Source organism: Brachyhypopomus gauderio, chromosome 9 (genome assembly GCF_052324685.1).
Source record: "Brachyhypopomus gauderio isolate BG-103 chromosome 9, BGAUD_0.2, whole genome shotgun sequence".
Taxonomy (NCBI): domain Eukaryota; kingdom Metazoa; phylum Chordata; class Actinopteri; order Gymnotiformes; family Hypopomidae; genus Brachyhypopomus; species Brachyhypopomus gauderio.
The window spans coordinates 24,396,183-24,540,361 of NC_135219.1; the positions used below are offsets into that span (position 1 = coordinate 24,396,183).

The window sequence follows — 144,179 nt, forward strand, 5'->3', positions numbered from 1 at the left end:
AATAATAATAATAACAACTACTATTACTATTATTATTATTATTATTATTATTATTTGCTTATAATGATTTTTGCTGTGTGTTTGATTTCAGGCAATCAAAGCCATATTTGCAGAGGTGCTGCAAAGTGAGACTGCTCTCTTGGCTGCAGTGACACTGCCTAGATTTAAGCTACGCTGGCTGCAGTGACACTGCCTAGATTTAAGCTACGCTGGCTGCGGTGACACTGCCTAGATTTAAGCTACGCTGGCTGCAGTGACACTGCCTAGATTTAAGCTACGCTGGCTGCGGACACAGGAAAGGAAGGACAATGCCAAGGCAAGTCTGCTGGCAGAGTGCCGTAGAATTACCAAAGATGAAGACCAACCAACAGGTGCCAATCCACCAACACACCAACTCAGCACCAACTCAGCCACAGAGGATGATTTTTTTTCAGGAGGAGGACAACTCTGCTTCTGTGGAAAGCCAAATTGGAGACTATTTAAAATCAGGAGCACAAGGGATGGACATGCTTAACGGATTCCCTCTAGTAAAGAAAGTTTCACTGAAATACAATGCAGCCACTCCATCCAGTGCCCCAGTAGAAAGACTATTTAGCCTGGGGAAGCTCGTCTTCACCCCAAAGAGAAACAGGTTGACAGACAAGAGATTTGAAATGCTGCTGCTTCTTAGATATAATAATTGGTTTGAAGGGTAGAGGAATATCTAGGAGCTGATGTCCAACATGTAAAAACATCCATTTTGTTAAACTGCTACATTTTGTAAAATGTTCTACAGTTACTGTAAGCATACATTATATTATTTAACAGTTTTAAAATAATTTAAGTTATATACTTGAAAATACTTGAAGTTCCTGAGTGTAACTGTTTACTTTTTTTTTTACAAAGATTTTAAGGATTATATTCTGCACTGATCTGTTCATGTTCAATAAATGTCAAAAGTTAAACACCTTTCTGATCTACTCATTCCAATTGACTGTGAAAACTGCTTTTTCAAAAAATCCTTATTCATTGGCATATAACTTTTTTTAAAGTAATGCAAATAGTTACTTTCCCTGGTAACGAGTTACTTTTATTATAGAGTAATTCAGTTACTAACTCAGTTACTTTTTTGAACAAGTAGTGAGTAACTATAACTAATTACTTTTTTAAAGTAACGTTCCCAACACTGCTTATTTATGAGCAATATATAACTATATCTATATAAGCAAATATAGCTATAACTATACATACCTACTGTATAACTTAACAGTAATGTAATAATGAAAACCTTGTTAAGTTGCTTTTCCAAATTACTGCAAGGTAGTATATAAAACAAACACGTCAGAGTTGTAAAGGTTCAGAAGACACAGCAGTGAAGTAATTTTAAAACAAAGACTAATACGTTTTAATATGTTTAGTGGCTGATTTTTTTGCGGCCATGATGTGGCAGGAACTTTGTTTCTGGCACACGTAATACATTTTAAAACTGGGTGTCAACTGGGTTTTTTATTTCATCGTCATACTAAAAACGTTTGTGATTAGTTTTATGCCATATCATATTAAAAACTTCAAATCCATCATCCTTGTGTTTATTTGCAAGTCCATCACCTATGTGTGTAAAAGTCAAAATAGGCTGTGATCATAAACCTTCAAAAGAGAACGTGGTAATCTTCACTATCTTCACTATCCTAACTATCTTTTAAAAGTATTTAAACCTACTGATCGATTATTCGGGCACGATCATCTCGACGCAACAGACGGGGTATGAAAAAAGGTTCTGAAGAAGTATGAACGTAGACAATGGCGTTCATTCACTGAATTTGACGAGCATTAGGACCTGGGGGAGCCTCGTTTTCAGCGCTTGCAGCTGAGCCTAGGACAGCTGAGAGAAGGCAAACTGGAGAAAGAAGGAGGGAGAGAGGGGGTGAGGGAGAGAGAGGGAGGGAGAGAGAGAGAGAGAGAGAGAGAGAGAGAGAGAGAGAGAGAGAGAGAGAGAGAGAGAGAGAGAGAGAGAGAGAGAGAGAGAAATCGAAGGAGACTAGAGGAACACAGCTGCTGTTGTGGTGTGTGCAGGAACAGCCCTGTGGTGGAAATGGAGTGGTTTCGCTGTGGGATCTGAGCGAGTAGATGAAGTGAGGTCCATGTGGAGGGCTTGAGCAGCACCAGCAGGACTATAAGGTGAGGTCCAGGTCCAGGTCCAGGTCCAGGGTTGTGTTACATGTAAGAGAGCTCTTTGTAGAGGAAGCACAAATGTGTTTGAGTGTGTACTGGTGACAGCCAAATAGTTCTCTAAAGGAATGTGCACATGTGTTATCACTAAACTTGAGGCAAATACTTTTTCCTCACTCGTATGTGTGAGCAAGTGTGTGTATGTGTGTGTCTTCCAGTTACTTCAAGTGTGTTTCCTTTAGTCTGGCTGGAGAGGTACTGGTCCAGTTTATCAGTAGAAAAGTGAGAGCGTGCTGTCTGGCCCTGAGGGAGATTTCCTGGAAGAGGGCAGATTTGCAGAAATGTGTGTTTGGCTAGGACACGGCGTTTTGTAGGTTTGGAAAGAAGTTCGTTGCTGAAGGAAGATGTCTACTGGTATTTTAGGGCAGACATGCACTGAACAGACATCCTACAGAGAACTGGTCATCTCTTTGACAAACGCAGTTAGATAAACATGTGGTGTGTGTTTTATACTTAAAGGCAGTAAACTATTTGTGAGGGGCAGACAAGACACACAGCAGCAGAGGAGGCTCAGCGTGGTGTGACAGCTGAAATTGTGTGTTTCCCAATAGCTTCTCATTGTCCACACAGTGACGTTTGTGTGTGTGTGTGTGTGTGTGCGTGTGTGAGCATCTGTGCTCTTCACATCATGCAATGACTTTGGGGTGTGTGTTTTTCTGTGCGAGCTCATTGACTGATCATGTATGTTTCCTTGAGTTTAAAGGTGTTTGAATTATGTGTGCATGCTGTATGTTTTGATGAAGCGTGAATTATTAGCAAAATCAAATCTACTGTTCAGGCACTGCTGTTTGCATTTGTGTGTGTGTGTGTGTGTGTGTGTGTGTGTGTGTGTGTGTGTGCATGAGTGAGTTCCTCTTCACTGCCTTCCGTCATGTCCTTGAACTTATTTGAGGAGCGGAAGAGTGGTGTGCTGAAGGAAGTTGTGTGAATATGCGTGTGCGCACCAGTGTGTTTGTGTGCGAGTTTTGTGTGTTTGTGTGGAATGCTATCAGGAGTCTAGTCACTTTATGCTGGGATTGTTGGAAGGCATAAGCTTGGGCAGAAAGACTTATCCCTCTGCAGCTCTGCCCAAGAGCTTGGAGCTTACTAGTGACCCCACCATCCTTTCAGTATTTATTCCTTTAACTTCATGGTCTAGGTTTGTCTGTTTTTGTCAACATTGCTTGTGTGATTTGTGTTTGGGTGTGTGTAGATTTATTTTATGCTTTTATGAAGAGCCTCTTATGTGCTTGAAAGAAATATTAAAACTTGATAATCATACTCTAGCTATTCTTCTCTCAGACAGGCTGATGATTCGTCCTAGCAGGTACACACTGTAACTAAAGTCTGTGATGTCATGTGAGATGGCTGAGTGATGATGTCATGCCTTTGTTTCTCAAATGTGTAGAGCTGTATGCAGTTATCACTGGGACTAGCCCATTATGTAACTGACATTGAGGGAGATGATGTAAGCACAATCTGTTTTCCTCTTGCTATTAAAACTGAGGTCATATTTGGATATCATGTACAAGGGTAGAGTTTTAGGAAACATGAGCATTAATTAAAGCTTTAGAGCTTCAGAGTGGTCTTGGGGAATTTCCCAGGAATTCACTTTTTGAGATGACTCAGTTAGAATCATCTAGTCTTGTATGAGTATATTCTTTATCCCTGTACTGTTATCACCTAGAGTGGTGTAAATGCTACACATGTACACGGTTTAAAATATACAAGAAAACCAGGCCAAAAGAATCTCTCCAGGGAGCGCACAGGACTGGTCCAGTTGAATCTGGATGCGCCGGTATGTTTCCTCTCACCTGCCGAACTGTGGTGTCCAGACTCCCGGAGTCGACCTTTAATGCGTCTGAATGTAAGAGCTCAGTTTGAGGAGTGCACCCTGTGATTGTGTAGCGCTCGGCAGGACCTCGGGGACCCGGCAGCTCACTCGCACAGCTCAGAGGCTTTCCGCTGATCTCAGCTTACAGCTATTTTATTGACAAAGCTCGTGGTGGTCCTGACCAGGCTAAAGAGCTTCCGGTTAATATCGCAGAAAGTTCTAAAGTAAACTAGTACAATTAATGTAAGCAAAGACAAAGAAAAATCTAACAGTGAGGGAAGAGCTAACTGTGGCATCTGATTCCAGAGCAGACGTTGCTTTAATAAAATCCCTCTATTAAATCCTGCAAACGTCTTGTTCTGCTTTCCCACTTTCCGCTTACTCCACCAAAACACGGAATAGATTGCATCATCACATTCCAAAGAAACAGCGGCACTTATTTACCAAATATGTACCCTTTTCAAACCAAGCCGTCTGTTTCACTTATATGTTTACTCAATGCCCACACACCTCTCTCCAAACCAGCTATGTGGTGTCTGCGCGTCTCTGCGCTCTCTCGTCTAGCCACTCTTGTCTCTGTCGCGACCTGCGCGTGGGTCTGCTCCTTGGCACAGTGAGGGGAAAAAATACCTCTGCGTATGATGTCAGTGCAACGGCCCCGGCGCTGACAGCAACAGCCCAGAGGCTGAGTTGGGAGGTGAGGGGACGCCAGGAAGGACCCTGTGTGTCACGCATCATCCAGAGATGGGGAGACGTGTATGAGTACTCCCCAACGTGATTGTCCAACACCACTCAAGCTGTGTGTGCTACCCCGGGTAAAAGGTCTGTGTATGCTGTTTATTGTGTGGAGAGGTTTAGATGTCACTAGAACTTGTTAAGAGTGTAACGAGTGTGTCTTGGGTCAGTTATTCCCTCTGTGGCAATCGCAGGCAAGCTTATACACACGCTGGAGTGAGAACAACACACACTACACGTGCAGATCATAATAGTGGCAAAACCTGTCTTCTTCTTAAATTTGTGTGTTTCATCAGATGCTGCTACCGTTTTTTGAAATGTACCTGAGTGCGAGAGCCATATTTTATCCTGAGTTGTTTCTCTACAGCTTGGCCTTTACTTTCACGTGGACATTTATTTTGGGGGGCAGCCAGCCAAACCTAGACCTGCTTATCAGACCCTCAGTGTTTAGCTGAGGTGAAGGTCACTTTCTCTTCGTCGTCTCTTCACGGTGAGATGGAGTTAAGTGTGCATGCCACTGCTCTGAAATAACACTAATAAGAGTAAAAGTGAAGTTTTAGCAGGACTGCAGCTCAAGAGAGATAGAGAGATAGAGAGAGGGAGGGTTAGAGAGAGAGATCGAGGGAGAAACTGCTAAAAGGGCTAACCTGCTCTCTTCTCTGGACCCAGGTCCACATTAACTCGGGATGAATTAGGTATTCTCATGAAAGCAGCAGGATTGGGCTCCTGCTAGAGTATCATTGCTGTGCCCTCCACCTGTGCCTTAACACCAGGCCTCCCAGCTGCGCTGCACAGGTGTGTTGAGTCACGCAACTCTGAGTTGTGCAGGTGTGTTGGGTAGGACAAGAAGGGCTGAGTGTTAGCCACCCCTTCACAACAGATCCTGTAATATTACCCGTCACATGAGAGTGGGGTGCACAGATTCCCAGGGCAGGAATCTGAGAGCATCTTATTGTTAAAGGAACAACACACTGGGGCTTCAGGATTGTGGGAGATTTTGAACAAAGCAACAACCCAAGGACATGAAGGAGCAAGATGGGGTTACGTCGCAAAGAAGGTCGTGCGACAGAATGAACAAAGTGGGGTTACACAGGGAGGGGGCAGGGTGACGGAGGAAACCCCATCCAGGGAGGAGGGTGGGGTTACGGAGGGAGGAGGGTGGGGTTACGGAGGGAGGAGGGTGGGGTTACACAGGGAGGAGGGTGGGGTTACGGAGGGAGGAGGGTGGGGTTACACAGGGAGGAGGGTGGGGTTACGGAGGGAGGAGGGTGGGGTTACGGAGGGAGGAGGGTGGGGTTACGGAGGGAGGAGGGTGGGGTTACACAGGGAGGAGGGTGGGGTTACGGAGGGAGGAGGGTGGGGTTACACAGGGAGGAGGGTGGGGTTACGGAGGGAGGAGGGTGGGGTTACGGAGGGCTGTGCGTGGCCATCTTCAGATCTACACCCTGCTGTGTACCTCCTGCTCCTCCTGCCCCTCCTGCTCTCCATGCGTGACATGAATTCACTACACTTCTCCTCTGAGCTCACCACACTTCTCCTCTGAGCTCACTACACTTCTCCTCTGAGCTCACTACACTTCTCCTCTGAGCTCACTACACTTCTCCTCTGAGCTCACTACACTTCTCCTCTGAGCTCACTACACTTCTCCTCTGAGCTCATGGTGCCCCCCCCCCCCCCCCCCCCCCCAACACTGTCAACACCGTCACCACCACCACCATCACTATCAACACCACCACCACCATCACTATCAACACCACCACCACCATCACTACCACCTCCATCACCACCACCTCCATCACCACCACCACCACCATCACTATCACCACCACCACCATCACCATCACCACCACCACCACCACCACTACCACCACCACCACCACTACCACCATCACCAATACCACCATCGCCACCACCATGACCATCACCACCACCATCACCATCACCACCACCGTCACCACCACCACCATCACTATCAACACCACCACCACCATCACTATTAACACCACCACCACCATCGCCACCACCATCACCACCACCATCACTATCAACACCACCACCACCATCACTATTAACACCACCACCACCATCGCCACCATCACCGCCACCACCATCACCACCACCATCACTATCAACACCACCACCACCATCACTATCAACACCACCATCACTATTAACACCACCACCACCATCACTATTAACACCACCACCACCACCATCACCACCACCATCACCACCAACACCGCCACCACCATCACTATTAACACCACCACCACCACCATCACCATCACCACCATCACCACAACCATCACCACCACCATCACCACCACCATCACCGCCACCACCATCACCATCACCACCATCACCGCCACCACCATCACCACCATCACCAACACCACCACCATCACCACCATCACCATCACCGCCACCATCACCATCACCACCACCACCACCATCACCACCACCACCACCACCACCATCACCGCCACCATCACCGCCACCATCACCACCAACACCACCATCACCACCATCACCACCACCATCACCGCCACCATCACCATCACCACCACCATCACCATCACCATCACCATCATCACCACCACCATCACCATCACCAACACCACCACTATCAACACCACCACCATCACCACCAACACGAACACCACCACCAACACCACCATCACCATCAACACCGTCAACACCGTCAACACCACCATCACCGCCACCACCAACACCAACACCACCAACACCATCATCACCATCACCACCTCCACCACCACCACCGCCACCACCATCATCACCGCCACCAACACCACCACCAACACCACCACCAACACCATCACCACCATCACCACCGTCATCACCATCACCATCACCACCACCATCAACACCATCACCACCATCAACACCATCACCACCATCATCACCACCACCACCAACACACCACCATCATCACCACCATCACCATCACCACCACCATCACCACCATCACATCACCACACCATCACCACCATCATCACCGCCACCATCACCACCACCACCATCACCACCATCACCATCATCACCACCACCACCACTACCACTGGGTGATGGAGAGAGTGCCGCACAACCAGCACACTTGCAGTTTCTCACAAATGGCTCATCTCAGTTTGGTTGAGAGGTAAATATGTAACCATGTAAAGATGTAAACATGTAAAGATGCTCAAGGTGTAGTCGGACTACAGAGCGTAATGTCAGGCTGCAGCGTGAGAGCTGGAGGCAGGTGAGGGGAATAGTTGTTGCCATGGCATTAGCAGCAGGAGGGAGCTCGGGGCTGAGAACAGGCTGGCTGAGCTGATGCCTGCTAGAAGAGCCACAGGACCCTCCTTCATCAAACAGGTGATTGATCTCTACACAGGTTGTGTCATTCCTTACCTAAAAAATGCAAATATGTAGTGAAGAGGGGATTGATCTGCTGCACCCAGATGACTAAAACATTAAAAAATATTAAAAAATAAGAGGACAGAGGTTATATGTCCTATATATATAAAATGGACACTGAGATTCACGTGGAGAGTTAGACTGTCTTCATTAGTACTAGTCCTGAACTCGGCTACTTCTGCACATGTGAACTATTGCACTCCTGCACTCCTGCCCTTAATCACCCCTGAGCTCTGAACATCTGCACTCTTGTACTCTTCCCTTCTGTGTTCCCACACTAATGTACCCCTGTACTCGTGCAACTATACACCATTGTGCATTTGTGCACCTTCATTTCTGTACTTGTGCACTTAGTGCTGAGCTCCTGCATGTCTGTACTCTTATACTATTACACCTCAATACTCCTGCACTGCTGCACGTATACTCTCCTGTACTGTAGACAACACTTAAAATACTGCGCCTCCATTTTATAGCAGAACATGTACAGGAATTTTTACTATTTAATTAAAATGAACCAAACTACTTGATGCTAAAGACATAACAAGGCATATACTATTTTTAGTATTCTCTTTATGACACAGTCCTGGACTAATATTACATTACGTGAGCATATGGTTTATATTTCCATTTGGTATTTTTTATCGTTTTCTCATCTGTGTTCTTAGAATTTGTCCTCCATCCAAACTTTTCTTTTAAAAGTTATGTTTGAAATTATACCAAAGTTTTGTACAATATAGCCTGTCTGTATATCCATCTGTCCTAGTCACCTCCTAGCTGAGTGATTGAAATATCATCTGTAAATTTGACCCCCTATATAAGGTACATTTCAAGTTGTCTTAGTTGTAAGACTCAGTAAGACTATAGGCAGTAAAAATATTCAGTTAGAAGGGAACTTGAAAGTGTGCAGGCAGTAGTGTATAATGGTTTATCATTACACAGGAAGTGTAAATGAAAGTTTACAATGCTAAGTGCACTTACATGTCTCGTCAAGATCTTCCTGGGAGCTGAGCCTACTGGCTGGCTGATTACCCAAGAGCCCCAAATAAACGTGTATGTCAGTCTAAGTCAGATTTTTTTTGGAGTGATGTGGATGCAGCGTGATCAAAGAAGTTGCCAGATCTGCTGGAAAATGAATGTGGCTTGTTAACTTTTGGCTGAGCTGGCTAGTGATCTGATGGTGGAGAGGCTGCATGTCCTACTGCCCAAAACACATTTGCTACAGAAAGAAGGACGTGTACAGTCAGTAGGTTTTCTTTGCTATTTTTAGTGCGATACAGACTTCTGCTTTCCAAAATTAACAGACAGTCCTGCTCAAGTGGTGAGAAACTATTTGAATCTTTTTCTTTTAGCTGTTTAGCTCCTTTCAGCGCTGTTCATTTTGGAGTTTTGGACTCGTTTGCGGTTGCATCTAGTGCCTCCAGAGTAGAGCGGTCATTCTTCTCTGGTTCCTCCAGAGTAGAGCGTCATTCTTCTCTCTGCACGTTCTCTGGTATGATCTTCAGATTGTTTATCCAGTGCAGTCTGCTGTCACACAGTATGAGCTAACCCACAAAATGTATAGTGTCTGAAATCATTCTGTTCTCTTCAACGTTGCTGTAGTAATTCTGATTGTCTAATGTAGGGACATAGGTACCACGTGGGGTGGGGGGAGTGTGACTGACAGGGGCCCTTAAATAATAATTACATTATTAGGTGGTGGGGCACAACGTGACATCTTTTCATGTGTCCCAAAAGCCCTGGCAGTGCCCCTATGTGGTGTGTAGGACACAGATTCGGGCACAGCTCTTCAGTCAGTACTTTTACTAGTGTGTTGACATAATGGTTATGTCCGAAATCTTGTGTACTGAATAGTAAAGTATCTGTGCCAGAATAATACATGCAGGATGGTTAGTGTATCAAAAGATTAGAATTCACAGTAATTGAAAAGTACCTGGATTATGTACTTTGTAGTGTGAAAATCCAAATTGTACACACACTGGACACTATTCAGTCCTATGATTTCATCATCATTTACAAAACAAACAATACAAATTGGTCACTGTGTCCAAATGGGTCAAAAACTAAGAAATAAATGTAGTAATGATGTGGTGATGAATTGATTTTGCTTATCTGATTAGCATGAGCTAGCCTAATATTTGAGTAACTAACTGTTCTAGGTTAACATTTGAATAGCTTACTTTTCTGAATAGCTATTTGTTTCATCAGATACATTAATCTGGCTTCTGTGATTTCTCCTGTTAATGATTTTAACATTGTCAAAAAACTGCATGACATGTTGGTCTTTGTATTTATTATTTTAACCATTGCACCACATGAACTTTCAAAGCTTGTAGGAGCTTGTAGGAACTTACATTTTTTTCAGTGCATTCATTTGAACATTTTTGTCATGAAGTTCAAAGGTCGTGGAGCATTCCACTGTAACGGTAAAGTCTGAAATGTTTCACACTCTTTTGGATATAGGGATTAGTGATGTTTTTATATAGGGATTAGTGATGAGAAAAGGGCGGTGACCACATCCACTATTGACCATTAAAAAGGCCATTAAAAGGTTGGTGTCATGCATGGTATCACTCCATTCAAATCAATAGAAGCCTGATCTTGTATGAATGGAAATAACTGTCTGGGGTATTGTAAAGATGTCTTAAAGATGTCTCCAGACTTACCTGTAAGGAATGTGTTATTGCCCTGTTATTATCTATGTGGGAACAGAAGTTATGTTCTCACTTAAGGTGTAGTGCATGGCTGAATTCTTAATAGCTCTTTTTGACCTATGGTGTAGTGCACTCCACAAAAACACCTTTAGCCCATGTGACTGTGTCGGGCCTGGTGTAGAGGGCTTCATGAGAAGTCCGGAGTCTTTTGGGACTTAACCCGTGTTAATGTGTGTGTGCAGCACAGTGAGCAGGGGTTGTCTGCTCTGAAGCTGTGGTGAGCTTGGCAGGGTCATCTTCTCTGTGCTCAGGAGAGGAGCAGAGATAGAATCAACCCAACGGGTGTGGTCAGCTCATCAGCCATAGTGGAGGAGCAGAGACGGACCGTGTTAGTGTTGATCTTATTAACCTAGCGTTATGCCTAGTCATTACCTCATCCCCACACGTGTGTTCACGTGGGTGTTGGGTAGCGGCGTGGGAATGGTGTTGGGGTCAATACGACACAAGAGGAACGTGACCCCATGGGTCTTCTGCACTTGTGAGATTCAAGTGCACCTTGTGACATTGACATCTAGTGGCATGCACTTTGAACAACACAGAAAAAAGACAGACATATTACACTGAGAGTAAGACTGACCTTTAATCCTACCCTAATCCTACCCTAATCCTAACACGGGGAGGCTGATGTTCACAAAACCCCATTAGAAACTGACCTGCCCCTTCCTGTCCCTGCTCACACAACAGCCCGACACTGTGGGCTGCAGGATTGGGTCACATACTTTGATGCAGAGATGTGTCGTCTGATTGGTTGGCCGTATGTGTATGCCCTAGTGTGCCCTAACACTGTTGTCATGGGAACACAGGAAATGGAACCTAAACAAGGCTGTATTTCAGGGTCTGAGTGGGGGGGACGTGTGTGTGTGTGTGTGTGTGTGTGTGTGTGTGTGTGTGTGGGGAGGGGGGGGGGGTGTTCACCTCCTCACCTCAGCCAACATTCACACAGAACTGTATTATGTTTTCTCTTGTATAGTTTTAATATTTGATAAGCTCAGTAAAAAATTACTTGTCCAACACAATTCAGACGTTGAAGCAAACACAAACCATATAACAGCATGTTTAATTTTTTAAGAGTGTTTTTTGTTTAGACAGCCCACTTCAGTCTCGTTTTCACTTCTTTGACATAACTTAATAAACATTTTGTACTTAAAATCATGATAAATTAATAAAAAATGTGTTAACATTGGCATGTTTCCACATGCTTGTTTCTCCATGTGAATGTTCATTACTGCCGTCAAATGGCCAAGTGTCTCTGCTGAGTCAAATGGTGGAAGTTCTTTTTAATAGTTGCCCACGATAAAGTGATCTTACCTCTTCTCCTAACCTCTAACCCATCATCTATTAACTTCATGCCTTTTTTTGTCATTAAACCTCATTAACGTAGTGTATGAGTAACGTAGTTCAATCATGGAAACAGCAGTTCAGTATCACAACATTATACCTGTTAAAGGTGCATGCTGTCCTTCAGCTCACAGAACAACTACAGGTCAGCAAAATCTGATTTTGGATGTTTTAATGTTTTTTCTTCAAATTTGTGGTTAACAGAGAGATGATTAGACACAGATACACCTTATCAGTCTGTAGATTAACAAAGCAAACTGATAGTTATCAAGAAGATTTCATATAAAAAAAAAACACCGGAAAATAGCATGAATGGAGATTAGAGAAAAGTTGAAACATTCCCTGAGTCTCCCTGCTCAGTCCAGTTTGGGAACAGTTTGGGAGTGGTGTGTAGAGCAGACGTCATGTGGGCACTGGCCGGGACAATAAGCAACATGTTTTCGCTCTTCCCAAAAACCATCCCAGTCCTGGCAAGAGCAGGGGGCTTGTGGTCAGCCCAGGACACCTCAGTATTTCTTACATGGCTTCATTATGAATAAATACTCATTGAGATGGTCGGGAAATTTGTGAGTGTAGAAACATTAGGCCAGATGTGTGATTATGCAGCGTGATGCTCGATCACTCAAGTGCAGCTTTGATATGAACTCCTGCTGATTCCTGAGATTGTGCCTTCAGGTAAAATAAGTCCAAGACCAAAGTTCATGTGGACAAAGCTGTGTGGAGTGAGACGGGAGAGAACCGGGTGGAGTGAGACGGGAGAGAACAGGGTGGAGTGAGACGGGAGAGAACAGGGTGGAGTGAGACAGGGAGAGAACAGGGTGGAGTGAGACGGGAGAGAACAGGGTGGAGTGAGACAGGGAGAGAACAGGGTGGAGTGAGACAGGGAGAGAACAGGGTGGAGTGAGATGGGAGAGAACAGGGTGGAGTGAGACAGGGAGAGAACAGGGTGGAGTGAGACGGGAGAGAACGGTGTGGAGTGAGACGGGAGAGAACAGGGTGGAGTGAGACGGGAGAGAACGGTGTGGAGTGAGACGGGAGAGAACATGGTGGAGTGAGACGGGGAGAGCACAGGGTGGAGTGAGACGGGAGAGAACAGGGTGGAGTGAGACGGGGAGAGCGCAGGGTGGAGTGAGACGGGGAGAGCGCAGGGTGGAGTGAGACAGGAGAGAACGGTGTGGAGTGAGACAGGAGAGAACGGTGTGGAGTGAGACAGGAGAGAACAGTGTGGAGTGAGACAGGAGAGAACAGTGTGGAGTGAGACAGGAGAGAACAGTGTGGAGTGAGACAGGAGAGAACAGTGTGGAGTGAGACAGGAGAGAACAGTGTGGAGTGAGACAGGAGAGCAGTGTGGAGTTGGGGGGGCAGTGAGGGTTTAATCCAGAGTCTTTGGAGAACTTCACTGCCAGCTCCGATGGGCTTTTGCTGGAGTAGTTTGTCGTCATAGCAACGGTAAAATTAGATGGCCCTTTTCTGTCATATATAATGTTTTGTGGCAGTGGCGCCATGGAAACCCTAGCAGTAAAGCTGGGCACCATATGCGTGTCTGTTCCCTGAAGTACGACCATGCAGCCTGTGACTGTATGTAGCTGCACTCGTATAACATCAGACTTGGGTGCTAAAGGGTCACAGCACTGCAGCGTTTAAGCAGAGTTTAGTTTCACCTTCCCAGTCTGACTTATAGGGCTGGAAAAGCAACTAATGACAGAGGTGTGTTGAATCAGGATCAGTCCGTTACTACAGTCCGAATCCTGCAACATGCAATAAACAGACTGTTGGAGTCAAATCATCCTGACGCTGTTAGAGAATGATCATGATCATAAATTAGAGTGAGATCGTCTTCAGGCTGAGTGGTTATCAGTAGACTCATCAGTATGCTACAGCACTCCACCAGCCATCATATACGCAGTACATTACATTTTATTGCTTTTTTCCTTTCCAATAAATAAAGATGAGGAAAGACTGTGAGAAAAAAATCCTAGCATATGACCTCAAATCTTCTGTTATTACCTCTGAAAATATTAACCAGTCATCTGTTTGTAGTGATTTTATAGTTTTCACATAATCATGTTTGGTGATTAATAAGAGAGAGCCTTTAAATTATTCATTTGCCAAGAGCTTCTGTCATTCTTCTGTCATTCTTCTGACCTTAGAACCTTAAACATCCCATCTGTTGTGCGTGCATGGTCACAGTCTTCCAGCCCCTACCACCATGGTAGCCATGCCACACGGCAGAAGGTTTGGGGGATCAGTATGGTGCCACCCCCCCAACCACACTCATCCCCACAAACCTATCTTCTGCTGTGTGGCATGGCTACCATGGTGATCTGTGTTTTGTGTAAATGTGTTTCTTCATTCTTCATGCTGGTTGGAGTTGTCCTTCTGGTGTTGTGGATGTAGATGTTGAGCCATATGACTGGTCTGACTGTGGCATCTGCCATTCATTCATATTGACAGAATGCTGAGTGACCTCTGACCTCCCGAATGTCTTAAATCCTCAGGAATACTTGATCAAGTGCAGGAATTAGAATTGATGCATATCGGATCTGACGCACATACATTTCCTTAAGGCATTTTAGTGTTTTTCCAAAAAATAACCTAACAGAAAAAGTTATTTTCCATCAAGTGATTATATTTAGACTTTATATAGCATCACTGATGTTTAATGAAGACTTTATTTTATAGTAATACATAAATCTTTGTTTATGTGTGTGTACACATCCTCCTTCTGTTAGTATGAGTTACAGCTGATTATAGCTGGGGTGAAGGTAAAGACTGGGAGGAGATTACCCACGCTGCCTTGGGCACTGTGTGATAAGCTCTGATTTAGATACGTATCTGTGGATAGGCCAGGTTGACTCCCAGTATAATCCTATCCTCAGGCAAACCAACCCCATAGACCTTATATCCTCTCTCTCTCTCTCTCTCTCTCTCTCTCTCTCTCTCTCTCTCTCTCTCTCTCTCACTCACTCATACACAAACACACTCACACTCAATTTTAGGGGTATTTAAGTAGAATTTATTAACATTTTCGGTGGATGTAATTAGTTGACAAACAGTGATTTATGTTTATGAAAAAACATACATAATAGTTATAAACTAATACAATTGAAAGATAAATATTTAGGGTGACCACATGTTGACCTGAACATCTGGAACTAGAATAGTGATCCTGGCTGATTCAACTGAAACATTTGGAGTCACATGGATGATCGTGTGTTGCAGAATGAGCATCTGTGTGATGAAGCCTGAGTTTAGCACCCCGGGGTCAATCCAAGCCCAATCCAAGCCCAAGCACAACGCACGCTTCTCCCTCTCAAATGGTCGGTGTGACTGGGGCATCACAATTGAACATTTGTGCTGCTTTTGCAGCTGAGAATAAGGGTGGTATGTACTTAAGGTATGAATCAGAGGATGAATGTTTACCACAGTGGCTGAAAATACTCAAAAGTTCATCATTTATAAGCAATTCTTTTATACTTTATGAAAATTTGTTTAAAAAGGAATTAATTTATACAATTGTCTATATCAAGACCACAATCACAGAGATGGCAAATTTTCTAGCATCCATGCTCTGGTTCTCATCTGTGTTTTAAAAATTATTCAGCTGTAATTTTCTTCAGACAGTAACACACTGTCACTTTCTTCCCTTGCAGGAGTGGCAGGCTGCGTGGGCGTGGCCGGCTGCGTGGGCGTGGCCGGCTCTGTGGGTGTGGCCATCATGCCTCCCGGTAAGAGAGCGGAGGGTCCGAGCAGCGGCAGCGTGGCGCAGGGTCTGAGTCAGCTTTACCAGGACCCGGCGGCCGGAGACCTGTCCCTCTCTCTGTCTGCCTCGCTCTCCCGGGCCGAGGACGAGGAGCTAACCAGCCTCAGCTGGCTCCACGAGAGCACGGACTTGCTGACCAGTTTGGGCCACCCAGGCCTCCGAAGTGTGAGCCCCCTACAGGATGCTGAGCGCTACTGTGAGCCTTCCTCCCCCTCCTCCCCCTCGCCGAAGCCCAGCGAGCCCTGTGGAGTAATGATGGGTCCCAGCTGCAAGCCGCCCTACTCCTTCAGCTGTCTCATCTTCATGGCCATCGAGGACGCCCCGTCCAAGCGACTTCCTGTTAAAGACATTTATGGCTGGATCCTAGAGCACTTCCCCTACTTTGCTAGTGCCCCTACTGGCTGGAAGAACTCAGTGAGACACAACTTGTCACTCAACAAGTGCTTTAAGAAGGTCGATAAAGATCGTAGCCAGGTGGGTACCACATGTAGCTTAAGACTTCTGATGTTTGTTCAGGTGAATAACAGGACTGGTGTTTGGTATATCTCACTGAAGGAGGACTTTTGTAATTCTCATAAAAGAGTCACATCAATATTTCAGTTCATATTTCATTGTCATGTTTGTTTTCAGGGTTGTGTGTGTGTGTGTGTGTGTGTGTGTGTGTGTGTGTGTCTTTCCTGTATAGCTACTTCCTGTTCTGTAGCCTCTGTCTGACTCTGCATACATAGCTGCATACAATTTAGAGAGGGTGGAAGTATAAAAGCAGTCAGCATGTGTTTTTTTCTGTGACGTAATGACACAATGGAAATGACCCAGCAGAAACCTGCAGGAGAGAAGTGGAGTGGCAGAGAGCTATATGAGACGGGCAGTAAACACTGCAGTGGAAGGGTAGGTGAGACGGGCAGTAAACACTGCAGTGGAAGGGTAGGTGAGACGGGCAGTAAACACTGCAGTGGAAGGGTAGGTGAGACGGGCAGTAAACACTGCAGTGGAAGGGTGGGTGAGACGGGCAGTAAACACTGCAGTGGAAGGGTAGGTGAGACGGGCAGTAAACACTGCAGTGGAAGGGTAGGTGAGACGGGCAGTAAACACTGCAGTGGAAGGGTAGGTGAGACGGGCAGTAAACACTGCAGTGGAAGGGTAGGTGAGACGGGCAGTAAACACTGCAGTGGAAGGGTAGGTGAGACGGGCAGTAAACACTGCAGTGGAAGGGTAGGTGAGACGGGCAGTAAACACTGCAGTGGAAGGGTAGGTGAGACGGGCAGTAAACACTGCAGTGGAAGGGTGGGTGAGACGGGCAGTAAACACTGCAGTGGAAGGGTGGGTGAGACGGGCAGTAAACACTGCAGTGGAAGGGTAGGTGAGACGGGCAGTAAACACTGCAGTGGAAGGGTAGGTGAGACGGGCAGTAAACACTGCAGTGGAAGGGTAGGTGAGACGGGCAGTAAACACTGCAGTGGAAGGGTAGGTGAGACGGGCAGTAAACACTGCAGTGGAAGGGTAGGTGAGACGGGCAGTAAACACTGCAGTGGAAGGGTGGGTGAGACGGGCAGTAAACACTGCAGTGGAAGGGTGGGTGAGACGGGCAGTAAACACTGCAGTGGAAGGGTAGGTGAGACGGGCAGTAAACACTGCAGTGGAAGGGTGGGTGAGACGGGCAGTAAACACTGCAGTGGAAGGGTAGGTGAGACGGGCAGTAAACACTGCAGTGGAAGGGTAGGTGAGACGGGCAGTAAACACTGCAGTGGAAGGGTGGGTGAGACAGGCAGTAAACACTGCAGTGGAAGGGTGGGTGAGACGGGCAGTAAACACTGCAGTGGAAGGGTAGGTGAGACGGGCAGTAAACACTGCAGTGGAAGGGTAGGTGAGACGGGCAGTAAACACTGCAGTGGAAGGGTAGGTGAGACGGGCAGTAAACACTGCAGTGGAAGGGTAGGTGAGACGGGCAGTAAACACTGCAGTGGAAGGGTAGGTGAGACGGGCAGTAAACACTGCAGTGGAAGGGTAGGTGAGACGGGCAGTAAACACTGCAGTGGAAGGGTAGGTGAGACGGGCAGTAAACACTGCAGTGGAAGGGTAGGTGAGACGGGCAGTAAACACTGCAGTGGAAGGGTAGGTGAGACGGGCAGTAAACACTGCAGTGGAAGGGTAGGTGAGACGGGCAGTAAACACTGCAGTGGAAGGGTAGGTGAGACGGGCAGTAAACACTGCAGTGGAAGGGTGGGTGAGACGGGCAGTAAACACTGCAGTGGAAGGGTGGGTGAGACGGGCAGTAAACACTGCAGTGGAAGGGTGGGTGAGACGGGCAGTAAACACTGCAGTGGAAGGGTGGGTGAGACGGGCAGTAAACACTGCAGTGGAAGGGTAGGTGAGACGGGCAGTAAACACTGCAGTGGAAGGGTAGGTGAGACGGGCAGTAAACACTGCAGTGGAAGGGTAGGTGAGACGGGCAGTAAACACTGCAGTGGAAGGGTAGGTGAGACGGGCAGTAAACACTGCAGTGGAAGGGTAGGTGAGACGGGCAGTAAACACTGCAGTGGAAGGGTGGGTGAGACGGGCAGTAAACACTGCAGTGGAAGGGTGGGTGAGACGGGCAGTAAACACTGCAGTGGAAGGGTGGGTGAGACGGGCAGTAAACACTGCAGTGGAAGGGTGGGTGAGACGGGCAGTAAACACTGCAGTGGAAGGGTAGGTGAGACGGGCAGTAAACACTGCAGTGGAAGGGTAGGTGAGACGGGCAGTAAACACTGCAGTGGAAGGGTAGGTGAGACGGGCAGTAAACACTGCAGTGGAAGGGTAGGTGAGACGGGCAGTAAACACTGCAGTGGAAGGGTAGGTGAGACGGGCAGTAAACACTGCAGTGGAAGGGTAGGTGAGACGGGCAGTAAACACTGCAGTGGAAGGGTAGGTGAGACGGGCAGTAAACACTGCAGTGGAAGGGTAGGTGAGACGGGCAGTAAACACTGCAGTGGAAGGGTGGGTGAGACGGGCAGTAAACACTGCAGTGGAAGGGTGGGTGAGACGGGCAGTAAACACTGCAGTGGAAGGGTGGGTGAGACGGGCAGTAAACACTGCAGTGGAAGGGTGGGTGAGACGGGCAGTAAACACTGCAGTGGAAGGGTAGGTGAGACGGGCAGTAAACACTGCAGTGGAAGGGTAGGTGAGACGGGCAGTAAACACTGCAGTGGAAGGGTAGGTGAGACGGGCAGTAAACACTGCAGTGGAAGGGTAGGTGAGACGGGCAGTAAACACTGCAGTGGAAGGGTAGGTGAGACGGGCAGTAAACACTGCAGTGGAAGGGTGGGTGAGACGGGCAGTAAACACTGCAGTGGAAGGGTAGGTGAGACGGGCAGTAAACACTGCAGTGGAAGGGTAGGTGAGACGGGCAGTAAACACTGCAGTGGAAGGGTAGGTGAGACGGGCAGTAAACACTGCAGTGGAAGGGTGGGTGAGACGGGCAGTAAACACTGCAGTGGAAGGGTAGGTGAGACGGGCAGTAAACACTGCAGTGGAAGGGTAGGTGAGACGGGCAGTAAACACTGCAGTGGAAGGGTAGGTGAGACGGGCAGTAAACACTGCAGTGGAAGGGTGGGTGAGACGGGCAGTAAACACTGCAGTGGAAGGGTGGGTGAGACGGGCAGTAAACACTGCAGTGGAAGGGTGGGTGAGACGGGCAGTAAACACTGCAGTGGAAGGGTGGGTGAGACGGGCAGTAAACACTGCAGTGGAAGGGTAGGTGAGACGGGCAGTAAACACTGCAGTGGAAGGGTAGGTGAGACGGGCAGTAAACACTGCAGTGGAAGGGTGGGTGAGACGGGCAGTAAACACTGCAGTGGAAGGGTGGGTGAGACGGGCAGTAAACACTGCAGTGGAAGGGTAGGTGAGACGGGCAGTAAACACTGCAGTGGAAGGGTAGGTGAGACGGGCAGTAAACACTGCAGTGGAAGGGTAGGTGAGACGGGCAGTAAACACTGCAGTGGAAGGGTAGGTGAGACGGGCAGTAAACACTGCAGTGGAAGGGTAGGTGAGACGGGCAGTAAACACTGCAGTGCGATGTTTATGGAGAGAGCTGTACGTGATGCAGGCAGTAAACACTGCAGAGTGATTGTGAGACAGGGAGGTGAAAAGATGGAAACTCTAATACATTGTTTTACTATCATGATTGCAGTATTTGATTGGCAATAACTCATGTAAATAGTTTAGAGAAATGTCAGTGTTATAATAATACTGGACAACAAAATGTTAAGCTTTTTTGTTAATATATGCAAATATACTTTTAAAGTCGAAGTCAAATTTATTTATATAGCGCTTTTCACAACACACATTGTCACAAAGCAGCTTTACAATCGTATGGGTCCAGATCCCTAATGAGCAAGCCAAAGGCGACAGTGGCGAGGAAAAACTCCCTATGATGGTGGGGATTAGGAAGAAACCTCGGGAGGACCAAGACTCAAAAGGGAACCCATCCTCCATTGGGCGACCCGTTAGCACAAGTCCGTGTATTTTAAAATATGTGCATGATTTTATATCTGTATTTGGACTCAAGAACAACAGTAACTCTTCCAGCAGTAGTCTGCCAATATAGAAGTTCCTTTTCCAAACTGCTTTACCAAACTATACAAAGTAAGTAATTACATCTCTGTCTTTGTGTTCACATGCTACCTGGTGATCTGGTCTCTTACTGGGAGGGATGAGAGTTTTCTGTGTATACTTATTTCCATGACAACCAGGCTGCAATTAACTTGAGAAGTAGTTTGTTACTCCAGCAACAGAAGGATTGAATTTACAGTGATGTTGGTGTTGGTGGTGCTAGTGTTAGTGGTGTGAGTGTGTGTTTGTGTGTGAGTGTGTGCATGCACATTATGGAAATCCTCTAAGTGACCCAGAGAGCTGTCAGCTGTTCTGCTAGACACTGTCAAAGCCTTAAAGCATGTGGGCTAATTCACAACTGGTCTGGTCTTCCTTATAAAGATGGTATGGATTGTAACTTAATTACATGGTTAGAAGTTAAATCATTACATAATGATTAGAATTAAATCATTACATAATACATAACATTTTATCTGTATCCGTATAACATAATATGCATTACAAATTCACTTGCATTTTAATTCACTTATATTGTCTTTTCTAGAATTACATTAATTCAAACTAAAGGCTAATGCTTCAGAATAATTACATACATAATGCATTCATTAAACAGTCGAATAACAGTATAATAATGATTTAATACCTTAATTGAATAGATTATTTCCTATAATTAATGCTTTTAATGGATCAGCACAGTAGTGAGTACTAGTGTATATTTTGCTTTATAAATATGAACACATGTAAAATCTAAATAATAATAATAATTAGGGATATACGGATTCCACTTTTTCCTTACCGATACCAGCTTTTCAGGTATCTGCCGATACAGAGTACCGATACCAACTCTGAGTTAAATGACTTTAATTTACTGGTTAAGTAATGAGGCCATGACTGAGGTGCCCCTGAGCAAGGCCCTTAACCCTCAATTATTACAGTGAGCACACTTGTATAAAAATGAGATAGAAATGTAAGTCGCTCTGTATAAGTTGATGATATTAGTTACCATAGCACCCCTTGTTTGATATTAGTTACCATAGCACCCCTTGTTTTATATCAGTTACCATAGCACCTCTTATTTTATATCAGTTACCATAGCACCCCTTGTTCGATATCAGTTACCATAGCACCCCTTCTTTTATATCAGTTACCATAGCACCCCTTGTTTTATATCAGTTACCATAGCACCTCTTGTTTTATATCAGTTACCATAGCACCCCTTGTTTTATATCAGTTACCATAGCACCTCTTGTTTTATATCAGTTACCATAGCACCTCTTGTTTCATATCAGTTACCATAGCACCCCTTGTTTGATATCAGTTACCATAGCACCCCTTGTTCGATATCAGTTACCATAGCACCCCTTGTTCGATATCAGTTACCATAGCACCCCTTCTTTTATATCAGTTACCATAGCACCCCTTGTTTTATATCAGTTACCATAGCACCTCTTGTTTTATGTCAGTTACCATAGCACCCCTTGTTTGATATCAGTTACCATAGCACCTCTTGTTCATATCAGTTACCATAGCACCCCTTGTTTTATATCAGTTACCATAGCACCCCTTGTTTTATATCAGTTACCATAGCACCTCTTGTTTTATATCAGTTACCATAGCACCCCTTGTTTTATATCAGTTACCATAGCACCCCTTGTTCGATATCAGTTACCATAGCACCTCTTGTTTTATATCAGTTACCATAGCACCCCTTGTTCGATATCAGTTACCATAGCACCTCTTGTTTTATATCACTTACCATAGCACCCCTTGTTTTATATCAGTTACCATAGCACCCCTTGTTTTATATCAGTTACCATAGCACCCCTTGTTTTATATCAGTTACCATAGCACCCCTTGTTCGATATCAGTTACCATAGCACCCCTTGTTTTATATCAGTTCCCATAGCACCCCTTGTTCGATATCAGTTACCATAGCACCCCTTGTTTTATATCAGTTACCTTAGCACCCCTTGTTTTATATCAGTTACCTTAGCACCCCTTGTTTTATATCAGTTACCATAGCACCCCTTGTTTGATATCAATTACCATAGCACCTCTTGTTCATATCAGTTACCATAGCACCCCCTGTTTTATATCAGTTACCATAGCACCCCTTGTTTTATATCAGTTACCATAGCACCCCTTGTTTGATATCAATTACCATAGCACCTCTTGTTCATATCAGTTACCATAGCACCCCCTGTTTTATATCAGTTACCATAGCACCCCTTGTTTTATATCAGTTACCATAGCACCCCTTGTTTTATATCAGTTACCTTAGCACACCTTGTTGGATGTCAGTTTCCATAGCACCTCTTGTTTTATATCAGTTACCATAGCACCCCTTGTTTTATATCAGTTACCATAGCACCCCTTGTTCGATATCAGTTACCATAGCACCTCTTGTTGGATGTCAGTTTCCATAGCACCCCTTGTTCGATATCAGTTACCATATCACCTCTTGTTTTATATAAGTTTTTTTATTGTTTACATTCAATTCACATTTAAACAGGTTGCTTAAACTAAAAAAGTACTAATGTAAAAAAAAAACAAACAAAAAATGCAAACAAAATATTTCTATGTAAAAAAAATGTTTGAGCTGCTTGGTTATTTGCATTTTATATCAGTTACTTTAGCACCCCTTGTTGGATGTCAGTTTCCATAGCACCCCTTGTTTTATATCAGTTACCATAGCACCCCTTGTTCGATATCAGTTACCATAGCACCCCTTGTTTTATATCAGTTACCTTAGCACCCCTTGTTGGATGTCAGTTTCCATAGCACCCCTTGTTCGATATCAGTTACCATATCACCTCTTGTTTTATATCAGTTACCTTAGAACCCCTTGTTGGATGTCAGTTACCATAGCACCCCTTGTTCGATATCAGTTACCATAGCACCCCTTGTTTTATATCAGTTACCTTAGCACCTCTTGTTGGATGTCAGTTTCCATAGCACCCCTTGTTCGATATCAGTTACCATATCACCTCTTGTTTTATATCAGTTTTTTTTATTGTTTACATTCAATTCACATTTAAACAGGTTGCTTAAACTAAAAAAGTACTAATGTAAAACAAAAAACAAACAAAAAATGCAAACAAAATATTTCTATGTAAAAAAAATGTTTGAGCTGCTTGGTTATTTGCATATAACAAAGCCACAAATTTTGAAAAAAAAGCTAGTGTACAAACAAAAAGTGCAGGAAGTTCAATAAGAAAAAAATAAGTGGAGCTTTTGTGTATAAATATGGCTTAGCTTTACTTTAGCATCAATTTAAGGTTTTTCTTGAGAAAAAGCAGCAAGGTAGGTAAAAAAAAAGGTAGGTTTATATATTCAAAACAATAGGATAGCTGGCCTACATAACAATAGGATAGCTGGCCTAATAGGATAGCTGGACTACAGAATTTATTACAACTATGTTGTAAATATAGAGTAAGGTAGTGCCGATATATGATATATGTGGCACATCTATATCACATTCATTGTTCATTAAACCTTGCTCAAAAATAAACAGTTAAAGAAAAAGTTACATAAAGACCAAATAACATATATATCTAGTAAATATCCATTAATTCATATTAACTAAATCAGAACTACATCACTGAACAATTTTTTATCTGCACTAACATGAAGAGTTAATGTATTCTATATAATCAGTAGTGATGACTTTATACAAATTGATACATTAAGGTTTGCTGTATAAATATTTTTTAATTGCGTCAGTTCAACGTTTTTCAGGGAATTGAAATGTGAATTTCAATAAAGAACGATCTTATCTTATTACTAGGTCTTCTGCGGTGCACTCCCATTGAACTTTTAACACATGACACTTTGACACAGACCATTTAAAAAAAAAATTTGAAGAGAACATACGTGTTTATTATTTGTTCAGTTAAGATTCACTTATATCTTCTCAATCACCATCTTATATTTATAAATCCCAAGGAGATTCCAGATGAGTAGCTGTAGTATACTCTAGTAGGTGTTTTCCAGAGAAACAGAACATTTCGGGCAGCTGGGCAAGCAAAGTACTTGCACAGGAACCAATTTATATTTGAAAAACTAGATACTAAAATGATAACATTCACTGTATGGTGTCATTCCAAGAGTGCAGATCAGATCTTTTTCATTTAGTTTCCAACAACTGGCAATGCAAACAGGTACGTCATTAATACAGTGTCCACTAGAATTAAAATGTCCTGCCAGTGGAATACTTAATTCTGTTGGTTTGAAGGTGTTCAGTAAACTGAGCAGCAAGCCTTATTTTGGTTTATCCAATGTGAAGCTGATTAGATCTCTTGCAAGGAATGCAGTCGACAACTCCTGCAATAATGCATGAGAAGGAATGGATGATGACATTTGATTCTTTTTTGCCGGTTATTTTAGGGGTTGTGTTAATCGGTGTACATGTATCACATCTAGAGCACTTGCTTACTACAGTACCAAAGTTATTAAATTAATATTCATTTATCTTATCAATATTGACAAGCATGTCTTTGCTGTTTTTGTCTCATATGTAGGAATTTAGTGGAAATACTTAAAAAGGGATGTGATCTTTGCATAATCCTGGAGGATCCTGAAAAGTTTAACTATAAGTTACTGTTTTATTTGTAGGATGATGTCATAATGGAAATGTATGAATATTTGAATATGTGAATGTGTGAATGTTTTTAAGAACTATGGGTTTCTTATCAAATCAAATCAAATCAAATATATTTGTAAAGCGCTTTTCACAACACATGTTGTCACAAAGCGCTTTCTTATGGAAGTCATATATGAAGACTTAGCTCATGCTATACGTGTTGAAAGAGAGGACACACTGAAGTATTTCTCTGGATCAGACTTATCATCAGACTCTGTTGTAACCTCCAGCAAAAAAAATCTTGCATAAGTACATCAGGGTACAAACAGTAAAAAAACACCAATTCCAAATATTCTAGAATGTTACATAACAGTTTAGGTTTATTGATATTTATATATCCAAATTTGCATATACTATGTTCTAGCCCAGTCAATAATTCATTGGACTAGCACAACCAAAACTGAACACTTATGCAGGTGCGGTGAAGAACAAAACAACAACAGTGGAATTGGTTTGGTTGACATTTATATTTACCAGGTTTCTAGACAGGTTGCTGTCAATTTGTCAATCTAACAAGTTTAATTTAGTTTGTGTCAAGATTGAAAGCAAGTAGCTAGTAGATAGCAAGCTCTACTTATAATTTCTAAGTAATTAGCTAGCATTGCTAGCTATCACTATTTATATAGTATGATTTTCCTGTCTATGTCCCATAGTTTGTATTGTTATGTAAGTCAACAATGTAAGTTGTCAGTCCCTCTGTCAGGTACATTTCCCATTTACAATTCATCAACAAGACATTAACTCAGAAGCTAACTAGCTAGCTAGTTTGGTTACCTAGAGATATCCAATCCTGCTTCTTCTAGAAAACGTTAACTTCACAACTGAAGTGGAAAGGATGATCAAAACATCTAGTAAATATTTTGATCAGTTTTGTCAGAATCCTCCAATGCAGTCTCAAACTAAATGCTTAGCTGCCATGATGATACATGGTTATTCTTTCATAGTTATCCAGCAAGTAGCAATTGTCACATTGATTGAACATTTTGTCATGTTCTATCATGGTGCCTCACAATAAACCAGCCAATCAGAGCAGAACTTGTAATTCTTTCATACTCATATTCATATTTATTCAATTTATACCGAAACAAACAAACTAAAAAGGTTTTATTCCAGGGCAAAATCATTTTTATAAAACTGCATTTTTTTTGCCATTACCAAAGTCATATACTTTCTAACAATTAAAAAAATATCGAACAAATGCATATTAGGTTGTCTTTAAGAAAAGTCCTTGGACACATCCATAAAAGGAAAATTAACCCTAGGTTAAACAGAAGGACAATTTAGATGTTAGGTAAAGAGCCAAGGAAAACTTCCAAAGAGATTCAATTTGAACTTGAAGGCTAAGGAACTTGAAGGTTTTCACACCATCTGATTGAAAAATGGCTTTTTAAACAACAATGGGCTCCATGGAAGAAGGTCCACTGTTGTAAAAAAGCCTAAAAAGACAGCATGGCCTTTAATAAAATGCATACTGACAAAATGCATTTGGACAGATTAGCTTTCTGGTGAGTCACATCAGCTGTATGTTCACAGATGAAATACAAAAATTAATTCATATCATATATTCATACACATATGCAGACTGGGGTTCCGTTCCTTGGTCAAGCCAGTCAGTGCTTTATTGATGAACCAGGAAAATTAGATGCTCTGCTACTGGAACAATCAAACCATATCCGGATGAGTTTGGATGGCATGGACCTAAATAAAACTACAACTACTATCTCCAACAAAAATGTAGAAATGAATACTTCTAAACATGAAAGGTAGTCTGCAGCAGTATCTATTCAGTAAAATAACTAGCACACACTTATTTCAATGCTTATATATGTTTTGATAGCAGAACTGTGCAACATAAGAACAATGCTAAATAAAACATGAAACCAGTAATGAGAACATTTAGCCCTACCTGGGTACTTCACAAAGATATTTTCAGGAAGATCCAAATAAAGCAATGCTAACAAGTACCCATAGCATCAGAAACAAGCTAACATTAGCCTGACTGAAACATCACAGTAAATTAGAGTGGTGCAGGATATACAGTATATGAAATCAGTGTGACCAGTGTGTGGTGTGCGGTAAGAGTGATGGATGGTTTCAAGGTAGAAATGGGATTACATGGAAGATCGGCACAGATGTGCTTGTTTGCAGTGGCAATGAAATTCAGGCAGGAATTGACTATGACGCCCACGTCATTATCTGTAGTGACGGGTACAAAGGTGCCAACAATACAGGCAATAACTGAATATCTTATATATCCATACACATATGCAGACTGGGGTACAGTTTTATATCCATACACATATGCAGACTGGGGTACAGTTTCCTGGTTGATGAATCAGGAAAATTAGATGTCCTACTAGTGGAACAAACAAACCATAGATGGACAACATGGACCTAATGGAATGTTAATACAGCAGAAAGCCCAGTGAAAGATCCTATTTGAAGTGCACGAAGGAACTATGGATGAGGAAAAGACCTTCATCCACACTCTCAAATTAAGTAATTAGATATGCAGTGAATCATCAAAAATAATAAAAAATCATGAAATTATACACAACAATACTAAATTATACATGTCTATCACAACTGTAGATGAATTAAATAATAGATGCCCAGATAGAACACCTTGTGCAGCTGAGAAAGAAGCCATCAGTACCAGAATATAATATGGACATATTGTGGACATAATGCGTCTATATTACTAGTATCCCATATAATATGGACATATTGTGGACATAATGCGTCTATATTACTAGTAACCCATATAATATGGACGTATTGTGGACATAATGTGTCTATATTACTAGTAACCCTTATAACTGCTACCACCAAGCCATTATATGGTGCTGGAATAGTCATATTTGAGACCCTTGGATGCAGAATACAAGCCTTGGACCACTCTTAATGGCAACTGTGTGGAGATAATACACACCAAGATAAAAGCAACTCAGATAGAAGTCGGCAAACTGAAGCCCCAGAAGAGCTTAAAAAGATCAAAGCTGGGCCTGGCTACAGAAGAAATACAATGAGTGGCCCACAAATGAGGCTCTACAGTCCAAACAAAGGTCGACAAAGGTCAACAGTACCGGCATTCAGATTGCAAAGATATACATAAGTAGCAGAAGGCAAAAACGTAAATGAACCATCTAAACTATATTCTCAGTTTCAGTATAACAGAACCCTGAGTATGGATCTACCCAGAGCCTAAACAGAACAGGACTGGATGAGCACAGAATTAGTCTTCACATTACTCACAACAAAGTGGTTGAGGGATCTTGGAGGAGAGCACCACTGTGCTCCATAATTACAGCAGATGTTCAAAAGAAGGTCAGAAACAAGAACTGGGAAGCCCCTGGCCCTTACTTAAGAATCTAACAGCTCTGAATATTGGACTAACAGAACAAATCAACCAGTTGCTAAATACTATCTTCCATTCAAGCTAACAGAAGGCAGCATACTACTCGTCATGACGAACTTGACCATGAAGAACTTGACCAACTACTGACGAGTGACCTGTCTGTCCACAACATGGAACCTCCAGTCATAAATATTATGAGCATATGTGGAAGTGCATGGGGACTTCTAAGATAGGGCTTGATAACAATACCAGAGGCTCCAAGTACCACCAGTTGACAGACAGTGCAGTCTATCTGGATTCTGAGACAGAACTAAAAGTTAAAAGTTGCCTGGATTGACCACATGGATACTCAAATGCCTGAAAAATGACTCTAGGCAAAACGGCAAGATATTTGGTGACAAACAGACATTGCACCTCATATAGCTGCTACCTATACTGCTGTGAAAGATTATGGTGGCAGCATTATGCTGGGGGGTAACAACGGAGGGATGAATGAGTAGAGCCAAATTCAGACAAATACAGGACCTGCTTTGAAGAAAACCTCTTTTGCACATGCAAACTCAGACTAGGGTGACAATTCACCTTTCAAAATAACAAGGATCTCATGGCGCATAAGAGGACCTGCCAAGAAGAATCGGATAACTGGACAAGATCCATAGTGAAACACTTGAAGAAGTGTATCCAGCTGTATTTGTTTCCAAAGGGATTTCTACAATGCACTGAATAAGAGATATGAATACTTTTGTGAATAAGAGATTTCAGTCAACATGTTTTCACTGCATCAGTATGAGTGATGTATAGATTAAAAATCCACAACTCCACAACTCAACAAAGTATGCAACCACTAAATGGGTTTGAATAGTTTCTGAATGGTGTAAGCACATGGTATTAGTACTTATAAGCACACATTGATATGCAAACATTTTAGGTCATAAAGTGTTTTCTTTGTTTTGTTGTTTTAGTAATAATATAATTACCATATTTTTTTTCTTAGTTTCCTTATTATAATACAACCAGAAAATTCTATTCTAAAACATTTGTATGCAGTATATTAAAAGCAGCTTCTATAAGCTACAGTGGCATTTAACATGACCTCCTCTTACATTTGAGCAAGAACCTCTTAAACCTAAATGAAATCGAACCTGAATAGAATGGTAGCAGAAGATTACTCAGGACAGTCAATCAAAAGAGCTCAACATGTGTTTAGTGCCAATGGAGGTCACACTGAACACTGACTTTTACCTGTAGAAGCCATTTGGTTCTGGAAATTGTGTTTTTTTATAATGTGCACATATTTCCTGTATTTTCTGATTGTATCTTAGTAAAGAGGTTGAGAATTATATGTGGTCATTAAACCATTGCACAGCAAACCTAATGGTTGCTTTGCACAGTACTGTATGTAAGCATATTTACACCTGATGGATCCTTGTGTAGAATATTACACTGTAATTTTAACTGCTTCATTCCCTATGCCCATTCTCTACATCCACACACACACACACACACACACACACACACACACACACACACACACACACACACATACACACACACACACACACATACACACACACACACACACACACACACACACACACACACACACACACACACACACACACACACACATGCCTTTGTCCTCATATCAATATAAACATTTTCAACATATTAATGACCACAATGAACAGTCTCCAATAAAAAAACAAAACTTGCTTTAACATATCACACATTTTCCATCTCTTTGGCATGTTATGTATTTAGGCTCATATCCCTGAGTGGATCAGATGTATGTGAGCCATGTCCCATGATGTCATCATTTCTTTATCTGGTTGTGAAGCACTGTGAGATTTATTTTTTGGTTTCCAGTTTCTGATTGCCTCTGTGTGTTCATCATTAATTAGGATGTTTTGGGTTTACCTGCAGACCCCATGTCTGTGGCAGGTTTCCACAGCCTGGTGGGATGCTGAAGGTCGTCTTAGCTTCAGATGTCAGTGCACACAATGGTCAAGGGCCTCTATCATAGTTTTGCTTTTTTATCTTTTGACACTGCTTTCTCCTCATGATAAGTGAACGATGACAATCCTAGATTGTAGTTATATACCTCTAGTTGGGAGAAGAGAGTGAAGCTGTTTGATCATGAGAAGCTGAGCTGGTGTCTTCAGCCCGTCTGCTGGAGTGTTCCTGTTTTCTAGCAGCCAGAAGCCTGATTACTTCTTTCTGCATGTGGAATGCTCATGAGTAACTAAACACTGCTAAACGCTTTCTCCACCTCAGTAATAGTCAGCTGCGAGTGAATAGTGCATACTGTTTCATATGCATAAAACCCAACCCAAAATTAAATCTTTTACTGTTTACTTTTGCTTACTTTTGTATGTATGTGTGAAATCAGTTCATTTCTGAATGAATGTTGCACAGGGATTTTTTTCACTTTTGAAAAGGATACCACCCATTCCATAATCTCTTATTATGAGATTAATAACCAGCCATTCCATAATCTCTTAACATAATGTCCTGTCTTCCATGATGTTGCAGTCACATTTCTATATCTGTAGTATAATGCACTGCAGTCAGAGGGATTCAGCAGTTAACTGCTTATGCAAGATCGATTCAAGTGACTTTAGGTGTGACTCTACGGTTACCTGGCTTCTGTACAGGTATTGGTAATGCTTGCAGCCAAACATCATCTGATATAGCCTAGTTCTTTTTGCAGTTTTGACATAGTTTTGCTCAGTTTCACTCTGCTTTAGTGGTACATGAAGCTGGCTTGTTGCACTGCATCAAGACTGTTCCTTTGCTATTCTTGGAGCACTAGAATTTTTGTGTGGTCTAAGTAGATGAGGTCCTGGCTCTTGTGTGATAATGCCTTCCTCGCTGAAAAAGAATGTTGTAATTTGAGTCCCATACAAACTCGGTGCTTGTTCACAACAGCTGTCAGAGCAGTGCAGTCATTTCAGACAGTCTTGGGGTGAATCTAGAGAGGAGAGTTCCTAATATGGTTTCAAAATGGTATCGGCTTTCTCTGATTGCCTTAACCTTATTGGGATTGTGTCTAACGCCTTTTCTGGTTAGTTTGTGGCTGAGGTAGCTCAAATGATACTTTTCACTTGGTTCGGTTTCCTTTGGACTTCCATACAGTACTTCTTACAGGTTTGCATTAACATTCTTCCTTACTGCAGCTATAGAGTAGGATGTTGTCCACAATGGCAGAAACACCAGGAGCCCCTTGTATGACTTATTAATACACCTTTGGAGCTCAATTTGTGCTAATATGATTCAGAATTGGAGCCATAGGAACTTGAATCTCCCAAAGACAGTGCTAAAGGTTGTCAGCATGAATGATTCTGTACTCAGTTTTATGGCCCAATACCCAGGCTTTGCATACAAAACACTGAGCATAACCTTTAGTATGGGGAGTACGTAATGAGTCATCTAGATAGCAGTATTCAGGATACAGGGGCATAGTGTCTCTATTTGCCTGGTTTGGGTTTTTCTGACACCCCTTGTACATTCACTCAGGTTTCTTGGCTTGCTGACGGTTTGGATTATACCAGTGTTCATCTAACTCATCTCTGCGTTGGCTGCAGAGACTAAGGGATGTGACATGAAGAGTATGCCACTGGTATGACTGATGGTTTAGGGCAAGTGTTACGTTCCCTAGGAAACAGTCCAGTGGCTAGGAACACATCAGCACACTTGTCAAACTTAATGTTGCAAGATTTTTGGGGTGGTACATTAATGATGCAAACCAATTTGATTAGCTTAAAGCCCAGACTTGTGCTCAAAAACATGGTCAGCGTTTGTGTAAATGATATTAAAGTCCAGTGCTGTATTGTGCATCAGCTTACATGAACCCTTCATGGTCTGAGCTTATTGGACTGCAGATCACGGACTGCATCTCCATATACTTGATAGAATGTGCTGGTGGCTATTACATTAGCTTCAGCAGTTGTGTCTATTTTGAATTAGACTTTGTGCTTCTTTTGACCTACATCCTGTTCTACAAACGCTTGTTCTCTGTATGTGGCTTCATTCTCTTGTGTGATGGAATCACTGAATAACTTGTCAGCTATACTTGTCCCTATTCTGGACACTTTGACAAAATGGTTGAATTCCCTGCAGTAGTTCCACTGGTACCTCCAAGCTGGGCGTCCCTCTCTGTGTCTGTACTGTCTCCCACAGGGGGCGGAGCCTTTGTTGGGCGTCCCTCTCTGTCTCTGTACTGTCTCCCACAGGGGGCGGAGCCTTTGTTGGGCGTCCCTCTCTGTCTCTGTACTGTCTCCCACAGGGGGCGGAGCCTTTGTTTGGCCTAGCAGGACACACACACTGGTGTACGCCCTGCTAGATCTGCACTGGTGTGTGTTTTTGTGTGTTTGTTATTTCTCAAGGCCTGAGCAAAATGAGTTGTTCTGTTGGCACCACTGCTCACCATTGTCTTTAACTGCAGCTGGGACATTTCATATAAACATGATGTTTCTTGGGTACTGTCATCGAGTTTGTGGGAAACACAATTCTATCTCTGACCATCTCATGGCTGTTTGAGTAGTTACAGTCTTGCACAAGTAATATGAGCTCCATAATCTTTGCTCTAAATTCAAAATTTGTGGCAAAAAACGTCATTTGCTATAGGCATGAGGTAAGATCTACGATGGGCATAGAAAATCTTGAGTATCTGAATCTGGTCCTGTTTTAATGCCAGAGTATTGAAGATGACCCTGCCCCTCTCCCCTACCCACAGCACGATGTAGATGTACTTCTCAGGTTTGTCATGTAATGACTGAGTCAATATGAGCTCCACATGTTGGTGGAATTTTCACCAAGCGTCGGGTGAGTTGGAGGAGTCCCAGTCCTGGGTGTGGGACCTGCTAATGACTCCATCTTCACAATAAGACTTGCCCGTTTCTTTTTGATGTGTCACTCCATATATTGTAAATGTGTAACTGCTTAGACGTAAGGATGAATGGTTTTGTTTGTTATTGCAAACTGAACAAAAGTATTTTCAATATTAGCTACCTAATTTCACGTTACGGTCCCCGACCCCTCCCTTTTAGGCGTGTGTTTACGTTGTCTACGTCTACTCGTCTGCGTCTGTGGATCTCTGTGGGTGCGGTTACATCTTAATGTGATAATCCTTCTCACCTGTGGCTCGTCTGGTCATCACTCGGGGTCTATGTGGTTTGTCTATTTAATGTGCGTTCGCGCAGTGTCCCGTGCTCGTATTTGTTTAAGTGTGACACGTCTATATGTATACGTGGTCTTCGCTCTAAACGAGGGACTCGTGCCTTGTCCTTCACCCTGCCGCGAGCGTCACATCTAATTAGTTCTCAAATCAAATATTTATGTTTCTAACTTATAACATAAGTAAAATAGCCTGTATTGGATAGAAGTTATATAAAAAAGTGCTATAAATCTAGCTTTATTGTAATGTTTTGAAAGCAATTCCAGTCAACCATGATTTTCTTGAACCATGTGCAAGATTATCTTGAACATGTAGAGTATAAAATGGACATTTATTACATATCCATATTTATATATATTCCCTGTAATGTGGGATGCTATTTACACTTAAAATTATTCAAGAGAGTTACTGTATCAGTCATGACTGCATCATCCAAGCTAGTTATTCTTAAGCATTACTAAATAAAGTTATGCTACATGTCAAGTTTCATGGCTGTCAATGTTGGGCTTATTAGCAGTATATGGATGGACTACTACTGTATGGTCTGCAGTCTGTCTCCACTGTAGTTCATCCTCCTCCACACCTCTGAGCAGAGGTGAAGGTTCAGGTGAGGTGAGTCTGCTCTCATCCACAGCAAACTGGTGATGGTAATGTCATATGTCACATGGGAAATGTGACCTTTGATCCTTCGTCTGATCCGTGCCAAGTTCTTTTTAGCTAATATGTGCTAGTGATCTGTTATGTTACTATTTATTGTTAGTTATATTATTTACTCCTGAATTATTATTGTACTATTTGTATATATTTCATTATCCTGTTGAATGCTTTGGAATGTGGGAACAGAGTTGTTTCCTTGGGTAGAGGGGCTGTGTGGACACTTGGGTAGAGGGACTGTGTGGACACTTGGGTAGAGGGTCTGTGTGGACACTTGGGTAGAGGGACTGTGTGGACACTTGGGTAGAGGGACTGTGTGGACACTTGGGTAGAGGGTCTGTGTGGACACTTTGGTAGAGGGACTGTGTGGACACTTGGGTAGAGGGTCTGTGTGGACACTTGGGTAGAGGGACTGTGTGGACACTTGGGTAGAGGGACTGTGTGGACACTTGGGTAGAGGGACTGTGTGGGCACTTGGGTAGAGGGTCTGTGTGGACACTTGGGTAGAGGGTCTGTGTGGGCACTTGGGTAGAGGGACTGTGTGGACACTTGGGTAGAGGGTCTGTGTGGACACTTGGGTAGAGGGACTGTGTGGACACTTGGGTAGAGGGACTGTGTGGACACTTGGGTAGAGGGACTGTGTGGACACTTGGGTAGAGGGTCTGTGTGGACACTTGGGTAGAGGGTCTGTGTGGACACTTGGGTAGAGGGACTGTGTGGACACTTGGGTAGAGGGACTGTGTGGACACTTGTAGTGCTAAATTAAGTAGCTGCTGTTGCTCATGCAGCAGTCTCCGGTGTTACTGGGGCGCTGAGCTCTTTTATGTAGTGATGGGTGGTGTCATGGTGATTGGCGAAGGAGGTGTTACGGTTGTCGTTACTGAGGGGGTTTTGTCCTAGTGCATAGGCTGTGGGTACATGCTAACGGGCTGTGGAGGCATGCTAACGGGCTGTGGGTACATGCTAACGGGCTGTGGGTACATGCTAACAGGCTGTGGAGGCATGCTAACAGGCTGTGGGTGCATGCTAACGGGCTGTGGGTACATGCTAACGGGCTGTGGAGGCATGCTAATGGGCTGTGGGTACATGCTAATGGGCTGTGGGTGCATGCTAATGGGCTGTGGGTGCATGCTAATGGGCTGTGGAGGCATGCTAACGGGCTGTGGGTACATGCTAACGGGCTGTGGGTACATGCTAACGGGCTGTGGGTACATGCTAACGGGCTGTGGGTACATGCTAACGGGCTGTGGGTACATGCTAACGGGCTGTGGGTACATGCTAATGGGCTGTGGGTGCATGCTAACGGGCTGTGGGTAGGGTTTGTTGGCAGTGTTACCCAGGCATGGTGGGTCTCACTGAGGGCATATGTGGACCAGCAGGGGAGAGACACAGCACAGTGGGAATGTGAATGAAGTCCTCATGAGTGTTAGTACCAGCACACGCTCACAGTAGACAACACTACACTGACAATGGGTTTCTTACACTCTCTTTGTCTTCCAGTATCTGTCTCTCTTTCATCTCTCTCTCTTTTTTCCTAAATATACACACAAATCACAGACACACCATCATTCAATAACTATCCACTCTAGCGCTTATCCTAAATTAATAAAATACTTAGATCTCTAATTATTATCAGTTTTTAAAGCTCACTGTTACACGTTACACTTTTATTACATTGTTGCATCCTTTTCTTCTTTAATATTGCCATCATGGCCATAATGTTCTCATGGAAATGACAGCTAAAATCAAAAGAGGAGGGTATTGAATTCCATGCCTTCTTTGAGTAGCTTTTTCCTTTTTTGCCGTCTAAAGTCTCTGGGTGGATTGCAGGAGTATAATTATGTGTGGAAGTGCTTCTTTGATCTAAATATACACACAAGTGTTGCCCCATGGAGGCAGAAAGTCTCCATTGTCTTTGTCAGACAGCACCGATCTCAGCATCAAATATTAGTTTAGTTATTTGTTCACTGTTGGAAAGATAAGACTAATCTAATCTTCTTCCATTCGCTTTATTTTCCTGTCAGCTTTGGTGAGTGTCTGGCTGGGTCTGAGGAAACATTTAGGGAATGCTAGTGGAATGTTCTGGAATGTACTGTTTACCATGGACTGGGCTGAACCACGCCTCTCTGGCTCTTCCTCCATCCCAGTGCTGGTAACACCAGGCACTGCACATTTCTGTGTTCTCTACTCTGATACCGTATTTATGATGAGGTGGTGGTGACTATGATTCTACAAAATCCAGTTATCACAATCACACCTTCTGTAGAAGACCATGTACAAAGTATGTGATCTCTCTCTCTTTCTCTCTCTCTCTCTCTCTCTCTCTCTCTCTCTCTCTCTCTCCTCACAGAGTATAGGTAAAGGTTCTCTGTGGTCTATAGATCCTGAATACAGGCACAATTTGATCCAGGCTTTGAAGAAGACCCCATACCAGCCGTACGCTCAGCTGCCCGTCTCAACTCCCTCCTCCCCCCAGCAATACAGCAGGTAACCACCTTCATTGGGATTAAGGCATTGTTGCCATTACAGCTGTCAGAAAGCTAATATTAAATGACCAATTAAAAAATAATTGTGTCACATACTGCCATGATACACTGATACATTGAATGTTTCTTCTGTGGTAACAGAAGAATTTTCAGAATTTCAGAATTTTCAATGCATGACAGAAAAACTAAAAAAGTCAATAATAATAAGATCTGTCAATCTGTCCAGTATCAGTTTCCATGGTCCATCCAAGGGGGTGAAGGGTGGATTTACCTTCCACAGAACTTGGTTTGGGTCACAGCTTCTACACATTCCTTCACACTCCAGATTCCTGAAGTAGATTTACCTCTCTCTCTCTCTGTGTGTGTGTGTGTGTGTGTGTCTCTGTCTCTCTGTGTGTCTCTGTCTCTCTCTGTCTGTCTCTCTCCCTGTGTGTGTCTCTCTCTCTCTCTCTCTCTCTCTCTCTCTGCATGCATGTTGGGCATAAAACTGGAGAAAACACACGTTTGCCTTCCATAAACCATTAATTCTCTCACACTTCTGTTGTCGTGGTGACCAGAATGCTTCCATGGCAACACATGGGCTGAGCCAGGTGCTGAGGAGCACAAAGCTGTTTGTCTGGCCAATGGGGGAAAAACAAAAACAGGACAGGACAGACCGCTTGTGATAAAACACACTACTGCCTTAGCAACATTCAACTCCATAGCAACAGCAGGTGGCTGTGGGCCTTCTAGTCTCTTCTGCAAAGTGATTTTTTTAATGAACAAAGCAGAAAATCGAAAGATGTCTAATCTCCAGCTAGTGTATGTCTTCTCTGGGTTTGTTTTTTTTGTGAAGGGTGGATTGAGCCTTACCTGCCCACTGTGAACATCACCATGGCCCAAATCACCCAGTACTGGCTCACATCACAGCTCACCAGGACACAAATGGGTTGTTTTACAGTTTCCATCCATCCGCTTACTCATTTAAATGCTCATGTTCATCTTCTCCTAAGTATTAATTTACTTTGCGTCTGAATAAACCTTCCTGCCTCTTCTATAATGTGAGACTAGTGGTTGGACAGAAGTGATGGACCAGATATGTTAATATGTTAAGATGTGAGCGTGATGGGCACTGCCAGGACTGTGATTTAAATAGTTAATGATTGCATTTTCAAACCCAGAGAAGTTACAAAGGCAATAATTAATAATCATTAAAGAATGCCCACACTCACAAATTACATCATCTCTCTCTCTTTTTCTCTCTCTCTCCCTCCCCCCTCCCTCTCTCTCACTCTCCAGTCGTCCTTTATGGCAAGGAAGTCCACTTTTCCGGAAAAATGGCGGAGTGATTCTGCAAGGTAACCCCCCACTATGCATAAACTGTGTCTGTTTTTAAAGCTTTTTCTTCTTTTTTGTTCTTGTTCTTAATGACTCTGGAATTAAAATACACCAAATAGGGAAACCTGGCTGGTGCTGGGGAAAAACTCAGTGGCTTGATATACACATTTCAAATAATGATTTCACTACATTCAATCTCCATGGCTGCCTTTACTGCCTGGGCAATGTTGTCTTTGCTTTCTGCTATTACTTCAGAGAGCTTCTTCACCTTGTTTCTCTCTCTGTTTTTGCTTCTTTCTCTCTCTTTCTGGCTCTCCCTTGCTCCCTCCGTCTCTCCTTGGTGGTGGTCCAACCGTTAAAATGGCCATTCAGTACCAATCATGATGCTCTCTCCTGCCACATAGATCTGCTCAGTGGGGGAAATGAGGAACATTAGTGGTTTGAGAGCTTCTCTTCCCCCATTACTCCTGCTAATGGAGTAATGACCATAGAGGAACTTAAGAAGATTGCTTGAATAAGACTCCACTCAGTCTATTTGGCTTTCCAGGCATGTGTAAGTTGGTGTTTATGTGAAATGAGAGCTGTGTGTGTGTGTGTGTGTGTGTGTGTGTGTGTGTGTGTGTGTGTGTGTGTGTGTGTGTGTGTGTGTGTGTGTGTGTGTGTGTGTGGGAGTGTCTAGGGACATCTATTGAGACAGTGATCATTGTGGCAGTCATCAATCAAGATACTCAGTCTTTAAAAAAGAGCTAAAAGATTTAGCTATATTTACCACACTAAACCAAGAGTTCGAACTGCGATTTTTTTACATTGCTGTCATTGAATAATGCATAATTCAATTCAATTATATGATCGATAACAAAAATACAGTCGATTGTGAAAATTAATATTTGATTTGGGGAGAGTGAGTGTGGATCCACTGTATCTGCTTCTGAAGTTCTCAGTGGATCTGGGTTGCTGCTCTGAATTCACTGCATGGCTTACATGAGTCACACAATAACTTCTTGATTAAAATTGAACTGTATATCAAACGATTCAACAACAACCATGTGGTAACAATGGCGTAAAGGTCAAAATTTGGCTGCAGACAGCGTGATTGGGTCAGTAGACGGAAATATTGTGGAACATCGGGACGAAGGTGTATGCAAGCTACGTTAGCTACAGCCTCCCATTACAGCATGGACAACCATGACGGCATGGAAAATATACACCCATACGAGTATGACCCTAACACTAGGGTTTTATATGCTAGCAGACATAGAAACCATAATGCAAATATTAATTTTTAAATAAAGCTGCACAAACACAAAATGCACAAATGGATTGATAGCACTACATTCTGTATGTAATACACATATTTACACAGTACTGATATCCATTCTGTATGTAATACACATATACACACAGTACTGATATCCATTCTGTATGTAATACACATACACACACAGTACTGATATCCATTCTGTATGTAATACACATATACACACAGTACTGATATCCATTCTGTATGTAATACACATATACACACAGTACTGATATCCATTCTGTATGTAATACACATATACACACAGTACTGATATCCATTCTGTATGTAATACACATATACACACAGTACTGATATCCATTCTGTATGTAATACACATACACACACAGTACTGATATCCATTCTGTATGTAATACACATACACACACAGTACTGATATCCATTCTGTATGTAATACACATATACACACAGTACTGATATCCATTCTGTATGTAATACACATATACACACAGTACTGATATCCATTCTGTATGTAATACACATATACACACGGTACTGATATCCATTCTGTATGTAATACACATACACACACGGTACTGATATCCATTCTGTATGTAATACACATATACACACAGGACTGATATCCATTCTGTATGTAATACACATACACACACAGGACTGATATCCATTCTGTATGTAATACACATATACACACAGTACTGATATCCATTCTGTATGTAATACACATACACACACGGTACTGATATCCATTATGTATGTAATACACATACACACACAGTACTGATATCCATTCTGTATGTAATACACATATACACACGGTACTGATATCCATTCTGTATGTAAAACACATACACACACGGTACTGATATCCATTCTGTATGTAATACACATATACACACGGTACTGATATCCATTCTGTATGTAAAACACATACACACACGGTACTGATATCCATTCTGTATGTAATACACATATACACACGGTACTGATATCCATTCTGTATGTAATACACATATACACACGGTACTGATATCCATTCTGTATGTAATAAACATATACACACAGGACTGATATCCATTCTGTATGTAATACACATACACACACGGTACTGATATCCATTATGTATGTAATACACATACACACACGGTACTGATATCCATTATGTATGTAATACACATATACACACGGTACTGATATCCATTCTGTATGTAATACACATATACACACGGTACTGATATCCATTCTGTATGTAATACACATATACACACGGTACTGATATCCATTCTGTATGTAATACACATATACACACGGTACTGATATCCATTCTGTATGTAATACACATACACACACGGTACTGATATCCATTCTGTATGTAATACACATACACACACGGTACTGATATCCATTCTGTATGTAATACACATATACACATGGTACTGATATCCAATCTGTATGTAATGCACATATACACACAGGACCGATATCCATTCTGTATGTAATACACATACACACACGGTACTGATATCCATTCTGTATGTAATACACATACACACACAGTACTGATATCCATTCTGTATGTAATACACATACACACACAGTACTGATATCCATTCTGTATGTAATACACATACACACACGGTACTGATATCCATTCTGTATGTAATACACATACACACACGGTACTGATATCCACTCTGTATGTAATACACATATACACACGGTACTGATATCCATTCTGTATGTAATACACATATACACACGGTACTGATATCCATTCTGTATGTAATACACATATACACACGGTACTGATATCCATTCTGTATGTAATACACATACATACACACGGTACTGATATCCATTCTGTATGTAATACACATACATACACACAGGACTGATATCCATTCTGTATGTAATACACATACATACACACAGGACTGATATCCATTCTGTATGTAATACACATACATACACACAGGACTGATATCCATTCTGTATGTAATACACATACACACACGGTACTGATATCCATTCTGTATGTAATACACATATACACACAGGACTGATATCCATTCTGTATGTAATACACATACACACACAGTACTGATATCCATTCTGTATGTAATACACATACATACACACAGGACTGATATCCATTGTGACGTAGCAGCTGTAATACTATGATATGGGGGATGGTGCTGTGGTATAGAGATTAGTGCTGTGATGGAGCTGATGGAGCTCTGATGGTGCTGATGTTGTTGTGATGGTGGTCTGATGGTGCTGATGGTGTTGTGATGGAGCTGATGGAGCTCATGGAGATGATGGCATTGTGATGGAGCTGATGGTGTTATGATGGAGCTAATGGTGTTGTGATGGAGATGATGGAGCTGATGATGCTGTGATGGAGATGATGGAGCTGATGGTGTTGTGATGGAGATGATAGAGCTGTTGGTGCTGATGGTGTTGTGATGGAGATGATGGTGTTGTGATGGATCTGATGGTGTTGTGATGGAGATGATGGTGTTGTGATGGAGCTGATGGAGCTCATGGAGATGATGCCATTGTGATGGAGCTGATGGTGTTGTGATGGAGATGATGGTGCTGATGGTGTTGTGATGGAGATGATGGTGGAGTGATGGATCTGATGGTGTTGTGATGGAGATGATGGTGTTGTGATGGTGTTGTGATGGAGCTGATGGAGATGATGGTGCTGTGATGGAGCTGATGGAGCTTGCCTTTGTTTTGTGTAGTCCCACAGAGAGTGATCCAGCACAGCTCCAGTCAGGGGCTTCCCCCCGTCATCAGACCTCTGCCTACGGATGTTGTGTTGAAGACCACAGCAGCCAGGTTAGTGTAATGCTACTGAAATGATCATTAAACACACACACACACACACACACACACACACACACACACACACACACACACACACACACACAGGTTAATGTAATGCTACTGAGATTATCATTAAACACACACACACACACACACAGGTTAGTGTAATGCTACTGAAATGATCATTAAACACACACACACACACACACACACACACAGGTTAGTGTAATGCTACTGAAATGATCAATAAACACACACACACACACACACACACACACACACACACACACACACACACACACAGGTTAATGTAATGCTACTGAGATTATCATTAAACACACACACACACACACACACACACAGGTTAGTGTAATGCTACTGAAATGATCATTAAACACACACACACACACACACACACACACACAGGATAGTGCAGTGGTTCCCAAACTTTTTCTGCCGTGCCCCCCTTTAGTAGATGAGAATATTTTTGCCGTCCCCCCCCCCCCATCCCCCCCTTTTTGACTAGGGATGCACCGATTCACGTTTTTCACTTCCAATACCCATTCATATATCTGAGGCTTAGTATCGGCCGATACTGATCCGATACCGATCTGATAGAGTAAAACAGTGCTGAATCGACTTAAAACATTTTTTTTTTAAACACAGACATACTGAATTACAAGTTTATTGAAAACTCTGCACCAGTATAGCACACTTAAACACACATAAAAACATGTAAAAACAACACAACTTGCATTTGTTCAGTCAGGGCAATTATGAATATAACATTGAATGTAAAATACCAAAGAACCTGAAACAGACAAAAACAATAGGTTCACATCTTTGGTCAAACATGAAAAAAATAAACTGCAAGAAACCTTTGAAATGGTTCAAGAATTCTAAATATCATTTTAAATAAATAAGGAGATGAAATAAGAGAAACAGCAATACCTATGCGGCTAGTTTGCTAGCGTTGACATCACGCAGAGCACAAAACATGTAACGGCCAGAAATATGTGTACTGTCTCTTTAAGGGAGCGAGTTGAGCGCGCGTATGGAATATTGTTGTTATTTAGCTTTCTGCCGTAGACCGACCCAGACCAATGCTCTTTGTTTTATCTTTATTTTATTTCTGTAAGTAACGCATTCAATGAGCTTTGGACAACTCACCAGTTCATGTATGAACAGTCAAGTAATGATGGAGCCCAGGTTTATTTTGGTCAACCAGCAAATAAACGGACTAAGTGGAATAGCACCAGCGCGAGTACGAGACAGTGATTCACCTCTCCTCTGTGTGCTTCGTGTTTCACTCGCCTGTTAACTGTCCAAATTTTCTGTCCGTGTCGGAGTGTAACTCCGAAAAGCGTTACAAGCATAGAATTAGACTGAATATATCTGTTTTAATGGATCGGTCACATTGTCACCGATAACCGATCTAGAATTTTTTCAGATATTAATATCGGAATCGGTGCATCCCTTGACACATGTGCACGTTTTACTTTCAAGCTCCGCGCCCCCCCTGCAATAGCTCCGCGCCCCCCACTTTGGGAACCACTGGGTTAGTGTAATGCTACTGAAATGATCATTAAACACACACACACACACACACACACACACACACACAGGTTAGTGTAATGCTACTGAAATGATCATTAAACACACACACACACACACACACACACACACACAGGTTAGTGTAATGCTACTGAGATTATCATTAAACACACACACACACACACACACAGGTTAATGTAATGCTACTGAGATTATCATTAAACACACACACACACACACACAGGTTAGTGTAATGCTACTGAAATGATCATTAAACACACACACACACACACACACACACACACACACACACAGGTTAGTGTAATGCTACTGAAATGATCATTAAACACACACACACACACACACACACACACACACACACACACACACACAGGTTAATGTAATGCTACTGAGATTATCATTAAACACACACACACACACAGGTTAGTGTAATGCTACTGAAATGATCATTAAACACACACACACACACACACACACACACACACACACACACACAGGTTAGTGTAATGCTACTGAAATGATCATTAAACACACACACACACACACACACACACACACACACAGGTTAGTGTAATGCTACTGAAATGATCATTAAACACACACACACACACACACACACACACAGGTTAGTGTAATGCTACTGAAATGATCATTAAACACACACACACACACACAGGTTAGTGTAATGCTACTGAAATGATCATTAAACACACACACACACACACACACACACACACACACACACACAGGTTAGTGTAATGCTACTGAGATTATCATTAAACACACACACACACACACAGGTTAGTGTAATGCTACTGAAATGATCATTAAACACACACACACACACACACACACACACACACACACACACACACACACACACAGGTTAGTGTAATGCTACTGAAATGATCATTAAACACACACACACACACACACACACACACACACACACACACACAGGTTAGTGTAATGCTACTGAAATGATCATTAAACACACACACACACACACACACACACACGCATACACTTAAACAGGCACGCACACACACACACTCAAATGCACACAGAATAACATACACAGAGAAAAACGCAAACACAGACACACTCAAACACATAAAGTCCACATGAGAACTTTGTCCACATCAAACTAACCTAGTCCTTGCACTAAAACATTATGCATTTGGTATTTAGTAACATTTGGTATTGTTCATTGAGCATAGATGTATCCAAGTTTTTCCCCCTCCAACATGTTACGCAATATCTTGTACTATAACGTTATGAAATATCGTGTACTTCAAAGTCTTTACCAAGAGCTACATTCATCGTACTATAAAGCTACTGAAGTCTGCATTCACCACAGTCTAGTCAATTCACATGAGATCTACATGACACAGGAGAGCCAGCTCTCAAAGTGGAGTTACCCACATGTCTTCAGAGTTTCCAAAAATCTGTGTACCTGTTGTGTGTGTGTGTGTGTGTGTGTGTGTGTGTGTGTGTGTGTGTGTGTGTGTGCGTTTAATCAGATCAGCTCTGGATGATGTCCGAGGGAGAGGGGGCTCGTCCGGCGATGACCGTCAGCAAGAGTGCAGTTCCCTCTGCTCTCCACGAGACTCCTCCTCCCATTCCCCTCACACAGCCCGTCCTGCCTGTAGCCAAGGGCTGAAGGTGAGGTACAGGGTCTCGGAGGTCAAAGAAGAGCCTGGAGACTTCCCTATGGACGCCACCGTACCCTTTTACGAGACTCATGGCAGAAGAACACACTGCACTAAAGGCCGTCTGCTAAAACCTGGAGACACGCTGCCTCTGAAGAAGAGACGTGCTGAGAAGCTTGTGGCCAGCGGTGACGAGGACGAGGAGATGAAAGAGGCGGCTGGATCTCTGCTTCACCTGGCCGGCGTACGGGCCTGTCAGAGCAAAAGCAGCCAGCACACATCCAGAGTCCAGAAGGAGCAGAGAGAGGGGGGGAAGACTAAGACAGAAACGCCTCAGTGAACGTCCCACTCTATTTGGAATTTCAGGTGAATTCATACGTGGCAATATCGATAAAAAAAAAATCTGTGTTTTCCTTAGGTTCAGGCGCTGTTTTCTAACAGATGATTCACTTCAGTGTATTTGTGTGCATGTTAAAAGGATACAAGCCATAATAAGAATCATTAACATGTGAGGATTATATTTTTCCACACATCATATGGGTAATGGGGATGTCAGAAATCTTCCAGGAGTAATGAGGAAATTTGAACTAGTGGTCTTTTCACACCTGCTGAAAACATGTTTTATTTCAGACTCTGAATTCAGTTTAGCTTCTTGGTTCTTGGTTCTTTTTGGTTCTTGGTTCTTCTTGGTTCACAGTAACTGCACCAGGGATTCGATGTTCTGCTTCTGTGTTTGCCAAAATCTGACACACCGGTCCAACTCCTCAGAACTTGTCAACTCCTTTAGTTGAGGAGTGTGAAAGCAGCTTTTGCAAAGCCAGTCCAGATTTTTCTAGTTCAGGCTTCCAGCACACCTGTATTCACTTCTCTAGATTTCTTGGTTCAGGTGTGATTCATGAGTATTTTTGAAGAACTCAGAACCTAATTGCCAATCGAGTATTGATGTAAAAGGTTGAAGGGTGAATTACAAGAGGACAATCTAAAAAAGTTTAACCTTACAACATGGCACAATATGAGCTCTACTGGATTATAATCAACATTACGAGAGGCACTTGATGTTTGCTCTCTCAGATTGCTTTTCCCAGAATGGCACTCAGAGATATAACACATTAAATCAGGTGCCTGGAAGGAGACTCCATTCAACATCTTCTACACTTTGACATACAGTGTCACATGACCCGTCCGTTGCAAATAAGGTGAAAGTTTTTTTTCTTTCAGAAATAGACTGTTTGGAGCTTGTGTGAAATTGTCCTAAGACATTCTTCCTACAGCTCATACTCTGGGGTGCCAAAGATGATTCTGATCAATACGAGCGCAGCTAATCCATACACATTTGGTTAGTCTCTGTGAAGCGTAGTAATAAGCCACACCCACCTTGCAACATGCCTGTGTATGTTCATGTCCGTCAAACTCAAAATGAGAAAATGGCCTCAGTGCTCTGTTGAAGCTGCAGGGATGTTTTTGGCATTAGCGCTGTGCCTCAGTGGTGAGGGTTTCGTTGTGAGGGTTTAGTGAGGGTTTCATGCCTATCCAAGTGCTCTGTCCACACTCTGGAGGTCTGACCCCACCCCGCCTGGCTTTGCATGTTTCGTCATATGAAGCAGTAAATCTTGTGACACTAGTTTATGAACCATCAACATGCGCTTCAAGCCCCAGAACAAACATGCCATGTTCAGCAAACACCTGATCGGTTTTGGCTACGCGGTCCAATCTCTACACTAGCACTGGATCCTCACTGGATCCTCACTGGATTCTCACTGGATGCTCACTGGATCCTCACAGTAGTCTTTTATTTTCTTCAGGAGAGCACAGTCACTTGTGAGAGTCAGGACAATAACAAATAATGCTCTCTCTCTCTCTCTCTCTCACTCTCTCTCTCACACACACACACACACACACACACACACACACACACACACACACACACACACACATATATATATATATATAATCATATCAGCCCTTAGCCCCTTATTCAAAACAACTGTAGAGACTAGACTATGATGTCCTCCTTCTGAGCTGTACCTGGTGCTCTGAGGGCATGTTGTGCACTCCTGAAACATATTTTTTCATTTTTCCTTACATGACAATAAAAAAGAACTCATTATACAGCATCTCGAAAACATTTAGTCAATAAGCAGGTAATGTTTTCTTAATGTTTGTGAAAAAAAAATGTTTGTCTGTGTCCAATAGTTGACAAAAATGTAAAATCAAATGCAATATACTGACTCCTTCTGTTATGCCAAATGTATACGTCTGCGGTAAATTCAAGACTAAAGCACACTTAACCGCCATATATGTCACACATACGTCATATGGAGCAATGGTACAAAAAATTGCCTGATGTGTAACAATATCAAAACGTACCAGTACATTTTACTTGATTTATTTTATTTGTAGTATTTTCTAAAATAACATTACATCCAAACAACTTTGTTCTATTATGATAACACTGTAAAAAAGATTTTAAATTTATTATTACTATTTTATTTTATTATTATTTTTAAATAAAGTTGGTTGAGCCTTACAGGTTTTCTCAGTTATAATGCATGGGTGCTTGTAAATAAGAAAAGGTATTTTTCCCCTTCTTATTCAAAGACATTGTATAATAGACAATGTATTTAGCATGAAGCATGGCATATTTTCATACGAAAGTCAAACGTAACTAGACACTTGGTGTTTACAGAATACATCTTACAGATTAGATTTTTAAAATATGTTCCTTTATTTTAGGTCATATAATTTTCTGGGCAGACAACTCTTCTAATGGAAGATACTTATGGATATTTCAGTTTTGGGGGCTTTGGGTGAAACTGATATTAGTAGTGGTGTGATAGTATGATTTTGTTTGTTGCTCTCAGATCATTAGTGATGGTCTAAATGTCAGGAATCAGTGTTGAGTGACTGATCACTCTGTACACCCTTTAACCTTCTGCCTTCATTACATGTGCTTGGATATCTTTATTATTAATAATAACTTTATTATTACTTTGTTATTTTTTCCATTTTTTATAGTAACGACTTCTCAACATGAGCTCCAGTGGTTTGATGAGACAGTAAAATTTAATTCATATTTGAGTCTGATCATTTCAGAGAAATGTCAGACTACCTATGTCAAATTTTATTCTATTTTATTCTGTTCAAATTTACGTAGTGTTTGTGGTTTTCCTGAAGAGCATGGCCTTCTTGAAAGGGCTGGCTTAAAGATGACACCTGGCACAACAATACCTTAGAGGTCGTTTATTTGAACCTTAACATAACATACTTTTGAGCTTGTAATGTAATTGGGTGTGTGCCATTCTCATCTACAATACAGCTTTAATTTACTTTTGCTTCTGTTACATGTTCGTTACGCAGCCTTTTTTAGTATATTTCGCATTGTTACTGCTCATTGTGAATGTGAATATTATCCCTGTCTCTGAGCACAGGTGCATCTTAACTTTATTACTCCCAATAAACCTTAGACTTTTTGCTCAGACTCAAACTTTAAAGACGGTGAGAACAGTCCTGACTCTCTACGTAAGCAGCGTGATGGGGAAGGAGCCTGGAGCTGTGGAGCACAGCGTCCTGTCAGCCTGGATTCATGGGCTGCTATTGCAAAACAAGAAAAGCTAAGTCACAAACGCAGCTATGTAATGTGCCACCCAAGCCAACTACGTGAGGTAATATCGATGGTCCAGTAAAGCTGCCCACGCTTTAAGGCTTGATCTACTTCAGGAGTTGATTTGCTGATGCGTTTAGTTCAATGTTACGTCTACTTATTTCCGCAGGAACTGAGTCCTCTTTCAGTACCCGGTGCAATTTATTGATTCATGTGCTTATGAGTCAGGGTTGCACATTTTCTGGTACAAAACGTGCTGCTTGTGTAAGTAAAAGTTTTACATATATCATACAAATGTGTATCAAGTGCAGCAGAAATATAAAGGGAGGTTGGGCTGCCCGTCTGCCCGGTCTTTGGTGTTCTTGCTTTTCATTTTGATATCACTGCCAATCAGATACATTTTTTTTTTTTTATTACCTTCAGAAAAGAAGCAATTGCTTTTGTGAAGTCAGTTATTTTGACATGTTTGTATGTCAGACACTTGGATAGCAATCTCATACAAAAAAGAGAATACTGCCTCACTCCTTTAATGTCCCGTCATATTGCCAAAGAACACTTATAACTGTTTCATTGGTGTGTGTATATAACCTTCCTGTCTGATCTGTGACAAAATGTCATTCTATTTTCTTTTTCCTTCTGAGACTTACAATAATGTTCATTTAATGTATTGTCTTCCAGTTACAATCATTAAAAAATATCGGTTTTGAAAGTGAGCAAATTGAGTTATTCAGAATGATGTCTGGTGTAATAAGCCTGGCAAATAAGATTGGGACTGGGTCCCCACGACTGGGTCCCCACGACTGGGTCTCCAGAACTGGGTGTGTGTGTGTGTGTTCTGTTTATGTGTACAGATAAATAATGATGTCCAGTTACTTTTCACTGACATACAAGGCACATTTGATCTTCATTTTTTAAAAGAATAAAATGTACCTTTAATCTGCGGTAACCAACACGTACAACACTATGTATGTTAGAGAAGCTTTCAAAAGCAAGACAAAACCCTTCAGAATCTTTCTGTGAAAGGTCCCAGCTCGACGTAAGTATTGTTTGTACTGAAAGGACTGGTACTAGTTCACTGGCAGAACGAGTGAAGACGTTTTCAGAGTGGAACCTGCATTTACACTTGATGTTTTTACTGCATGGAGCCTCCATTAAACGTGCATATATAGGATAAACCAGTAAGCCTAATCCCAGCTGCCAGTATAAGTTATTTTTGCATTGAAAGCAACTGCAGCTGCTTGATGCCAGTGGCAAAATGTTTCAGAAACTCATTATTACAGATTAAAAGACATTATTACAGATTAAAACTCATTATTACAGATTAAAAGACATTATTGCACAATGTCAGGCCCTTGGTTATTCTTCTGTGACTAAGGTGTAATGATTAAAATCATAAAAAGCAACTTTTTGTATTTATGAACAAGTGGGAGTAAGCTGGAGTCTCCTTACACAGACGTCACTCCACAGTGGAGGGCGGCAGACAGCCACTCATCATTAAACCGCCAGCCCTAACGATGCTCCCACCTGCCTGTACACACTCTTGCACAACTGAAGCCGGCTCTGTTGCTATGCAACTACAGGAAAGATAAGCAAGATGTGTTTCGTCAACATTGTGCAGTTCACTTTTTCTGCAGCAATACTGACTCCAATTTTAGAGTTTGTTTTCATTTTCTGGACCCAGGGTGTATGCGTGTACAAATTGAGCATTTTCGGATATGCCACTCAGTACACAAACTACTATGGGACCCGTCACCATACAGTGCAAACTAAATAAATAAATGGGATTCTTGAACATAGCAAAACAAACCAACTAGGCCTACTGTAAATAGGCATGCAAGGAAAGTGTGGTTAACATATTCAAAAGTTACAGCTTATAAAATAATTCCAAAGCAGGGACTAAAACGTAGTTTTCAGTCTCGTTCACATAATGTACATCACACTGGGAGCGCAGAATCAATGCAGTTAAAAGAGATTAAATTAACTGTTTAATAAAAGTCACGATTTCACACATTGGACACAAACTCAAGTCACTGAATCTTGTTCCTGTATTGCCGTTGTTTTGTATAGTGTCATAATGGAGATGAAGATGGCAAAATAAGGTGTGAGGAATACAGGTGTGAGAGCAGGTGTGAGAACAGGTGTGAGGAATACAGGTGTGAGAACAGGTGTGAGGAATACAGGTGTGAGAACAGGTGTGAGGAATACAGGTGTGAGAGCAGGTGTTACAAGAAGAAAAAGTACAGTCAAGCATTATATCATGCGCTGAGCATTAATGTCTGATGGGGAACAACTGGGTGTTTAGACAATTGTCTCAAAACCGCTCCATCAACAAAGGAAAACTACTTGTGCAAAGTAGTTTTCTACTTTACTAGTGCAAATTGCAGTCACAAATATATGCAAATGTGTAGTCCAGTCCAGTCCAGAATGAATCCAACACAATTTGCCCCAAACTCATTTCTGTTCCATTTTCCAATATTGATGTGCATTGTGATCTCCTGGGTTCAGTCTGTAAATCTGCCCCATCTTCAAACGAAATGTAATAATTATGCTGCTGCTATTCCGGGGCACACATCTTATTTTTTCCGTAACATTTTTTCCTTTGTCTGATTATTAGCATATTAAGTAGTTTCAGTTTGCTGCTCATTTTCTGTTACCCACCCTGCCATCATGAGCTGAGACCTGGATGCACATGTTTAAACTACAACTAAACTACAACGGTAAGATAAAATCATGAATTTTGTATGGGCGCGAGGTTAGTCTGCTGTACCAGACCGCGCGGTTATCGAGCTGTGCAGCGACTGCCCTCACGTGGTGGATCGTGGGTACCACAAATTAACATTTGTCAAGACAGACTGCAAAATGTTTAATACATTTTGAGAGTTTTTACGCTCTTTAATGTATTTGCTGTATTTTATAGAAGATGATTCTTCCTCTAGCCATACGAATAATGTTAACTCCAGTTAAAACTTACTTTTAAAAAAACGTAATTAAACCTGCATATACAGTTTAGCCACTTTTCTGCCTCATGATACAATAAACTAAAACCGTGCAAATGTTTAGAGCGTTAAATGCCACGTTCGCTCGTGTTTTACACGCCTCTGTGTCGTGAGCCCAGGCGGGTTCAAACACATTCGCTAACAGGACCGCCATTTTGTTCTCGTCTTCGCTCCCGCCACGCTGGTCAGACCCGCCGCTGCTGTCGTCGCGTCGCGCGCGTGCGGACGAGCGCGAAACTCGCGCGAGACCTGAGTAAGGCGCGCGGACCGTGCCCCCGTGTCTCGCGAGACCTGAGCGAGGCGCGCGGACCCGTGCCCCCGTGTCTCGCGAGACTTCACCGAGGCGCGCGGACCCGTGCCCCACGTCTCGCGCACTCGCAGCTCCATCATCGGTATATAAAGGAGGACGGCGCGAGGAGGACGGCTCGTGCAGCCCCGGACTGTGATATAGACCGTAAACTGCTGTGTTTTATTTACCAACATATGCCGGCAACTTTTAAATAACCGTGTATTATATTTTAGATTTTTTAAAATTTTTATTATTATTTTCTCGCTCGGTTCTCGTGTGGTTTTACACTAGGCTAATAATGGCGAGCTCGGCTAACTCGAATATAGTGGTAAGACCGATCTCAGACCAGTCGGACTAACTCAACACAGTCATACTGCAGTCATAAACGATCACTACATCACAGATTACCGCAGACATTTAATCCAGACCCACTCTGGCGCTCCCTTTAATAAAACGCTGGCCACACCATATCGGCCATTTTAACTTCTTTCTGCGAGTGTCCTCGTAGTGTGGCGGTCTAATCTGGGGCGGCTGCCGTAATCCGGCGCGGCTCCGCTAATCTGGTGGAGCTGTAATCCGGTGGTGTGGATTATGGATTAGGGCTGATGTGTCTCTGTTACGGGGGTCGTGAGTGAGTTTAATGCAGTGTTGGACGGCACATGGCGCCGTGTCGTTGTTCTAGACGGGGGGAATAAAGTCTGACGTTCCCGTGGTTGAAGCACCTTCATCCAAACATGTACAGACCTGCTCCCGACAGGACGGATTATCTGGGTCGGTGCAGGACTGACGTTAGCGCCGTGTTAGCGAGGCGCCCACCGAGGCTCGTGTTTGTGCCGCGGAGCCACCGCGGTACATTCACCACATTTAACCCGCACAAACGTGACACGACGAGACACTCTCACGAGAGACACTCCGAGCCGGGGTGTCCTGTCTGTGGTGACGGTCCTGTCTGTGGTGAGGGCTGTGGCCGTGTCCCTCGGTCTCTCCCGTCTGCGCCCTCCTCCCCTCACCGGCTGGTTTTATACCGCCACGCCGCCTCTAATATAGACTCACCCGGGACGGGAAGGTGTTATCACCGCCACGTCACCCATATAAACACGGAGGGACGGGGACAGGACGGGACGGGGACCTTCACCGCGCCCCGGGGCCACCACGGGCGCCATTAACGGGTGGACGTTGTTCTCAATGCGGTTATGGGAGATATTTGACTGCCTCCTGGATTGAGAGCGTATCGTAGCGCGTTTGGGTGAGACGTGTGCGTGGTGTATTTATAGGACAACGTCTTTTGGTGTGGTCACCTCCATGTCCCGATATATCTTCATGTAGGCTTCTGCTAAGATCACCAGTGGCTCCCTCCTTTTAAAGACAACCCTAGCCCTGCAAGTCCTGCACTTCCCCGTTATGTAACTTTCATTTCCTGAATGTTTCATTAGTTTCCTTTGGTTATTCAGAAAGGTCTGTTGCAGTGCAAGTTAAACACTCACAATTTCCCCGTCATAGACCACACCTGTTTTATTCACTTTGTACATTTTTGCACTTTTGTTGTGCATTTGATGCTTTTAGAGGTTGCACACTAAATGGTAGAGTTCTGTGGTGTAAATGTATTTAGTTGTTTTGTCTTGCTTCCCTAATAGCCTAAACTGTATAGAAATGTGATGGAAGATGTGATCAATGAAGTTCGAGAGCTCTTCCTGGATGAGGGGGTGGACGAGCAGGTTCTCATGGAGCTGAAAACGGTAACCGAGCGAGATTCTTGCCAGCTTTGGAAATCGTGTCCTGTTATGTTATTGCATGTTCCCATGCGTCCTCTAACCCCCCCCCCCCCCCCCCCCCCCGTCCTGTCCTGGGGGGTGTTCTGATGCAGCTGTGGGAGAGTAAGCTGATGCAGTCAAAGGCCGTGGACGGCTTCCACACGGAGGAGCAGCAGGCCATACAGGTGCAGCAGCAGACGCAGCAGGTGACCCAGACCCAGCAGCCCAGTCAAGCCCAGCAGGTCCTCCTGCCCCCTGCACAGCAAGGTCAGCCCCACTGGCTCTCACACCGCCCTTCAGCCCCACTGGCTCTCACACCGCCCTTCAGCCCCACGCACGTGCCATGGTGTCTCCAGGTTTTGTTTTATTGCAAAATTTAGCTTGAATGTCTCAGTCTTTTTTTTTTATCAAGGTCAAATAGGCGGATTAATTAAAAAAATGGTAGTGACTTTAATATCATGTTGGTGCATGCTTTTTGTTACAAAAAAGTAATCTCCACAGAACTAAAATGATATTAACCCTTACTGCTTTATATCTGTTTTTGATGCGTGTCTGACAGGTTTACAAACTTCTTAGATGTTCTCTGTTGTATGATAAAAGAGGGGGAGCAGATTTCCTTTCCCTCTTGCTAACTGGGTTCAGATTGACTAGCCTGATCGTCTCATTTATGTTTTTCATTTGGTTTTTGTTGTTGTAGCCCCACAGCAGCAAGTGATTGTGCAGGACCCCAAAATCCTACAGCACATGAGTGCCACGGGCATGGTGAGTGTGGAAGAGAAGACCTCACAACAGAACAGTAGGGAGACCACAGGCCTCTGGGTACAGAGAACATGGGGCAGCGTTAGTCTATCGAGCTTTTGGTATAATGTGACGGTGTTCTGGATCTTCTAGCAGGGCTTCGTTCTTCAGGCTGAGCAGCTGAAAGCAGAGTTTGAACATTGTACTCATCGAGCACTCATAACTCTCCAGATATCAGCTCGCATTAGCACGATGTATTACAGGAGCGATACTGATCCTTCTCCTCTTGACGCTGTGTTGTACATCCTCCTTTGTGTGACCCTTGAACAGAGTGCAGCTGCCACGGCGGCCACGCTGGCGCTGCCCACCGGCATGGCGGGCGTGGGCCCCTACCCCCAGCTCATCACCAGTCAGGGTGAGCCACCGCCTCCGTACACCCCCTTCAACGTGCACTATCCCCCTACAGCCCTCCTGGACGAGCAAGGGTCCAGCCCCCCAAAAGTCATAAGTGTGATTCCCAAGTGAACACTATTACTGTCATACTGATAAATGTGACTCTGTATAAAACTATATAGTGCTGTAAGTGCTAGATTCACAGGTGGGCTGTGTAGATGTGTGTGTGTGGGTTATTTCTGAGGTGTGTAGCATTTTACATGTATGGCATGTATATTCAGAGATGCTAAAGATAAGCCTTCAGGCACCTGCGTGTGAGGTATTTGTAATGTGTGGGGGCAGCTGTGAGTGGGGGCAGTGCTAAACGAGGCTTGTTGTCTTTCAGGTCAGATCCTGCAGGTGGTGCGAGCTGCTAACGGAGCCCAGTACATCATCCAGCCCCAGCAGCAAATCATGGTGCAGCAGCAGGTTCTGCCCCAGATGCAGCCGGGGGGAGTCCAGGCGCCGGTTATTCAGCAGGTACACACCACCACAGGTGCCACTCGTTCAGCAGGTACACACCACCACAGGTGCCACTCGTTCAGCAGGTACACACCACCACAGGTGCCACTCGTTCAGCAGGTACACACCACCACAGGTGCCACTCGTTCAGCAGGTACACACCACCACAGGTGCCACTCGTTCAGCAGGTACACACCACCACAGTTCCCACTCGTTCAGCAGGTACACACCACCACAGGTGCCACTCGTTCAGCAGGTACACACCACCACAGGTGCCACTCGTTCAGCAGGTACACACCACCACAGGTGCCACTCGTTCAGCAGGTACCCACAAAATGATTAGGTCGCAGGTCGTCCTAATGATTTAACAGTTTCTACTAGGGGTGTCACGATTCTCTAAATCCTCGATCCTTGTATTTCCAATTTTAGGGTCTCGATTCGATTCTCGATTTACAGCAGAGGCCTATGCCAGTTTTAGATTAGTCTATGGTCAGTCATTGGTTTGATTAATCAAATTTACAATATCTTATTTCAAAAGGGGTTTGATATAAGTGTGCAAAGTGATACAAGTGATCTGTAATACACCACATTAGGCACTAACGGTCAAATTTAAATAATTTAATTAAGATAAATGTAACAATCTTGTTCTCGGTGGAAAACAAGAAGATTGTGAAGGCGTTTTGAAAATAAACAACCATTAAATAATGTGATGAAAAAGCAAATTATTTCAAATCATCACGGGTATATGTATAAATATTTAACTTAATTAGGTTTAACGTGCTGGGAATTATTGAAATGGACCTTAAAAGTGATGTACAAGTGCTTTAATTCCACATTGTAAATAGGGTTGCAGCGGTAACCGGTTTCACGGTATACCACGGTATTAAAATGCACGGTTATCATACCGTGTGCGTTTGCTTATTACCGGTAAAAGGCAAGCCAGCGGAGAAACTGACCCGCGCATGCGCAACTCCGCTCCGGTTCAGCTACTCAGCACACAGCGGTGAGAATGGCAGAAAGTGCCTCACACAACACATTTTTTAACAAAAAAAGGCTAAACTAAAATCAGCAGCGAAAATGACGTAATCGAGGGTCTCGCGTGCTGTCGATTCGCGAGGTCGTGCACCTCTCGAATTTTGTGACTTTGCGCGTGCATGCCTCAGCGTAATGAACAAAGTCACGTTTGCAGGGTTCATACACCTTTATAAGGTGGAATTAAAGTAATTTACGTCATTTTCAAGGTCCATTTCAATATTTCCCAGCACGTTAAACTTAATTAAGTTAAATATTTATACATATACTCGAAATTATTCGAAATAATAATTCAATAATAATAAGCAATGTTAAAATTCGTCAGGTAAATGTTCATTCCCCTGTTTTTGAGGGGTGTTTCTTTATACTACCACATATCGTTTCGGACAACACTGCACAGAATGTGAAGCGGCAAGTATGAACGCTTCTGTCGTTCGCGGAGGTTCGCGCAAGGTGTGCGGCCGAGTTGTGCGCTATGGTCACTCGTGGAAGTATAATCCTAGCTTTTTTAAGGTCCTTGCTTTCACTGGATGTGAAAGACGCCATTAATTTACATACGTTCATTTTCAAATTCTGACGTGCCTGTTTTTCATATGTTAAAACCAGACTCTGTGTGAAAGCCTTAATAGAGAAATCTCTATTGTGAGGATCATGTCAGAAATAAATCCTCTCTTTCTGCAGTATCTGGTTATATTCTAACTTGGCAGTAAAACGGACGTTTACAACAGTTGTTGATCAGACACTGACCCAGGCTCAGTTAACAGATCTTAAATAATTTAACCTTAATAATTGTACTGAAATCCATGATTTAGGTTTCTCTAATTTTGCAGTATTTATATAAACACGTGTCCAGCTTATTTTTTTTAAAGGAGACATTTTGTATACAATAGTTCCAGGTTTCTACAATAAATAGTTCATTGAGCAAAAAAAAAACTTTTGTTGTAATTTCTTTAAGGGTCAGTGTATCTTTTAATAATATATGTAACAAACTGTTATACCGTGATAACCGTGATACCGCGGTATTTTCTGAGATGGTTATCATACCGTGAAAATCTCATACCGCTGCAACCCTATTTGTAAAGGTGTATGAACCCTGCAAACACGACTTGGTTCATTGCGCTGAGGTGTGGTGCTCGCGAAGGTACAAAATTCGAGAGGTGCACAACCTTGCGAATCGCCAGCGTGCGAGACCCTCGCGCACGGGCGGATCCACCGCGATTACGTCATTTTCGGGGCGTGCACCGCACGCGATGCATCAAGTATAAACCAGGCTTTACTTTGCGTAGTGTGGGTGCTTGCGTAGCTTAGAGGGAGGGTTCGTCGATCCTCTTTTTGACTTTGAGGCTCGAGATTGTGACGTGATTTCGATTAAATATCGAAATCGTGACACCCCTAGTTTCTACACACCTTACAGTACTACATAAACGGGGATCCACTGAATTAATTTGTTCAGGTAATTCATTATATCTATACTGCATGCTTGTGTAGAAAGACTTACAACAGACGGTGCTGAGTTGCACAAGGAAACATGGTGTGGGTTGTGTGTTTGTAGTTGGACCGAGAACATCACACGTAGATCTTTAGGCAATGATGACACAGTTTATACTGCTCCACTATATTTCTATTTAATGGTTAGATGTATTACAACTGTACAGATTTTGTAGCGATTTTGCAGTGGTTGTACTTTAAATGCGCTTGTGCACCGATTCAATTATGTACAATCATGCATGTTACTGCAGCTAAAGTAGTCGTAACCCAGCGTAATAAAGCGTAATTTGTTGGCAATAAAACGCAGTTAGCGACAACTGCTGGAGGAAATGAACTTGCTGTTTCGGTGAGACCAGGTTCCTCTAGCTGGTCACACATTCCCACTCTACACAAGTCAACTGATCTGGAAAAACAGCAAACGCATCTCCACACTGCTCGGACACGATGTATTTTATTGTGTCCCTCTGTAAGAAACGATATGGTGTCTGTTGGGGAGTTTCTGTCCCTTGTCTCCTGTTTCAGGGCGTTTATCGCTGTTGCAGGATGGTACTGGGGTGGCGGTCCTGAGAGCATGTTGTGCTGTGATTTGCTGTGTGTAGGTGTTGGCTCCTCTCCAGGGAGGTCTTCCTCAGCAGACCGGCGTGATCATCCAGCCGCAGCAGATCGTCCTCACGGGGAACAAAGTGCAACAGAACCCTCAGGTCAGCGCCAGACCCGCGCGTCTTCAGGGTGACACCCTGGTTTGCCACGTGTAACGTAAATGTACATGGCTGCAGACTATCCCTTCCGGGTTTTAAGTTAGCTGTCTGAAACACATGTAGAGGCTTTGAAGGGGTGTGTGTGGGGGTGTGGGTGTGGGTGTGGGTGTGTGTTTCCAGATTCCAGAAAGAACGATTCTTGATATTTATGGTTACATGATTACAATACTGGTACCATTTATAGAATTGATTATAGCACAGGTCTCGGAGAGCAAACGTATGATTTTCTGTGCATGTGAGTGTGTGTACATTTTCCCTCTGGTGAAGCGCAGGGCGGCACCTCCGTCCTCTTGCGTTCAGCCCGTAGCTGCAGCTGTTCTGAGGCCTGTTCTGTTTTGTGGCCACAGGTGATGCAGGCCACCATGACGACGCAGGCCGGAGCACAGGCCCAGAACCAGGCCCAGTCGCAGGCCCAGAACCAGACGGCGTCTACGGCCCAGCAGACCCTGCAGCAGCCTCCTGTGATGCTGCAGGTGGACGGAGCCGGAGACACGTCCTCGGAGGAGGACGATGAAGACGAAGAGGAGTACGACGAGGACGAAGATGAAGACAAGGACAAAGACGGCGGCGAGGATGGCCAGGTGGAGGAGGTGTGTGCTGATCTTTTTTGGCTGGGGGTTTCCAGTTTTCTACAGTGACTCCAGCCAGGATTCAGGAGAGTCTGTGACTAAGTGTTGCTCAAAGCAGACCAGATGAGTAGCATAATGTTACTAGGTTGTTCAGTTCTTCATAGATATACAAGGGGGAAGTTCATATTGCTTTGTTTTGATGGTGTGTGCACCTACAGGAGCCTCTGAACAGTGGAGATGACGTGAGTGATGAAGAGGACCAGGAGTTGTTCGACACAGAAAACGTGGTGGTGTGTCAGTATGATAAGGTACGTGACCACTTTGTGTGGAATTGTTGTCAGATTTGGACACCGCTAGAAATCACAGTGTGGGATTTAGGGGGATTATCTGTTGTTTTTATTGACTGCTGTTGGTTATTGGCAGTGTAAATCTCTGACTTGACGCCATTGTTTATTAGAGGATGCTAACTAGGCCCGGTAAAATGTTCAGACAAGAAACTGCTGGAGAGTTCTGAAACCAAGGGCATCACAGTGAAACTTAATTACTATCCCTTTTCCGTGTCTCTGTGGTGCTCTCTACCAAAAAGAGAGCTTACGTAACAATATACCTACTAATAGTCGTTATTTATAAAGACATTTACATTCTGCCTGAACAGTTGTGTAAGTTTAAACGTTTCTCATTTAGAACGGTTGAATTCATCACGAGATGTAATGTTGGCAAACTCCTTCAGATTCATAGAAGCAAGAACAAGTGGAAGTTCCACCTGAAGGACGGGATCATGAACCTGAACGGGCGCGACTACGTCTTCTCCAAAGCCATCGGGGACGCCGAGTGGTAAACAAACTAACGGATCCCAAAACAAACTGTCCGATCTCCATGCAAGATACTTCAAGACCCGAGACTGTATGAGCTTCAGGAAGAGCGTGAGGTTGGGGGTGAGGGGAGATGCCCCACGACCATCGCGTGATGCCTTCAGCCGTGTGGAGGCCCCTCCCCTCTGTACAGTGACGAGTGCCACCCGTGTGACCAGCAGAACGTTGACTGCCCTTTTGCTCTTGTTCATCTTGGGACAGAAGGCCCTAATTCCTCATACTGGTGAACCGTTTCAAACAGAATGCCCAACTTGAACAAACAAAAAAAAAATCAAGTAGAGGCTGTACCGAGCTAATCTGTAGTGCCTCGAACTAGCTGTGAAGTCCTCGGAGCCCAGAGTGTACTCCGTAGTTTCCCCTGTGCTGCACCTGTGTGCGTTGTTGGTTGTAATGTCGTTAGTTCTGAGAATAGATCTGGGTTCCTAAGCCAAACCTGCACCGCAGGGATTAGTTAACCATGTTGTTTGTTCTGGAAATTCCCCCTCTGTTTTCCGGCGCTGTTGCCGTCATGAGTTTGCCCGTGGTTCATCTTCAAACGAGGAGTAAAGAAGGTACACTAAACAGCAGATAACAGGAGCAACAAACGTGCTGGACCATCAGCACTGCTGTTTTGCAGATTAAAGCAAACCTATTTCATTTTTTTCAACCTGTTTTCCTTTCAGGTCCATGAATAGACTAAGACAAGTGTAAAATTTTTCGAATGCTCGAGTTTGTGTGTTTGTCTAATACAGTATTTTTCAGCTGGTTAAAGGTTTGCACTGTCGGTGTGATGTAGTTGTTATAGCATGCTTAGTTCCAGTGGCTTTAACTCGCGCGTGTGTGTGTGTGCGCGTGTGCGTGCGCTAGCGCACCTGTGTGTGGTTGTGCACTGTGGAGTCAGACCGTGTCTGTCAAATACCCGGATAACCATGCTTCCCATACAGTGCAGTTGAGCTTATACTTTTGTTTGTGGATTTTGTTTTTGTATTTATTCCTGAAAGCTCAGGCCATCATACATTGGGGATAAAACTGCACCACACTGTGCTCCTGTGATAAAGAAGTGATCCTATTGTTTCTACTGTCTGCTTTAGCTTACGTACTGTCCCATTATGACTCTTCTCTGTGGGCACATTGACTTTTGTTTTGGTCTTCTTTTGTTTTCTCACTTTTTAAAATGTCTTCTCACGCGTCACGTGTGCCGCATCGCAATCAGAGGATTTCCTCTCACGTCTGTAGCAGCTATTTGCAGTTGGCTAGCACAGAGTAAAGTGGAGACTCTCAAGGACCATTCTAAATGCACTGGCATTCAGACCGTGGTCCGATGGATAGAACAGCTCGTCACTTTGAGGTGACAGGTGGGGTTTTTTTTTGATGCATTTTAGTATAATTTTCTGCTTGTCATTTTATTGTTCGTGCCTTTGAATATGATTTCAGCTATCAGGTATTTGCGAAAATGGTAGCCTTTCTAGAGTAAATTTCTAAAGACTGTATGCTTGGCTTTGTTTTTATGATTGTTAATAAATCATGAGCAGGAACAGGTGTCTGGGGCAACGATTTGAGAAAACTGTATCTTAAAATTTATCTAATACTGTTTTAGCAATCATCTTGCTCTTCATAAATCACTACCGTGTGTTGGAAGGCATCTATTGGAATACCAGAGATCTTTTAGTATTTGTTGATCAGATCCATGGATATTTTTTTTCTTTGTATGACTTTTAATTAAAGGATTATGAAAACTGCTATTGAATAACTGATGACCTTAAAAACAGTTAAATGAAAACCATTAAACTAAACCAATAAACATTCCTGTGCTCGAGTAGGATTATGCCATATTTGAAGGATGCTCAAAAAACAACAAAATCCAACTGTGAACAGGAATGCACAAAACTCTATTTTCCACTGTGTCTAGCTGTATTCTGGCTGTTTCATTTGCTTGGGGCCTTGTCCACTAAAAAAGTCATGTTTTCACTGCAGCCTTAAACAGAAGCTTAGGGGGTCACAATAACAACCCCACCACCAAACGTGCGTCATAAAAGAGTTTTATTTGATCAAACCATATACTTCTAAATCACTGCATGACATCCTAACCATGCAATTTAAACCTATACAACCATTGTAGTATATGCTTTTCATAAACTGCTTACTGATTTTTTTTTTTTTTTAGTTTTGTAAAGTATTTTACCAGAGGTAATTGACCACACTTTTGCTTTTTGCAACTTGCACTGAGCTGGGGAAATCCAGTAAATACTAGCATTACTAAATGAAGGTTTTCAGACATTTTCTCTTTACAGGAATAGTTTTGAGAACTGTGCTTTTGGGGAAGGTGGATCGTATCCAGTAGAGGTCTGTGATTTTTTTTGTGAGGACTTCCCTGATTTGTGTGACGAGTAAAAGCAAAAAAAAGCGCATCATCACGTGTGCACAAGCCTTGTGCAGAGATGAAGCGTATCTTAAGTTTCATGAATATTCAGAAAAGCTTCAGCTGCATCTACTTTCTTCCACATCAGAGTTGTGTGTTCGAGCAGTGTGCTGAAAGACGTACAGCCCAGTGAATAGTAACACACACATCTGCTGTATGGTCACATCACTTGAAGGCATCACACTGAATTAACTTAAAGGTCAGCTCGGGCACTAGCGGAGCAGCACGATGACTTCGATAGTGGGAGCAACTTGTGAGCTGCTCCTGGCTACATCCTAAACGTACATTGCTCTCGCACTGAGTTCTTGAATTTCTTTCAGAGGCAACTCTCCTTTTGTTGTTTTTGGAACATTCAAGTATGTTTTTCTTATAACCAGTTGTTTAACCCCAACATCGATTAATCTGCAGTGGGATTGCGAGCGAGGCCAGCTACGTGCTTAGCTTTGCATTGTGACTGTAATCAAGGGAAAACTACGGTTGACTTGTATAAGATCAGATTGGTCCTCCTTTTCGTTTGGAAACCAGATTGCAGATTTGTGCTCACTCAAAGTTGTATTCTTTTAATTTATTGCATTTTTGCGTTTATTTACAGTGTGTAGAAACAATTCAGTTTAAGATTTTAAAGTCAGTTTCCACTATCTTTGTGGGCACCTCCACATCGAATAGCTATTTACTCCATAAGGATATTTTGGCAGTGCATTTTATTTAGTCTACACACAGTGAGAAAAGTGCCTAATTGCTGAAGCAACATGTAATAGAACTTATAAACTTGCTCATACACACTGATAGTCCTGTAGAAAAGTGCTTATAAGCATGAAATGTTCATTTGTTTAAACTGTTAATGTAGCATGTTTCACTTCGTTTGTCGCATCGACACATTTGAGGTTTTGATGGAAATGAATTTGGACTGTCTGCTGTTTGACAAGTTCCTGTTTTGACAGCTTCCTGTCAAACACACACACACACACACCCACCCATTCCTGTCCTCAGATTTACCCCTTTACTTCTGGTTTTGGACGTCTTTGCTGACCTTTGTCACAGTTTGTGTTTCGAGGACAGCTAATCACCAGTTTTGCACACATCTTGCCTGAACTAGTCCTCTGACTCAGGGGTCACTTGCACTGTTTGTCCCTTAGCCTGTGTGATATTATTGAGTCCTCATGAGCTAAAGGAGATCATATGAGTCACCAGTGCTTCTGTAGCTAACATGGTAGACCAAGTCATTAGCAACCCTGGGTCACTGGGTTCAGCTCCCTTAGGAGACCATGTACTGTCATGCATAAATATATGTGCCTTTCTCTTGATAACACTGTCTGCAACTCTTAAGTGCATTTTCCTTTTGTTAGTCTGGGCCAGTGGATTACAAACATGGCTTTGTATAGTTTTTGACACTTAGTGCAGCAATGATGATGAAGGGAAAGCTTAAAGGGTAATCTCAGACATATTGAATGAATGTTGAATGTTAAACAGAAGGATTGTTGAGTGCTTTGTTAAACATGACACCACAGATATCACCTGTCACTGGGCTATACTTGCAATCTGTGTATAATTAGAGCTCTCTAGAATTAAATCCTAATCAATAATTGTACTGAGCCTAAAAGTCTGTACACCTCTAATAGTGGAGGGACTCAGGACTGTGGCTCAGGAGTTTTTTAATAAAAAAAAAGTTATAGACTGAATTAGACTAAAGGTCCAAACAGTAAAACATCTCAATTTCACAGTGTAAGAAGTTGAAGTTGCTGTTTAGCCTATGACTATGTAGACCTTTAAGTACTCTGTGTGTGTGTTTACTCACTCAGTATAACCATTTCAATGACAATTAGGGAAGCTTAACCAGACTGTTCATAAAATTCAAGGATTTTGTGAGAAATCAAATACTAGTAATCATGGCAACTGATTTCCAAGTGTTAATTACAGTAACCCACCATTAGGGGGCCCCAAGGACCGTCGGAACCTCAACCTTAAATTTTATTAGCTGCATCTGCTAGTTTCTAATGCTGATGTCTAAGCACATTGAAGCAAATTTATATTCTTTATCTTATTTTTAAAGGCAGAAAAACAAATACACAAATATAACAAAATAAATTCAAAGATATATAAATGTCTTTTGACAGCATTGATGTATTTATTGCTGATTTTGAAGGCAACATTTGTAGAGCATTGACAAATTACTTATTCATGTTTTGTCTTGATTTGAGAGCCAGATGAGCTTTTTGGCATTGGGCAGGGAAGGAGTGGCAGGATGAAACAGAACCATGCTTTCTTTCTGGCCTTGCCTACGCAACACCCCCCCCACCCCCATGTCCTGGAGCCCTGGTCCTGTTGAGTGCCTTCTCAAATCGTTGCAGAGGGTAATGTTATTGCCAGTAGACTTTCGAAATGGAGCTCTGTGAGATGGCGAGCTGCCTTCTCTGGGTAGAGCTCACAGGACTGGCTGCTCTGGGTAGAGCTGCCTCCTCTGGGTAGAGCTCACAGGACTGGCTGCTCTGGGTAGAGCTGCCTCCTCTGGGTAGAGCTCACAGGACTGGCTGCTCTGCCTGCCAGTGACACCATGTTTAGTGCATTGAATCTAGAGCCTAAAATACACCAGCTGTGATTTACAAACTGCGATGGTGTAGGAACGTATGTTTGAAGACACCTGGGTTGTGTTTTAGGGATTTGGGCCTACTTATATGCTTACATACCGTTGGAAATAAAATAGGCTTATATAACATTTTAGATACATTGGGTGACAAGATACAAGAATGAGGTTTCCTCAACAACTCATGTTGTGAGTGGTAGAACTTAAGAATTTTAGTGTTATTAAAATCGGAATCAGTATCATGCATTATTGGTGAACGATTGTGAATATACATATACAGTTTCTTAACAGAAAATTAGAAACCCTGGTGGTGGCCAGTACAATATCATAACACTTTTCTAGGCTGATGCTTGTACCTTCATTGGTGATCATTAACTTGTTGAAGTTACCCTTAATTGTACATAGCAGCCTGATTGCAGTTCTAACTGAAAGCAATAAAAAAAAAAATAAAACTTTAAACTAACATTCTGCTAGGAACTAACTGACCTATGTCCAGAAAACTGAGCAAATCAATGTTTATTATAACATTTAGCTGCCAATGCAATAAATATTAACTTAGCAAATAGAGCACGTTCTTGGCCTCTAGTGGTTCAGTTCTGCTACTGCAATCTTGCAGAATTTTTCATTGTGCTGATCAGTCTATAAACTGAAGCTTATGAAACCAGCAAAGGTGACAAAGCCCTTTTATACTGATCTGAGATCAATTTTGGAACTTGAAATATTGACGTCTGGGTTTTAATAGAGGTTCTGTAAATATTGGGAAAATATAAAGTAGATGTGATTTCCACACTACTTAAGGCTTTCACACACCTTTCATTTATTGAATATGAAAAGGCAGATAGTGTCTGGACCTGTAGGGGGAGAAATGCATTCAGCACACACTACAGTATCGGCCTCATATCTAGTATATTATCTTTCAGGATCAGACAGGTTTGAAATTCGCATTACTGCATCTGTCTGGAGGGAGAAACTTAAGTCTCGTTTGGCACTGAAGAAAAAGCTTATCTCTACCGAATGAGGTTTTGTGTGTGATGGCGTAAATGTCACGCATGCACTTGGCTTGTCAAGTAGAGCATTTGTACATGAGCGTGGAGTCTTTAAGGCCAGGGTGCTACTGAACCCTTTGGCCCAGCAGGAAAGCTGTAGCTGGGGCTGAATGTGAACATCGCTCCGAGATGAACGCAGCACTGAACATCTCCAGCAGATGGGCTGCAGAGTTCCACACGTGCGTGTTACCCCCGCCCAGCAAACAACAGTGTGGACACCTACGGTTGCAGGATCATCACCACTTAGATCATCGCAGTGTTGAATGAACTCTTACATCAAATTAAATTGTAATGTGAGTGGATGCACCATTGAAAGCTCTATTTAGTTTATGCTTTAGGCTAATCTTGGCTAACCTTCTCCAGGTGTTCATACAATACTGGGGTTTTTCTACCATCTAACTGTAGCGTGAGACACAATAACATTAAGAAAATGTATCAGTGCTAATATTTCCTCATTATGGCAACTGCGTTCTTCTAGTCACGAGTCTAAGCACCATCATTCTCAAGATTACCTTCTTCTGTTCTCTGTGGCTTCACCTCAGAGCAGAAGAGAAGGAAATGTTCTTTTAAAGCTTTGATGGCTTTTCTCTCGCCTTCTAAAATCACACTGAATCCTTGACTTTCATCTTGCTTTGGGGATTGTGTGGTATTACCCCAGAAGGGAGCACCAGCAGGTTTTTCACCCAACCACTGATAGCTGATGAGCTGCATGGATGATTCAGTTGAAGAAAATGGCTACATGTGTGACTACAGGCTGTGAAAATCGATAGAGAATCTGTAACTGTGTTCGAAGCTCTAAAGATTGACGTTTTTGCTACACCCACACTTAAATAAAAAATCTTGGTTTGTTCTGACAGGTTTAGTGGGATGGCATATTTGAATTGGCATGTATTTTGATCATGACATTATGTTTGCAGATGGTCAACATGGATTGGATATTTTCTTTACCAGTTATGACTTTTTGATTAGTTAGAACATACATTTTTAAACTGAAAATGTCTTTCACATATCAAAACCTGTCTGTATGTAAGTTCCACCCACGATTCTAATTCTGTACACTATTATCAGACAGAGGTATGTTTGGTTTTGCCCTCGAATTTCAGGCATGATGTGGGCTACATTAACTGGAAATGCATCCATTTTATTAACATAAAATATTTCATGTTGTTGCCAAAATTACTGATGGCAACAACATAAAAAAATCCTTAATGAATTTCACCTATAGAGAAATTGGCAAGAAGCTTTTGAAGGTTTTGTGCACATCACTGTCAGTGTCTTGGTCTCCTACACAGCTGGGCTCTTCTCCCAGACCCACACACCTCTCGCTGCAACACTGCCAGCTACTCCTACTGCAGAACATTTATATCTTTTTTATATCATTATTTCATCAATGCACTGTCTATGCAGACGTCTCTTCTTCACCATTGTTCCTTCGCTGACCACAGCTCATGTCATCATGGTTTAGTTTTTTGCAAATGTGCACAAAGTGATCTTTTCATGGCAGGGAGATGTCCATAAAGAGATATCAGGTGTGGGTTGCTTTTAAATATGAGCAGAACAATTCAAGCTAAAATGATCAAATCTCACCCAAAAATAATAAATGAATGAAACAGTCAGAGGTAAGGTGTTAAGCAGGTAATGTGAAAGTGAGCTGTTCTGCTGTTTATCCTGGCCATGAATTTAGCACTCTGTCATGCGGCGGTTATAAAAGCTCAGTGCTCACAGTGGTAAGCACTCAGGCCTGTCCTCAATAACACGAAATATATTCATGCATTTGTAGGAATTTTTTAATATGCCCATTTCTTATTTCAGACAGTAACACCTATCTTTAACTTTCAAAATATGCTCAAACTTTATGTGAACAATGTAAGCTTGCTACCTGTCAGTCTCGATGTATTTTCATGAATTTCATTGTATTCAACATGTACCGCGATGTTTATTAGGGCTGAGGGCTCAAATTTCCTTTAAAAAAGCCTCATAATCTTGTCACATTTTTATCAGTGTTATGTTGCCTCTACTTGTGTATGTTCTACACTCTTTTGAATTGAGCTCATTAACGAGGAAAAAGCAAGGGAAATTTGAGCATTAATTTATAGAATAACTCATGGCTCACTACCCAGTATTATTATTGTATTATATCCCACAGATCAAATGCATTTATAATGGATATTGAGCTCTGAAGTTTAATCTTGTTTTTGGAATAAAGGCAAGTTCATGCCAACCCTCTCGCCTTCCCGAAATATTAAACCCAGTCTGACTCAGGAACTCAATGAGCATGATTCTATTGTTCTTCTTCAGTTCCACAACAAGCACACACTGATCACGACAGCAAACAAGTCTGTAGTTGTGGAGTCCTGATCAAACGTTGTGCACATGGAGCTGTTTGCGGAACACTGTTTGATCTTCGTGACTTCATTTGAGCAGATGGAACAGCATGATACCTGCGATGCTCACCCCTACCATTACTTCATTAGAGTCAAAACACACAGTCTCCCTCGCTGTCTTTGCTGTCTTTCACCTTCTCTCTGCTTTTCCATCTTCCTCTCTCTCTCTCTCTCTCTCTCTCTCTCTTTCTCGCACCATACCACTCTTCCATTTACCCCACTTGTGATTTTACTGCCTACTCAAAAAACTACCTATTACCTGCACTGAGCTGAAATATTAAGTAATGAATGACATAAGCATTTAATGTTAAGGATTTAAGCTTGGAGAGATCTCTTTCACCATAGAGGGTGGTCACAGCTACACTCATTATCTCACCAGAGGAGTCCAGGGCGAATGCAGGCCAGGCCTCCTTGTAGAATGTGAACTTAATCCTCATAAAGCTCCGGTAACCCTGAACATAATGCTGAGAACAGGATGATGGGCCTCCTGCATTGCTGTAGTGAGTGTTTTCCAGCAGTGAAGTGTGTGTGAGGGACTCTGAAACACCCCAAACTCAACTAACACGCCAAACTCAACTAACACGCCAAACTCAACTAACACGTCAAACTCAACTAACACCCCAAACTCAACTAACACCCCAAACTCAACTAACACACCAAACTCAACTAAGGGTGTACTCACACTAGGCACGGTTTGCTGGTTCCGTGCTGGGGCCCAGTTATCCCCCCTCCCCACTCCCCCTCCGGCCTGCACTCACACTGGCTTTATCAACCCGGCCTGAGCACGCTTACGTCATCACAACGCTGCTTTATTTGGAAAAAAAGTGCGCTCGCACAACACTATGGAGTTCACGATTCTCTTTTTATTGTGTTTTTGGAGTCGTTTTGGGAGTGCAGAAACACAGTGCAAGCACAGATTTATCGATAATTTAACACAACGATTGTCTGCTAATCGCTTTGCCGCCATGATTGTTTAACGTGAGCGTCGCATCACTGACGTCATGTTTGAGTTCCAGCGAAATGAACCAATCACACGAGGCACCAAGCGGGCCCGGGCACGGATAGCGCTCACACTAGAATCGAACCGTGCCCGAGTCCACATGAATCGTGCCCTGGCCCACCTCTTCAAGCAGGCCCGAGCACGGTTAACTGATCCGGGCCTGGGCACGGTTGGAGCGCTCACACTAGCCAAACGAACCGTGCTTCGGCAGGCAACCGTGCCCGGGCCCGGATCACAGACCCTAGTGTGAGTACGCCCTAAGACGCCAAACTCAACTAAGACGCCAAACTCAACTAACACACCAAACTCACTATGTGTTTACGGAAACTTCTAGCACATGTACTGCACATTCTTTTATTGTTTAATAGCACAGTTGCGCTCCCCAAAAGCATTGTGAACCAAAGATCATTTTTAAATGTAGAGCGAGTACTACTCTGAATACACTCTTTTATTCATGATGATCTTGACTGGTTGATTCTCAGAGCCTCTGTTCCACAGTTGGCAGCCGTGACATGTGATAGAGAGCCTAGACATGTGATAGAGGGCCTAGACATGTCAGGCCATTGTGCAGATGAGAAACAGAGCAAAATCCTGTCATCATCCCGAAATGAGAGAAAATCTGTAACCGAGGGAATGCCAGCTCCATTAGGTTGTAACATAGAGTGTTGGTCCAGCATATCTCTACACTGCACGCCTCCCAAAATACACTTAAATCATACTGTCAGTGAATTACCAAACCCTGGAGAACGCACAGCATGGGAAGGTATGAGAAGGTATGTGCAGGATGGGGAAACCCACATGCTAAAGGTATGTAAGAAAGAGGAATAGGTCATTCTTAATGTTGAAAGGGTCAGTACTCTAACCAAGTCCATTTGTTTCCACTAGATCAGATTTCTGACAGTCAATAAGTTGTATCAGGTGGGCTGATCCAATCAAGTGGGGTTATACAATTGCTTGCTGGAATTAAATATCTGCAGACTCCCATGCCCCTGTGCATATGATATACAATAATAAACGGCAGTCAAAAATAAATGTGCATTATATGCATGGAATTGTTACATTGTGGCATGAACATTTCAGAAGACAAGTGCAGCAGTGATTTAATTAAACAAAGAAGCAAATTATTTAACAAACAGAAACCAAAAAGCAAAACTTAATGAAACAGCGATCAAGTTAACACAGACACAATCCAGGGTTACACAGGAAAACAAGGCAACACGTGATAGGTGTCGCCATGGGAACCGTGATGCCAGGGAGCCACAGTGCCAGAGGGTGAGGTACCCATGACAGGAATCTACTTAACTCACATTTCTTTTCACTTCATTTCATTTATATATTCATAGAGCACAATTAAAAATGACAGCTGTCCAAATTGCTGTGCAATTAAAAAAACATTGGTAAAACAATAACAGAATAAATGACAAATTACTGTACATGCAAAAAAGCTAAAAGAAAATATCTCAATAAAACAACAGCTAGTGTGAGGACTGATGTAACGTCTAGAAGCTCATTCCAGAACTGAGGAGCTACCACTGCAATAGCTACATCACCTTTAAGCACCAACCTAGGCTTAGGAACAACCAACAGCAGATGGTCAGCAGATCTCAGTGACCTGCCTGAGGTGTTCAGGAAGCTGATGAAAGGCAGATGAAATAAAACATGTATGACCCTCGCAAAATTGTTAAAAGATGAAATACGCTGAATTTGAGTACAGAGCTTATCTGTTTGTCCAATTTAGAACATTAGTCATTATGACTCCTATATTTTTAAGAATGAATCTTAAAGTCAGTCTTATGAATGCTTCCAGTGAACAAAGACTTATCTAATGGTAAGGTCCTCCTGGGGCCAAAAATAAACATTTCGGTTTTCATTAAATTGTAAATAAATAGATAAATCTGGCCATACAAGCTTTCATGTCCTGAAGGCAAGAACGGCTTTAGATAATGATTTTCTTTCAGTTTTCAAATAAATTAATTTGCGTGTCATCTGCATAACAGTTGAAGGACATACCATATTTTCTAAGGATGGACCCTAGTGGTAGCCTATAAAGAGAAAATATGATGGGCCAAAGAAGAGAACCCTGGGGGACTCCACAAGAGAGATGCATTAGGGAGTACAAAAAAATCACTGTCAGTCAAATAAGACTCAAACCTCTGCAGAGCAGTATGTATTCATAATGCCAACAAAGTTCTCCAAATGAGAAATGAGGATGCTGTGATCTACATTGTCAAAAGCAGTAGTGCGGTCTAAAAGCATAAGAATGGTCACATTCCCTGATCCCCCAGAGTCAGTAGCTAATACAAAATCATTAAAAACTTTTGTAAGAGCAGGTACTGTGAAAAGCTTGTCTAAAATGTTTGCCAAAGATGATTCCAGTAATGCATGTTCAATTTGTGTTCAAAGAGAGTTTAAGTACTGGCATATAATCCAAAGGAACTGAAGCATCTAGATTGGATTCTTTAATAAGTGGTTGCACATTTGCAGGTCGGCATGTTTGAAACTTGATGGTACAACATTTGAGTTAAGACTGCTGTTCATAATACCTCAAATAGCTGATCCAACAGACTAAAAAATCTCTTTAAAGAGGCAAGGAGGAACACCATCTGTCTGATAAGCAGAGAAGTAAATAGAGACATATGCTCAAACTGATTCAAAACAGAATGAGTAGAGGTGTTAGAAGGTTCATAGGAAGGGGTGCAAGAGACATGTACATTTTTAAACTAAAACTACATACATGGCATAAAAATTATAAAGTGTGTCAAAGGGAGGGTACATTTAAATTTGTTACTGTAAATGACCATTACAATATAAAAAAGCAACCATTATTTTATACTCACCAACATGTATTCATGATCAGGTGTGATTTTACAGACGTTTTGGATATGGAAATTTTACTATACTACTCTAGACTATGGTACAGCAGTCAGTGGAGGTAGTGTGAAATGAGTTTAATGTTAGTCTCTTACATTAATCGTCCAGATTATAAAGTACTTCATAATTAACTACCGAGACAAATCAGGTGTGTTATATTTGTACATTATAATAACAGTTATCACTTTACATTACACAAAGAATGTATGTCCATATGTATAAAATGTATTTCCATTTGTAAAAAATCTGTACAGTATCAGTACAGATTAGGTACAGTATCATTAAGCATTTTTGCATTGTACCTCGGTGTATTATATTAAATTTTATAGCAACAGTATCAATAGTAACAATGAAACAATAGTGATACCATGTAAATATTTAACATCTTATTTTTAATTTCAATTTAGAAAATAGATAACATGAATGTACAAAAAACAGCAAACAAATATTGATACTCTTTAGAGAGTAAGATGCACAGATTTGATGGGATGGGAGAATATGAGTGGTGCATATAAGACCAGTTCAAAAATATAAACTAAATATAAGACCAGTTCAAAAATATAAACTAAATATAAGACCAGTTCAAAAATATAAACTAAATATAAGACCAGTTCAAAAATATAAACTAAATATAAGACCAGTTCAAAAGTATAAACTAAATATAAGACCAGTTCAAAAATATAAACTAAATATAAGACCAGTTCAAAAATATAAACTAAATATAAGACCAGTTCAAAAGTATAAACTAAATATAAGACCAGTTCAAAAGTATAAACTAAATATAAGACCAGTTCAAAAATATAAACTAAATATAAGACCAGTTCAAAAATATAAACTAAATATAAGACCAGTTCAAAAATATAAACTAAATATAAGACCAGTTCAAAAATATAAACTAAATATAAGACCAGTTCAAAAATATAAACTAAATATAAGACCAGTTCAAATGGGTTTAGGGGCGTTAGCAGTCTGCTGCATCCTTGTTTCTGCTCTTTAGCTTTACAGGCCATAAAATAAGAGTTGCTGTGGAGAGTTATTAGAAGTAGCTGAATGGGCTAGTCAGCAGTTGTGAAGGAGAGCACAGAGTAGTTGGGGAAACTCACAATAAAAGGTGGACGGCTGAGGTGTTTGGTGTATTAGGAACATGGAGGGCTGGGTAGCTGATTGGAGTTCGAGTCTAGGATATGTATCGACCATTTTTTGAATTTTTGTTTTGTTTATTTTTTATAAACATTCATTCTTTAATGACTATTTATTATAGCCCTATACAGGCAGATTTAAGGGTAAATATCATCTAATGTTGGAAGAGTTGTTTTAGAGAAAGCTTTGAAGGACCATTCTAAAGGAGGAATTATTCATGTGATCCAGCACGGCCCCCTTCTAGGATAGTCACATTACAGGGAAGATGTAAGTGGCTTCAAGAACGTAGCAATAACTAATTACACAGCCCTCCATTCTTTCCAGGGCTGACATTACTAAAAAGATTAATGCTACTAGGATACATTTGACAAAAAGTAAAAGGAGAAAACTGGAAAGTTGGAGATTAGTGGGAAGCCCAACAGGCAAATGAGGAAACCTGCTGGAATTCACAGTGGAAAGACAGAAAGACAGAGACAGAGTGCAGTGTGCAAATGGTATAGAGAGTCATCTATGAAAAGCAATGGGATTCTCTTTAACTTTACTTCTATTATAATCTCATGAAATGAAAAATCATCAGTGAGAACAGAGTTATTATAGAGTTGAATCTATAATAAAATTCATTATTTCAACAAAGATATTCAAGACAGGTGATGAGGCTAATGACACTGAAGCTTGCTTAAATGTTTGCATATAATACTTGCCCTGTTAATGTTGTGAAAATATTCCTTACAATCTGTATCTTATTTTGCTTATTCATTTCCTGTAATTAAATGCTGACTTTCCTTTTTTCACCCAGAAGAGAGGATTTATTTTTCGGGACCCTGATAAGTGATCCAAAGAAGAGCCAAGCAAGTAATTAATCTCCCTGAATAGTCATCTCCAAAAATGTGCTTCCCCCAACCAAGCATTGCCCGTCTTGTCTCATTGATTTAGCAGATAAGGGGGAAGTGAGCCCACAGCTGAACACATATTGATCAGGCTGTATCATTTTACCACACAGTCTTCAGGATCTGAACATCCCCGTTTGTTCTGGAGATGGATGGATTGTTGTAATTGGAGTGACATCGTCATTTTGGTTCAAAAGGGCCAATAGCACTGTAGCAGTAGCAGGCCACTATAATCAGGTGATGCTCTATTCCAATCTCTCTACTCCACTTTGTAAGTCTTCTGGGCTAAAGGTTTATGCTCATGTCAATTTGCATTAAGCATTGTTAAAATGCATTCAGCATGTATACGAATTTCATAGAATTCTTTTTACTAACATGTTTATAATCTTTTACTAACAGTATTTGTTATTTCACACTATTTGTTCATATCTACACCAGGGGTACTCAACTGGTGGACCGCGGTCTGGATCCGGACCCGAACGCAGTCCTGTCCGGACCCAATCTCATTCCTGATTAACTGGATACGGACCAAAAAAAAAACCGGAGCATTTATTTCAGGGCTATTGAAAAAACACTCCGTCACGAGTGTTATGTTCGCCACCCCGCTCAACAACTAACGTTCGCCACCCCCGCCGCACCGGACCTCAGGTATCTGCCAAAATTGGACCGCGGACAAATTTAGTTGAGTACGCTTGATCTACACAATCTTCTTTGTGAAATTTGATGCATGGAGTGAACTGAAAAACAGCATGGGTGGTATATCCACCCAGCGGGAGTGTTAGCATGGAGTGACACAAGCAGGCAGGAATGTGAGTGCCAGTGCTGATATTTGCAGGTGTGCGACAGGACTGAGAGGAGCCCCCAGACCTCCACTCCCGTTCCAGATGATGCAAGCACCTGCAAAGCCAGGACACTGAGTGCTTCCACGCTGCTGGAAGGGTGAGTGGGAGACTCTTCTCACACATCTGCTATGATCGCAGCTCATTCACAGAGTCCAGCTTTGTTAGATTGCAAATACAATGCAGTTCATGAAAGCATGAACATATCTGTTTAAAACCAGTGGAAGAGCAGATATCCAATATCCAATCACAGAGCGTGTGTGTGGAATAAGAGCATGTGTGTGGAATAAGAGCGTGTGTGGAATAAGAGCATGTGTGTGGAATAAGAGCGTGTGTGGAATAAGAGTGTGTGTGTGGAATAAGAGTGTGTGTGGGGAATAAGAGCGTGTTTGTGGAATAAGAGCGTGTGTGTGGAATAAGAAAGTGTGTGTGGATTAAGAGCGTGTGTGGGGAATAAGAGCGTGTGTGTGGAATAAGAAAGTGTGTGTGGATTAAGAGCGTGTGTGGGGAATAAGAGCGTGTGTGTGGAATAAGAGCGTGTGTGGGGAATAAGAGCGTGTGTGTGGAATAAGAGCGTGTGTGGGGAATAAGAGCGTGTGTAGGGAATAAGAGCGTGTGTGGGGAATAAGAGCGTGTGTGGGGAATAAGAGCGTGTGTGGAATAAGAGCGTGTGTGTGGAATAAGTGCGTGTGTGGGGAATAAGAGCGCATGTGTGGAATAAGAGTGTGTGTGTGGAATAAGAGCGTGTGTGTGGAATAAGAGTGTGTGTGTGGAATAAGAGTGTGTGTGGGGAATAAGAGCGCATGTGTGGAATAAGAGCATGTGTGTGGAATAAGAGCGTGTGTGGAATAAGAGCGTGTGTGTGGAATAAGAGCGTGTGTGGGGAATAAGAGCGTGTGGGGAATAAGAGCGTGTGTGGGGAATAAGAGCGTGTGGGGAATAAGAGCGTGTGTGAGGAATAAGAGCGTGTGTGAGGAATAAGAGCGTGTGTGTGGAATAAGAGCGTGTGTGTGGAATAAGTGCGTGTGTGGGGAATAAGGGCGTGTGTGTGGAATAAGAGCGTGTGTGTGGAATAAGAGCGTGTGTGTGGAATAAGAGCATGTGTGTGGAATAAGAGTGTGTGTGGAATAAGTGCGTGTGTGTGGAATAAGAACGTGTGTGTGGAATAAGAGCATGTGTGTGGAATAAGAGCGTGTGTGTGGAATAAGAGCGTGTGTGGGGAATAAGAGCGTGTGTGTGGAATAAGAGCGTGTGTGTGGAATAAGAGCGTGTGTGTGGAATAAGAGCTTGTGTGGAATAAGAGAATGTGTGGGGAATAAGAGCGTGTGTGTGGAATAAGAACGTGTGTGGGGAATAAGAGCGTGTGTGTGGAATAAGAGCGTGTGTGGAATAAGAGCGTGTGTGTGGAATAAGAGTGTGTGTGTGGAATAAGAGCGTGTGTGGGGAATAAGAGCGTGTGTATGGAATAAGAGCGTGTGTGGGGATCATCATTTCATCTCTACAGACCTCTAATAACTCATTGCTCCTGAGAAAGCTGATGACACAAAAAATGACATTTTAGGGTTCAGATGTAGAAATTTGTGTTTTTGGTCTTTCCATTTTCAATTTGCTATGGAAAGACAAACAGAAATACAAAGCTCTACCAAGTCAAGCAATATCAAAGGGAAAATAATTAATATGCACCTTTGCTATATTCCATTTATGTGTGTTTTACAGACTACAAGTCCCATCATACAACCATGATACCTTAGAAAGATAAGTTATAATGAAATGAATAATGTGATTTTGACAAGCACTTGGCAAACCCCAATATTTCAGTTGTTCATAAAAAAAAAAACATTCACGATTCAGTTCCACATTCCCTGTAACTAATATTAGAGGCTTTAAACTGAAACAATTTACATATTTCCTACTCTTAAAATGTCAGGCACTGACATGCAATAGCACATGAGGTTTATGTAATTTGTTAGAGAATGGAATCCGTGTCATTATCCAGATATCAACTGTGCAACCTCTATAGATGTGTGGTGATAGATCTCAATATCAAAAAAACCACTGCTGAAACACCAGCTCAGAAGGCTGGCATCCCTGATAAAAGGCATGCAGACATACATTTCAAACAGTTATGGATTATGTTGGCCCAAGGTCAAATATAGATAATTATATACTATAGAAGGTTATATACATTCATCCAGAAAAGTGGAATAGATGTGATGCTTAACCTTAAGCTGGCATTAGACGTTTTAGTGAGGGCCAAACACAAAGCTCTGCTTATTTCATGCTTTTGATAGGGCCGCCTTTACAGAGCTGAAACACTCCCTGGTTCACTAGCACCTTATTAATATCACACCAGCCACGAAAACAATCATTCACATTCATTTGAGCTGACCTCACACACTTCAAAAATTCCACTGCACAAGAGGGAAACAGAACAATTTCACTTTGTAATGAGGCAGAATTGGCAGCAGCGTGTGCGGCAGTAAGGCACGTTCTAATATCTCCACTCTCTCTGTCATTATACCAATGTTCAAGGCACTCGTCCACTCCCTGTACTACAGAGATAAAGTGAAAGCCAGTCATTCTGTCATGTCAGACTGGAAAGTTATTTATCGTGGTAAGAGATGAAACTCTTGGAGGACCAAAGACGCAAGAGGGGAGCAAATAAGCATTGCATGCTTTATTACGTTATATATTGTCCATGTTGGGTAGAGGTGTAGGGTAGGGTAGTCCACCCATGGGAGCAGATCCAGTGGGTGGATGGATATAGCAGCAATAGTTCATCTACTGGTGACACCAGGACAATTATTATTGTTCAATTAATAACATGAATGTTATTTGCATTTGGAGCTTTAAAAGCAAAACCTAAAACAAGCCACGTGCAGCCACTGTTTACAGAATTATTGAGATTGCTTTGCTTTTTAAAGTTAAATTTCATTTGTACTTGTTTCTGTGAACACCCGCTACCTAGTGCCCATCTCCTTGTTTGTTTATTTCCTTTGAAAGATATTTGAGAGCCACAGACTAGATGTTTATTTGGCCTAATATATGTATTCATTCAGCGGAGTATATTGATCGACCTGGTTAAGTGAAGGCAACACTACTGGAGCCTCGAGGCTAAAAGATCCGCAGGTGACCGACAGCAAAACAGGCTGAGCTCGTGATTTACTCAAACTCCTGTATTTCAAGCACTGTCCTCTTGCCTTTATTGAAATAAGCTGGCACTGCATTTCTATAACAAATAAAAAAATAAGAACATTTATAGATGCCTTTGACAAACCCAACGTGCTGTGACACACTCACCCACCCCCACCCTATATTTGAGTTCAGTCCAGCTGATTAACAGAGCTAGATGTGAGCACGTCTTGCTTTGCTGGGAGGGGAGGAATGCAGAAGAGGAAACAGAGTCATGACCTGAATCGCTTTCACATTTGCTTGCTGCTCATGGAGGGTGATTGACATCAAACAGGTTCAGCTCTCTCTATGTGGCTGTGGAGCAGTGTTCTACATGATACAGGACTAAGAGGATTTCTGAGAAAGATTCAGAAAGACCAGAACAAATAACCTTGGTAAACAATGATACAATTCAATACATAACACTTCACACATCTCAGGGACAAGGACAACCTTGAGCACAAATCATTTACAGAAAGCTTTTGGCATTAGATTCCAGCAGTGTTCACTCCTGAGTCTTATAGAGGGCTGTCATAATGCATAGGAATTATCTTGAGCTGTAGTAGGATCTAATTAGAATGGATGCTCTTTGCAAAACATGGATTTCAAACTGAAGCATGAGATTTTATTCTTTCTGATTAATTTATGCGGTGCATGGTCTGAAACTGTAATAATTACAATCCACCCATATGGGGAAAGTAAACAACTTTTCATTAAGAGCTCACCACAGGTGACAGGCTTTTTGATATCTGCTTAATATAGGTTTAATTAAATGTGATCATTTATTAATTCTGATCAGATTCTTAGGATCAAGTGTGTCACAGTGTTACAAGTGCATGTGACGCTAAAGAACTGCATTCTTTTAAAAATACAGATAATCCTGTATTTTGTTCCATTTCATGGCTTTAATTAATAAACTGCCATTGTTGGGATTTTGGAACCCAATTAGAAAGAAATTCATTCACAAGTCATGGCTTTAAGGAGGCGTTCTGTGGCTGTTTACCAGAGCTCAAGAGAATGGCTCATGATAGTGCTGTGCTAATAATTTAAAGCTGATTTTATAATTGATTGAAATGTGAAACTCAACTATATATCAAGGACCAAGTAGAGATTGTTTTTGTGAAAGTGGCTTTTAACACAGGGCATCTGACACAGAGACTAATCACTCCTGCTTATGTTAATTAAAATGTGAATTTATAATAAGTAATTATACAGTTATACAAGGGCATTAAGGATGTAATGTAATTAGAGATAATTCATGCAAATACAGATATGCCCAAGTCAGCACTATACTAAAAAACCTTTATAATTTATGCTAAAATACGAACTTTACTTTGCATGTCTGTGCTTTAACCTTATTCATGAGAAGCACAGGAATTTATTTAGGAATTTATTAATTTCTGTCATGGCATTTGATAGCCATTTACAATTTGATAGTGGCCCCATGAGGTTATAAAGCAGTATTTTTCATGCTAGTCGAAGAATCTCCAACTGTTCTGGTGTTTCTCCTGTTGGAGTTACAGACGCCCTTTGCTGTATTATTCAAACCCTGGAGTATTATTCATGAGCACCTGAACCACCTCCTCAGGTGGGTTAGTGCATTAGACTTGGAGCTACATGGCGCATGGGAAGAGGACAGTGGATTCATAGAACATTTCATGGCTATCTGTCTCCTCTATAGATCATTGTCTTAAACACGTGCATCTCCACATGCTTTTCATCTGGACTTGGAGGACTAGTGCCCTCGTGTCTGTTTCCTTGTGCGTTGGCGTCGTGTCGCCTGTGTGCTGCTGTACTGTTAGGTGTTACACCATGGACCGGGGAACTGACATCTTGTTCCGATGTGTATATGGAGGAATGGGAATAAAACATGAAGTTCAGCAAGTGTAGGGACGTAAAAAATGTGAATACATTTTTCAGACAAAAAATGCAGTTTCTTTGTTCATAGCAGGTTTATCTGTTGACGGCAAAGAAAAAAAAAACTGCCACGTTACCTTTGTTTGTTGTTTTCATTTGTGCCAATGAAAACTGAAAATTAATAGTATTAATAGAGATTATTGCCTGTTGTCTCAGTCCACTTCCTACCCTACAGTACACTACACTCTACCCCCTCCTCCCCCACCCTACAGCACACCCTGTACACTACACTCTATTATATTGTATATATGGTACATTACAGTGGCTATGAGTGGTGCCTCAGTTTTCTTTTAGTGCTTTTGTGGTAAGCTCAAGAATATTTAGAGTAAAATGTTTTTCTCTTTGTGATGCACTACACTGCTGTGGGTCGCCACACTGCGGTGGGTCCCAACCCAGCGAGGATAGTCAAAAACAGAAGATGGGATAGGAACCCAGTGGCACCCTTCTGTTTGACGGTGACCTCAGGCGGGGCACCACACCCTGGTTCACTTTCTGAACATTGTCCAATGTGTTGTCTGATGGTGCTGGCTGAGGTTCGCTTGTGCTGTCCCTGCTCGTCACCGATGTGACAGCTGTTTCTGACATTCTGTGAAATCCATCAGTGAATTTTCCATTATAGCTAGACAGTAAACTGGTGAGTGACTGAGATAGAATTATAAGTGAAAATCTGTTCTAGCTGCCAGAACCGTCTGTTTGAGTGGCACTCTGTAAAATCTCTGTAAAATCATGCCACTTGGATCCTGTCCCCAATACCAAGACTTTGAGTGGCAGGTTTCTGTTATCAGCATGTGCAACCCCACCCGAACACACACGCACGTGCACACGCACGTGCACACACACACACACACACACACACACACACACACACACACACACACACACACACACACACATATACACAGAGAGAGAGAGAGAGAGAGAGAGAGAGAGAGAGAGAGAGAGAGGATATATATATCAATTGTGTATATATATATATATATATATATATATATATATATATACAATTGGTGCAAGGTATCAAAATGCCTTACTTTAGTGAATGTTAAGTTTAGTATCTTCAGTATTTTATTTTATTTTTTCAAACGCAAAGGTGGTACTTGTACAAAGCAGGGTCTGCCAATTACTAATGACATCTTAGATTTCAAGAGTTCACTTACCTGTCAGCAAACTGTTACGCAGTTGGCTAAATCAGTGATACTAATCACTAATCACTAATAACCCTAACCCTAGCTTGTTTAATAATAATAAGTCAAGGTGTCTCTGGTCTACTCACAATGTGGTATGAAGGTTCACCTATTTTAGCCATTCTTTAAACCATTCTGTTATATGAAACATCACGACTGTGAGTGTGTGAGTAAATCTACTGAATGCTCATAACAAACAGATGAACATGCATGTTAACATTCTAAATGTTTAGAGAGGAAATGCATTATTACTTTTATATTGTACTATATATAAAACAACACATTTAATGCCATATTTCTACTTTTACTCAATTTTAATTTTGGGGGTGCCTTTGACACCCCTACACCCATGACATACACATATAAAACCCTACAGCGAAGGTTTGTTTAATACAAAGGCTCCATCATTAGGGGAGTAACACCATGAGTTACACAGAGTTTGCTGAGAGAGGTTACAGAGGAGAGATATGTGATCAGTTCCTTCTGCTTCTGCAGATAGCTGATTAATATTTTTGAACAATATCATTGTGATTACATTTTTAGAGAAAAAAATAATGACAGATGGTTGAGCTTATGACTGACATGATGCTGTGTAGCTCTGGTTGTGTGTTAAAGTCAGAGCTGGTGCAGGATAATGGTTCTATATTTGACAGTGTCATTACAATGTCAAGCAAATAGCAGACAACTATGCACACGGATGGAACGTCATTAGATTTGCCATGAGTTTGCTGTGACGTTCCTTGCCATACGAACCCGAGTAACTTAAAAAAGTGAGTAACAGTGAAAAAAGTTTTCCTTTCTGGAATACTTTAAATGAGCCATCTCTAGTTTTTACCTTGTACATGAATAATTACACTGTGGATGTTTGTCATCTTATGGAACTTCTAATTACAGCAAATTCCAAACGTAGGTATTATTTTGTTAATTGTGACTCCCAGAGAAACAGAACATTAAATATATATGCTGTCTGTTTATGGCCATGTTGTGTTCTTGCAGAAGAAGAACAATACATTACAATACAATGTAATGTATTGTATTACAATATTATAACATTACAATATTATTACAATATTATAACATTAAGAACAAGGAAAATTGAGATTTAATTTGCTATAAATCTGCCAAAGATTACAGGAGTCCTGTACATTCCCATTCTGGGTACATCACTTATTTTGAGTATTTAAAAATATCCACAGAGGACCAGAGATGCGGAATGTCCTACAGTCATTCAGTCTTTGTCTGACTTTCAAGACACACATAACCTATGAGATCCACCCAGGTCCACTGTGAAAATTAAACCAGATTCCCTGTGTGTGACTCAAAACCACCCATCAACATAAACATGTAAAATCATTTATTGTGCTCCAATGCCAAAAACAATTAGAAACAGTATCTGAAAGACCAAAAAACCTTGAAAATTGTGTTTTCTCTGCTGTGCTATCGATCACTGCATAGATTCAGTCTGAAATGTCATCTGCAGTAACATCAAAAATGTGGCATGTGTGCAGAGTAAATTCTCAAGGGGTAGTGTCTATCCAATCTGAGTGTTAGTGCATCGTTGAACACACATATCAGCTGTAACCTGACCTATTGGCTTCTGGAAACATTATGACTGCTCTATAACGTTCAAGAAACTCTACATTTCGGGAAGTAGATCCAGACTGCATATTCAACAAAATGTTTAAGATGGTAGCTAAGCGGTATGGGTATTCAAGAAGAATATAATTCTGATCATTATTTCCCTTCTCTGTGTAGGGGTGGAGACCAGGCTTTCTTTGTATTCAGTCTGTACCACACACATCAAGCAAGCGGCATGTGAGTGCCATCAGAAATGTTTAAGTCTGTTTTGTTTTTAATCTGTCTTGTTTAAAGAATAACCCTTGTACCCTTGAAGTAAATCCATATTTTATCCTTCAGTGGCATGTTCTTGGTTACCCATGTTTAGAAACTAAATGCACTAGACATTTTCATAATATAACACACAATACAATTCAATTCATCTCATAGATTATAAGGCTCTTCATATGCTGGATCATGCGTATCAGGAGAATCAGAACAAATAAAGAACTCTGAAGGACTTGGACAAGCAAACGTTCTCTTTTTGCAGCTATGTCATTTTACTAAACTAATAGTCTCCACTGAGTCTAGAACTGAGACATGCTGAGTTTGGGACAGAGCAAGGCAATCCATGGCAACTGTGTTTGTATAGAACACAGAGCACAAATAAATTACGTATTTATATATGTGTAGGAATATAGACACAACAGACACTTTATTAGGTACCTGTTCAACTGCTAATTAACGCACATGTCGAATCAGCCAATCACATGGCAGCAACTCAGTGCATGTAGGCATGTAGACATGGCCAAGATGATCTTCTGCAGTTCAAACAGAGCATCAGAATGGGGAAGAGAGGTGATTTAATTGACTTTGAACGGCGGCATGGTTGTTGGTGCCAGATGGGCTGGTCTGAGTATTTCAGAAACTTCTGATATACTGGGATTTTCACATACAACCATCTCTAGGGTCTCTTGTTGATGCCAGAGGTCAGTAACAGTAACTCAAATAACCAGTCATTACAACTGAGGCATGCAGAAGAGCATCTCTGAACACATAACACACATGTGTGTGACTTGTGTATTTGTCTGTATTTTGTGTAATCTGTGTGTTAACGGGCCGCCCAATGGAGGATGGGTTCCCTTTTGAGTCTTGGTTCTCCCGAGGTTTCTTCCTATTCCCCACTATCTTAGGGAGTTTTTCCTCGCCACTGTCGCCCTTGGCTTGCTCATTAGGGTTCTGGACCCGTAGTATTGTTAACCTTTTAAATCCTGTAAGGCGCTTTGTGACAACATGTGTTGTGAAAAGCGCTATACAAATAAACTTTGATTGATTGATTGATTGATAACACGTTGAACCTTGAGGTGGATGGGCTACAGCAGCAGAAGACCACACCAGGTGCCACTGCTGTCAGTACTGTCACCCTGACACACCCAAAATTGCTGAGCTGCAGAGTTTATTGTCCTAAAGTGCTGTCATTTCATCCCATACAGTGTCAAAGGTGTCAGAAGTATTCACATTCATTACTCAGGTAGAAGTATAGATACTAGGGTTTAAAAGTACTTCTGTAGAAGTGGAAGTATCAACTCAAGCTTTTTACTCAAGTAAAAGTTAAAAGTACTGCTTTCAAAACTACTTAAAGTATAAAAGTAAAAGTAATGTAAGGAAAAAAAAGCCATTAAGGACAAACGCTTATATATCTATAGTGCACTAGCCCACCTCCCCAAAAACCCCATTCTTCTAAAAGCCATAATTACTATACCCTGATAGCACATATACGTCTCCAATACGTCTGGAAAAGGTCGTAACATCTTAAATGCGTCTGTTCCATTTGGATTGATCGTACATTGGTCTTATTATCATCGTGTTGCAGATGTTTACGCATATATGCCTTCTTTACATCTTCACCCGATCTGCAAGTTGACAGCTAGCACACTTACATCTCCAATACATCTGGAAAAGGTCGTAACATCTTGTTCCTTTTGGATTGATCTTACATTGATCTTATTATCATCGTGCTGCAGATGTCTACGTATGTACGGTGTTTTTTTACATCTACATCTGATTAGCAATTTGATAGCTCAGATTCCATGACTGTTTAACATTGACATATGATCGCGACACGCAAAAAGTTATGTCCATTCAATAACTGCCTTTCACCATGCCACCGAGTTTCGTATTGTAGCAGCGAAACACCACGATGGAAGGCAGTTAATACTATAAACCCTTTATTAACTCACGCTTCAGACAGAACCACAACTCGTTGCCGCAGTATCACCAGTTCATACAAGTCAAAGTCAAATTTATTTATATAACGCTTTTCACAACACATGTTGTCACAAAGCAGCTTTACAGGATTTACATGGTTAACAATACTATGGGTCCATATCCCTAATGAGCAAGCCAAAGGCGACAGTGGCGAGGAAAAACTCCCTATAGGGTGGGGATTAGGAAGAAACCTCGGGAGGACCAAGACTCAAAAGGGAACCCATCCTCCATTGGGCGGCCCGTTAACACAAGTCTGTGGTCACAGGGTGGTTTCAAAGTTCCACAGCAACAGTCAAGGCTCCTGTTCCCCGGCCAAGCAGCCTCAGTCCCCTCGGTGCAGGCGGTGGGCCTCAGGCGGGCCAGCATCAGCACGACCCCTCGTGGCAACGGCTCATCCAACCCCGGCATCAGCACATCCACCGGCAAGCCAGACCATCCCCCAGGTGCCTGCAGGTGCCTGTATCTGTTACGCGCTGCCTCTGATCACGGCGGTGACGCGTTGGTTTTGACGTGATTAAGACCCAAATGCTACCCACCATAAACCAAACGGCAAAAAACGGCCAAGTGAAACCTCCGCGGTAGCGGGAAAACGAAAACAAAACCCCAGAGGGAAAACAGCAAAACGACACGGAGGTAATCAACGTGCGTATGATAACCAGGTAAGTAAACAAACAAAAAATACGCGGAAAAGAAGTCAACGCGTCACTGAAGAGAAACAGGAAAAAACGAAAACCACACGAAGGACTGCTCGACGTGTCACAAAAGGGGAAAATAAGTAAAGGAAGAAATAAGGGACGAAACTTAGGTAACAAGACCTAAAGCTTCTACCTGGTACCTGTCAGTCTGTCTACCAGAACACTGGTAGACAAACCGACGTAGAACAGAGAGGAAAACAAACAGAAAGCGAGAGAGACCAACCTGAGAACACTCAGGGGTGAAACGGAAGAACGAGAGAAAAGAAATCACTGCACGAGGGCAAGAGATACTGGCTTAGGCTGCGAGTGAAACATCAACTAACAACTTCAGCAACGGGTTAAATAGGCTGCCGACAGCTGCAGTCTATTGGGCTTGATTGCCCCTGGGTCTAGCTTGCGTGCGCCGCCTAGTGGCGGCAGGAGGCACGGGCCTGGGTCCAACCCTGACAGTATCCAATTGTCTTGGGTGGAGGCATGCAAAAAGGTAGACAATACAGACTGAGTGGACATGAATTTAAACCACCATTGATTTAAACGTACATAGCTCACGTGCCAGTGATAAGCATGTGGCTCCGGCAGGCTAATCTATAGCAGCATAACTAAAGGGAGGGGTTCAGAGGTGACCACAGGCATGAGGGCTCACTGAGACATTGCTTTCCAGTCAAGTCATTGTCACAACTAGAGTGATGCCATCACACAGCTGGATGACAGCATCAACATCTCAGATCACCAGAAATCTCAACGTCTGGGGCCCCCGAGCCCCTACACCTTACAAGGGGAATATTAGCTGAAGGCTTGATTAAATAGGTGAGTCTTAAGTCTAGATTTAAAGATTGGAACTGTGTCAGAATCTCAGATTGGAGCTGGAAGGCTATTCCATAATTGAGGGGCTTTGAAGGAGAAAGCTCTGCCTCTGGCTGTAGTCTTACAAATTTTAGAAACTAGGAGAAATCCAGCATTTTGGGAGCGCAAAGGGTGAGATGGGTTGTAGTAAGCAATGAGTTCACTCAGATATTGTGGGGCAAGACCATTTAACGCCTTATAGGTTAACAGAAGAACTTTAAATTCAATGCGATATTTAATCGGAGATTAAGTGACAAGTGACATCAAGGAAGTATGATCCGGGTTGCCAACTTTTGAAGATCGCTTGGAGTGAGATTTGAACCTGGAGGAGGTGGCGAGTGTAAATGTAAACGTAAGTTGTCGGGGGGGGGGGGGGTGTTTGAACGTAAAATGGACACAAATTAAGTGTTATGTCGCAATCTATTGATAAAATGGACACAAATTAAGTATTATATCGCGATCTATCGATAAACTAGATTTTTTTTTTCGCCGTGAGATATCGGAAGTGTGGCGTGAGAGTGTGTGAAGACGGTCAAATGCGTCTTCCCTGTATGAAACATTTAGTAATGACGCTTGTTTATTAAACAGTATTAGTTATCTGATGTTTAAGCACAAAACACTAATGTGCGCGAGATTGTTGGAATCTTTGTGGCGAATTTAAAAAGGTAGTGCAAGCTAACCAGTTAACGGACGCTCAACGGTTTTGTGAGCTATAGTCGATGATGACACAGCTCTTCCACTGACTACTCCTGTTTACCGTTTACAAAAGTAAGTAGCTTTGCTAACTGGCTAACATTTGCTGTCAGTGGCCAACTTTCCTGAAGAACCAGTTTAGGAGCAGTTTTTTAAATGTTACATTAAAATTCCCTCGAATTCTCTTGAGTCTCTGCCACGGACCTCTTTATACTAAGCTACATGTCTGCTACGTCCTCGCTGGAGTGTGATGTGACGTGTGCAGGTGCAGGATAGGGTTTTTTTTAAACGATGACATGCCGGAATGAAAACAAGTCGAAATGAATTAGCAGTAACGAGGCTATTTTTTAAATGTAAGGAGTAGAAAGTACAGATAATGGTGTGAAAATGTAAGGAGTAGAAGTAAAAAGTCAGCTGAAAAAGAATTACTCCAGTAAAGTATAAATAACCAAAATTTCTACTTAAGTAAGGTAACAAAGTATTTGTACTTCATTACTTGACACCTCTGCAGTGTCATAACACATCATACTGTCACCAAAAATATTTATCACTTGACACTGACGAAAAGCAACTTTTATGACAATTTATGACATGGAATTTGTATTTATAAAATTTTACATACATTTTTATAAATTTTTCGGCCAACATTATATTTATTGTTTTAACACAATTCAACATTTACACCATGATTTTAGAATGTAATTAACCACAAAACCCATTAACAGACCCTCATCCAGTAAATAACTGCTGAGAAGGGGGCAGATGGAAAAAAAGGTGGTTATAAAGGTGGTTATAAGTGTGTCATGGTTATCATTATTTCTTTGCCTCACTTCTGTACATTGGTAAAGGATTTAAAAATTTGCAGAGGATTACTTATAAGGTCACTGTTTCATGCCAACACCCGTGTTAAATTCGTGTTCTCTAAGAAATCAATGAATGGGCCCCAAATATCAGAAAAAGAAGAATATTTACCTTCAATGGAATAAGTATTTTTTTCTTTATCAGGATAAAGCGATAACTCCCTTAGCGATAACTGTTGCTGTCTGTTTAATTTTGGATTAAATTCACTGGATATAAGCCCTGTATGAAGAGTTTTGGATGCAGTGGTATCTGTATATCTAGGATATCCTGGGTATAATGTCTCACTGTTTCCCAGTATTGTCTTATGTGGACACACTGCCACAGACAGTGAAAGAGAGTGCCTTTGTCTGAACCACACTTAGAACATTCATCAGGCATAGCACTACTGTGTGTGTTTAACCTTTCTGGGGTCATATATGTACGTAATAGCCAGTTATATTGCAATAGCTTAAGTTACGAATTAACTGTTTGTGAATGAGCTTTGGTAAATTTTACATACGTTTAAGTCAGTTGTATTGAAGACCTTATACATGTCATGTAGTACAGAAATGTCCTTCTGTAAGTGTTACCTAATGTTACTTAAATCTCTCTTTACAATCACAAAATCCAGTCAAATGAGAGATTTGGATGAAGGTTCAGATTTTTCAGAAAGTGAGGATTCAAACTGTCAACCTTAAACTACAAAGGACTCAGTATGAAGATTCTGTCAATCATCAAAAACAGACTGGATTAAAATATGCATCATTCTTAATGATGAACATGTAATGGCACTTACAATACCTGTAACAATACTGCTTTACTGGAACAATGCAGGCATATGGCGGGTAGCAACCTGTACTAGGAAATATGCAAAAATGCTTAACATCTTTTCATTTTCCCAATTTTCACTGAACAGAAACATTTTAAAATGCACTTTAAAGAAAGTGATTGTGATACAAATAAAGAATAGAGAGCATTTTGTACCTCATGTTGAGGGTTGGGTTTGAGGAAAACTGTGGTGTGTCATAGCATGGAGCTGTTTGCAGACCTTGATACCTGGTGAGGAGGAGTAAAGATGAACCATAGACCCACAGTTGAGAAGCTCATATGCATTATGGATCGTTTCCTAATCAGGGTTCTGACTGCAGAAACACTGAAAAAGCTCTTACTAATGGACAAACAAATACTCCTGTGTTAAATGAAAGCCAGCAAGTACTGAGATGTACAAGTAGAGCTTTTGCAGTGACATATGTTGGCCATGTTCCAAAGAGATGTTCCAAAGAGATGATCCAAAGAGATGTTCCAAAGAGATGTTCCAAAGAGATGTTCCAAAGAGATGTTCCAAAGGAAAGCAAAGCAGACTGAAAGGAAGGAGCTAAAATGATCAAATATCACAAACACAAAGAAGGTGCAGACATAATGGACTCAGTGAGTACACAAATACATAATGGACTCAGTGAGTACACAAATACATAATGGACTCAGTGAGTACACAAATACATAATGGACTCAGTGAGTACACAAATACATAATGGACTCAGTGAGTACACAAATACATAATGGACTCAGTGAGTACACAAATACATAATGGACTCAGTGAGTACACAAATACTTGCGAAAGGGACAAACTAGATGACGGCTTATGGCACTCTGGTCCAGGGTGGTTGATGTAGCCAGCATGAGTGGCCTACTGCATCCACAGCAAACACACAGATTATAGAGCACTGACACATAAGAGACTGATGTGTTTTTGTGAAAGTGCTGGTGAGGGAGCTTGTGACAGCTCATATAAGGCAGACAACTGGAAATCTCCCTCAACTAAAGGCATCTGCCAAGATACGGGGTGGAGAGGCTAATTCACAGCTGCACATCAAGATTCACTTTCAGGCACAAAATATTGTGAAAAATGGAATTTATGTGACCTGTGTGCCCATTACATGGAGAAATATGAGCACTCGTATTGCCAGGACTGCAAGTGTTACATATACCATGATGTAACCTAACACATAATATTACGTTAATTATATATTATTGTTATGACCTCCGTCATTTTGTGAATTGTGCAAGTGAATTATGTCTGCTATGCCTGTGTCTATTATGAGTCTGCCCCTTTAAGACTGTTTACAGGGGGCCGTCCATTCTTCACCTTCCACACCTGATGCGGCTTACCGTGATGACGGAGGGAGGTGGAAAAGAAGCATAAAAGGTGGAAGTGGACATGGACGAAGCAGGCTACGCCTCGGTTTTATGTATATTTGGAATTTCCTGAGATTTGATCGATTGATTGTTACTTCTTATGATTGACTACGATTTCATATTGTTTTGGTTGTGATACTGTTGTTAGTCTACATTTGTATATATATATTTGTTGCACCAGTAGTAAGGGTGACTGGCTGTTTTTGTTTCTTTTTTAAGGGTTTGGTTCTGTGTGTTTGGCTAATCAGGGAGTTAGGAGAGACATTGTTTTTTTGTTTCACGTTTTTTTGAGAAGGGTTAATTAGTAGTCCCTGTGTTAGTTAGTGTGGGTTTTCTTTTGTTGTTCGTTTTCGTTTTCAGTGAGGGTCACCCTGAAATATACCTGGTGTTATTACTCCTGTCATTCTATATACATCCTATATATTCATATTCTATATAAACGTCTTTCAACTATTCAGTTTGGGCTGTCTCTGTGGGTGCTGTTTTTGTCATTCGGCCGTCACAGTTCGTCATATACCGGTCCATCACTTTCACTTTATCTGTTACTAGTCCGCACCTAGATGGGGTACGTAACATTATAAACACTTTTCAGTTCAGTTTTTGTGTTTTGCTCCTGCTTCTCTATGTCACTGAACGCTGGATGGCAGGGAGTGCGAGTGTGGCTGAAGCAGCCAGCCATCAGGGTGCTGGTATTGATCTCCTGCATCAGATGCTGGCAGACCAGTCGTTGGAGCTGGATAATGTAAGGGCCAGTGTGTGTAGGTTGGTCAGCCCTGTTGTGGCTCTCTCCACATGTGGCATGCAGGCCAGACATACTGTCCTCCTTCCTCCTCTTCCAACCTATCACATCTCTACCCCAGAAGTGTTTGATGGCAATCCTGAAGATTGTGAGGGGGTCTTTGTACAGTGTGAGCTGCGTTTTGTCTATTGTCTGCACGTTCCAGAGCACACCAAAGTAGTATTCATTATTAGGTTACGGGTAGGGCTAAATCCTGGGGCACCGTGCTAGTGATGACCAAATCACTGCTGATGCATTACTACCCTGACTTTCTCAGACAGCTTAAGGCTGTGTTCCACGGCCATCCTAAGTGGACTTGTGGTAGACCTGCATCTCAAGCAGGGCTTTCAGTCTGGTGCTGACTATGCCTTAGGGTACTAGATACTGGCTGGTGCCATGAGCTAGAATGAAGAAGCTTTCATCAATATCTTTGTGGATGGCTTAAGAGGAGAGTTGCAAGCTGAGCTCTCCTGCAGTGAGGCAGTTCAGACACTGGATGAGGTGGTCGACCATGCCAACCTGTTTGACTGCTTCTTAGAGGAGAAACATCTCTCTCTTTCCCTCCTCTGTCATAGTTTCCACCAGATTGTACTCCAGTGCATCTGAGCGTCTCTCGCGAGTCCACTGCAGAGAAAATCTCCTCTCTGCAAACTAGCACCTTTCATACAGAACCCATTTACTTTTTACTTTATTGATTAGTCCCATCACTCTAGTACATCCCTGGGTTCACCATGATAATCCGTCATTTCCTCGCAGAGCAGCAATGTCCTCAGATGGTTCTCTCATGTCCACTGTCCCTCTCACGTGGCCTTGCCCTTCGCTTCCACTTTCACTGAATCCTAATGCAAAATCTGACATCTCCACCGCTGCCTCTATCAATACCTGTCTTCATCCCAGTAAAGGCCACACAGGTTTCACCACATAAAAAAACAGACTGCTCCATCAAGCTTCTAGACAACACCTGCCCTCCTTGTTGTAAGAGGAGAACTGAATTACGGAACAATAAGGAGGCCTTGAAGTGCATGGGTACATCTTCCCCTCTACCTAGCATAATCTTCATGAAGAAAGATAACAAGCTGAGGCCCAGCCTAGACTACAGGGACCTAAATGCTCCTGGTAAAATTATCATACCTTACCTCATTCCAAAGAACAACTTATTACACCAACTTATACAGTGCCTACAACATCATCAGTGTTAAGGAAGATAACTAATGGGTTAATTAAAGCTGCACCTGCATGAGGTTAGTTACGTAAACTACCCCCTAAATGTTACCAGGGTATGAATGCAGGAGATTAAGGTGGAGGTGGTGAGTGACCATCTGGAGTCCAGCAATGGAGGGAAGCTTTCATAAGCTTAAAAGGGTCATCACCTGCTCCTGGTGCTCACACAACCTGACTCTGCTAGGTCCTTTGTCATGGAGATGGTTCTGATGTGGGAGTGGGAGAAACACCCCCAAACTCATGCAGGTGACACACTACTCTAAGAAACTGTGGAAAGGAACTACATGTGGAGAGGAACTAGTGTGTGGGAGACAGAGAGCTGCTGGCTAATATCTTGCATTTGAGTGGAGACACTAGTTAGAAGGTGCATAAAATCCCTTTGTGGTCACTGACCATTAAAACATCCAATACCTCACAATGTCTGCCAGACCAGGTGGTCTGTCTTCTTTTCCCTGTTCAACTTTTCCATCATTTATCAGCTGGGATCCAATTAACAGGCCGGGGTCCTGACCCAGAAGCTAGACCCACCAGCCATGAGTCCAGCATACCTTGTTCCTGCTTCCTGGAGAGTACGCACAGAACTCTGTCACTCCATGCCGTTTGTGTTCCAGCTGTAGGTGTGGTGCTGTGCAGTTCACCTGTGAGGAGATGATATCAAAGTTTCATGAACCTTCCTTCAAGCACTGAACTGAACTCCAGCACCTTCCACTGTGCAGATCCATCTAGATCCGCTCCTCACCACCAGGCTGCAGGAGCCCTTCAGTGGAGCAGATTTACTGTCACGTCCTGGCCAGTATCCCGCCAGCTCCAAATAACACACGTGTCAATCAACACTCAGTCACGCCCACAAATCCAATTACCCACTTACTGAATTATCACTTACAGCTGTTCCTCATTCATTTGCGTATGTAAACCCTACAGGTGCCTGAATTCAGTGCTTCAACCTGAAGGTCCATAGTGTTCCCAGAGACCTTTTCTCCATTTCTGTTTAACAAAGTTTTTTCTCTTTTGTTGTTTGCATTTTGGAAACATACATTTTAAGTCAGCAGTTTGTATGTATGTATGTGTGTATGTAAAAAAATATATATATCACACACACACCGGTATATATTTGGGAAGAATATATTTTTAAAAGATTAAAGGGGCCTTTGTTTATTCATGACCCATATCCATTCTACATGCATGTTAACATGATCATTATATTTTAAACAGACCCATCCAAATGTTTCTACCTGCAAAAATTCTACAACCATTTCCACTTGTGAATACACCTTTTTGAGCAACAGCTTCATGTACCACTTTTAGATAATTCTCAGACAACCACTGCTTCTGCTGCCTTTCTCTGGTGAATGACCATTGAACATTGATAAAATTCTTTAAGTATCTATGATAATTACAGCTATTACCCCTTATCTCTATCACAGCCTCTGTAGTTTGGTAATGAAAGGGACTGAGCATTAAAGGCCGCTGAAAAGTGGTGCTATTTCACAGTTACCCTCCCTCAATTGGCCTTCATGGCTGAAGAAACAGAACACAGATGCCAGGCAGGACAGGGACATGCAGGCCATGACACACAGCAGTCAATGACATTTCCTCAGCTCCAGGCTACAAATAACTCAAGCAAGGTTGTTTTCAGAGCAAAGAAGAGGGGGATTTCAGATCTATAATTTCAGGCATTGTTTATAGTGAACATATGTAACATAGAATAGGTGTGGCACTGTTTAGCTGTAGGTTGATACGGTTAGTTAAAAAGCACAAAGAAGAGCAGGTTGACACTTATATCATGCACACATTACTACAACACGTTATTCTAAAACTCCACCAGCAGGGGGCACCTTGTCATGGGCTTTGCTCCCAAAAGAGAGAAACAAATGTGGGTTGATTCTCTGCGCCTCTGGCCCTGTCCCAGGCACTCTCACCCTGATAATTGCTTCCATCCTCGTGCTCTCCCCATTTCTAACACAAGTAGCTCCTTCACTGTTCTCATACTCGGTTCCTTTCAACACTACAGCAAACTAACCCACGGGAGTCTGGCTAGTGCAGGCCTCGTCCTAAAGGGGGTAATAGGTGATTACTACAGCACCTAAGTAAACAGACCTTCTCCCTCTCCTGGTCGTATAACTCTAAGAATCTGGTGCAGGAGGCCCCTTGAGGCTCGATAAATCTCAAGACGCCAAGCTGTGCAGTCGCCAGGCTCTTGGCTTGATTTAAAAGATGACAGGTTTACCACTTAGCACTCTGAGCTTAGCTTTACCACATCATCTCACACACACAAACATGCATGTGTGCATACACACATACGTACACATACTGTATACATATACTGTATATATATATTAAAGATTCTTTTAGTATTACATTCATTATTCAAAAAATAATGAATGTAATGCAACTTTTTAAAATTTAGAATTTAGAATAGATTTAGATTTATCATCAATTGTTTTTACTTTATTTATTCATTGGATTTGACAGAACAGAACTCAACAATTAGAAAAGCATGATGGAAGAATTAGTTAAATATGGATGGAAAAACAACATTTCTGCAGAAACTGCACAGTCTGATGAGTGTTCAGTGATTCTACAACACAGGAATGACATAGCAGTGCCTTATGCTCATGGTAGCATATGCAATTAGTAATGGCAAATTTAAGCATTTATTTGCTTATTTATATTACAGTTAACAATTTGAAGACGCTGTTGATGAAACAAAGCCAGGAACAGGCTGAGAGGTGAGAGAGCTGGGTGAACTGGTTCTACAGTGTCTATAAGTCTGGTACGTGCTAGCGTGTAGATCTGTGTTGTAAAGGCTGTAAGCTAAGGGTAGCTATGAAGGAATTATCTGAGGTAGCCAGAAGGACTAGTCAGTGACGGGTGAGGAGAGAACAGGCTAGTTAGGAAACACATTATCAAGATGGATTGGCTAAGGTGTTCAGAGTCTCAGGTATGCAGAGGACTGGGCTGGAGAATGGAGCGTTGTGTCATGTCATTATCTTGTCTAACACCTAACATCTAACATCTAAATGGAACCCGCAGCACTGAGCATGCAGTACGGCTGGCAGTGGGCCTGGGTATGACCATAGTCACCAAGACGGCCGGTATAGTGATTGGTGTTGGGACATGCTTGATGGTGTAGATCCATATGAAGCTAGCGGCACTGAATATGGCACCGGTGGGCCAGGGAATGGCCTTAATTTATGGGGAGGCAAATATGGATTTGATAGGTAAGATGGTGATTAAATATAGGGGGAATTACAACTTAGCTACTATGGTGAGTGCTATTGGTGTAGTGCATTAATGACATCAGTGGCGCTGGGTACAGTCTTAGTCCCTGCAGAGATGACTGTAGTGGGTTTACATCTAAAGAGGGTTTGTATGTGAGTGGTTTAAGAATGAGCTTGGAGGGTGGTTTGTCTGAAATGCCAGACCTCACAGCAGAACCTCCTGGAGTTGTTACTGGTTTCATTTGGCAAAAACCTAGACAAAGGGAGATATATACCTGAAGACCCATAAGAAGAGCTTGCAAGGTTGTGGTTTCTAGTATGAAGTAATCTTTGAAAATTAAGGCTTTGTCACAGGTCAATTCACAACTTAACTAGTATATAATTACAATTTCCCTAACATTATTATGTCAACCATTCCTAAATGTCTTTCCCAATAGACACTATAACAAAAGCTGTTAACAGAACAGCTTCTTTCACTTTTTTCTATTATACTTGCAGCAGCTAGCTGTTCGCTAGCATAAACACAGAGACTAGCAGATACAGTTATCTTAAAGCTTGTCATGTAAAAGCGTTCTGGCATGTTACCATGCCAAATCACTGGTAATGCAGACAAGCACCTTCACAATAGAACATAACTGCAGTATGATACAGCAAATTCACCACATGAAGTCCTGATCAAGCCCATAAACCCTGAACTCCCGTGGTCCTGCAGAACACAGAGCCATCCATCAAACCCTTCCCTTTATCCTGATAAACAAAGAAGCAGTTTATGGAGACCCCAGGGTGACCCAAGGACACGGAGGGATCAAACCAAGGCCAGAGAGGTGTCTGCTGAATCCATCCATCAAGCACATGGACAGATAAGGCATAACTAACCACTTGCTTCTGGTGGGTGTCTGTTCATGGCAGACACATTAAACTCACTGTTTAACTACAGACGATCAGTTGGGTGTTAGGTTTTTTTTTTTTCCAGCTATGATCTTTTTACCTTGTTCATTATAATCCTATGACTATTCTGTGCTATTGCAAGTTACAACAAAGGTTATGATGCCACCATTTACAATTCAAAAATAAACAATCAAAATATCAAGGTTCAGATGTTGATCTTTAACCAGTTGTCAGTTTGACAGTTTGTTTCAGATGGTTCACTGCAGGAGAAATCGCTTTGATTTGATCACATTCCTGCATGTAGCTTGATCTACATCAGTAACACCAAAATCTACTGCAAAAAGTTTAGGTGTCACTATTGATTCTGATCTTTCATTTGACACACATGTATGCAATGTCACTAAGGCTGCCTTTTTCCATTTACGTAATATTGCCAAGCTGAGACACTTACTTTCTTTAGCTGATGCAGAGAAGCTAGTTCATGCTTTTGTCTCGTCGAGATTGGACTACTGTAATAGTCTTCTAATTGGATGCTCTAAACAGTCCATAAAGAAGCTACAACTTGTACAAAATGCCGCAGCTAGAGTCCTAACCAAGGCTAGGAAATTCGATCATATTAGTCCCACTCTCGCTGCACTACACTGGCTGCCGATTAAATATCGCATTGAATTTAAAGTTCTCCTGTTAACCTATAAGGCGTTAAATGGTCTTGCCCCACAATATCTGAGTGAACTCATTGATTACTACAACCCATCTCGCCCTTTGCGCTCCCAAAATGCTGGATTTCTCGTAGTTCCAAAAATTAGTAAAACTACAGCCGGAGGCAGAGCTTTCTCTTTTAAAGCCCCTCAATTATGGAATAGCCTTCCAGCTCCAATCCGAGACTCTGACACAGTTCCAATCTTTAAATCTAGACTTAAGACTCACCTGTTTAGTCAAGCCTTCAGCTAAAATTCCCCTTGTAAGGTGTAGGGGCTTGGGGGCCCCCAGACGTTGAGATTTCTGGTGATCTGAGATGTTGATGCTGTCATCCAGCTGTGTCTTGGCATCACTCTATTTGTGACTATGACTTGACTGGAAAGCAATGTCTCAGTGAGCCCTCGTGCCTGTGGTCACCTCTGAACCTCTCCCTTTAGTTATGCTGCTATAGATTAGTCTGCCGGAGCCACATGCTGATCACTGGCACGTGAGCTACGTACATTTAAATCAACGGTGGTTTAAATTCATGTCCACTCAGTCTGTATTATCTATCTTCTTGCATGGCTCTACCCAAGACGATTGGATACAGGCACCTGCAGGCACCTGGGGGATGGTCTGGCTGCCGGTGGATGTGCTGATACCGGGGTTCATCTGGGGAGTAACACTGCAGTCGGAGCCTACAATACCAGCATCACTGCTCCGACACGGAATGAAAGCCTGGCATTCATCAACAGACATTTACAGTGACAATATCAAAACCCAGAACTTTCAATTCTACCTTTTACCTAGTCTGATTGTGTGAATTATGTGTGACTTGTGTATTTGTGTGTTAACGGGCCGCCCAATGGAGGATGGGTTCCCTTTTGAGTCTTGGTTCTCCCGAGGTTTCTTCCTATTCCTCACCATCATAGGGAGTTTTTCCTCGCCACTGTCGCCTTTGGCTTGCTCATTAGGGTTCTGGACCCATAGTATTGTTAACCTTGTAAACCCTGTAAAGCTGCTTTGCGACAACTTGAGTTGTTAAAAGCGCTATACAAATAAACTTTGATTTGATTTGATTTGATTTGATCTCAAACTAACCAGTACATGTTTCCCTCATTATACCTGATTTTACTCAGTTATTTGTAAATAAATAAATAGTTACTGGTATATTCGTGACAGGATTTGTAAATCAAGGCAGCACCTCATCCAGGTTGCAGATCCATTGTGACAAAGGCAACACAAACGCTCAAAGACGGTTGTCTTGGCCATGAAGCACAGTTATCGGCCTTACTTGTTATCGGCCTTACTTACTTACTACGTTATCGGCCTTACTTGTGTGAAACAAGCAGACCCTATGATTAAAAGAATCTAACCTAATTTTATTGAATGCAAATTAGGTCCATGCTACAGCAGTAATGTGTTGACATTTGAGTGGTTCAGCCACGGGAATAGAAGTGATTGTAATGCACTCCATATCACAGCTACAGCGGTCTGTACACTGTGACTCTTGGACATTTTTCCTACTCTTTGATAAGTGACTAATGCATTACGTTAAAGAGCCAAATTAAATAACACATGATATTAAATATTTCATCTTGAGCATAGATTGGATAGATGGATTTTCTTAGCACTATATTCAATAAACCCAAAGCCAGTAATGTTGTTTTGGATGAGAGATCAGTAATTTTCTTGATGATGAAATTAATTTCATCATATCATTTGTGTTGAGTTCATTTGTGTTGTAACAAAGAACTCAGTGATAGGAGATAATTCCCTGAAAGCCTGTGTTGGCCGAGAGTAAGCAGGAGGTCAGAAGGTCAGGAGGTCAGAAGGTTGGAGATGAGGCAGATATTGTGCAAGCCAAGTAAGTTAAATGCGTCTTTCATTCTTTCTGTTCTTGTTTTTGTGCAAGAGAACCACAGATCAAGCTTGGGTATTCCAATTTTAAGATCCTATTGCCCAATTTTGAGATCTGACTGAGCATATTGTCAGGCGGCAGGGTTTGTTTGCTACTGAGACATCTTACGGAAGCACATCATATTCCTTGATGGAAGCGTATCATGGTGGTGCTCTGTAGCTATTGTGGGACCACAGAAATATTTTTTGCCACACACAATCATGAACTATATTATATATATTCACACTATAAAAACACACAAATGCCTTTCTCACAGCCTTTGAGGGTGTGGTGCAGTATTTTTGCTCTTCCTATGATTGTGGGATTGATGTCATCATTCCGGGTTTTTTTGGAGCAATTCCTCCATTTTTGGTGTCAAATATATCATATTTTACATTCTGACCATTCTGACCATTCTGTCTCAGATGATCAAAGATGGTGCTTATGAAAGACATATCTTGGAGGCCAAGAAGTGAAGCCCTGAAGTCAGCTACATAAAGGTTAACAGCACTGGCGTCCAGACTGCAGAGATGTGCAAAAGAAGCAACTGCCAAAGGTGTACATTTCTTTTTCACCAAAGAACCATCCAAAGTATACTCTCAACAGAACAGAACCCTGCTGGAGTGTGGATCTACCCAGAGCTTTAACAGAAATATAATGAAAATGAACCATCACATAACACCAATGCTCAGTGGTTGAGAGATTTTAATGCAGAGCACCAAAAACTAGGAACCAGTCATCAGTACAACAGCAGATACCTACAGAAAGTGGCTAAAGAAACAGCCCTGCGTGGATGAATAGAGGCATGATGAATCAAATGAACCAGCTGTTAAACTGGCTCAGCCATGTACAGTATAAACTCAATAAGCCCATAAGGGCCTTCATCACAAACTAGTGGAACACAAGAAAACAACACTAGAAACCAAATCTACCCAGGTGGTCATAAAGTGAGGTATATAATCCTGCGATTATATATATTATACATAATCCTGAATCCTCTCAATCAGATCATCAAAAAGAGTGGATATGGGAACAGATGCAGAAGTGGAAATACCATAATCAAATCATGTCAAATTTATATAGCACATTTAAAGACAAGTGTCAACCAAAACACTGCATAATAAAGTTAAGGAATTCCAATAAAAGTGGTATATGGATGAAATTAAGCTGTATGCTACAATAGAAAGAGATACTGACTTACTGAACCACCTTGCCAAGACCTACAGCAAGGACATACAAATGTCAATCGGGCTGAGGAAGTAAGAACCTTCTGCAGGCCATATACCAGGCCTGGAATAGGTGGGGATTCTCCAGCCACACAGGAACCATGAGGTAGAAATAAGAAAGACAGCCACATACACATACATACAAAGGGTAAGGCAGGGCTTCAAGAGCCAATTCAATGTGAATAATAAAATAAAAGCCATAAACTAGCATGTCCTGCCACTCAACAAACACTCAGAAGGCTCAATAAGATGGGAAACTGCTGACATCATCATCAGAAAACACTATATATATCAATAGAAATCACACAACATATAGAGAGCTCCACACTGCCACCTGTTGGTCAAACAAGAGCCACCCTGTATCTGATTGTTTGCTGTTTTCCCTTGACTTTCATTCTTTGATGAAGTCAGAAGTAAAACTAGCCATAAAAAAAGCTAATACTATTAAACAAAATAAAACAACAGGCCAAAGAGAAAGACAAGAGTGTTGTGGAAAGATGCCAAACCAGTGGAAAGATTTGGCATTCTATCTAGCCTGATCTAAAATAATTTGAACAATATTTATGAATGCTGGATTTGTTGATGAGTTTTTGTTTAATTGGGTTTGTGCACTATCATCGGTAAAACAACATTCCCTGAATTACTTTGGGCTTTTGCAAAGAGCAACACACAGTCAAAACCATCACTGGAATTTTGACACACTCTTAATGTCAGCATGTTTGGCCTTTATTTTCTAATCTAATAATCAAAAGCGGAAATGGTTTAATAATGACTGGGGTGACCTGGAATGTTTCATTTGAAGATGGAGGTAAGATAATAGGGTCTGAGTAAAGGGAGCCTACACCTGGCAGACACACAGCTGAATACACTTGTCAGTGAGCTGCTGCTATCAAAGCCTCCCATCTTAATGAGGAAAAGTTACTACAGTTGCTCTGATTAATTGTTGGCTATAAAGATGACAATGCACAAGTTACATGAGGCAAAAACACACACGGCCCTGACTGATAGTGGGTGAGCTGACATCAAAGCACATTTTCACTTACTGTTTTGCTTTCAGTGTGACTGACTGACCATCACCTTTTCTAATTACGTTCAAAATGAACCCAGTATCTTTACAGTCACTGACTTTATCCTGGTTTTAACATATAGTGAAAATGATCTGGTTTAAACCCAATTCACAGAAAAAGCATGTTTCTATTTACTTGGAGAGTACTCCTCGGGAGTACTACCCTAGTTACGTTGAGCTACCATAGAAAAGGTGGATCAGGTCAGATTTTTGTTCCAAGTACATGCTCTTCCTGTCAGCCAAAAGTGAACAAGAAAATGCTCACAAACAGTTTGGACCACACAATGTTTTTAAAGCCAGCACCATTAACCATGGTGATTGCATCTAACCAGCCAATACAATCTCACAATTACTGATAGTGATGTTTGGAGGAGAAGACTTCATATACTGAGGTTACAAAACAGCATGTGTGAAGGGCAGATTCCAGCCTGAATGCTCCATCTTATACCAATCATCCATTCGTATTTAAATTGATTTACATTGTTACATTGTATCTTACATACAAGATACATTGTTATCTTGTGGTGTCCATTGCCAACCAAAAGAGGACGGGTCCCCCCTTTGAGTATTAGTTCCGCTCAAGCTTTCTTCCTTGTGCTCTATGTAGTTTTTCCTTGCCACTATCACCTTTGGCTGGGTTACTGAGGGCTTGGACTTGGACGTATGTAAAGCTGCTTTTCGACAACTGTTGTAAACATCGCAAATAAAATTGTCTTTGACTTATTGAAGAAAAATTTCAAAGCAGACATCAGTTCTGAGCCTTCCAAGTCCTGTACCATAGAAACGTGCTGATACGTAAATGCATATCTCAAACATATGACAAGCAGACAAGATTCAGTTCACCAAATTGTTGTTGTTGTATATTTTGAGACCTGGTGTTAAGGATTGCCGATGACCTTGGTCCTTTGTCTTGGGAGTTACGAAAACATATGCATGAATTTTAAGACATTTCTTGTGGGCTGATATATGAAAGGATGCTGTTGCATATTGTTGGTCTTGTGAGACCTCTCAAAAGTGTGGTAAGCCGAATAAGGTTATTCCTCCTGCACTTTTGCATCCTTTCCCAGTGATGGGGGAACAATTTGAGCAGGTGGTAATCGATTGTGTGGGTCTGCTGCCAAAAACACAGAGTGGAAATCAGAATTTCCTAGCAATCATGTTTGTGTCGTTTTCCAGAAGTGATCCTATTATGTGAGATTACTGCTACTTTTGCACTACCCAAAGTGATATAGATGGATCAAGGAACCAATTTTACATCCAATCTTTTCACTCAGGTCATGCAGACATTACGCGTGAAACACGAATGGTCTAACCTTTGTCATCCAGAGTTGCGGCTGGATAAAACAAGAATCATTACAGTTCAGTCCTGCAGAACTAGTTTCGGGTCATTCCGTGTGAGGATCTTTGGAGATTTTAGAGTCTTTTCAGCCAACTCAGGATTCTAATGGTAAGAACATATTAGATTATGTAAATATGTTTCAAGAGTGATGTACCATGCATGCCGTTTGGCAAAACAGATGCTTTTTATATCATAACGGAAAATGAAACGCTCATTTAAAGAAATTCTATAGTTCATAATTTTGTAACTAGTCTTGGTGCCTCTACCTGTTTCTGGGTTTAAGTCTTCTAGATTCGCTGGTCCTTAAGTGATTAAGGAGAATTTTAGTGATTGTATTTATATTGTCAACACTCTGGATTGCTGTTGCAAGATACAGGTTTGTCATATAAATATGTCGAAGCCCTTTGTGGAGCAAAATGCAGAAAACAACAGTAAAACAATAACGAGCCTTAGGTGTGGCTATAGCATCTGAATCTGACCCTATTTATGAAACACAAAACACTAAACCATACCAGGTAACACATCCAATACATGAGAATACAACAAATAATATTCAGCCAAGACTAAACACCAGGCTTAAATACCCAAGACTAAACTAAACTTGCGCAGTGACGAGGGGGCTGGGAATACAAAGCATGAGAAGGGAACACACACATGTTTAACAAAACAAAACACATGAATACAGGTGAGGACAGGTGGGGACAGGTGGGGACAGGCGGGCTCATTGTGACAGCACGAGAATGATATGTGCTGCAGTCATGTAGAAATGCAAGGCTCCATATGAGAATGAATGCACGTGTACTGTGAAGAGAGAAATAAATGCATGACAGTTGTAAAAGAGTCTGTTTATTTTTAAGTATGCAAAGTGCAATCTGCTGAAGAAGAACACCTCAACACTCTATTAACTATTAAATGGTTCTCCATCTCTTTTTTGTGATGTACCTAAACAAACAAATGTTTTACAGCATGATACCAAAGTAACATTAGAAATTCCTTTGAAGGCAAGACAAAACAAGATTATTTGTATAGCATCTTTCATACATACTGGCAATTCAAAGTGCTTGAAGCATCACACCTATAGATTGAATGCAAAGTATTGCCAAAAGAAGGGGAACCTTGTTGGAACATGGATTGGCTGTTCCAAACTCCAGTTCATGGAGTTCTCCGTGTCTTTGTACTAAAGCCTGATGCTACGTACTGGCTTTGTATGGATTCTAGAATGCTGAATGCAGGCACAATTCTGGAGTCTTTTCCCTTGCCTCCTATCGAAGATTGAGTTGATAATGTTGACTTGGCAAAATATGTGACTAAATTAGATGTTCTTAAGGGTTACTGGCAAGTTTTATTAACTGAGACAGCTTCTGAGATGTCCGCGTTTGTTACCCTGGATGCATTTGTACAATATATGGTAATGCCATTCGGCCATAAAAATGCACCAGCTACCTTTCAGAGATTGGTGAGCTCTGGTGTTTTAGCTGATATTGCAAATTGCTCTGCTTATTTAGATGATGTCATTGTGTGATCTGAAGAGTGGAAAAACCACTTGGATTAATTGACACTGGTATTTGATCAGCGAATGTGAATTTAACAATAAATCTGGCAAAATGTGAGTTTGCTCAAGCTACTATCATCTACTTAGGAAACTTTGTTGGACAAGGACAGGTTTGCTCTCTGGCTGAAAAGGTCCAAGCCATTGTTACGTTTCCTTTTCCCACAATGAGATGTGAATTTTGGAGATTTTTGGGAATGATTGGCAACTATAGATGATTCTGTAAAGACCTTTTGACTGTAGCGGAACCCCTTACAGCATTGTTAAGTCCTTCGGTTACCTATATTTGGACTGATGTATGTCAGAGTGTGTTTGACAACATTAAATCACTTTTCTTCAAGATGGCGCCAGTGTGTTTTTCGGCGTGCCGTCTCTTCGTATCTGTTCTGTGTTGGTTTTATGTGTATTACTGTGGTGCGGCAGTGCTTATAGCGCTCCAATTTTACCTGTGTATGATCGGGAAACGCTCATCAACATTCGTAATTCTATGGTGGATCTCTGGGACGTGGCTCAAGGGGGACAGAGTGGATTTCACTCCCGCACTCCTCCGCTTTGGCCTAGGGAGGTGTGTCGCTACACCTGCCCGGTTTACAGTGGGAAGCGGCGCAGGAGAAGGGGAAAACGTGGAGGCGTCCTCGTGAGACGAAGAAACTGCTCGGGCAGCAAGGAGGAGCTTGCCCGGTGTGCAGGTCTACACCCCCGGGCGGCGTCTCTACATCTCGAACCACGCTACACATGGCTGGTGCCCGTGATTCCCCCGCAGCCCAATGCTCCCCTTCCACCATGGCGGAGACTCCGAGTGAGAAACAGAGGAGTGGATCCCGGAAATCACAGAACTCTGGAGCGCGTGCCGCTGCCGCAGTCTCACGCCGTGTCTGTCCACATGGGGCTGGTGAATGCACGCTCCGTCTACAGTAAGACATTTGTATTAAATGACTTTTTTACCTCTCGCAGCTTGGACTTGCTGTTTTTAACTGAGACTTGGATTACAGCTGGCGACTCAGCCCCCTTAGTGGAGCTCTGCCCAATAGACTGCGGTTTTCTTAGTTTACCGCGCAATACGGGCAGAGGCGGTGGAGTAGCGGTGGTTTTTAAGCAGCGGTTCAGGTGCCAAATGCTGAATGTTGGGACTTTTAAAAGTTTTGAAGTTTTGGTTTTCAAATCGCATTCTGTTCTTCCTTTACTCTGTGCAGTTGTGTACCGTCCCCCTAAACCACATATAGACTTTATCACTGAGTTTGCAGAATTTCTTGCAATGATTTTACAATTGTCTGACAGGATTTTGCTTGTTGGTGATTTTAATATTCATGTTTGTTGCCCTGATAAGTATCAGGTAAACGCGTTTAAACAGCTGCTGGAATCATTCAGTTTTATTCAACATGTTCATAAACCCACCCATGTGAAAGGACATACATTAGATCTGGTTTTCTCATCTGGTTTTGACATAGATAAATTAGATATTGAAGAGGCTGTTGTCTCAGATCATATGCCAGTGGTTTTTAGCTCAACCTTTTTTGCACATTTTCCCTATAACCTGTTTTAGGGCACTGGTCAAGGATTGTCACTCCTTCGACGGCCCAGGATTTTATCACTACCTTCACTGATACGGTAAAATGGCCCAGTTGTGGTCAGACACATGGGAATGTTGATGAGTTGGTAGATTCTTTTAATTATAACTGTGCTTCTGTTCTGGACGTCATTGCCCCCAAGAAATTTAAACGCTTTAAACCAAAAAATCAGCCATGGTTAAGTTCAGTCACTCAGGAAATCAGACAGGCTTGTAGAAGAGCAGAGCGTAAGTGGAAAAAGGACAGACTTCAAGTTAGTTGGGACATTTTGAAGGCCTGCCTGGATAACTACCAAATGGCTGTTAAGTCTGCAAGAGAAACGTATTTCTCTAGTTTAATTGCCAAAAATCTCAATAGGCCCAAAGTATTGTTTAGTACAATTAATTCTGTACTGAAACCATTACCCGAAGCTGGATATGTCCCGGCCCATAGCCTGTGCGAAGAGTTCTTAAACTTTTTTGTTGAGAAAATTGAAAAAATTAGATCTAGCATAACTGACATGGGTTTTGAATCTCCTCTACCATCCCCATGCATTAGTGTGTTTAAAGAGTTTGAGACTGTTACTTTATCGGAACTATCAGATTTGGTGCAAAAAACTAAGCCAACAACCTCCTCACTTGATGTGATGCCCCCAAAATTGCTTGGGGAGACATTTGGTATTGTGGGACCACTTGTCCTGGATATCATTAATGTCTCTCTAATTACTGGCACGGTTCCAGTAAGCTTCAAACATGCTGTAGTTACACCACTGCTAAAAAAGCCTAATCTTGATGCTGCAGTGGTTAGTAACTACAGGCCTATTTCTAAATTACCATTCTTAGCCAAGCTGCTTGAAAAAATTGTATATTCTCAGCTTTTACCATTTTTAAGTAAATGTGGTATTTTTGAGATTTTTCAATCTGGTTTTAAGGCAAAGCACAGCACTGAATCTGCTCTTTTAAAGGTCACCAATGACCTACTAGTCACCGTTGATCAAGGTAATTGTGCCATCCTCATTTTATTGGATCTTAGCTCAGCTTTTGATATTGTTGATCATGGCATACTAATTGGTCATTTAGAGAAGTGGGCAGGGTTGCAAGGAGAGGCCCTGAATTGGTTCAGGTCCTATCTCAAGAATAGAACCTTTTCAGTGAATTTTAGTAATAGCTCATCTTCCTCTGCGAATGTCTCATGTGGTGTTCCACAAGGATCTATATTAGGGCCCCTCCTCTTTTCTCTATATTTGTTACCATTAGGTCATATCATCAGGAAGCACAATGTTAGCTTTCACCTTTATGCTGATGATATACAGCTTTATATTCCAATTAGACCAAATGATAATCGCTCCTTGGCTTCTCTTTGCAACTGTCTGGAAGACATTAAGAAATGGATGTCAGTTAATTTTCTTCATCTGAATGAAGGCAAGTCTGAGGTCATTATTTTTGGTGGTGGTCATGATGCTGATAGTGTCTCAGGCAGCCTTGGTCGTTTGTCTACATCAGTGAAGAAGAGTGTGAGAAATCTTGGTGTTATCTTTGATTCAGACCTCAGATTTGATAAGCAAATTAATTCTGTGGTAAGGTCCAGCTTTTACCAGCTCAGAAATATAGCTAAAATGAAGCCATTTCTTAGTTTTGCTGATCTGGAAAAAGTTATTCATGCTTTTATTTCCTCAAGAATCGACTACTGTAATTCGTTGTATATTGGGATCAACCAGTCTCTACTGCAGCGTTTACAGTTAGTCCAAAATGCAGCAGCAAGATTACTGACCAACACCAAGAAGAGAGACCATATCACACCGGTCCTCGCCTCGTTACACTGGCTGCCTGTTCAGTACAGGATACAGTTTAAAGTGCTTTTATTTGTTTTTAAAGCACTAAATGGTCAAGCTCCGGCTTATCTCAGTGATCTGCTGTCGTTTACTGCCTCTAAGCGATCGCTGAGATCTGCCTCACAGAACTTGTTAGCTGTTCCTAGGGCTCGTCTTAAGCTTAAGGGAGATCGTGCGTTTGCAGTTTATGCTCCGAGGCTTTGGAATACTCTTCCCCTAAATATCCGCCTCGCACCTTCAGCTGCTGTTTTTAAATCTCAGCTAAAAACCTATTTTTATGAACTGGCATTTGAGTAGTGAGAGGTGATTTTATTTGATTTTATTTGATTTGATTTTATTTCATTTATTCTGATTTTTATCTCATTTTATTTCATGTATTTCAGTTCTTGTTCTTGATCCTTTTATATTGTCTTTTTTTTTTTTTTTTCTCTCGTTACTTTTATGTACAGCACTTTGGTCAACGAAAGTTGTTTTAAAAGTGCTCTATAAATAAAGATTACTTACAAAGATTACTTACTTCTTCCTCATTATGATGCTCAGTTTGAACTGCTGCAGTTTGTCTTGGCCATGTCTATGTGCCTAAATACTAGGGGTGACCTGCAATAGTCGCTGATTCGACTATAGTCGACTATACCCCCTAGTTGACTATGAACGTCATAGTTTAATGTACCATTCTAACTGCATGGGGGTGCCCAAGGATGCAGCTAAGCATTAATTGTTACATGTGTTACATCTTTGTTTTCGTTATATATAGCCTTTTGTCAAATAAAATCATCCTAATTTCTGTTAATAAATATTTTAAAATGATGTTTGCACATTAACAATAGGCATCTTCCTTACTACACATTAATAAATCACACCCTGCAGTTGCACAATCCAAACGAGCGGAGCTGAACATGCTACAGAATACGCATCTGCCATTATAATGGCTACTAAAAAACTTCAAAAGTATTTTGAAAAAGATAAAGATGAATCAAACAAAGTAAAGTGCAAGTTATGAAAAAAAAAACCATTTCAGCCGTTTGTTTTTTCGGTCGTGTCGTCTCGTCGCGGTGCGTCTCGGCAAGTAGGCCTATAAACATTTTTTGTTGTTGTTTGCTTTTAAACCCCGTTACTTTAACCTTTCCTTATATTTTTTTGCTGTTGTGTGGCAATTTTTTATATTTTCAGGCCGGCATATTTTATTTAAAATATTTTTGACATTTTGCACAGTGCCTGTCTGACAGTTCGATATGCGCAATGCGCACTGACGGTTAATGTTTACATTTACATTTACATTTATGGCATTTAGCAGACGCTCTTATCCAGAGCGACTTACAAAAGTGCTATGTAGTTGCTTGGAATCTCCAAGGTAGAATAGATAGTCCTGAACACAAGGTACTCTAAGCTGGAAAAACCACTAGACGAAAGTCAAATGATACCTAACAATTATACCTGAATATACACATCCCCTGAGGAAAAAGACAGTAAACAATTCCTATAACCCAATTATGCACAATACCTGAGGAAAGAGACGATAAAGTACAATAGACAAAGCATAATTATGCAAAGTGCACTTGAAAGAGGTGGGTCTTCAGTCAGCGTCTGAAGACAGCAAGTGACTCCGATGTTCGGACACACAAGGGAAGTTCATTCCACCACCTTGGAGCCAGGACAGAGAAAAGTCTGGATGCTTGTCTCCCATGTGTCCTGGATGATGGAGGGTCAAGACGAGACATACTTGAGGCGCGGAGGGCTCTAGGTATGCATCTGGGTTTTACCATGGCCATCAAGTAAGGAGGAGCTGGACCATTCTTTGCTTTGTAGGCCAGCACCAGGGTTTTATATTTGATGCGGGCAGCTACCGGAAGCCAGTGGAGGGAGGACAGCAAGGGAGTGACATGGCTGAACTTGGGAAGGTTGAAGACCAACCGAGCTGCAGCGTTCTGGATCAGTTGCAGGGGTTTGATGGCATGCATAGGAAGACCAGCCAGTAGGGAGTTGCAGTAGTCCAGTCTTGAGATAACAAGGGACTGGACAAGGACCTGAGTGGCCTCCCTAGAGAGAAATGGCCGAATCCTCCGAATGTTGTGAAGGGCGAATCTGCATGATCGTGTTGTGTTAGCAACGTGGGCCGTGAAGGAGAGTTGATTGTCGACAACTACACCAAGGCTACGCGCTTCCATGGATGGAGTAATCACGGTGTTCTCGAATGAGATAGAAAGATCACGATGAGGACTGGCTCTTGCAGGGATGTACAGCATCTCTGTCTTGCTTGGGTTAAGCTTTAGGTGGTGAGCTGCCATCCAAGAGGCAATGTCTTTCAGACATGCAGAGATTAGAGCTGAAACCTGTGTGTCAGAGGGTGGGAAGGAAAAGAAGAGCTGGGTGTCATCCGCATAACAGTGATAAGAGAAGCCATGTGCAGAGATTGACTCACCCAGAGAGCGGGTATAAAGGGAAAAAAGAAGTGGACCCAGCACTGAGCCTTGTGGAACACCGGTGGAGAGTTTGCATGGCGTGGATGTTGATCCTCCCCATGTTACTTGGTAGGAACGACCCTCCAGGTAGGATGCAAACCACGTCCATGCATTGCCAGTGATACCAAGGCCTGAGAGGATGGACAGGAGGATCTCATGATTGACTGTGTCAAAGGCCGCCGAAAGGTCAAGCAGAATCAGAACTGATGATAGTCCATTTGCTCTAGCCGCATGGAGTTTCTCAGTTACTGCAATGAGTGCAGTTTCCGTAGAATGTGCTGGCTTGAAGCCAGATTGGTTGGGGTCCTGAAGCTGGTTCTGTGAGAGAAAAGAGGATAGCTGGTTGTGTACAGCCCGTTCAAGGGTCTTAGAAAGGAATGAGAGGAGAGATACCGGTCTGTAGTTGCTGATGTTGGTGGCGTCAAGGTTGGGTTTCTTTAGGATTGGCACCACCCTAGCCGCCTTGAATGATGATGGCACAATTCCTGAAGATAAGGAGTTGTTGATGATGGTCGAGATGAAAGGGAGGAGTTCGTGGGAGATTGTCTGGAGGAGTGTGGATGGGATGGGGTCCAGAGGGCATGTGGTGGGACTGCTGGATGTCAGCAGCTGAAGCACCATCTCAGCTGAGAGAGGAGAGAAGGAGGTTAGAGAAAAGGGAGGAGTAGGAGGGGACACAGTGGGCACAGGGACTAGGGAAAAGGTGCTGCGAATCGTAATGACCTTCTCTTCAAAGAAGGTGACAAAATCATCTGCAGTAAGAGAAGTGGGAGTTGGAGGGGGGGAGGGTTTGAGGAGAGAAGAGAAGATTTTGAACATCTTGCGTGGATCTGATGTAGATGCCTCCAGCTTCTCTCTGTAGAATGATGTCTTGGCAGCAGTTAGTTCCATGGAGAATAGGGACAGGAGAGACTGATACAAGCGAAGATCAGCAGTAAGCTTCGATTTCCTCCATTGCCTCTCAACCATCCTCAGTTCTCGTCGGTTGTTACGTAGGGTGTCCGAGAGCCAAGGAGCAGGTGGGGAGGATCTTGTGGGTTTGGAAGAGAGGGGACATAAGAGGTCAATAGATGAAGAGAGGGAGGACAATAAAGTGTCAGTGGCGGTGTCTGTGGAGAGACAAGAAAGAGTCATGGGACGGGAGGGCTGTGGTGATAGTAGAGGCAAGTACTGATGGAGAGATGGAATGAAGGTTACGACGGATGGTGGTAGTGCCTGTAGCAGTAAGGGTGTGACGGTGGGGAGGAAGAGATAAGGAGAAAGATACAAGGTGATGATCTGAACAGTGGAGAGGAGTTACTGCAATGTCCATCACTGCAGGTGGTCTGGTGAAGACCAGGTCTAAGACATTGCCTGCTCTGTGTGTTGGAGAAGACTGGGTGAGGTTGAGGTTGAATGATGACAGCAAAGGAAGAACGCCAGATGATTGTAGTTTATCTGTTGGGAGGTTGAAGTCACCAAGCAGAAGAAGAGGAGTTTCATCGTTAGGGAGGAGGCTCAGAAGTGTGTCTAATTCCTCAGTGAAGTTGCCTAGGGTGCAGGGTGGACGATAAACAACAATGATGTGAAGTGTGGTTGGGAAGCGTACAGTGACAGCATGATACTCAAATGTTGAGATGGTAATTTGTGGGAAAGTGCAAGGAGTAAAGCGCCAGCAACTGGACAGAAGCGATCCAGTGCCACCTCCCCTTCCAGTCTGTCTTGGAGAGTGCGAGAAGGAAAATGCAGATGACAGGGCAGCAGGAGTAGCAGAGTTCTCTGGGGTGATCCATGTCTCTGTTAGGGCCAAGAAGTCAAGGGACTGATGAGCTGCAATGGATGTGATGAAATCTGCTTTCTGGACTGCAGACTGGCAGTTCCAGAGCCCCCCGGTCGCAATGATCGGGGTGTTTGTTGAGAGTGGAGGGTAGATGAGGTTACTGGTAGTGCGTTTTCTGTAGTGATGTAGTAGTAATGTTCTCTAACGTTTCATAAAAAAATAAATAAAAGCTGAATAAAGCCAACCTACCATGTTTATTCATTTATCTGAGTGTTTTATGTTTTTACTTCGAAGAGGAAAAAAATGCTGAATGAGAACGGGATCCCATTTAATGTGCTCTAAATAAAAAAATAAAAATAAACCTGATTCGACTATTAGTCGACTAAAGGGAAAAGCTGACGAATCAGATTCGACTATGAAAATTCTTAGTTGAATACACCCCTACTAAATACATTGAGTTGCTGCCATGTGATTGGCTGATTTGACATGTTTGTTAATGAGCAGTTGGACAGGTGTACATAATAAAATGGCCAGTGAGTGTATACTGACAATCATGTCCAATTCAGTGGTGGAGAAGCTATGTTAGTAATGTTAGCTAAAGTAGAGTTGAACTAGTTAAACATCTAGTTTCTGAGCTGTGTTGATGAAATATAAAATTGAATTGCCTGTCATAAAAATTTATAAAGATATATTGCAGATTTATACACCAAGTTCAAGTCAAGCACACTAGTCAAGTCAAGTCAAATTTATTTATATAGCGCTTTTTACAACACATGTTGTCACAAAGCAGCTTTACAATCGTATGGGTCCAGATCCCTAATGAGCAAGCCAAAGGTGACAGTGGCAAGGAAAAACTCCCTATGATGGTGGTGATTAGGAAGAAACCTCAGGAGAAGCAAGACTCAAAAAGGAACCCATCCTCCATTGGGCGGCCCGCTAGCAGAAGTCCGTATTTGTAGTCCAAATGTAGTTCTATAGTTATAGTTGTAGTTCTAGTTCCCAGGCTAAGTAGTCAGCGCAGATGGTGAGCCTCAGGTAGGAGCTAGCATCAGCATGACCGCTTGTAGCAATGGCACATCCAACCCTGGCATCAGCACATCCACTGGCAAGCCAGACCATCTCCTAGATGCTTGTATGTGTTACATAAGCAGCATGGCCCAAGCTGCTCTTCCCCTGTGGTGTCTCCCTCAAGTCTTCTCCTCTCCTTCTCCCTCTAGTGGCATCTTAAAAAGGCAAGGCTCCGACCACAGACCATCTCCTGAAAAAAAAAACACTGGCAGACGTGCACATGCACACAACATGCCCACCCAAAAAAAACAAAAATAGGCAGTTCATTGCATATTTTTATGTCCATTCAAGTTCTAGAAAGGGCATCAGCCATTACATTGTCCAATCCTTTCTTATGGTTTATGTCGAGATTGAAATCCTGTAAAAACAAAAACCATCGCATGATTCTTTGGTTGTGGTTATACATCCTGGACAAAAACACAAGTGGATTGTGGTCAGTATAAACTACAACTAGCAAGGAACTAGAACCAACATAAACCTAAAAAAACTTCAAGGCTAAAAGCATAGCCAATGCTTCCTTCTCAATTGTAGAGTAGTTTAACTGATGCTTATTAAGTTTCCTAGAAAAGAAACACACAGGGTGATCAATGTGCTGTTCATCTTCCTGTAACAGGACTGCTCCAGCACCTACCTTGCTTGCATCAACCTCTAACTTAAATGGCTTTGTAAAGTAGGGTGCAGTCAGTACTGGAGCCGAACGTAACAGAGCTTTAACATTGTCAAATGCTGTTTGACATTCCAAAGTCCACTGAAACTTAATGGAAGGACTTAATGCTGTTAATGGAGCAGCTACAGAGGAGAAATTGCAACAAAACCCTCGATAATAACCTACCATTCCCAAGAAACATCTCAATTTACGTCTGGTGGTTGGAGCAGGAAAATTTACAACTGCATTGACCTTCTCATTTAACACACAAACCTTTCCTTGTCCGACTTCCTTTCCCAAATAGGTGACTGTAGCATGAGAGAATTCACATTTAGCCAAATTCAAGGTCAGGTTTGCATCTTTTAAACAGGTGAAAACCGTCCTTAAGGACTCCAAATGACTACTCCGGTCCTGGGAATACACAACAATGTCGTCAAGATAAGCAGTACAGTTTGGCACATTAGAAAAAATGGTATTTACCAGTCTTTGAAAAGTAGCTGGAGCATTTTTAAGGCCAAATGTCATTACCGTGTATTGGAGGAAAGCATCAGGGGTGAGGAGTTAGAGGAACTTGCCAGTAACCTTTTAAAAGGTCTAATTTAGACACAAAACGTGCTGAACCGACATTATCAATGCAATCATCAATGCGTGGAAGAAGATATGAATCGGGTACCGTGATGGCATTTAATCGACGGTAATCTGTGCACAGCCTATAAGTACCATCTGGCTTTGGTGAGCATGGTGAACTCCATGGGCTTTTACTAGGTACTGCTAAACCATGTTTCAGCAAGTCTTCTACTTCTCTTTTCATAATCTCCCACTTTTGAGCATTCACAGGGTATGCATGCTGTTTCAAAGGCTTCTCAGTAGATACCTTGATATCATGTTGAAGAACAAAAGTTTGCTTAGGTACATCACCAATTATAGCTGGAAACTCTCGAATCAGAGCTATAATATCTGCACGTTGTACTTCAGGTAAATGTTTAACTAGGGAAGACTGTTCACAGTCTAACTGTGCCAACACTTCAGAATTCGACAGACAGGCTTCTAACTGGGAAGCAGAGCGCACAAACTCTTCTTCTTCAGGTTTATTGTCCACCACCGAAGTTAAAGCTACAGGTACTTCCACACCTTCCAAAGCTTTTCTACAAGTGGGTAACCGTTCATAATAAGGCTTGATCATGTTCACATGACAAATCCTGAATTTACGTCTACGGTCAGGCGTTTGTATCCGATAGTTAAGATCACTCACCCTCTTCTCAGTCACGCAAGGTCCAGCAAAACTGGATGACATAGATGAGGTAGGAGAAGGTAGAAGCAATAAAACTTTATCCCCAGGATCAAAATGTCAAACCACAGCGTTTCATTTTGGCTTGGGACTTGCTCATCATTTCTTTTGCCAAATCACATGCACGAAGCCAACATTCACGAAATGAACTGGTAAAATCTAAAACATGCTTACCCCTAGGAAAGGTCCATTTTTGCATCAACAGGCCATCCTCCAAAAATAATGCAACCTGTTTATCTTTCAGCTCATCAAGGCCACACACAGACTGAAAACACTTGTTTAGACTGGCGTCTTGTTTCTGAGCAGAAACCAAGTCCTCTCTGGTAAAATTACCTTGATTTTCAACTAACTTGTATAACCTCTTTCCCTCTTCTACAGTGGGTAGTTTTGGAGAAGATACTACTGGGACTTCTGTTAGAAAGGTATCTGATAAGCCAATTGGCTCATCATCACTTCTAGCCAACCTTTGGGACTTAGTTACGGCACAAGTAGGATATATACTGCTTTCAGTAACACTCTGGGTTTCTGGCTGTCCTGAAACCACCAATACAGGAATTACTCATCCTCCGGCCAAATCATTTCCCAAAATCACATCAACGCCCTTTACAGGCAATTCATGTCTAACACCTATCTTGATATCACCACATACCAGATCTGACTGGAAAGAAATATTATACAAGGATATCTATACATAGCTCATCTCAATCCCTTGGCAAAGTGCATAAGAACCACTAAAAGACTTGTCAGTTAGGGACAACACACCTTCTCGAATAAAAGACTGAGCAATTCGATCTGGCAGAGACTTCTTAAAATCCTCCAACAACATGAGTTCCCTCAACGACTCCAGATCGGAAACCTTATGAGCAGCAACCCACTTATCAAATAGAAGAGCCTTTTCCCTTGCAAACTCCACATAAGAGAGTTCAGATGACTTCTTGAATTCCCGAAACTTTTGTCTGTATGCTTCAGGGACTAGTTCATAAGCACGTAAAATGGCGGTTTTCACGGCTTCATACTACATACTTTCAGATAATGACAATGATGAGCACACCTCTTGAGCTTTTTCAGTCAACTTACATTGCAACAGCAATGTCCAAAACTTCTTAGGCCACTTTAAAGAAAGAGCAATACGCTCAAAATACTGAAGTAGGTGTCCACCTCAGACTCACGAAATGGAGGAACAAGGGCAATGTGCTTAGTGATAGAAAAAGACGGCAATGATGGTTCATTCACAACTGCTGGCTCAGCACCAGAGCTAACAGCAGGAATCTGAGAAAACGTAGATGGCTCAAACCCAGTAGGACGAGCTGGAAAAACATCCGACCGGTTACCAGTCCTTGGGTAATCGTTCACTCTCAGTTCCAACTCACGCAGTCAAATTTCTCTCTCTAGTTCTATTTCCATCCGATGAGACACTATATTGTATTCAAACTCATTTTTTTTATCTTATCTGTATATATCCTTTATCTTTAGCGTTTCAGTATAAGCAGCCCCGTCGACAGGGGGGGACAACCGGGACTGTTGTCCCGGGCCCCAGGGCCATTTAGCTTACTATTTTTGCTTGTTTCAAAAAACAAAGGAAAGATAGACATGTCCAGTCATGTAAAGCCAAATCAGTTTGAGTTGGCCTTTTGTAGAGTACACATCTCCAGTGCAACAATGAAAAGAAGATTTAATGTTAGCCAAGCTCTGGATCATATCTTTTCTGATAACGAATCAGAGGTCATACAGCAGCATTCTGATATAGATGAGCAGGTTTCTGAGGAGGAAGATGATGTGGAGTATCAATTGGAAGACACAGACACATCTGATAAATCTGATGAGGAGGTTGCTGGTGCTGAAGCTGCTCCTGCTGAAACATTCAGATCCAAAAGTGGGAACATCTGTTGGAGCTCAGTACCTCCTGACGTCCATGGCAGGGCAGCTGCTGCAAATGTCATCAAAATGACCCCTGGGATCACAAGATTTGCTGTGACAAGAGTAAGTGACATCAAGACATGTTTTGATTTGTTTATGCCATCATCACAAAAAAAAAAAATCATCATTGCTCTGACGAACCTTGAAGGAAACAAAGTGTATGGCAACATGTGGAATGACATTCAGGATGAATGCCTGGATGCCTATATTGGTGTTCTTCTCCTTGCTGGAGTGGTCAAATCCAGCAATGAAGCCACTGATAGTCTCTGGGACGCGTCAACAGGAAGGAATATTTTCAGGGCAACAATGTCACTTCAGACTTTTCAAATGTTATCAAGAGTCCTCAGATTTGACAACAGAAACACCAGAGCAAAATTTGATAAACTTGCTCCCATCAGGGATGTTTGGGAGAAATGGGTGCAGCTCCTTCCACTGATGTTCAACCCAGGGCCAGAGGTGACCGTAGATGAACGATTTCTCCCTTTCCGTGGAAAATGTCCCTTCAAGCAATACATGCCCAGTAAGCCAGGCAAATACGGCATAAAAATCTGGGCAGCCTGTGACGCAAAAACAAGTTACGCATGGAATCTCCAGATGTACACAGGCAAGCCTGCATGTGGCATCCCTGAAAAACAACAAGGGAAACGTGTAGTCCTCGATATGACTACTGGCCTGAGGGGTCACAACATTACTTGTGACAATTTTTTTACCAGCTACGACCTTGGACAAGAACTTCTCAGGAGGAAACTCACCATGGTGGGCACAGTAAAAAAAAAACCTGAGGTGCCAGCTGAAATGTTGCAAGTGAAGGACAGGGCTGCATTATCCTCAAAGTTTGTTTTTACAGACACCACCACTGTTGTTTCATACTGTCCAAAAAACGACGGAATGTGATACTTATGTCCACTCTTCACAAAGATGCAGCTGTATCATCAGGAAGTGACAAAAAGCCCATAATAATTCTGGACTATAACAAAAACAAAGGAGGAGTTGATAACCTGGACAAGCTGACTGCCACCTACACCTGCCAGCGAATGACGAGGAGATGGCCAATGGTTGTGTTTTACAACATCCTCGATGTATCTGCATACAATGCATTTGTGTTGTGGACCCACATTCACCAAGGGTGGAACTCAAACAAGAAAAACAAGCGGAGGATGTTTCTTGAGGAGCTAGGAAGTTCTCTCGTCAAGGTGCATATTGAGCAAAGGGAATGGGTGCCCCGAGACCCAGCTGCTGCATCCTTGGTCAGACAGCTGCAGAGCTCAACAAGCACTCCGTCCACACCAACAGCAACACAAAGAGCATCGGCACCAGAATCGTCCTCAGCCAGCCCTGCCTCAACATCAACCACAACAGCCACAACCCCAGTGAGACCACCTAGGGCTAAAAGGAAGAGGTGTCAGGTCTGCCCTAGCAATAAGGACAGAAAGACTATGACATTGTGCGTCAAGTGCAAAAAATATCTCTGTAAGGAACACACTAAAATTGTCACTTTTTGCGACACATGCATGTAAAAAGACATACACGTGCATGTTCTTGCAGACAGGGTATTTATGATACCAGTTCTTGGTTCCTGTTGATTTGATTTGCTTGATTGGTTGTTGTTTGTTTGACATTTGATTATTGTTATTATTATTATTTTTTTTATCAAAGTCTGTTTTATTAAGGTTTTTTAGCATATACAAAATACAAACACTCCCATGCCCTTTCAGCCCAGCCCACCCCACCAGGCCTGCGTTAAAGAAAATAAATAAATAAGTAAAATAAAATAAAATAAAATAAAATAAGACTTCATACAGATATAAGTATGTAAGGAAATGTCCTAAGGACATAAAAAAATAGAATGTGTATATATAGTGACATATTTCTATAAAATGAAATTATAAAGTACATCGTGGATTTGAAGTAAATATCTGCTACATATTCAGTATCTAAATTTAACAGGTCATGCTTCCAGCTTCCATGTTTTCCACAAATGTTAAGAAAGGTTGCCAAGTTTTATAAAACCTCAGTCCTGACCCTTGAATCGAATACCTTATTTACTCCAGTTTCACATGCTGTATAACTTCTTGAATCCAGTGGGCATAGGTTGGAGGGCTAGAGTCTTTCCACTTAAATAATATGAGTCGTCTGGCTAACAGAGTACAGAAAGCCAGCATATTTTGTTTATGGTTACTTAAGTGAATATCTGTTGGGAGGACACAGTGCAATATACGGTGAGTAGTCCTACGGTACTCCCAGGATTTCAGAAAGAGTGTCAAAAATGGAATGCCAAAAATAATATAGCTTTGGACACGTCCAGAACATGTGGAATAGATTAGCTGGGCCTTGTTTACATCTATCACATGTAGGGTCCACGTTTGGTTTAATTCTAGACAATCTGACTTCACACCAGTGGAGACGATGTACCACCTTAAATTGCACCACAGAGTGTCGTTGACAGATAGAAGGCCAATGTATTCTCTGAATGATTTTCTGTCATATGTCTTCTGGAATTTCTTTGCCTAGGTCCTCTTCCCACCTACTTTTGAGACTGTCCAAAGTCGTCAGACCGCTTATAGTGAAAAGTTCATACAGCCCACGTATACTTTGTTTGGACTCTGTCCCCAGTTTGAGAACAGAATCTAACAGTGACATAGAGGGAGATAGAGGAAAACAATCAAATTGTGAGGCTGCAAAGCTTCGTATTTGTAAGTATCTGAAAAAATGTGATTTCGGAATATTAAAGTTATTCATCAATTGGTCAAAGGATGCAAAATTATTGTCAAGGTAGAGGTCATGAACTGATAGGATTCCATTATTGGACCATACATTAAATCCATCATCCAACATTGAGGGTTTAAACATATGGTTTTTAGCTACTGGAGTGAATATAGAAGGTTTACTGAGTTTAAATGAACGTCTAAACTTGTTCCAGACTTTTACTGATTGTATAACAATAGGATTATTGCTATAGTAGGAAACTGTTTTTCCCATGGAGATTTGGAGCAGAGGAGTGCTGGTAGAGATGTGAAGTTACATGATAAGTCTTCTAGGATTACCCATGTAGGGGTGTCAGAGCCTTCTGCATTTCCTCTCCAATACAGTAATGCTCTGATGTTTGCAGCCCAGTAATACCATTGAAGATTTGGAAGTGCCATACCACCCTGAGAGCAAGGTTTCTGTAACCCACATTTTCTAATACGTGGAGGTTTTTTATTCCAGATGAAGGTTGATATTAAAGTGATATTAAAAGGAGACTTTGAAATAGATATAAAAATCTAGGCACCACATTCATCTTAATCGTATTGATCCTTCCTCCCAAAGAGAGGGGTAGCAAGTCCCAGCATTTAATATCCTGTTTCAAACTAGATATCAATGGAAGAAAGTTGGCCTTATAGAGATCCTTAAATTCATGTGTGATCCATATTCCCAAAAATTTTAACTTTGTGTTACTAATTTTGAAGGGGGTTGAAATAGATTTGGCACTCTTATTAATTGGCATCAATTTGCTTTTGGATAGATTTATTTTGTAACCTGATATTTTTCCAAATTCACCAAAGAGATCAAATAATCTAGGAATACATGAAAGAGGGTCTGAAATGTACAGCAACAAATCATCTGCATAAAGTGATAGTTTGTGCTCCTGGTCCCCTCTGTCAATTCCTCTAATATGAGGATCCTGACGTAGGACTATTGCTAGTGGCTCAATAGCTATTGTGAACAAAAGGGGTGATAATGGGCATCCCTGGCGTGTACCTCTCTGAAGTTTAAAGTATTTAGACAGGTTATTGTTCATACGTACAGCAGCCATTGGGGAAGAAAATAAAGTTTTAATATAGGATATAAATTTAGGCCCAAAACCGAATTTTTCAAGGGTATAAAATAAGTAGCCCCATTCCACCCTATCGAAAACCTTCTCAGCGTCAAGTGATAAGATGGTGTATCAGATGAAGAGGGATTGTAGAGTATGTTTAAAAGTCGTCTTATATTAAAAAAAGAGTGTCTATTCTTTATAAAGCCTGTTTGGTCTGTGGAAATGACAGAGGTAAGGATTCCTTCAAGGCGGTATGCTAGGAGCTTCGCAAGAATCTTTACATCTGTATTTGAAAGGGACACTGGACAATACGAGCCACATGAGAGGGGATTTTTATCTTTCTTCAAAATAAGCGAAATGGTTGCTTCGCACATAGTCTGGGGGAGAGACTGAGAAGCGAATGATTCCTGAAATACAGAGAGGAGAAGTGGAGTGAGTTGTTCTGCAAATACTTTTAAAAACTCTGCCAGAAACCCGTCAGGACCTGCTCTGCATACCCCTGATTAATTCTGTAATCTCTTCAATAGAAATATCCCCTTCCAATTCTGCAGCTGTTTCTAAATCTATCTTAGGTACGCTGATGTTCTGAAAAAAATTATCCAAAGCAGAATCATCTTCAGGCGGTTCTGATGTATAAAGGGAATAATAATACTGATAAAAACAGGAATTTATTTTTAAATGGTCAGTATATTTTAAACCATGCTCATCTTCTATTTCAGATATATATTGATTGGCATTTCTCTGACGGAGTTGGTGTGCAAGTATTTTTGCAGCCTTCTCTCCATGTTCATATGAACTGTGTCTAGATTTTAAGATCAGGTCCTCTGCTTTGCGTGTTGAAAGAAGATCGAATTCCATTTTTAATATCAGGCGCTGTCATTATGACATTATTTCATTATGTCATCTGAAGGAGAATGACTGTACATTGTATCCAATTTTAAAATATCGTCTGTTAGCTGTTTAAGACGCTCAGTTTCTGATCGTCTACTCCTTGCAGAGTATGAAATAATCTGGCCTCTAAGGTAGGCTTTCAGCGACTCCCATACTGTTGAGGACGACATTCCCGGGGTTTGGTTACAAGCAAGAAAAAATGCAATTTCTGATTTCATAAAATTAACAAGTTTCATCAGAGAGCAAATGAGTATTAAATCTCCATGGGCGGTAGTTGGTAGCAGCTCCTGGGATGTGCAGCTTCATTGTCAAAGGACTATGATCCGAAATTACTATAGATTGATATTACTTTAGATTGTCAATTACTACAGGTAAAAGCCTTTTGTCTATAAAGAAAGAATCTATTCGTGAGAACATCTTATAAACTGGGGAGAAAATGGAATAAGCTCTAGAGGTAGGATTCCGGAAACGCCATACATCTGACACACCATAAGTCCTAAGAAACAACTTGATTGTTTGGGCTGATTTAGACTGGTGTATTGCTGAAGAAGAGCTACGATCAAGATTCGGAGAGAGTACACAGTTCATATCCTCCCCCCAAAACAAGGTGATGTGTTACCATATTTGGTAGTCGAGAGAAAAATTTTGTAAAGAATGCGTGATCATCAGTGTTTGGAGCATACACACTGGCTAAAATAATAGGGAATCCGTACAACTGACCTATCGCAATGACATACCTTCCCATGGAATCAGATTCTATGCTTGACATCACAAATGGTATATTCTTACTAATTAAGATAGCGACCCCTCTCGTTTTAGAATTAAATTTAGAATGATAGGCTTGTCCTATCCATCCACCTCTCAATCTGAACTGATCTATTGTACGAAGATGGGTCTCCTGTAGGAAAGCAATATCCGTTTTGAGATTTTTAAGATGAGTGAGTACTTTTCTGTGCTTCACAGGGTGGTTTAGAGATTTTACATTCCAGCTAACGAAGTTTACTGGGCAACCTGTAGCTCTTCCCAAATTGTTTACCTCTTTCATTTGACACAGCCCAAATCTTATCCTGTACTCGTGCTCCAAAAGAATGCAGTAGCAGTGTAAGCAACACAGAATAATAACATGTAAATAAACCAATATTTGCAGGCCTGAAAGTTACCCCCCCATGTCACCCACCCGAACATGGTGACCAGAAAGCCCTCTGCAAAAAGAACATCCACACATCGGTGTGTTAGTGGTGGGGTACGACTTAGTGTCTCATAACTAGCTCCCGCCAGACTCCCATCCAGAAGGGTTAAAGAAACAGAATAGGCAGATTGCGACCTCTAGTAAGCAAGAGAAGAAAAGAAACAACAACAAGCACAAAATATACCCAGAGGAGCCAAATAGAGTCGTTCTTTAGCTTGGCCTTTACAAAAGTTGCAGTACCTGAACTCAGTTCTTACTCTCAATGACCGTGGCTGAAAGAATGCCTTAGTTGGAATAGATCCAGTCAAGTAGCGGTGATCTCTTTCGCATACATCATGGCCTTTCGCGGATCCAGGAATTCCTTGGTGGTCCCGTTAAATGAAACACGGAATCTGGCTGGGAATACTATTCCATAGCGGATGTCTCGTCGGCCCCGGAGAAGGTTCCGGACATCGTTAAACGCTGCCCGGGCTTTTGCCACACTCGCGATCGGTTCACCTCAGTAACGGAGCGGTCCATTTTCCCGGGCCCGACGCATCACCTATACGCAGTCCTGGTAGTAGTGGAGCTTTGCGTAGATGACGCGGGGCCGTCCGTTGACTTTCTTTGGCGTGAGACCGCGATGCGAGCGATCGACAAGAATGTCTTTCTCCAGATGCAGTTTCTTTCAGCAGTTTGGAGACAGCCGTAGTGGAACTTGAGCCGGATTCCTCCGCAATGCCAACGATTCTAATATTGCATCTCCGCATCCTCCCCTCCATATCCTCGCACCACTGCCTCAGCTCAGCCAACTCCGTCTTCAGATCGGTCACTGCGGTTTGCAGCGTAGTTACCTCTCCCGACCACACCGACAGGCCCTCTTCCACATTGCTAATAGTGTTTCTCACAGCCTCCATGTCAGCGCAATTGGCTGCTGCGCCATTAGCTATTTCGGCTCTCACCTCTTTCAGTTCGTTTTTTAGAGTTGAATTCTTCTGCGAATATGTTCCTTAACTCATATTTAATCACCAGAGAGATGTCGGACCTCAGTGAGGAGAGAATATCCACTTTTAAGGCTTTTAAGCCACTTTTGTGGCTGCGGGCTAACCGCTGAGTCGTGGTGGTCTGGAGCGGTGGCTTTAGGCCTGCTGTTTACGGATCCGCAGTACTTATACTTTCGGAGACTGGCGGCCATAGGTACAATTTATATGGCTCCAACTGGCTTCACAGTGTCCTTATACACTTTAGAGGTCAAATATTTGGTGTAAATAGAGGAAAAAAAGTGCAATAAAACATAAAATAAGGAAATCCGGACAGGAGCAGTTCTCCGCACGTCCTACTCCATCGCCTGCTCACTAGTGCTCCCTATTATTATTATTATTATTATTATTATTATTATTAATAATAATAATAATAGTATTACTAGTTCTGCTTTTCATTTTGTATTAAAGTTTTATTAAAAAAAAGACTTGTTTTTTGCTTTGTTCTTGAAGTAATAATATATGTTATTACTATTACTAGGGTTAATAATATTATAATTACTATTATTATTTTTTTAAACATTTAAATAAATACCCATCAATAATAGTCAGGTAACATATTTTTTTATATTTGCATACATATTTTTTATATTGAAAACGAGAGCTATGCTGTCAAAAGAAAGGCCCAGGGAGGCACAACAAAAAATTAAAACCAATCCTTTCATGGATAAGGAAGCCTAACAAGATAAACAAGAGGTAAGAAACAAATTGGTTGATAATTAATTGATTTTTAGAGTATCTTATGGCTGATTTAAAACACGGATCCACACGGACCCATTAACACCCCAGATTGGACCGTAAAGCTAACAGAAGAGGAAGGTCAAAGAGCCCAGCAATTTATTTTTTATTTAAGTCTATAAATTTTAAATAATCTTTAAATCTTTCATTAATATAAAATTCTGTACTCAAAATAAGCTCAATGGCTAAAATATATGTTTTTTACCTATCTGCATATTTTCCATTAAGTGAATACACCCCCGGCTTCCAGTGAAAAATGGTTTGATCCAGCACTGACCATAACCAGCTGGTACCCGCCCAACAGCAGGAAATACAGTGGTGGATAGTTAAAGTAAATACAGAAATCTGGAGTGCAGAATAGAAAGGAAAAACATTTACCTGACGAATTTTAAAGTTGCATTGTGTTCCAGGTTTGAAAAGTGCTGGAATTTAGGCTAAAGTACTTGAAAATACTTGAAATTGTAACTACTTTGTTTCTCAACAAATATCTGTCTGACTGAACAGTCAAATACGAGCCTCTTGTAATTCCAGGACAAAACACAAGAGAACGTGAAGACGTTTTGAAAATAAACATCCATTAAATACTGTGATAAAAAGCGAATTATTTCGAATCATTTCGAGTATATGTATAATTATTTAACTTAATTAAGTTTAACATGCTGGAAAATATTGAAATGGACCTTTAAAGTGACGTACAAGTGCTTTAATTCCAACTTTGTGAAGGTGTATGAACCCTGCAAACATGACTTTGTTCATTGCGCTGAGGCGCGGCGCGCGCAAAGTTACAAAAGTCGAGAGGTGCACGACCTCATGAAAGGACAGCGCGTGAGGCCCTCGCGCATGGGCGGTGCCACTGCGATTACGCGTAGTGCCGCGCGAACCCTCGCACCGCTCGCGACACATCAAGTATAAACCAGTCAGCTGTCAGAAACAGCTTTGATGTGTGGCTGTACTATATACTATATGACCTAACACATATAGTATTAGGTCATGGGGGGGGGGGGGGGGGGGGGGGTACATGAAACTTTCTTGTCCCGGGCCCCAGCAAGACTGTCAACACGCCTGAGTATAAGTATTTATTTGTTTCTCTGAGCTCAAAGCCCGATTTTGCATATTATACATTCTCACTCCATGCAACACTGTACTCATTAGCGCTAGCCTCTCGGCTAATGCTAAGTTCTCTGATTCACTGACTTAACTGACTTAACAATTCACCATTTCAGTGCTTACTTCTACACTCCAAACTTACGGGAATATTCCTCTCAACATGGACACCTACGGACTATTCTGGACATTTCTTCTGCTACTTTATCTGTTCTCACATAGGATAATTTCCACTAACAGACTACACATCCCCGCAGATCAGCGGATTATGTACTCCAGAAACTTCCTGCTGCAGCCCTGCATAAAAAATCAACACGCAATCAACACAGACTCGTTTCCCGAGGAAATACGTAAAGATTCATCCCACCGCAACAATTCTACTCATCATAAACAGAAACCAGCCAGAAGAAGTAAGAAAAAAGGTGGAATAAGAGCCAGACTAAAGCGTGAGTCATGTAAACAAAGGCTGCTTTCCCCGGTTATCTTAGCCAACGTGCGCTCTCTCCGTAACAAGTTAGACGAGCTACAAGCTAATATTCACCATCTGCACGAATATAGAACTGCGCCTATTCTTGCTTTTACGGAGACCTGGCTGAACAATAATGACTGTAGCAGGTCACTGCACATAGATGGGTTTGCCCCCCTTGTAAGGCTGGATAGAGATGGAGACCTAACTGGGAAACAACATGGCGGGGGTGTTTGTTTGTATGTAAATACTAGTTGGTGCTCGACGGTTGTGGTGTGGGAAAAATTGTGCACCCCAGACACCGAACTCCTCGCCGTCTCTCTCCGCCCCTACTATCTCCCCAGGGAATTTACACAGCTATTTTTTATTGTGGTCTACATTCATCCCATAGCCAATGCTGACGTCGCCACAGAACATATCACTAACACTTTGAACAACCTGGAACGTATCTCCTCCGACGCACCAAAATTTATACTGTGCGATTTCAACCACTGCTGCCCTGGTAAAGCACTCAAAGGGTTTCAGCAGTATATTACATGTACCACACGTATGGGAAAGACCTTGGATAAATGCTTTGGATCAGTCCCAGATGCATACAGATCTGTCGCCCTCCCCCCTCTGGGCTCTGCTGACCACAACACCATCCTCCTAGTTCCAGCATATATTCCAACTATAAGACGGAGTTTAAAAAGTTGTTCGTAACATTAAACAGTGAACCACAGATGGTATCTTAGCCCTTCAAGGATGCTTTGAATCCACAGACTGGAATAACCTCTTAACTCCCTCAAACAACATCGATGAACAAGCTGACACCATAACTAGAGCCCTCCGCACCTCAAGTATGTCTCGTCTTGACCCTCCATCATCCAGGACACATGGGAGGCAAGCATCCAGACATTTCTCTGTCCTGGCTCCAAGGTGGTGGAATGAACTTCCCTTGTTTGTCCGAACATCGGAGTCACTTGCTGTCTTCAGACGCTGACTGAAGACCCACCTCTTTCAAGTGCACTTTATGTAATTATGCTTCGTCTATTGTGCTTTATCGTCTCCTTCCTCAGGTGTTTGTTACAGGTATTGCTTACTGTCTTTTTCTCAGGTATTGTGCATAATTGGGTTATAGGAATTGCTTACTGTCTTTTTCCTCAGGTGGTGTATATTCAGGTATAATAATGACTTGGCATAATTGTTAGGTATCATATGACTTTCGTCTAGTGGTTTTTCCAGCTTAGAGTACCTTGTGTTCAGGATTATCTATACTACCTTGGAGATTCCAAGCAACTACGTAGCACTTTGTAAGTCGCTCTGGATAAGAGCGTCTGCTAAATTCCATAAATGTAAATGTAAACTTCATACATCTCTTGCTGTGTAGACCACATAATTCTCTCCAAAACAGTCACAATCTTCCCCAACAATAAGCCCTGGATCACCAAGGAGCTCAAGGAAGTCCTCATCAAAAAGAAAAGGGCCTTCTTCACTGGCACCAAATCAGAAAAAAAGAGGTCAACAAAGAAGTAAAACGAGCCATAAAAATTGCAAAAATTAATTATAGACACAAAGTTGAGAATTGCTTCACTCAGGGAAACCTCCGATCAGCTTGGCAAGGTCTTAAAAATATGGCTGCCGTCAACATCACCACTAATCATTGCTCCAACACCATCCAGATAGAGGGCAGCAGCCCTGCATCCCTCCCAAATGACTTCAATTGTTTCTACACCAGGTTTGAAAAAGATAATTCGAGCCAATTGGAAGATAACAGGACTGCCCTCCAATCTAAGGAATGTGCATTCACCTTCAGTAAAGCTGAGGTGACGAGAGCCTTGAGAAGCACCAGAGAGTCTAGCTCACCTGGCCCATCAGTGGTCGTGTGCTAAAGCACTGCGCCGAACAGCTGGGTGGCGTTTTTCAGACCCTGTTCCAAAGCTCCCTCGACAGTTGTTCTGTCCCACAGTTAAGGAAACACTCAACAATCATTCCAATTCCCAAGAAGAGTACGGCCAAGTCACTCAATGATTTCAGACCGGTGGCCCTCACCTCCCTCGTGATGAAAGCTATGGAGAGGATTATTAAACACCATATAATAAAAATTACCAACTTGCAGATGGATCCTCTTCAATTTGCTTACCGCACGAGCAAAGGCGTGGACGAAGGTTTTCATCATGGATACAGTACACAAACATTTGAAACATCCAAACACTTCAGCCAGACTTCTGTTTGCAGACTTTTCCTCTGCCTTCAACACCCTCCGGCCTCACATCCTGGCCCACAAACTCTCATCTCACTTTCAGTTGGAGGACCAGCTTATTCTATGGTTACTGGACTTTCTAACACACAGAACACAGAGTACTTGTAAATAATGTCCACTCCAACCTACAATACACTTCAACTGGCTCTCCACAAGGCTGTGTCCTTTCTCCACTGCTTTTCATCTTATACACCAATGACTGCAGATCCACTCAACCTAACTCTCTTCTGATCAAATACGTAGATGACACAGTTCTCCTCTCCATGCTTTCAGGCTCATCACAGTCTCACGGTCCAGCCCTCCAGGAATTTGTTGACTGGTGTGACAACTCATGCCTCGAGCTGAATGTCAGCAAAACCAAGGAGATGGTGATAATATTCTCCAAAAAACCGCTTGTTCTGACACCATCGGTCACCACCTCTATCCATGCCCGTGCCTCTCGTTTCATTTCTAATCGAGCGAGCTGCACCTTCAAAAGAGATTTCTCTCTAGACCCAGATGACAAAGAAAGGGGCTCAAACCTAGGCAATGTTGCCTGCACTTTAGGAGATGCACAGACAGCCTCCCTCTCAGACACAACTGGAGTATGCATGTCTCCCTCATGCTCCTTGACTGTGCTACCAACAGTAGCTGAAAGTGTTTCCTGGTCAGAATGACTTAAAGTACCCAACTCCATCAATTTGTCAAGCATAAGTTGTCATATCACATATTTCCTCAACTGTCTAGTAGCCACAACCTCAAGATGCTCACAAATGCTCAGCAAGTCCACCTTACGAAAGGTTTCTAATTGCACCAAACTGGGGTTACTCAAAAATGCATGTACATCAAAATGAGCCATGATAAAAAAAAACTACATCACAAACTGAATCACAAACTCCGCCTACTGCCATCAACCAACTATGGGACCAAAAAAAGATCCCAGACGAGCCCCCATATGTTACAAACCCCTCAAGCTCTGTCTAGGTGGGGGGGGGGGGGGGGGGTAAAAGGAGTGTGTAACAAGTGGAGATGACAATCAGGTGGAATGGATGATTGAGAGACTGAGATGATGTAGAAAAGTAGACCACAACGAAATTCCTAAGGTCAATATGTTTACTATGGGGTATAGATCATATATATGTATATATTTATAATAATATGAGGGAAAAATCAAATCAAATTTTATTTATATAGCGCTTTTTACAACAGTTGTTGTCACAAAGCAGCTTTACAAGTGCCGAGTCCTAGCCCCCAGTGAGCAAGCCAAGGGCGACAGTGGCAAGGAAAAACTTCGATCTTTGGACGTACAAATCGATTATCAGTTCATCATATGCGAATCGATTCTGAATCGGAAAATCGATTTTTTCAACACAGGCCTATTATTTACCTACTCTAAAAAGCAAAACATACAAAGTGGGTGTCCGCCCCTTACCTAATGAGTCTAAACAAGACAAGGCCTATGTGGTGGATATGTAGGAGCGCGCTCAAACATAAACAAACATAGCTCACGTGCCAGTGATTAGCATGTGGCTCTGGCAGGCTAGTCTATAGCAGCATAACTAAAGGGAGGGGTTCAGAGGTGACCACAGTCATGAGGGCTCACTGAGACATTGCTTTCCAGTCAAGTCATTGTCACAACTAGAATGATTCCATGACACAGCTGGATGACAGCCTCAACATCTCAGATTGCCAGATGTCTCAACATCTGGGGGCCCCCAAGCCCCACACCTTGATTAAATAGGTGAGTTTTAAGTCTAGATTTAAATATTGGAAATGTGTCAGAATCTCGGATTGGAGCTGGAAGGCTTTTCCACAACTGAAGGGCTTTAAAGGAGAAAGCTCTGCTTCCAGCTGTAGTCTTACAAATGTTTAGAACTAAGAGAAATCCTGCATTATGGGAGCACAAAAGGCTAGATGGGTTATAGCACATATGTCAAAGTCAAGGCCCCCTTCAAGAATTGATGGCCCCCTGGATGATATTAAATTTCTATTAGAACCGGCAGGCCACAGCCGCCCGCTGGCGTTTTGCACGCACAAACACTACATTCCCCCACAATCCAATGGTAGCCCGCGACGTCACTGCAGCGCACACAAGCAGCGAGGGTCCGCTTGGCGAAAATGACGTAATGGCAGTGGCTCCGCCCGTGGGCGAGGGCGTGGCGCGCTGTCGATTCGCGAGGTCGTGCACCTCTCGAATTTTGTAACTTTGCGCACACCAGCACGTTAAACTTAATTAAGTTAAATATTTATACATCTATTCGAAATGATTCGAAATAATTCGCTTTTTATTCACATTATTTAATGGTTGTTTATTTTCAAAATGCCCAATCTTAACATCTTCACGTTCTCTCATGTTTCGTCCTGGAATTACAAGAGGCTCGTATTTGTTAACTGTTCAATCAGATAGATATTTGTTGTGAAACGAAGTAGTTACAATTTCAAGCATTTTCAAGTACTTTAGCCTAAATTCCAGCACTTTTCAAACCTTTATAACTTTATTCATTTAATGTACCGTACAGAACATGTTTTCTTTGAAGGAAGTTTGTTTTTATCTGTTTGCTTGTTAAAAAATGTTTTCACTTGAAATTACTGACAGATCTATAAGAAAATATTGCTTTATTCATTTAAGCATTAAATAATATACACTGTGTTAGGTCTTGGTTCAATAGGCTATGTGCAATCATTTCAATATGTTTTATTAAACATTGAACCAGTCCGGCCCTTGGCTTGTAGTAAATTTGGTTTTTTGGCCCTCGGTGCATTTGACTTTGACATCCCTGGGTTATAGTATGCATTGAGTTCACTCAGATTTTGCGAAGCAAGACCACTTATTACTTTATAGGTCAACAAAAGAATTTTAAATTCAATTTGAAATGTAACCGGAAGCCAGTGTAATGCAGAAAGTAGGACTAATATTATAGAGGTTTCTAGCCTTAGTAAGGTCTCTAGCTACAGCATTCTGTACAAGTTGTAGTTTCTTTATGGACTGTTTAGACCATCCAATTAGAAGACCATTACAGTAGTCCAATCTTGACGAGACTAAAGCATGGACCAGCTTCTCTGCATCAGCTAATGAAAGTAAATGTCTCAGCTTGGCCATATTACGTAAATGGAGAAAGGCAGCCTTAGTGACATTGCATATATGTGTGTCAGATCCAAATCAATAGTGACACCTAAGCTTTTTGCAGTAGATTTAGGTGTTACTGAAAAGCCATTTATGGTAAGGGGAATATCAGCCCAAATGCTTCTAGCAGCTTTGGGTCCAAGAATCAACATCTCACTCATCAGAATTATTAGATGAAAATTAGATGCCATCCAGTTTTTTATGTCCTGGATGCAGTTCTCAATTTTGAGAGTAGTATTGATATCATCCGGATTAGAAGATATATACAGCTGTCACGGAACAGTTCCGGACCCCTCCTTTTGGGCATGTGTTAATGTCGTCTGTGTCTGGTTATGTCCGTATATGTATTTCCGTGGGTATGGGTTGTTTGTGCGCCTGTTCATTGGTCTCACCTGTGGCTCGTCTCGTGAACACTGGGGATTGTGTAGAGCGTCTATTTAATGTGCGTTCGCGCAGTGTCCCATGCTCGTCTTTGTCAGATCCATTCACTTGTGTGAGTTGTATGTTCTACGTGTGCTGTCTGCACCTTGTTATAATAAACAGACGAGTTTTGTCTGCATTCTGTGCAGCCTCGTTTCATTGACGCGCACGCAGCGTCACAAAAGGACGAGCTGACCAAAGTATGCCAGGATCTGTGTCCCGTGCCAAGAAGGGAAAGAGGAAAACTCCTCTCAGTCTCAGTTGGAGTGCTCCAACCCCCCTATGAGGATGAAGTGAGCCCTCCGCCATCTGAGTGCTCCAACCCCTCGGAGTACTGTGGGGAAGAGGCGAGCCCCCCTTCGTCCGAGTATTCAGACTTCACAAAGTGTGAGCGAGAGGAGGACAGTCCACCTCCTTCTGAGTACTCAGAGGGCGAACCATACACTGAGGGGGAAGAGGTGAGCCCACCTGCCTCAGAATACTCTGGAGGAACCGTGAGGGAAAAGAGAAGGCTGACGGAGGGCGTTCATCCTTCCCACTCCGAGGGGAGCGAGATGGACTGCTCCCAGTGCTACACCCCGGGGGAGCCCATGATATGGAGCCTGGGCGGCTCGGAGGAGGAGATGGAGACTGAAGAACCCGAACACGCAGTCGGCCCAGGGGAGCTTCCACCATGAGGAGGTGAAGTTCCCCGTGGGGTTCACGGAGGCAAGAGAGCGAGCGTCGGCAGGCGTACCTGATTGCGCGCACCCCGAGGATTTCCGAGGAGACTGGTCGCGTGCCTACTGAGAAGGCTGCAAGGGCATCCCCCAGCCGCGCCGCTCCTGGCGGAGTTTGCAGCAAGGGCAGGAAGGGGACCGCCCACTGCAGTGCCCGCAGCTCAGGGAGGGTTTTCTCCCCTGGCAGCCCTCCTACAGGCGCAAAGCCTGGTTCTGTTTTTGTGTGTCCCTGTTCCAGTGTTTGTGTCTGTCCCAATGTTTCTTCCTAATCCCCTTTTCCCTCTTGTGCCTCTGTGTTTCATATTTCAATGTGTGTGTTCGTAAATGTGCCTATGTGGTCTAAGGTGTTTTCCCCTGTCGTCCCAGGGAGGGTGTTCTAAAGGAGTTCACGGCAGGCCCCGCCATTGGGGAAAGACGACTCTCGGAGGCTTGCGGTTTGAGCGGCTCTGGATCTGCCCATATGCGTACAGTCATGTCTAAAAGTTTTGAGAATGACACAAATATTATATTTTCACATGATCTGCTGCCCTCTGGTTTTTATGTGTGTTTTTCCGATGTTTTTATCACATACAGAAATATAATTGCAATCATATTATGAGTAACAAAAGTTTTTATTGACAGTTAGAATGAGTTAATGCAACAAGTCAGTATTTGCAGTGTTGATCCTTCTTCTTCAGGACCTCTGCAATTCTCTGTGGCATGTTCTCAATCAACTTCTGGACCAAATCCTGACTGATAGCAGTCCATTCTTACACAATCAATGCTTGCATATCGTCAGAATGTGTAGGTTTTTGTTTGTCCACCCTTCTCTTGATCATTGACCACAAGTTCTCAATGGGGTTACGATCTGGGGAGTTTCTAGGCCATGTTTTGTTCCCTGAGCCATTTAGTTATCACCTTTGCTTTATGGCAAGGTGCTCCATCATGCAGGAAAAGGCATTGTTGATCACCAAACTGCTCTTGGATGATTGGGAGAAGTTGCTCTTGGAGGACATTCTGGTACAATTCTTTATTCATGGCTGTGTCCTCAGCAGTCCACTCCCTGTACCTTTTGCAGAATATCAGTCTGTCCCAGATGTTTTTTCTGGAGAGAAGTGGCTTCTTTGCTGCCCTCCTTGAGACCAGGCCTTGCTCCAAGAGTCTCCGCCTCACAGTGCATGCAGATGCAATCACACGTGCCTGCTGCCATTCCTGAGCAAGCTCTGCACTGCTGGTAGCCCGATCCCATTTTTTGGCAACAATGGAACCTCTCTCCTTGAAGTTCTTGATGATGCGATAGATTGTTGACTGAGGTGCAATCTTTCTAGCTGCGATACTCTTCCCTGTTAGGCCATTTTTGTGCAGTGCAATGATGACTGCATGTGTTTCTTTAGAGATAACCATGGTTAACAGAAGAGAAACAATGATGCCAAGCACCAGCCTCCTTTTAAAGTGTCCAGTGGTGTCGTTCTTACTTAATCATGATAGATTGATCTCCAGCCCTGTCCTCATCAACACTGTCTGTCTGAATGGAGCAATCACTGAAACAATGTCAGCTGGTCCTTTTAAGGCAGGGCTGCAATGAAGTTGAAATGTGTTTTGGGGGATAAAGTTAATTTTCTAGGCAAATATTGACTTTGCAATTAATTGCTGTTAAGCTGATCACTCTTTATAACATTCTGGAGTATGTGCAAATTACCATTATAAAAATTGAAGCAGTATACTTTGTAAAAATTAATATTTGTATCATTCTCAAAAGTTTTGGCCATGACTGTAGGTTCGGGGCCTTCCAGCTAGGCTGGACACTCCGGGAGTAGCGGGCCCCTGGTAGGGGGCTCTGTCACGGAACATCTCCGGACCCCTCCTTTTGGGCGTGTTAATGTCGTCTGCATCTGGTTATGTCTGTATATGTATTTCCGTGGGTGTGGATTGTCTGTGTGTGTGTTCATCGGTGCGTCTATTTAATGTGCGTTTGCGCAGTGTCCCATGCTCGTCTTTGTCAGAGTCCTTCACTTGTGTGAGTTGTATGTTCTATGTGTGCTGTCTGCGCCTTGTTATAATAAACAGACGAGTTTTGTCTGCATTCTGTGCCGCCTTGTTTCATTGACGCGCACGCAGTGGCACACAACTGAGTATCATCTACGCAGCAATGGAAGCTAATACCATGCCTACAAATGATAGTGCTCAGTGGTAGCATATATAATGAGAATAATATGGGGCCAAATACAGATCCTTGTGGGACACCATATTTTACTTTTGTACATTCTGAACATTCGTTATTTACAAGTACAAGTTGGTAGCAAACTGTCAGGTAGGATCTGAACCAGGAGAGTGCTTGACCTCTAATGCCAATGAGTGTCTCCAGCCTATTTAGTAGAATGTTGTGATTATTGGTGTCAAAAGCAGCACTAAGGTCTAACAGTATAAGAAAAAAAACATGTCCTTTAACAGAACACACCGTGGCACAGCTAAGAGATCATTTAGTACTTTAGTCAGTGCTGTTTCAGTGTTGTGATGGGGTCTAAGTCCAGACTGAAATAACTCTAGGACATGTTTTGTCTGTAAAAAAGAAGAGATGTGCGAAGAAACTACTTTCTCTAGAATTTTGGATATGAACGAACAGATTAGAGATTGGCCCATAATGAACTGGGAATGTAGCCTACACTCAGAGAATAGTTAATTATGGTAAGCAAAGGTTCTACATTGCTGTGCAGTAATTATTTCAGTAGAGGGGTTGGTTCAGCACCAAGACCAGCAGTGGTTGAGACTGAGACCAGACTGACAAGATTTTTCTTTTTCTTAACATAAAAAGAAAAAAAACAGGATAAAATCAATAAATAATTTTTCATCATATGTGGTAAAATATAACATGAAATAATATATAGCCTAACACAATTATCACATTATCAGTGTGCTTTCAGATAATAAACAACCAGTTAAGCCATAATGGAAAAGAACAAGGGAAAGGATACTCAACCATCAGCAAACATCTGAACCACAGAAAAAGTCCCTAGGACATTTTCTCCATGAGTCAGAAACTGAATCCATCCTGTTGAGTCCAAGATGCCATTGATCTAAGATACTACTAAATATGAATGACATATATGGATAAGTATATGGATATAATGTATAACTGATTTGAGATTCTTTGAGAAATTCAATGGTTTCTCATTCAAGAGCACAACAAATTGATAAGTGTATGCACAGGATGAGTGCATAGCCTTAGACAAGACTGGTATGCAGATTCTTCCAATAGCACAAGTCCTCAACACATGCTTTATACAGGTAAACACGGCTTCATGGAATTATGTATAAGAGCAGTTTAGATGAGCCAGAAAGCAGAATTCAGTTGGTGCTCTGCAAAGGACAAAATTTTAATTGTTCCTTGAAATTATGAGTTGTTTGTGAACAAGTATATGTGAATGTACGGTATATATATATATATATATATATATATATATATATATATATATATATATATATAGTGTGTGTATGTGTGTGTATGAATGTATATCTTCTCAGAAACTTTCTTTTTGGTGCTTATATGACTGTTAAATGTTTAAAGGCACTCCAAGAACATGTTCAAGAGAATGTGCGTATGTGAATCACCATGTATGCCTACAATTAACAGTCTAGAATGAATAAGCAAGGGGGAAATGATGTATATTAAGTAGACTGAGAATGTACCTTTTTTAAAACTTTCAATAAATGTTTAATTTTCAGATTGCCATTTTGACATAGCTGGAGTGGCACACAAATGCAAACAATGAACTCTTTATTAAAGAGTTCACGAAACCAAAAGGCAAACAACAAGCTTTTGCCAATGCACCCAAGACATTGAACTGCATTGGCCTGCTTAGTGCCTCAGCACTAGGGACCCGTGACCTTAAATAGAGAGAAGCAAACAAGTGACAGGTGAAGGGAATGAGCTAATAAACATATGATTGAGACCTTGTAAGAGATTGCAGTGTGTGTGATTGGTGGATGCCTGTAAGCTGGTTGGCCTGTGTACCCACAGCAATGATTTGTGTGTTCTGCTTTGTGATCTCCCTGTCATATGCTTGTCCACCCATCTTGGTGTTTTTAAGTAATAATTCAATCATTCTGTAAAATACCTATATATACACTCACCGGCCACTTTATTAGGTGCACCTGTCCAACTGCTCGTTGACGCAAATGTCAAGTCAGCCAATCACATGGCAGCAACTCAATGCATTTAGGCATGTAGACATGGCCAAGATGATCTGCTGCAGTTCAAACTAAGCATCAAAATGGGGAAGAAAGGTGATTTAAGTGACTTTGAATATGGCATAGTTGTTGGGATCAGACAGTTTGGTCTGAGTATTTCAGAAATTGCTGATCTACTGGGATTTCCACACACAACCACCTCTTGGGTTTACAGAGAATGGACCGAAAAAAAGAAAATATCCAGTGAGTGGCAGTTCTGTGGGTGCAAATGCCTTGTTGATGCCAGAGGTCAGAGGAGAATGACCAGACTGGTTCGGGCTAAAAGAACGGCAACAGTAACTCAAATAACCAGTCACTACAACTGAAGCATGCAGAAGAGCATCTCTGAAGTCAACACGTTGAACCTTGAGGCAGATGGGCTACAGCAGCAGAAGACCACACCAGGTGCCACTCCTGTCAGCTAAGAACAAGAAACTGAGGCTAAAATTTGCACAGGCTCATCAAAATTGGACAATAGAAGATTGTAAAAACGTTGCCTGGTCTGATGAGTCTCGATTTCTGCTGCAACATTCGGGTCGCTTCCAGCAGGATAACTGCTGCGTTCACTGTATTCTGTAATGGCCTCCACAGTCACCAGGTCTCAATCCAATAGAGCACCTTTGGGATGTGGTGGAACAGGAGATTCACATCATGGATGTGCAGCTGACAAATCTGCAGCAACTGCGTGATGCCATCATGTCAATATGGACCAGACTTTCTGAGGAATATTTTCAGTACCTTCTTTAATCTATGCCACAAAGGATTAAAGCAATTCTGAAGGCAAAAGGAAGTCCAATCCAGTACTAGGAAGGTGTACCTAATAAAGTGGCCGGTGTGTGTATAATCTGTGTTCAGTAGCTAACTAGGGGCCAATGATATACATGTTAAAAAAAATCTCAGTTTCCTCCAAAAGATTGTTTACATGGAAAATTTTGCTATAAATGTGTATTGTGAGGACTGAAAGGCAATTTATGGTGATTTTGACCCATATAGCAATTTAAAAAATATATCTGTTTTATTGTGAGCGATGAAGTATTCCTGCCACATAGCTCCCCTGTGTGATAAGACTACAACCTTATCTACCTCCTAGGACAGCCATAATGGTTCCATTGTTCAAAAGTGACATCACTGCAAGCTCTGAGCATGCTGAGGCTGAACTAAAGAATTTGAAGTAAGAACAACTTACGAATGCTTGCCAATATGAGTGGATACTTTAACCACGTCGCCTTGTGCTTATGCAACTTTCTTCTGCAAACAGTGAGAAAAGGATTTCGAGGTTTTACAGAACAAACACATAACACGGTCTAGGGAAGATATACTGACACAGGAGACACCTTTTGAAAATTGCTGTAAGATAAAAGTTGCAAAACTGCCAATGTAAAAAAGACACACTCTTATTGTTATGCCTTAACTACAGTGGCTACATGCAGATTCAACTTATAAAAAACAGATTCACATATTAAACAATTCTAAATTAGAACAGAATTATATAGTAATTTTAATCCAATAAAGCAGGCAAACACTTTTGAGTCTGAAAACCGTAGAACAGGATGCATACACAGAGACAAAAATGCTGACATAATTGACATTTAGGCCTGAAGCAAGTGAATAAAGAATGCAGTATTGCTCACATCATCTTAACAATGAACTTCAAGCACCAGAAGTAGAAATGTATTCTCTATCATATAGCCATAGGGTAGTACACACAAGGGAAATCTCCTTCATTCCAGTCAATGTTGATTTTTTAAATACAGAAGGAATAAAGGCGCATAAGGGTGCACTTGTAGCTCCATCCCTCAAAAATGTCTCTAGCCATTCATGTTTCATGAAGAGTGTCCAGACATCTTTAAAACCTTACTGAAATTCATGTGCACTAGTTTGGTCACACATAGTTATGCCTGTGGACCAGCACTGTACATTGAAACAGCTGCAGAATGCAGTTTTCCACTGAGTTAAATCCCATTGCTGTGCCACGGTGTGTTCATACTCTGAGCAATTTCTTTCAAAAACAAATACCAGTGCTCTTTGACACTCTGTGGCCTATTGCAGGAGCTCATACTTTGTTTGAGAGTGATCTAATGACTTTTGGAATGACTTTGGCACCTTAAGAGACAATAAGAGCACATCCATCTAGGATGGTAATGTAGGTACTAGGTAGGCAATGTTATAGGCTCCACTTCATCAGAATGAAATTATGCTAATATGTCTTACAGTAGTTTCTTTTATTTTAGTATGGCTAGCTGGCTAGTTTGTTTTCTCATATTAGGGTAAATAAAAATAACTTGAATCCACAGACTTTGCTTTACTTCAAAAATACTGAATTGAACAGTCAGCATTATTAACAAACATGCAACATGAAAGGGTAAAAACATTTCAAGTGAAGCTAGGTTCTGATCATGGGGTGTCATTCAAAGATTTTTAAATAAATAATTAAAAATAGCTCTTTGGATTGTTAAAAACCACTTAAATTCATGTGCACTGGTTTGGTCACACATGATTATGGTCGGGACTACCCGGTTAGCTAGCACGTAAAAAACAATCACTATCCTCAAACTATTGGCAGCTCAGTAATGTTAGCGTTAAGCCTGAACAGATGCAACGTATTACATTTCAAAGATGTCACTCACCACTGTAGATGCAGGGTTGCCAACTTTTCAAGATCACTTGGAGTCAGATTTGAACATGGAGGGGGTGGCGAGTGTAAATTGTTGACGGGGGGAGGAAGGCAAACGTGAATTGTTACCGGGCGGGGTGTAAAATGGACACAAATTAAGTATTATATCGCGATCGATCGATCGCCAGTGCTTGGCACCAGAGCGAACTAGTAACTCATTGAATCATAGATGTGGATCAGAGGTAAATACACTAGATATTTTTTTGGGCTTGAGAAATTGGAAGTGTGGCGTGAGAGCGTGTGAAGACGGTCAAATGCGTGTGTCTCACGCTCAATGCGTGAGAGTTGGCAACCCTGTAGATGGGAGATTTCTGTGATAAAAATTATTCTTTATACACTATATTGCCAAAAGTATTCACTCACCCATCCAAATTATCGGAATCAGGTGTTCCAATTACTTCCATTGTCACAGGTGTATAAAATTAACCACCTGTGTGACCACAGAATTAGTATGTGTTTTAGAATTAGAATTAGAATTTTGTGTTGCTGTGTGTGTTTCCCCCTCGCTCTTACATTTGACAAGTGTCAAACATATTGTCGCGAACCGGCACTTGGGTCTACCCTTTTCTCTATTTCTATATGCGGTGTGTGCATCCCCGTACTCATCGTGTTACACCCACTGAGAGAAAATACAATGTGGGAAACAAAATTATTCGCAATAAAGATGGCCTTGGAGCACTGGAGACATTGCCTCAAGGGAGCCAAACACCAGTTTATTGTGTACACAAGACGACAAAAATGTGGAATATCTTCATTCAGCCAAGAGGATTAATCCCTGACAGGCTAGTTGGGCTTTGTTCTTTTCTTTTTCTCTTAGTTTTTTTCATTTTATGGTCTCCTACAGACTAAGAGAAGAGGTGATGCAGTGGGATCACATGACATAATCTGGGTATTCTACTTCTGGCGCTGCGCGAGTGGCAGACCGTTACAGCAGCTCCTGCTCACCGTGAGCTTTTTTCTCTCTTTTTTCATCTTCCTGTACCACTAGTTAAGTTAAAGTACTCTTACACTGTCCGCGCACCATGGACATTAAACTAGGGAAGTTTGCGCTTTTGTTTGTTTAGTTTTTTTCATTTATTACACACGTGATTGCGGAGCCGGCCGGCGGTCTCGAATGCCCTTTCTGTGTATTTATGGTTATCAACTGGGTGTTTTCCATGGGACTGCACTCTTACAAATATTCCAGCCCTCGACCAATGGTTACGGCAGAGCTTCTGAATGTGGGAGAAAGCCCATATGTAACTACAAAGAGCGGTTCGGAACTGCCTTCCTTCTTCTGTATCAATCTTACCGTACATATCACTACTTAAGCCTGTGGCCACAGCCTCATGTCTGCTCTTAGTACCTATGGAACTCCCCTAGCTTTGCTGGATGAGGATGCTCAGCCTGCCTATGCAGTCCAACTATTGTATTCCCATAGGTGTGGAGGTAATGTGCAGTATTTAGTGGATTGGGGGGGATATGGCCCAGAGGAACAGTCCTGGGTTCTTCTGGGGATAAACTGAGGCACTCTGTGCCGAGTATGGGCTGGAAGTCCCCATTCTGAAAGTGGTGGGGAACAATGAAGGTAAGATTCTGTGGGACTTCCAGATACAAACAGATAAAATGGTAATGGCTAACTAACCAGACAGTGTAGTGATGGACAATCAGCAGAAAAGGGCAGCACCAAGCTGAGCAGCACCAAGTTCCTGGGTGTGCACATCACGGAGGACCTCTCCTGGACCACCAACTCAGCATCATTAGCCAGGAAGGCTAATCAGTGGCTCTACTTTCTCCGCAAAGAGCCGGTGTTCCAACCCCCATCATGAGCACCTTCTACAGTGGGGCCATCAAGAGCATCCTGACCAGCCGTCTCACCGTGTGGTATGGGGCCTGCACAGCATCCTGCCGCAGGTCTCTCCAGCGCGCATCGTGAGTGCAGCTGAGAAGATCGTTGGTCCGTCTCTCCCCTCACTTCAGGACTTATTCAGCTCCCACCTCACACGGAGAGCCCTGTGCCTGGCAGGACACCCAACACACCCACTACACAGCTTCTTCAGCCTGCTGCCATCAGGGAGGAGTACTGGGAGGAATCCTGTACATATGCAGAATTGACAATAAAAATACTTGACTTGAACTAGTCTGGCCATTCTCCTCTGACCTTTGGCCAGCAAGGCATTTACACCCACAGAACTGCCGCTCACTGGATATTTTCTCTTTTTGGACCAATCTCTGTAAACCCTACAGATGGTTGTGCATGAAAATCCCAGTAGATCAGCAGTTTCTGAAATACTCAGACCAGCCTGTCTTTCTCCAACAACCATGCCATGTTCAAAGTCACTTAAATCACCTCTCTTCCCCTTTGTGATGTTCAGTTTGAACTGCAGCAGATTGTCTTGGCCATGTCTACATGCCTAAAGGGGGGTGGGGGGGGTGGGTGGGTATCGGAGACCCCGGGGGGTCACTCGGAAGTGCGGCCCTGGGACTTCACTGCTCCTGGAGGGGCCATATATATAGAATATATTGACTTTGTTCCTGTTCCATGACTTTTTTTACATTGATCTACCAAAAATCAAACGCTTTGTTTACGAGAAAAAGATAAGTAGGATTTTGCTTCCATTGTATTATTGTTAGTGTCTCTCTTAGTGAGATAAAGAGATGAGAAGAAATGATATGAGATTTTGATGGGTCATCACTTACTTGGTGAAGCACTACTGATGTTCATTACGGATACTCAACACACACAGTCTCTCTGTCTCTGCTCGGTGCCGCTACCTCACTCACTCCTGAAATGTACTCTAAAGTTGATATTCCATCCACCAGGTCTAATTTTGAAAATGGAAATTTTGAAGGAAAAAGAAACTGAATGGAAACAGCTTTTAAAAAGAATTACACAGATATGTAAAAAAATTATATTCTAGAAAAGGAGTGGGCAAAAGGCGCTGCATGAAAAATTGGAACAGTTTTTGAGGACCAGAATAATATACTTAGTTTTGCCTACTATATGTGTATATAATATATATAATTCCCTTTATAAAACAGTAAAAGAAACATTACAATCATACAATTAAAATGTGGAAGACAGAGCAAAGACAAAAAAAGTTACAAATTCCCCTCAACCCGTGTCATTTAATTCAGCTACTCTCATATTGGCAATTAAAATTGTAATCCTGTTCTCCACTAACTGCTTATAAGCTTTACCTTGGACTTCAAGAAATAAATATTTCCATGCTTTGTTTAAAAACTCCACATTCAACATAAATCTTTGTTGAATGTTAGCAGACATATTGAGGGACGATGCACTGACTCTTAGAAAGATGTCCAACAAATTTGCTGACATGTTTGAGTGAAGGTGCTTAAGCGCAATGACTAGATAGAAGCCAATTTTAAAGCAAAAAAAAAAAAAAAAAAAAAAAAAGTAATGTAGCATTTCATGCACCGCTTACATTGACATAGGTGTTATACTTACACATTTACCTTTGACTAATTTATCATACATCAACAATCTTGCGTGGGCTAGTCAGAGGGCCACATGAGGTCCATGCCCAAGTCTCTTCTACAATGAGGTGGAGAAGATATAATTTAAACAAGAATGCAAAAAAAAAAAAAAAAAAAAAGGCTTTTTTGAATGCAAAACAAATGTATCAAGCCATATGTTTAAACATTTTAAATATTGAAATTGGATTTGTTAGAGCTTTGAATTTGAAATTTCTATTAAAAATAGTATATTAAAGACTGTAAATTAATTATAATATTAAAGACTGTTGTGTTTTGTGTACGGCCAGGCGAACCAACACACATCACAAATCAAGTTATTCCCAGGTGTCTGCAGCACAACTGATGACCATCTCTCTTAATTAGCATAGTCCCTTTACCCGACTGCTTGAGGACGGATTAGGTTGTGCACCATACACCTGTGGTATGTGGTGCTGTGCATAATTACACTGTGTTTCTATGCCTCCTGCATGTCCAGTAAAATGATGGGCCAATTAATTCTCATTGCCTGACAAAACAGCACAGACACAGCAATAAAAATGTTACAGTTTTGCCAAATATTTCCCCCCACTACCCTATACTCTGTATAAAGTTGGCTAGCTTGTATAAAGCAATAGTTGTTCTCTTATCAGTTGGTACAGGTGGTCAGTGGCTGGAACTGACTGGCCCTATGGACGCTCCGATCATGACACATAGCTTTTCAAAGG

General features: G+C 42.0%; 2 protein-coding genes across 6 annotated transcripts; both read left to right on the forward strand.

The window, feature by feature from the left end:
- Positions 1 to 1,975: 1,975 nt before the first annotated feature.
- On the forward strand, positions 1,976 to 47,500 carry ches1 (checkpoint suppressor 1). Of its 2 annotated transcripts, XM_077018086.1 has the most exons (7): positions 1,976 to 2,157; positions 15,445 to 15,542; positions 15,876 to 16,459; positions 36,756 to 36,892; positions 38,170 to 38,228; positions 42,238 to 42,334; positions 45,421 to 47,500. In XM_077018086.1, the coding sequence occupies exons 2-7, from the start codon at positions 15,446 to 15,448 to the stop codon at positions 45,887 to 45,889; spliced, it is 1,443 nt and encodes a 480-aa protein (XP_076874201.1). In that variant the 5' UTR covers positions 1,976 to 2,157; position 15,445; the 3' UTR covers positions 45,890 to 47,500. The 2 variants fall into 2 exon arrangements, with proteins under 2 accessions (XP_076874201.1, XP_076874202.1); XM_077018087.1 differs by lacking the exon at positions 15,445 to 15,542 and having other exon boundaries at positions 1,979 to 2,157.
- A 4,983-nt stretch (positions 47,501 to 52,483) lies between these two features.
- Positions 52,484 to 62,256, forward strand: gtf2a1 (general transcription factor IIA, 1). Of its 4 annotated transcripts, none has more exons than XM_077018089.1 (10): positions 52,484 to 52,600; positions 54,070 to 54,171; positions 54,300 to 54,453; positions 54,884 to 54,948; positions 55,255 to 55,339; positions 55,703 to 55,836; positions 58,938 to 59,039; positions 59,444 to 59,686; positions 59,884 to 59,973; positions 60,396 to 62,256. In XM_077018089.1, exons 2-10 carry the CDS (start codon positions 54,091 to 54,093, stop codon positions 60,501 to 60,503), a joined length of 1,062 nt encoding a protein of 353 aa, XP_076874204.1. In that variant the 5' UTR covers positions 52,484 to 52,600; positions 54,070 to 54,090; the 3' UTR covers positions 60,504 to 62,256. The 4 variants fall into 4 exon arrangements, with proteins under 4 accessions (XP_076874204.1, XP_076874206.1, XP_076874203.1 ...); XM_077018091.1 differs by having other exon boundaries at positions 52,533 to 52,763; positions 60,350 to 60,486; XM_077018088.1 differs by having other exon boundaries at positions 52,534 to 52,763.
- Positions 62,257 to 144,179: the final 81,923 nt, after the last annotated feature.

What these genes read in the sequence shown, in the direction of transcription:
- ches1 (XM_077018086.1), top strand. Translation starts at nt 15,446, where the DNA reads ATGAGCATCTGTGTGATGAAGCCTGAGTTTAGCACCCCGGGGTCAATC. An exon ending in TCCCCCCAGCAATACAGCAG is followed by an intron (nt 36,893 to 38,169) that starts GTAACCACCTTC and finishes CTCACTCTCCAG; the next exon opens with TCGTCCTTTATGGCAAGGAA. An exon ending in TTGAAGACCACAGCAGCCAG is followed by an intron (nt 42,335 to 45,420) that starts GTTAGTGTAATG and finishes GCGTTTAATCAG; the next exon opens with ATCAGCTCTGGATGATGTCC.
- gtf2a1 (XM_077018088.1), top strand. Translation starts at nt 52,734, where the DNA reads ATGGCGAGCTCGGCTAACTCGAATATAGTG. An exon ending in CGGCTAACTCGAATATAGTG is followed by an intron (nt 52,764 to 54,069) that starts GTAAGACCGATC and finishes CTTCCCTAATAG; the next exon opens with CCTAAACTGTATAGAAATGT. An exon ending in ACATGAGTGCCACGGGCATG is followed by an intron (nt 54,949 to 55,254) that starts GTGAGTGTGGAA and finishes ACCCTTGAACAG; the next exon opens with AGTGCAGCTGCCACGGCGGC.